Below are 139,356 nucleotides of genomic sequence, written 5' to 3' on the forward strand. Positions count from 1 at the left end.
TGCTACCCAGGCACCAGAGCCAGGGACCGGAGGAAATTTCCCTGGCTCCCAGGCAGCCCGTGGGCCATCCCTGGTCTCACAGACCATCCAGAGGGAAGGGGAAAGGGAGAGCCAATGGTATGGGTAAACAAAGTGAAAACCAGCTGGGTGGCTCTGGGGCATCCCCCACTGTGCCAGGCTCAAGAAAGAAACTGCTGTCTTGTAGCCCTGCACTCTGGACCAAAGGGAGGGAGAGGGGACAGAAAGGGGGTTGATGCCATGAGGACAAGGGGGAGATAGGTTGCCTTTGCCTTTGCTTGTTACTTCATGCAGGGCAGGAAGTTTACTGTGAACACACAGCCCAGCTGGCACCAGTAATTGGCACCTAACCTCCACAGTAGTGCAGTCCACCTTTATGCCCCCAGAAGAGCACTTAAACTCTCAGCCCTGAAGAAGACTAAAACACCCACAAGCACTCCCCTGTGCTTCCTTGGACAGCAGAGCGCTGCCCTCCTGGGCACAGTGCCACCTCTCAGAAGAAAAAATCTAGAGCCAAATAATTACAGTAAGCAGGGTAGAGACAAAAGATAATTGGAGGGAGGGATAGAGCTAAATCAAGAGGTAACTACAACAAGTGGCCAGGATACATTTGCAGAATATATGGTAGCGTAGTGTATTATTTGAATAATACTGATAGTGTTATTATAGACTAAATCATAATCCATATGCATCAGGGGACAGAGTTAAGGTTACTGCAAATTCACCTGCTTAATACTTAATTACAGGTTAAAATGATAAATTATCCATTTCTCAGCAGCAATCTGTCCTTCTGTCAACCTTGAAATTGTTATACACAGAAAGAATTTTCTTTTACAGAAAATGTAGATGTTACTGCATTACTTCATAGTACAACAGTTTCTCAGCCTTACCGATAAGTTCATCAGGATGAAAACAAATTGTTTCTGCAGAGATTACACTTAAAACCAGCAATGGTCAGGCCAGATGTTCAACCCTGCTCCACCTTTTTTGTTTAGCTAGGTTGTGCATGAGAGTTGAAAGAACCAAAGACTGCTCTGCCAAGGGATACCTCCAGCTCAGGGTCTGCCTTTCCCAGACTGCCTTCCTCCATCCTTCTGAACATAGATGCCTTGTGTCAGGGTCATGAGGAACAACCAGGATCTCCCCAGAAAACTGGTGTGTTGCGAAGCTTAAGATGATGTTGCAAATTCATCCTTCAGCATCTTTATAGTGGTTTGTTGTCTCTAAAAGCTGCCCCACCATGCTGGGCTACTCCATGTGTGTTGCACACCTCTCTTCTGCCAACAATGCCACAAGCTCTGATCTGGGTGCTAGAGAGGCCTCCACCCCTCTGCAGAGGACCATGAGCAGGCAGCACAAGAGTAAGGCAGCACACCCACTGAGCAGCCTTCTAGGTCCAGTTGTGCCTCTGCAGGGCCCATCTTCCCCTGAGGGCAAACCGGGCACAGGCTCCTGGATATTCAAGGTTGTTGCACACATTCCTCTGGCATTGTGCCCCCTCCCCTGCCCTAAGCTGGCAGGCACCACATCAATAACCACAAAAACCAATCATGACCGTGTTTAAACACAAATCTAGCATCTTCCCTCCATTTCTGAGATGACAGCCAAGCTGAGGGTTGGATCACTCCAAAGAAGAGATCTCATCATAGCTAAGCTATAACATTTCCATCAGCTGTTTTAAACCATTCCAGAGAGGTGCTTCCAGCTCTGCTGGCAGAGCAGCAGCTGACAACCTCCAAGACACTGACCCATCCCACTAGTGCTCCCTGGAGCATGCAGGCCTGGCGCAGCTCCCAGAGCAGCTCCCGCTCCAACCATGGCAAGGCTGCTCTCTGCTTCAGAGTGAACTGGAGCTGACCAGTGGAGAACCTACCCAGAGCAGTCAGGGCATCTGGGCTGCAGAAAGCAACCTGTATACCAACCCAGTCCCGCCGCAGCTCCAACCCAGGACTTGTGCAACCTCTTCTCCTGAATTTTCATTTGCTCCATTTCACAGTGCTACATATCATACAAACAACTGACATTTCTGAATCACTTAAAAATGAAAGAAGACAAATTCTGTTTTTCCAAAGGTACAGCACAGCCTTCAAGGCAATGCTGAACTCTGCTGTCTGAAGAAAGAGTGATTTAAAACACAGTACCTCCCTTTGATGCTTACCGACTTAGACGTCACATTAATCAGAGCTTTGTGAATGGTTGATGTGCAACCATATGCACTTTTACTTAAAAGCAGAGAAATCAAGGATGTTTAACAGCTCCTGATACGGTCTTTTTAAACTTCAAAAGGGATAAACTATTTATAAAGTGCCACTGAGGGGAGCATCCAGCCTCATTCTATATTTATTTGAATAGTTTACCTTTAAAAAAAAGTGTCAATGTTTTGTCTTATGTGCAGATACATTTTACTGCAATGCTAATGCGCATGCAGACCTCAAACAGAGTCACTGGCCATGTCATTTTCCTTTGCAGACAGTGACAGGCAAAGCACATTTTCATTCACCCTACAGAGAATGTGAAAAAAAACCCAAACCATCAAAAAACTCATATAACCTGAAGCAGGAAAATTCCACCTGCCATTTCGATGGATGGGAGATCTCCCAAAACCCGTGGACAGCATAACCTGCCAAGCACCTCCTCTGGTCAATCTGAGCTCAGGGGCCACTGTAACCATAGCTAGTAGAGAAGAAAAGACATTATCTGAGAAGCTGACCAATTTCACCCAAGGGAATGTCCAGGCTAGAAAAATACCACTCAAGCTTTCACGAGAGGTTCTCTAACATAAGGAAGCCGTAAGAAGAGAGATAGCACCTTTTTACACAATAAAGATTTAAAATGCATTTGCTAGAAAACTGTATTTTCCCACCAATTTTCCCCCAATATTTTCCCACAAACGTCCTATGTCTAAGGAAGAAACTGGGATTGAGATGCTTTGGCAAACAGCACTCTCTGTCTAAGGAAGCAAGGTCCTAAAATAGTACTGCACACAGCTGCAGCTGTTTCTGGCTGCTGCAACTCTGAACATGAACATTGGCTTGCCCAGCTGTGCAGACCTTTAGCAATTCATATACTGTAACAAACTGATGCTCTTCAGTTTTCTGTGCAGTTCTTGCACTGTTTCCTGGAAATGGCCATTGTGTCCTAACTGAGCCTTTTCTCTCTGCCTTTTCAGATATTGAACATCCACTGTTCCCTTCCTCTTCCATCTTCAAGAAAAGCATCTTGCATTGCTGCTGGATCTTTACTAGTTCAGCTGAACAGAGCTGAATTAAAAAGCAGAATAACAATGCCAAGTCTTATAAAATATGCAACCTTTCTTTCTATTAAAAAAACTTTTCTTGCAGTAGAAAAGTAACTTTTTTAAATGGAAGAGACCAAAAAACCTCTTTTGTGCAAATATGGACCTCTAGTAAGTATGATATCCTAAGCGTGGATCTTTGTAATATAGTAGCATAATTACTTTCAAGAAGAAAAGAGGAGTCTGTTTCAGGAGGGTTATTGGAGAAAGAAAGGAAAAAAAAACAAGGTGAAAACAACTAGAACAGTTTATCTATTTAAAATAAAGTGACTTAGACTTTCAGCATTTTTTTCAGTAACTAGAAGAGAACTATTAATTTTAAAAAAGCATATGTGTCAATGAATAAAAGAGAACTGAATTAGTTAAAATAGCATGAAAATTCATTTTAAAAGGACACCAAAACCAGAGGTATTCAGGATGCTTCACACAGTGTTCCTATAAGCAAATAAAGGAAACAGATTTCTGTCACGAAAGGAATACCCATATTGTTTCTTTTAATGAGATCTTCTTTAACTATATTGATAAATGAGAAAATTGTCAAGCACAAATGGCAGCTGGGTGCCTGAATTGTACAGCCTTCACAGGGACAGGGCCCCAAATGTTATTTCTGCTTTTGAAAGATAGATAGCAATAGCAAGTAGTTATTCTGTGTAACTACCTATCAACCTAGAATAAAAATGCAGCAGAAAAGTTCCCAGAGAGCAGAGGACTTGAAAATACCATCACAGGAAAATAACCAGAGCTGTACCGGGGCTATTAAAACTCACCAAGGTCAACTACTGGTCAGTAAATTAATGAAACCTTTGGATCTGAGTAAAGTCAGTTTGAGATGTAGCAAAGAGAGCAAGGAACAGGCATTCAGTATATAAAAGTCACCATAAATGATGAAATCAGATTAAACTGGAAAAAATTAACTGTATATCATTTGAAAGATATGTGTTAGTATCATTTAATGGACTAATAATCATTATTTGACAGGACTTCAAGACATTTTTAGACTTACAATAAATTTTTCTTCTCTGTTCCTTTGGACCATATAAACATCACAAGTTACTGCATTAAGTTGGTGGACAACCAACATTAATTTGGCAACTTACTGTCCAATCTGGATGGAACAATTCAGTGTAAAATTTGTGCAAATTACACTGTTTAAATGTAGTTTAGCAGCCTGAATCCATTGAAAACTTCAGCTTCAGTGAGAGCAAGATCCATGCAGCTCCAGTAAGAGTTTCACCAGCTCAGACACCCTGAAATTTCACTGTAAGCAGCAAGGCTCAGCGCAACTTCAGTAAGTATATCTAGGATAGCAGCCATGCTGGGTGCCTCACAAGCACTCTGGGAACAACACTGAAAGATCCTCCAACAATTCCCTTGGTCTTGCAGCTAACTACAGCAAATACAAGATTAGCTGGACTGCAAAGCTCTTCCTTAGCATCACAGCCATTACACACACACGTGGGTATTGTGCAAAGGATAGAGAGTCATGGGATCTGCCCTGTACACATAAGGTTTCCCACTACCATAGCCCAGTCAGTAGATCTACAGAACAAGGCTTAAAGCCTTGAGTGGTGACTCTTTTCTCCTTCTTCTCAAATGTCCTGCAGGAGTCAAACAGAACCTGAAAAACCCAGATGTGGAGAATCAGACCTCTTCCACCTGGAACGTATTGCCACTTAGAAACCTAACAGTTCCCTCCATACATCCAGAGCTAGGAAGTCTAGCAAATGAAGCCCTAGAGAAAAGAACCAGTGCAGGTAATTACAGTAAAGTCATTTAATGACTTTTTAATAGAGTCGGAACAGAAGCAATACTAGAGTAATGTGAAGGAGGAACAGAGAATTTGGAGAGTTTAGACCTGAATGTTTGTGGTTCACAAAGTAAAAAGAAAATGTCATTTCCAAGTGACAGGCTTACTTGAAAGAAGGGAGCTGAACAGAAACCAGAGCAATTTAAAAAATTTGAATGTGTTCAGCATCAGTGTCCTACACTGTTGACCAGTAGCAGATAATGCCAGACACAATGCCGTATAATAGTGAATGGGAGGTTGATCACTAGTACATGGCTTCCTGCTGAACTTCACAGCAAGAAATCCTCTGACGGAACAAGCTGCTCCAGACATTTGTGGTGAGCTCGGCTGCATCATGCCTTGACCACTTGCCATGCCAACCAACTGAAGTCTGTGGGGTGGCCCACAGGCAGGACTCAGGGAGGAATTCAGCTGCAGGCAGTCAACACAGTGACCAGTCTCTGCAAGCTGGCCTGTGGCTTGGGTTTCGGTACAGGAGTGGATCTTCTTTGCACTTGAACACTGCATTGAACAGAAGACATATTTATTGGAGAGGTGGTCAAGAGAACTGAAGATGAAGTGCTGCAGTAAAATAGTTTCTTCCAGCTGAACCAGCGCTGCTGCTGAAGGTGTTTCTGTCTCCATGCTCAAGGATCTGAAGAGTTAGTATCTGCCCATCTCACTGGTACATCTGCCATGGTTCCCATCTGCCTCTTCTCTAGGTGCCCACAGCTATTTCCTATGTACTTAGAGCGAACTATTTGCCTTTTCTTATCCAGAGTCACTTCTGAAGGACCACTTAGAGACATGCCAGAGGTGATCTGAATTTCACTCACTCAGTTTGAGATGAAACGCTGATGTTTGCCGGTTCTTTCAGGAAAAAGCACCATGACACAGGAGACTCCCATTGTCTGTTCCTGGGGACACCTAAAAGCTGCAGCTGCTATTCTTTCAACATGGAGGACCCCAGAAAATTAGGTTCACCTGACCCATCCAGACAGCTGAAGCTATCTTTTAGATGACTAATCTATGTGCATTCCAAATGTGCTCTGTGACTAATCTGATAATATTATAAAGCCTTATTCCACTTCAACTGTACAGGTGTCAGGGGACTTAGAATGGGTATGGTAATACCAGACTTCAGAAGGTAACCACTAGCAACAGAAATGCAGAACAAGGTTATGCAATATGTCCTCGAACTACCCTCCCCCAGCATCAACTTCTTCACCACGAGGGAAGGTGCATGGGGAGGGGGAAAGGGCAGCAGAGACAATCCCAAGGATGACAGAGTTTGTCTGAGATCTCAATCAGGCCTGGTTTGTAGTAAGGGAGCTGGGTATCTATCATGCAGAGAGAAAACTAGAAACAATGCTCTGCAAGGAACTTGGCACAGATAACTGATGCCTGTCTGCACCCTGAGATGTCTGGTTAAGAGCCTGCTCTGAGCCCAAAGCCTTGCTGCTATATTAACACCACCACGAGTCTAGGCTACCTGTCTCTGTGTCTTCCTGAGAGGTTTGAACTTAGGCAGAGAGAGTTATTATCTGCTCCCCATGTAGACAGATCCCAAGTGTTCCCATGGCCCTGTCAGCTCATGTTACATGAATGCTTTCACCCTGGATGCTGTTTAAATACTTCTGTTCAAGGATAGCTCCAGTTAAGTTCTTTTCTCCCTCTTTAATTTTTTTTCTCCACCAGTTCAGAAAGAAGGGAAAGGCTTAGTTATGTTTAAGATCAATAAAAAATTAAAAGCAAATACATACAGGATAGTGAGGAGACTAGAAAACAGGCACTGAGTTGAAACAAAAAAAAAAAGAGCAGATCTGTACATACAGGCCATAAACCTCATACTAATTTTCGTCTCCTCGAATGTTCACTAAGGTCATTATTAAATATTATGTCATTATTGGAAATCCATAAGCCTTTCTTAGAGATCTAAACCACTGGAAAGGTATTCTCCCACCATCTTTTCCTGTGCTGCTGACACCCACCTTTATTTCCACAGATAACCTAACGTGAGGGTAATAGGTTATCTGTGCACATGGTATATCTTTAAGGAAGACACAGGGAGACGCAAAAAGGAGGGGAGGACCAGTAACAGATTTAATACAAATTCACAACTTATGCAAAATAGTGAAACAGCCAGGGCATGGGTGCTATACCAACATGATATCTTAGCACAGCATTTCCCGCCGACTAATTAGTTTTGCCACTGCACTTAGTCATAGGCTGTGGTGGGGCTGTCTGTATACACCTAAAAGAAATACTTAACAGCTCAGACTCCACCCATGTAAGGCCTTCCTCAACACACGATAAGCACTGAGCGGCAGTCTGACATCTTTTATAAGCCTTGACCTCCCTTATCATGTCTTACAAGAGTTAAAGCTTAACCCTGGTCACCTCTCTAACTCATGCATGGCTGGTGTTTCTTCTTGGGGAGGTGGGACTGCATTGCGCTGGAAGCATCCTTGCAAAAGACCTGGCTGTGGGAACGATGTGGCTGCTGGAGCTGCTCCTGCCCATTGCAGGGACAGTGCCCCAGGCACGGGTGAGAGGCAGTGGTGGCTGAACATGACCACCGCTGCCAAGGTTTCACCCTGTGGCTGCCATGCTGGTTGGAGCCAGCCCCACATAGTGAGGCTGCAAAGGAGGAAGACCATGACTGCAGAGGAGCAGCACCAGCCACTCTGGTGCCCACCTGGCCACACTGAGAGCATCACACCATGCTCCCCACACTGCCACTGGCCTCAGCTGGAGCTCTCACAGCTGTTGGGGCACGGAGGCAAACACAGTGGGAAAGCAGGACCACTCCCTACATAAGAGCTTTTCCCAAAATGAGCACATGCACGTGTTTCCTACAATCTTTATTCGTCACTATTCAGATAATTCAACTAAATTTCTTCAAAATACAGCCAGATCCAGTATGGAACAAGGATACTGTTACTCTTAAAAGCCCTTGGCTGTTTTTCTTATGTCTACAGCTGAGGTCATTGATGATACAGAGGCAGGACAGGATGTGTGTTTTGCTATCAGCAAAGCGTGTGTACAAAGCTGTATGCGGGCACCACTTTCTCGTGCTAAAGTTAAGGCTTGCCTTCCTCCCCTGCCTGCCCAAAGGCACTTGCACCTCTGTAGTTTGCGACTGCTACCTCTGCTTTTTTGCACCCTAAGCAGAAACTGTGGTGTTTCCACTCATTAGGTCTCACTGGCAGGATTGCCTCAAGAATCAATGATGGCGCAATACTCTGCTGCTGCCACTCACTTCCTCTGCAACTGGGAAGCAGGGGAGAACACGGTTACGCTCTGCTTCCCACCCTGCATCCTGCAAAGGGAATGGCCCGTGTCACTCTGCAGCCTGGTGCAGCGGGATGGCGTGTTGCTCTCCAGCAGACCTGCTCAAGCAGCGCTGGCCTGAGACTGAACCACCACACTGCCCGCACCCTGCTGTGTTCCCACCCTGCTGCCTACAGACTATAGGGTACGTACTGCTGGGTGCTCCGCCCTGGCGCCGAAGTGGGCGCCCTTAATCACAGCTTTCCTGTGCACAGAGCTGTACAGAGGTAGCAGCACCAGCTCGTTGTTTCTTCTTAGTTTGCAGGCAAATACTAAGCAGGGGGTGGGAAGGAGAGAGGGGATTATGACCAGAGCTGAAAGAGGGTATTACATTTCAATCACAAACCGAAGAAGCATTAGTAAAAGCTTAGCGCAGTGATAGACCCAAATTTAATTAGTATATTATTATCATACTGACAATATTCATACTATGCACCATGGGATTCCAACATTTGTTTTAAAAAGAAAGTAGAGGGAAAGAGGGCACAAGGCACAAAACGAGTTGTGTACCCCAAAGCTAAAGCAGTGCATCCCAGACTTATTCAGGCAGCCACTACAGTTCTTGGGTGGCAGCAGAGAACTGGAGAAAGGGGATCAATGCTTTTACCTGGGTGATAAAAGCCTGAAAGTTAAGTAAAATAGAAGAAAATTTTCAAGCAGTGGTTTGGATTTTTTTCCCCACGCAGTGGGTGAGGAAGCTTTTGAAGTCTATCAACACACACTATCAGCACAGCAGCTAGAAGGCAAATGTATTTTGCTGGCCACTTTAAAAATATTTAGGAAACCCTGTAATCCTAAAATGAACATTGTATTTGAGCCGCACCAATTTTTGCCTCATCATGTTGGAACAAATGGGATTGACAAGTATACAGCCAAACTGAGACAGAACAAGCAGCAGCAAGAGTCTGAGATTACTGAAGATGATATGCTTAGAGACAAAATTGTTTTCCATGTGACTGACAAAAGGCTGGGAGAGAGGTTATTAAGGGAGACAGATTTGTGCTTGCAAAAAAGCAATAGACATCTGTCAGGTCTTGGAAGCCACACAATGCTAAAAGCGATAATGTCTGGGCAAAGTATTGAAAAGTCTGTATAAACTGTCAGCTGAGGCAGCATGAAAAGTAGCAGATCTAGAGCTCAGCCACAAACAAGACATGCAAATCAGCAATAGAGACAGAGATGAGAGCAGCCTTCGTGCTGCTGAAAATTACTCTGCATGGACATCACAGGACATGTTAAGGCTGGAGCTTTCTTCCCCCAGCAAACAACTTTGCCAAAATTCACAAGGACCCAATGTGTCTGCCAAGGCCATGACTGCCAAAAGTGGAAGTGAGAAGACATCTCAACTTTCGAGAGCAAGAAGCCTTTTCTGGTGCTGGAGTTGACACTAAAAAAATACCTATTTTGTAAAAAGAGCCAAGGAACTGACCAATGAAAGTTTGATCCTAATTTATGCAGAAATTAGGAAACAGAAACACCCCATATCACTAAGTCTTGCAGGAAGCCATTGCCCAGAATCACAAAGAGAAATAGAGCTGCACTGTGTACCATCAGCAATCACAGGAGAAGGCATAGTGATGAGACTATAGGGAACAAAAATCATTGTGTCTGTAATCTGATGGAATAACTGAAATATTCATGCGGGAACATTACTGTTTTATGAACCCTGTGCATTGGACAAAGATCCATATGTAACTTTTCCAGAGATTGGGAGACTGGGGACAGAGGAGTCCCAGCTGCTGTGACACAGGGTCCCAAGCAAGCCTTTTTTTTTTTTCATTTCTTTAACAATGACTCCTACCTTCTTTTCTGCTGCTGCTGTTCTCACGTGCATGGAATTGCCTCACTTGGGAGCTCGTCAGAGCAACGGCTGGCAATGCAGAACCTCCCTTGAGTGCAACTCAATGCCACCCTTCACAGTGTTGCTCAGGCACAGCAGAAGGCCGAGCTCTGCCACTCAGCCTGAGGCTAGGCAGGAGGAGGGAATGAAAACCTTGAGGAGGAATCAAATCCCAAGGAATAACCTGCTACCTGTAGGCCCCTTTGCCCCAGGATATGAACACAGGATGAGTGGTGCAGGTAAGTCCCAGGGGCAGTGCTGTGGACAAGAGATTGACAAAGTGGTAGCCCAGTCCTACCAGGCAGCATGGACTCACTGCCTCTTCACCCTGCCACTTCTGTTTGCCTTCTCATAGCCACTCATCCCAGGTCCTTTGCAAGGAGTTTTACATATAGGTACTACGGAAAAAGACATTAGAGATTTCTGAACCACGTAGTGCTGTATCAGGGGCCAGCCCACGTAAGGCTCCGAGGTCAGGTGGACTTGAGGAACTGGTGCACAGCCCAGAAAATATTGGTGGCACTGTGCCTAAGACATCCACCTAAGGAAACAGTTTCTCTTGGGACTGGGGATGCTGAGCCACACTCCGGGGTTTGGCTTTGCTCATCTGGTTAAAATCAGTAGCCTTTGCATTAGCAGTTTTCTGTAAGCAGGGAACTGCCTGGATACTAGAAAGTTGCAGAACTCTGCTGGGTGGTTTAACTACAAGCTCCTGCATTTGTAACTGTAAAGACAGGAGATCCCAGGGAGGAGGTTGCTGCTGTGATCAGATGGCACAGACATGCCAGTGTACAGCACAGGCATAAGGAGTCAAGTTCTGCTACACGCACAAACCACTCCCATGGCCCTTGGCTGCACAGCCACTGCCAGCCTTCAGACAAGAACTGCAACGTTGATTGCCATGCTGCTGCTTCCTGAGAAATGCACTCAAAGAGGCTGACAGGAGTCTTGTCTTGTTTTGAACGCAGCCTATTTACCTAGGTAATGGAGGAAGGGGTAGTACACAAACTCATTCTCCAATCCCACTGCATATCCTGTCATCCTCCCTGGTGTGCCTGCTTCACAGGCCAGACTCTTAATCCTCATCCCTTGGCACTGCAGTCAATTAACAGCCTGGAATCGCAACAGGATGTGGAAACACCATCTCCAGTGGCAGATTACAAAACCTAGATCTGCAAACAGCCAGGTGCATGAGTGTGAGAATCAGGTGTATTTTTAAAACTGTATCATCTCTAGTGAATGAATTTTCTCAGGCTTAAAAGATAATCAGTCCTAAACCTTCCTCTGGCAAGTGGTGGGTACTTACTTTCACACATATTTGCTCTCTGAACAGAATTTTTATTTCCAGGAGGATTTTTCCATTCTTATTGTTAATTGTTCCCAATTTACAACTGATGCTTCCTCCAAAATCTGTTAGATTTTTCTGCCACATCTGTACCACACACAAAAGTGGTCCAGAAAGCTACAGCCTGAACTATGCCAAATGGGTGTTATTTAGATGCATTTAAGATTTTCTGTATCAGGCTGAGCAAGTACAGTTTAGCCTGGCGAGTGCTCTGTTTCGCAAAATCTGTTGCACATTGTTATTAAGGAGCAAAATTAAATCTAAAATAGAAACCTCAACACCCCACTTTATATATAGCTACCACAATATTTTCCAAAGACCTGTTCACAATGAAACTGGTACCAGGCAATGAGGCATTATTTGCTATCTGCAAGGCCAGGTAACAGCCATCTAGTTTAACCCCCCTGCTACGAGGCTGGGACAGATTTCCCAGCCAGCATCCCCACTTCAAGCATGTAGCGTACAGCATCTTTTCTGGAAACTGTCCATTTCAGCTGAAAGCCCCAGCTGAGAAAGAAGACATCATTCTGGATAAAATGCTGCCACAAAAGCACATGAGGATCATGTGATGCTGCAGACAGCCTACACGGGATCAAAGAGAGCGACTGTGAGCTGCTGGTCTGCTTCCTCAGCCAGAAAGGACAGACACTACAGGGACAGGCTGCCTCCATGAGGTGTTATCTTGGTCTTTTGCTTCTAGCTAGCTCAGCAGCCCATTCCTCCTCGCAAGAAACCTTTTCTCTGTACGCCTGATCATAACACTGTGGACGTCCCTGCGTGAGGGAGGACCACTCCCTGCCACCTGTCATCTGTGGTGCCCGCTGCCTCTGCTTTGTTGACCAGCTGGGGCTCAGCCTCCTCTGCAGCTCTGGTCCTTCTGGGTGCCAGCATCTCTTGGGTGAACCTGGATGTGTAAATCACAGGTGAGACATGCAGCCACAGAAAGGTTCTTCAGAAAAGCAGGGTATGAAGGCACCAGTCTGTCTCTGTCTATATATACTGATGCAAACACACAGCATAAACGTGAAAAGAAAATTCCTCTGCTGCTATAGCTGATCAATCCTTCAGCTGCCTCTTATAAGAAGAATGTTCTTCACTTCCTATCCACCCTTTTTCTTGGCACTTGAACTGTGAAGAAATTAGTTCTCCCCCGTCCTATGTCACAGTGTCCCTCTCAGCCTGGTATTCACAAGTACCCTATGCATTTTCATCAGCACTGGAAATATGTCTATCCTGCAGGCATATTCAGCAAAGAGGGAAAAGGTACCACAGTCTCTTTAATATGACCTTGGCTTCCTATAAACTAAAACATTTCTATTTCCTCTGCTGTTACAGAAGCACAAAGATATTTTATTAACCGTCTATTGATACATATTTAGCAAACATTGATCAATATCTGGTGTCTTGAGAAAAATCCATTCTCAAAAGCTTTTAGCCTCTGAACTTGTCTCCTGTTCGCCAGTCTGTATAATCAATAGGCATATTTGCTAGGAAACAGGAGAGTATTGACTTGCTAGTGAGTGTATGAAGTAACTCAAGTGATTACTATTACATATCATTTAGTAATTGTTACAGGAGCCTCTCTGCTGGGAGGCAGCACATGTCAAAGTTTTGTAGGATGAATTTGTAAAGGAAAAGAAATCAAAGATACAGAGTTTGTGTAATATCATATAACTCACTTTATTTCTGCCAGGATACTAGTATACTCCTTACACAGTAAGAACACTTCTCACAAATCACAACCCAAAACTATTCCCGGCTCCCCAGAATTGATGCTAAACACAGAAAAAAGCCCAGAGAAAACTACAACCAGGAAAACTGCAGATATATTTCAGAGAAGTTGCTACATCAAAAATTTAAGAATAAAAGTGTTCCTTTGAGGGCTGTACCCTGCTTCCACACTCAGAAGAACTTAAGCCTAAATATAACAGCATCTCCCGGGAAGTTTCACAATAACTGTAAATCCTCTTCTGTAAACCTAATGGGTTGACTGCCATGAATTTACTGCAAACTCCAGAGACACTGTGCTGCTTGGCAATGTATCTAGAACATCCATCATGTAAACATAAGACTAAGGGACCAGGCTTGCACCAGGTTTGCTGCTGACTTTCTTCCTGCTTCCCTCCAGTTGTAGGGAACACAGACCTCCAGTTACATGCAAAGTAGCTTCTCATCCATGCTCTGTGAGGTGGTGGGTTGCAAATGTGCCACTCCTCTATCCTGACACCATTGCAGCACTTCTGCATCCAGCCTTACTCCTTTCTTTTCTTTGGGGGCCAGCAGCAAATAGGGGCCTTGTTTACTTAGTAACACCTGCTTGGACACAGGGTGCCCAGTGCTGTAACTGACATGTATCAGACATCACTGGAAAAGCATACACGATCATGATCTCAAAATACAGATCTAGCTGTTTGTCAGGGGTTGCTGTGGCTCTGGCTGCACGAGGCTAAGACATTCCCACTACCGCTGCCCACTGGAAGCTGCCATGGAGTTGACGGATGATGATGTCGCTGGTGTCTCAGTGCCCAGTTTGCCATCCTGCACATTAAACTGCCCATGAGGGTGGACTAGTGCTAAAAAACACCATCCTGCACTGGAGCGCGGAAGGCAATAACCACTGTCAGCTGACAGCTCGTATCAGAGCAGCGGGATCTGAAAGCACCGCAGGGGTTTGCTATGTCATTATGATTCTCGGCCTGTAAGCAGACACGTGCAATATGTGTACCATGCCATGCGCTTACCAGCAGGGCAAAGGTAAAGGTTGGTGAAGCAACAGAACTTGTTGGCTGACTTGGGGCTGGATGCTGAATGATACAGAGGAGAAGTTGGAGCTTGTGGCAGCATTTACACTGAGCTCCGTGGGTGCTCTGTGGTTGTCTCATGAATTAGCATTTTGCTTGACCTCCTGGCAGTAGGACAGAGCTGTAGGCAGACTTGTTTATGCAGCCCTGAAGTCAGCTCTGTACCCAACAGTACAGCTGGTAAGGGAGGCATAGTATGAAACAGGCTGAAGTGAAGGCCCTCATGACAAACATGCTCCGGTCAGCTTCACCATATTTTGTTCCTTTCCTGCTCTGAGACAAATCTGCCATCCTATGAACAAGAGTTAAATTAAAGGCTGGCATGCATTGCTGTTTTACCTGATGCCTGCGTTTGTCTGTTCCAGATATGCTCCTTCCAAATTAGCAAAGACTCATCAAGCAGGAGCCTGCTGAGCTCCGACACAGTGACTGCCCCCCTCCTGCCTGGGAGTCCCCCAGAGTCCTGCTCCATGCTCAGACCAAGCTGGCTGTGGACAGCCTGCTGCTCTCATCACCCTGCTACCACACAATGCCCTGCCAGGGAAGGAGAAGCACCGGAGAGCACTGACTAACTCAGTCAGCAAAAATTGGTAGTAGGTTTGTAATAAGTTATTTAACCTTTTTTTTTAATTGTTTGCCCAACTGCTGGAGCTGAAGGAATCATTTGGTTCTGTAAATGTTACTAAGTTTTTACTGTGTAACTACTTCAAACACTTGACATCACACACATACACATACATGCATGTGTACATGCACATATACAAATCTTTTTCAGCTGTTCCTCCATTCAGATTCTAAACTCTGGTCCAAAGAGTCCGCGTTATTAACCTTTTTTTGACTCTTAAACATCTTTGTTTCTTCTTGTCATAACATCATTTTTCATATGAACAGAAGGATTGCTGCCGGCAAACAAAGCCAACACTGATTAGTCCAGTATCTTGTTCAGGCAGTTACCAGCAGGATAACACCAAGCCCACCTGGGAGAGGCAGGGAAAAAGTTGTTTATCTCACAAGTCTGATCCTCGCCTTCAAACCCCCATCTGCAGTAACCATCAGGTCAGGTATTTTGCAATGCATTCCAGAGATCGAGGAAGGAAAGGGTTATTTTCCTTCTGAAGTTCACTGGCAAATCGAGCCTCTCCATACTTCCCCCTGCAAGTGCCGGAGCTGCAGACACACAGAGCGATGTGGGAAGGGCGGGCAGAGGCAGCCCTCGGCAGCCCACTTCTCTGCTGCGGCAGCCGTGCACTGGATCCCGTTCCGCTAGGGTCGAGGGCACGCGGGCCCCCTCGGCACCTACGGCCAAGGTCGCCTGCCCTGCTGGACACCCCTCGTTCATCTCCTGACAGTCAGGTTGTTAAACAAAGCCTAGCATGAGGCAGACAAATCCGATTTCAGCCCTCAGCTAGGGCTGTGTTCACGAGTGCGGAAGGCAGAGATCAGTGTCTTTAGTTGCCCGTTGTACTCAGGTCTCCAGCATCCTCGGGGGTGTGGGAGATGCCCATGCCTCTCCCGCCAGAGGACCCCCAGAGCAATTTGCAGCGGATTGCTTTGTTCCACCCCTCTTGGTGCACAGCTGCCAACTGGCACATGGAAGACACAGATGACTTGAGAAACCAGCTTCTCTCCTGACTCACATGGAGGAAAGATGCCATAGTGACAGCCAGTCGCAGATACGAGAAACTAAAAATTTAATAAAAAAAAAAAAAGGAAAAATACACCCCAGCACTCCAGGGTGATATTCTAATGATATGAAATAGATGTGTCAAAAATAGAATACACCCACTTAAAATGAATATCTTTTAAAGAAATAAATGTTCTTTGCAGAAGATGAAAGGCTGCACAGAGTAACACATGGGAAGGCAAATAAATGAGTAATGGTTCCAGGGAAGGTAACCACTCCAGTGTGAAGAGCGTATCCAGTTCCCTGCGCTGCAGTTGTACAACTCCTTAGTACAGAGCACGTATATGATGCACATTTTAATTTCTTTGCCAGGCCTTGAACTTTCTAGGGCGACCAAGTCTTTGGAGCTGGACTGTGACAGGCAGCATCTGGTCACCCGGACTCAGTACCACACTAGAGTGCACAAGAGCAGCTCTGTGGGCATGTCCCATGTCCAGACACCCATAATTCCTCATAAAACTGGACAAATGAGTAAGGCTTGGTTGGCAAAAATTAGATCTGCAAGTTAAAAGGCATAAGCTATTGTCTGATGTAAAGAGGTAGCACTGACAAGTTTAAACACCCTAAGCCACATCAGCAGAACTGAATGCTGAAGAGAGGCAAAAAAGTTCTAGGACTCACAACAGAAAATTACATGTAAGCCCACAGTGCAACATGATGATATTAAACAAGTGAATGGGTTTCCAGGTGTATAAATGACGGAATAGAATTTAGCACCGAGGTCTTTCCAGCTCTCTAAACAGAACTGATGAGTTCAATATCAGAATTCCATAAATTGTTCAAATGCCTATGCTTTTAAAGGGATGTTAAAAATAGATTACCCTATACTTTTAAAGGGGTGTTAAAAATAAATTGAAGAGACTGTCATGAGAAAAGAAATTGAGGTTTGCGGACAGCCTTTTTGTGTAAGTGATTCAAGAAGCCTGAGCTGCTTATCCTATCACAAAAAAAAAAAAAAAAAAAAAAAATTAAAAAAATCCAGAAGATAGAGGGGTGACTTGATTATAGAGTACAGGCAGATTCAGAGAGAGAAAATCACAAATATTAAAGGGATTTTTAACATGGATAAAAAAGACATGCATAAACTCACTGGCTGGGAGTTAATGCCAGACAAATTAGAAACAAGGAGCAATTTGTTACAGCAAGGATGATTAACCATTAAGACAAGCCATTTCTGAAAGCAGTGGATTCTTTTTTTTGCTTCAAATTCAGAAAGAATATTTTCTTGGCAGGGAAGCTTATTCCACAAGGTTATGGTCCTATATACAGCAGTAATAGATGAAAGCATATCATCTCCACTGCAGCAGGTTGGGCTGGATGTCTCTTCTGGCCTTCATATCTGGCCTTCTCTGAATTGAATTGAATTGAAAAATACCTGACCCGATGGTTACTGCAAATAGAGTTTTGAAGGGGAGGATCAGACTTGCGAGATAATTTTTATCTCACAATGGCCTTTAATGTCACTATTAATGACAATCCAGCATATTAAAACCATACCTCCAAACTAAAAAAAATTTCCTTTTTTATTCCTAAAGAAATGCAATTGGATCAATGTGAAATTGATGCAATGTCCCAGTTGAAGGCAATGTTAGCTGGAGTAGGCATAATTTCTCAAGCCCTTCTCCAATGATCTGCTGTGCCAGGAACATTATTCTTAGCGTTTGTCTAAAGAGCAGAATAACTGCAATCAAGAATGTGCATCTTCTAGATAGAACCAACAAATGCCAGTGACAGAAACATTATAAACAAAAGCATAGCAAATGTCATATATTTATAGTCACACAAGGGACCAACCTTTCTACTAGCTATCTGTTACTTATAAAGCAATTTGTATAAAGATTGATAAGAAATTAAGTCAAACCTTATTTTTTCTGACCTAAATGAACTCCATTTCTGACAATGTTGTGCACTACAGTGTATTCCCTAAATTATCCAACTTGAAGTTCACATCAGCCAACTGTCTGCTTCCTGAATTCAGGCAGCAAGACAACTTGAGCAGTTATAACAGGTACAGAGGGAGAGCTTCTTGTAGCAGCAGGCACAAATCATGTAAGCAGATTATTTGCTTGGTCATGCAAAAGCATCTCCAGTGACAATAATGGAGCAGCTGTCCCCAGATTCCGGAGAGAACAAGCATATGTCTCTGGGAAATCCTTATGCTGTGTACATTGGATGCCCTTTACAACAGCACATGTATGTTATGCATGCATACAAGGCACTTATACCTGGTCTCACAGCCTACCAAGGATGGCACCAAACTGCAATGACAAGGCAGTCTCTGTTTGCACAGAAATCATCATTCATTCCTTGCAGCATTAATTACCAACCATATTATACCACTTACGTCTTCTAGGTGTCTTCGGTTTGGTAATCCCACCCTACAGCCAGCAAAGCTCCTTGGGATGTCCTGGGATTAGCACACTACACACGTGGAAGGATCATCATGAGCTGCTCTGCCACTCTGCGAGTGACCACCTGAGCACAAAATTGGAAGGAAACTTGTTATTCCTGAACTGCGCGACTTGGTGAGTTTGGCTGGGCAACAGTAACTTCGTTTCTGGCAATCCAGTGTACATGTTTCTGTGGAAACAGGAACCAGCAGAATGCATGCTCTAGCCACTGGTTTGCTCCAGTCTCCATGGAAACAAACATTACGGGTGAAAAAAGGGGTAATGATTGCAAAGTAATGACTTACTGGAAGCTTGCCTCTGCCTTAATTTTCTTTTTGTTGTCCTCATTGTTACGAAAAAAAGAGGGCATATATGATAATGTCTCAAATCCTTGCCACGACAAAGGTCAGGGTCAGAAATCATGGGATGAAACTCCCAGGAGCTCAGGCAGTCCAGCACCAGAACCCCGAGAGACATTTGGGATGCAAAGGGTGGGCTTGCATTCTGCAGAGGAAGGCAAGGGCCCACCCAGCTCATTACCTGCAAACACAACCCATGCCAGACTCCTAGGCTATCAGGACAAGGGAAAGCAATGCACCTCAGGGGACATGGTTCATGTCCTTAATCATTTACCTGACCTTGACCTGTAAAGGTCTCTCCCAGGAAGCATCCTTCCTGCAGCACCCCTTGCCCCAGTTTCCCCATTTGCTCCTTTGCCTTCAGGGCAATGGATTATGAATGGCTCTGGTGTGGTTGGTGTGACTGCAGGCACAAGTACTCCTCACTTTGGTGGCTATTTAAGACCAGCAATCCTCCAAAGTGCTCCACTGCCTAGTCCTGCCATGCAGTCATATGGTGAGACATTTCCTCCCAGCTGGTGCGCACACTTGCCTCCTCAGGGACAAAGACCTTTTGTGTTCAAGCTGACTACCTGAGGGTATTCAGGTGGCTGTCTCATCTCCCGACAACACTCATGTGAACAAGGCTCCTTTCTGCTCAAGCAATCTAGATAAATAAAACTCACTGCTAATAATTACCTCACTATAAATACATGGCAGGAAATAATTGAGCCATTTATATGAGGAGCTCAAAATGCCTTTGGAGTCTCAGACTAGCAAAATGAAAGGTCCTAACACTCATACTGCTTTCTAATTGTTCTGTGACTGCCAGAAAATCAGACCTAGCCCCTTTTCAATGGGATTTAGGCAATTGGGGCAGGAAGGTATCTACTGTTCCCAGTAGTGGTGAAAATCTGGAAGTTGTCATTTTTTTATTCTGCAGTAACGCCTAGAAGCCCAAGAGTTAAATAGTGGCACATATTTCCCCCACCCCTTCTTGCCCCACATCCCAGCAGAGTGCTCTATGCACAAAGTGGATCGTTCCCTAGAGAGCTCACATTCTGATTAGGAGTTATGGGACAGAAATGAGACAATACTGGTGCTAAATGTTTGCTAAGGGAGGAAATAAAAGCAAGTGCAACAATAAAATTGCACGTCAGAAACAAGATCTTTCAGGGAAAAGCTGTATTTTATCCTCTGGTTAAAAATCTGGTTTGTACCTCCAGAATGGAAAGCCAGGGCAAACGTGGCAAGAGTAGTTTTAAGTATACAATCATAATTAAATGCTGAAATATTGATTTTTTTTCCTTCCTTTCAGAGACCAAAAGGCACACCTGTTTCACTTCAGCTGTCATAAAAGCAAACAAGAAAAATTCAAAGTCCAATAGATGAATGGGCACAAATCCAGGAAGTGCAAATAGCATCGTGGTCATAAAAACAATGTCCTAACAAGTACTTCACAGGCCTTTCAGGTTGTTCCTGTCAATCTTTCTGTGACTGTCTCTTCTGTTTAAGATCAAACAACTGTCTCTCCTTCTCTGGGAGACACCCAGAGTTACAAAGAACTTCATCCAAGAAAAGGTTTCTTTTGTAACTCAGTATTATGGTTGTTAAAAATGTTCTGCCATGAAAAACAGCTTCAGAAACAGGGATCCTGTAATATTCAAATCAATGTTAATGTAAAACCAAGATCAAGTAGGTCAAGACATAATAAACATCTTTATAGAAGAGCTGGGAAGGGTAGAATGAGAAAGCTAAGAAGAATGAAAATGTGGCTACCCAGTCACAAAGACACTGAGCAATTTCCCCAGGCAAAGCAGCTTGCTTTTGTAGTATAAATGCATCAGAAATATTGAGAACTTCATAAATCCCTGTTAGTAGACTTTTAGGTTAGCTGCTACATCCTGGCATTACATCTAATACTGCAACAAAGTTAAAGAGGATTGGGAAGACAGATCTGCAGGATGACAGTCTCTACAGTGTAGTAACTCTGTGTGTTGATATTTACACTTAAGGTACATGTATTCTTTGTACAAATGACAAGTGAACTGTGATAGTAACAAGGTTTAAACAGTATATGGAAATTTATCTCCAAATCACGTCACATCCAAGGTTTGGGAAGTCACTCCACTCTCAAAAGAAAAATCTATGAAAACACAATCTGCATAACACTGGCAATGTAAGAGTTTTGCTTTCTCCTTTACCCTGACTGAACACAGGTAATGGAGTATGCTCAGGTGGAAGATTCACATAACCCATGTTCTGCACTGCCTGCAAAGCTGTGTTCAAATCTCACTTTTTTAATGTGGCTGTCCATCACAGAAGAGCTTGGACACTGTGAGGAGGCTGGACTGCACAAGAATCTAGATGAGTGCTACCTCATTTGCTTTTCATGGAGCCTGTAGGGTAATTTTATTCAGGTCCACGTAGCAGGAATCAGCATGCCTGCTCCTTTCGGCAGCTGCATGTTGCCCCTGGTGGGGAACTGCCAATTCTTTCCAAAAGGCAGGAGGAAACACAGGCTACCCTGCAGGAGCATGGAAGGTATTGTGGTCCAGACACAGGGTGATGCCTGCCTCTCAAGCAAGGGAGAACAGTGCGCATGTCTGACTTCTCAAAGATCCAGAAACACTGCCCTCACCAAGGTCATCTTTATGGCATTCTCAGTATTGCCAACTACCCAGATCCCCCTCTGCCACGAGAAACGATGTCATGAAACCATTATGCTCACCATGGGACTGAAGGCAGGAGAAAAGAAAACACAAATCACAGTGCTCAGCCTAGCTTCTAAAATGGCTATGCCTCCTTAGGCCTCTGCCAAAGTGTGTGTAATACTTTTGGTTGCAAAGTCAGCCACAAGTGATCTGCAAGTAGCTGCAACTTGGCCTGGCTTCTTGGTTATGGAATTTGCTTTCCTTCCACTTACCCTCTAAAGCTGCAGGAACGAGCTTCCTTTCTTTTTACAGTTCCCATTTCCTCCCTATTTTCACTCCAGCTTCAGATTTCCCTCCAATACAAAGAGAACAGAAAGAAAATTAAAAGCCATAACTACCATAATAAATGTCTGTCCTTATGTATCAAGTTATTGACTCATTTTTCTGCTAAGACTTCTGTGAACTGCACAGCTCTTTACACGTAAGAGTAGAACAATGTTTTTACAACAGCTGCCACTTTTCTACCTGTTGGAAACACGTTAATCTGAGCAGAGGGCAAGAGTTATAATTACAGTCTGTGGGTAATTTTAATCTTCTGTTCCTATACTTTCAAAGCACATAATTTCTATTTATCTGAACTTCAGAATGATTGCTTCAAATCTTTGAATTATGATTTCCCAAACAGAACAAAAGACATTTTGTTTCTCCCTACCTTTCCCCTCCCATTGCTGTGAGAGCCAGCATCCCTCCTACATCCTTTAGGCTTCCTGCTTCTCCTGAGTCCCCTCTACAGAGGGAGGCTCAGCCCCTGAGGAAGGCATGCCTTGCTGCTGTGTCCCTGTGAATGCATTCCCACAGAGTTCTGCCCCTTCTTAAAAATTTGGGCACTGAAGGGGTTTCTCACATCACTATAACAGCTCTTACAGCTCTCACCAATTCCCCTCTGAGTCTCAGTTAGCTAATGAGGATGGCAATGCCACCCTTCTGTCTTTCCTTTCTGGGCAGGGACTCAATAACCTGCCCTGCAGCACTTCTTCCAAACTCAACTCTTCTGTTTCTGTCGTGCCTCTCCCCTCCAGTATTACTTTCACCCTCTCATTTTTCCATGCCAGGCTCCCCACAGCACCTCACGCTCCCCAAGCTTGGAGCAGCTGCCTTTTTGCCAGTGGGCGTCCCTTCAACACAGCTGAAAATGGATGCTTCATTTCAGGATTCAAGTGGAGAAGAGCAGCCATTTGGCTTGGCTCTGTCTTACAGGCAGCTACAGAAGGCGACAGACTTTGAATGAGGGCAGATTTGTAAGGCAGCAGCCTTCCTTCCCATCCTTTCTGAGGAAGCTTCAAAAACACACCCCCAAACTGCACAGGTTGCAATGAAATTATTCAGACTGGCAGTATTGGTCTGACCTAGTTCCCACTGAACTCAGGCAAGGGTGAGCCTATGCACCGTGATGCGGCAGCATATGGAGAAACCTGAGAAAACAGAAGTACAGGGGACACCTTAGTTTGGTGCTTCACTTCAGTTAATCCATCCTACTTTTTGGCTAGATTAGTTAGCCTCAAATAGATTGCTGTACTAACACACCTACATAACATCTCTGGACCTCAGAGAATATTGATGCGTCTTCATTGCACATGGTAGGCAAACTCCAAAATGCTTCCAGTGGGGCCTGAAAATACAGAAGAAGTCTCCCAAGAGGAAAAGCACAGTTTACAGAAGAAAACCTTAGCTTGATAAAAATGTCCATGAAGAGACATAGGCATCTTAATTATGCACTGGTCTGGTAAGCAAAGGTAGGATGAAGGAGATAGATAAATAAAATACAGATGGAAGGCACACAGATGCAATATGTAGTCCTCATTAAGCTGATACCAAATATCTCTCATGTAATCACTGCTTTCCTGCAGATTCTACAAAAACAGCACACATTCAAAACAGATGGAGTGCACAAAAGCACGTATGGAAATTCTTGGTCTGGCTACATGCAATGCCCACTTTTAGCCCAAGACTCACTCATGTATACCTCTACTGAGTCAGGAAGGGTGACATGCTTCCTGTAACTTAGAAACATCATGGGAGTAAAAACTCACCAGGGACCTATTAGCAGACAGGCTGGATGCTGGACCCGTGGGTGGAGGAGAGGCTGGATAGTGGCATCATCAATCCAAGTTTACATGACAAGAACTCATTTTAAGGTCCTCATGGTGCTAATTGCAAGCTGCCACCTCCGAGATCCTGGTACATGTTCTTGACAAACTCCTTGTATGCACAGAGCAGCTGGTACCATTAGCATCAACAACAGGTCACAGTTCATGCTTGACAGCCTACCTAGCTATGTTATTGCCAGTTACCAACCAGATACCCAGCTGCGAAGCATTTTAACCTCCACCTCCAAAGGCAACTGCAGAACACTGGCCTACACAGCCTTTCCCTGCAGCATGCTGGAAAGGTTGTTGCCCTTGCAGCAAGCAACAGCAGAAGTGCCTTTCAGTGTCCCTCATGCTGTGGCAGATACAGCTGCATTGCACATTGTTTGGACTGAATCCTTCTCCAATCTCTCGACATTGAAAAGGCTCTCATGCCCTCCTTTTTGCATACCCTATCATTACTTATTACCTGGTACTTGTTTCCTTACCATATTGGAGTGCTCCTAAGATTGTAAAGCACTATGCTTCACAGTCCCCTTTTGTAAAACATTGTGTTGTTTCCCCACAGGCAGCATCTACTTCAGATGTTGTTTTCAGTAAATGCACAAATTTTTTTGGAAAATTACTTCCGATTTGGGTATAACACCAGGAGTGGGCAGAAGACCTCCCTACCTTCTCTATCTTCTTCCATGTTGAGATGTAAAGGAGAAATTTCAGAAAAATCCTCTCCAACCCTGATCGAACCAGGCTTCTCACCCGCCACACTCCTCCTTTCACTGATGGCTGACATATTTCTGAAAAGGCAGGACTGGATGTGCTGATATTACCATGCCACTCAAAACACTACAGAATTTTTGCACCTCTATTTCTGTCTCAGGGTTACGACTGTGAGATATTTTTCAAGGTTTTATGCCTAATAAAATGTTGCTGTCTCTCACCAGATTCTGTCACTTTAAATTACTCAGGAAGACTACAGAGTGTGTCTTTTCTTTCCTCAAAGAAGTCGCTAAAAATCATTTAGTTCAGGTTTAAATTAAGCTCTCTGTTGCTCACCCTCCCTCCTACAGCCAGCAGAAGAAAAGAATCTCCACACGTCCTTCCAAAACTCACATGTTGCTAAATTACTCTTATTTCTGATCCTTGGGGTCTCACCCTTGCATGATCATAAGCAATGCCCCTGTAAGGAGATGGATTCAGGTAAAATATGGTCCTGGTGAGCAGCCCAGCCTGGGATGCCCCTGCACAACTCTGCTCCCAGCAAGTCAGGGAAGACGTCCTGGGAGAGCTCCTGGTCTCGACAAGCATGCACGAGTGAGACACACGGCTCAGGTTAGGCTGCCAAGAAGAATAAGAGAGTGAGATGGAACACGTTGTTTGGCCCTCTACTCTGCTCTCCAGCAAAACTGATCATACCACATACAGTGGACAAAATCCACTGCTAGCCTCTCTCTCACTGTTGGTGGAGTGATAAGGTGGGGGTTAAGTGTTGGTCCATCTGGCTGTCCTGCAGTCTGCACCTATACCCCTCTGCCTAATGCCACAGGCATGCAGCTGTGCAGCAAGCAGCTGCCACTTGCTGGCACTCCTCCCACTGCATTACATGAGTGGGCAGCTCTGCCCTCATCACCCCTTTCCATTTCTAAAACAGCAGTCTTTCCAGTAATCGAAAAAGCTACAGCCCAACCTGAACTATTCACCTGCTCCACTTTTTAGGAGGTCACTGCCATGCTTTCCTTTGTCCTGTTCCTGTCACGCATGCCCTTGAAATGCCATACATGCCAGGGTCAGTTTTCAGCCTGTTAGCACTTGTAGCCAGCACTGCATTTCCCAACGAGTTCAATTTCCACTTACGTTTGTCAAGTACAGCATCCAACATGCCCCCAAATCTCAGCATCCAGAAACTGCTGGGCCTCTGAGTTCACTGGTGAAATTTCTCTCTCAAGGTGCAAACATGATCTGGGATATGTCATTGAGATAATGTCCTGGAAAGGTCATTATCTTTTGTAAGAGGATAGCAGCCAGCAATGAATATATTTAAAAAGCTATTAACAGGAGAACTGTGCAGCCATCACCATACATGCATACCTGGATCTCAGAAATGAAGGACGAAAGCTGAACCACACCATGGTGCTAGACCATCTCTCTCATTATCCAACAAATCTTTTTGCCTGTAACTTTGAAGCCTGAAATGAGGTTAAGTAGGAGAGGTGTGCAGGAAGGAGGAAGCAGAAGCACAGCATCCAAGTAAACCATGCCTTGAAAGGAAGATACGACTAACTGAAATATGATGAGCAGGGACTTGATGCCATGAATGGCATGGCCTGCAGATGGTAGGGTGGGGAGATGACTAACAATTGGGTGGGCTTGGGTAGGTGGATCCTACAGTAAGTGACATTAGAAATGAACAAGGAATTTAGTGGGAGAGACTGAGAAGAAAGGCTGGATTTTAAAAGTCTATAGAGGAAAAAGAAGAAAAAATACTTAGGAAAAAGATGTCTTAGAAAAAACAAATATGATAGTAAAAGAAAACAAATCATACATCAGAAAAACAAGCTAGCATTTCAGCTAACTTCATCAGATAAGGGGCTTATAGCATTAAATTAAATTAATTAAATTAAATCAAATTAAATTAAATTAAATTAAAGCAATGCCTTGTGTTGCAAGCAAGGCTAATTTGAACAGGTCAAGCTCTCAGCACAAGAAAAATACACCTTACTTAAGGGAACAAGGACAAATCATTGTTATCCTTCATAACTCCCCCATTTCTACTCTTCAGGTCTCATTTGCACCCACACTTTGCTGTCTATAGATCCAGCCAAATTGTGTGGTCAAGCTGTGCGTTAGTCCTGCACTCCAGAAGGTGTTGGAAAAGGGTTTTGTGTACGTACAAGCTCAGCCAGGCTGGAATTTCTCCTTTTTTTCACTCTTTTTCCTGATCCACAAATGATTGACTTCTTCCCAGCTGCTTGCTTGTGTTCTTCTGTTATGAGTTAACATCAAATGGGAAAACAAATCTGAATTGGAAACTAACTTGCTGCTAGCAATTTTGATTTGCCTAAATCCACGACATTGGTCTAAGGAAGAGGTCAAGGGGCAGTCCTATTACAGGACTACCTTGGGAAGGTTGTGGTGTGCTTAAGTAATACACACCGTAACACAGCCACAGGAAGACAAGCTCCATGACAGAACAAGCAACATCTAAACCACCCCTGGCAAATATTCCTCCAGTTTGCTCGTACAGAGCATCCAGTGAGTCAGGGTCCATCACCACCTCAGGACACCTGTTTAATGACTGCTTCAATTACAGTGTGTAATGATGGCAAAAATATGAAAAGGCTTTCAACACCTAACCTGTATTTCTCTTCCTACAAATTAAACCAACTACTTTTTGTTGTGCTTTGCTTGGATACAAAGAACAACTGATGATCATCCTCTTCAAAACAATTCTTTTATAATTCTGAAGATTTACCAGGTCCTGTTCAACCACTCATTTTTCTAGAACAAACGCAAGTACTTCAGCCTTTCTCAAGAGCTCATTTTTTCTAAGTCTTTATCATTCTCCTCTTGGCTCTCTCCAGTTTGTCTGTATCTTCTTAAAGCCTGGTATACAACTTCAAAAGTTACTGTGATACAGCCTTACCAGCCTTAAACTTGGAAGAGTTGTCTCTTTTGTCTCACAGACTATGCTCCTAGTAATAAATTCAAGAACAAAATTTGACTTTTTCATAACAATATCTTCTAATTAACTCAGTCTGAGGCCCTGATATCTCCACATTCTTTTCCACAGTGCTTTTGTGTGACTTCTTTTCTTCTGTTGTAGTTGTGCATTTGATTTCTTGTTCATTACTGAATTTCATCTTTCTGATTCAGACCACTTTTCCAGTTCATTAAGAACAACTTGATGCATATGAGAAAGAAATAAAGACATTGACATAACAGTGAGGTTTTTTACCAAAACGTGATCCTGTTCTTGAACAACAAGTCCCTTATGTAAGTTAGAGAAGCAAACACAAGAAAAAATTGAGATAGTTACAGAATTTTTTTTCAAAGGTAAACATGTTTCCACCTTCCTTTCCTACCACATCTTATCTCAGAGGAAGTTCAAATATTTGTTCCAAAACCAAACAACAGTTCAAAGCAGCCAGTCTGAGGAAGGAAAACAAGCATGGAAAAATCTCACAACTAGGTCCTCATTGTTATCTCGCCAAGAAAACAAAGTTACAAACAAATTAAAACAGGTGCTTATAGAAGAATATGCTGACCAACCTTACTACTACATCATGGCCTCTTCTCACAGCAGCTTAAAACATCACCAAATAGCGAGATTTCACATAAGTGGTGAGAGACATACTTCACCCTGCCAAATTTAGACCTATATACCAGAAGACAGGGATGTTGAGTGCAGCAAATGAAGTATCACCTGGATCTATTGGATTTTGAGATGGTTGGAATGTCTTTTCCCTCTAGGCATCACTGGTAGGTACAGCAGCCTGAGTCTAAGTGACTTTTTAAAAATAAATGAACCACCTAAGACTAACACCCAACACAGAAAACTTCAAACAGTTAGATTTTTTAGCAGAGTTCAGATCAGTAAGAAACTGGTTTCTGGAATAGAAGATGCTGGTTAGTAATAACAGTAATAAGCAGTGCTATTGGTTCTATGGGAAGAAAGTACTTCTGTACACTCACGGAAGGCAGAAAATACCTTGAAAAGGCTGGAGAAGACTGGGGAGGTCCAACTCATCAAGTGTCAGGAGGGGACTTTCTTATTGCGACTCTAATATGTGAACTTGGATCACACCTGGAGGCAACTCCTCATCCATGTAAGTGGTTTCATTGTCTGGGCTATCATCATCTGCATAAGATTTATTTATACTAGGTCTGGAGAAGCAGAACCATGCCAGCAGTGGCACTGGAACTTCTGTAACCCTACAGATGGGATAATAAATCCTGCTGTTCCATTGCATGATGTGGCAGCTGAGCTCCAGCCTTGGGGAGGGAGATGAAGAGAGGAAAGCCAGATTAGCTGCTGCCATTTGCCAGCTGGAGATCAGTGGTCTCCTCTGGGCTATCCCATGGGCTGGTGAAAGAACAGATCTGATTCCCAGGTCACGAGTTCTGACTTGCCCAGCAGCAGCAAACTGTGTGGTCTCAATCTGGACTGAGAACAGACAGCGGATGTCAAAAATCAGCACCTTTTCTTTTCAGGAAATGCATGCTAGATCTTCATCTTGTACAAATCAGAATAGCTCTCCAGGGAAAATGGCTTCAGTCTGTGTCAGCTGAGGATCTGGCACTATATTTCTTCTAGATCATTAATTTCATTGCATCATTTAACAATAGTCCATTTTTTTTTGCCACACTGCAGTGTCACGAGATGGTTGTCTTAGCAACTGAAATCGCTCTTAACTAAAGCTCCCTTTCCTTAATATTAAAGCCATCAGTTGACCCCAAGTCTTATCAAATTGAAGTACAGAGGTGTTACAGTATAGTGTGGGAGAAAGCATTCCTGCAAGCTCATTCCAAAACCTATGCAGTTCAGAATATGTTGCCTCTTTTAACAATATCAGCATAAAGCTCATTCTCTTTATTATGTTTTTCCAATGATTCTTAGCAGGCTGAAAGACTTTTACTGAATGAACCAAAGTTTTTGCAACATGTGATAGCACAGCATATAATGTTTAATATCAAAACTCCATCTCCATTTACCAGGACACCAGTATTGCCAATACTGAGCAAGTAAATAACTTCAGTACAAATTAACTTGTATTCTGCATACTTGCTTTCTCTGCATATTCTAAACAAACAATTTATTGGCAGGAACATAAAAGGAGTCAGCCAGATCTATGTGAAAATTGAAGAACATACACTGAGAGTTCAGTGTGTATGGCAAGTGTTTGTTCTACATTTGCAATTTAGACAATAAAAAAGAACAGGAACATGTGGTGTCCCACATGTGACTACCCCAAATTAACCAGTACACATTAAATTGAATCTTTAACATCAAATACTTGCAATTAGCAATTTATAACTCAAAAAGCATCTCAGAAGCATGGCAAGTAACCATAAACAATAAAACCTAAATAAAAGAATTGCATCTTTTATAAACAATCAAATGGGAAAATAAAGTTTTGCTAAAAATTGCTTGCCCAATTTTCTTTCTTCACCCTTTCCTCTCTGAGAAGGCCTGACATATTTTGCTGTAGCAATTTGCCACTTTCAGTAAATATCTATAAATATTGAGGATGATGAAAACCTCAAAGAAATATTTGGTTTAGAAACTGGTTCACATTCTCTCAACTTTAGAGACTAAATTTCTGCATAAAGGGACAAGTCTACATGCAGATATTGCCAGCAAGTTATTGTAGTGCCTGCTCAGGGAATAAGAGATGAGTTATACCTTCATGAAATTTTGCAGAAAGAGGTCAATTTGCAGCTTTTGTGCTGACTGGAAGCCTGAAACTGCATTGTGGTAGTGCTGGGGCTAAGTTAATGTCCTGTGTCTATGTGGTGATTCTTCCCTAGGCAGATGTTTATCTAGCCACAGTGATACAGCTCCTACACTGGATTTGGCTCAGAGCACAGAATGAGTGACCATGTACCTGCTTCCAGAATACCATGTAGACTTACCTTCAGAAATTAATCAATAATAATTTTTTACAGTTTTATTTTAAAAAGCAAAAAATGTTTTATGAGAATACATTTCAGGCATAGGAAGATGCCCAGTAAAAAATCATGTCAAATCATCATGTGTCTGGAGGCTATTGTAGAAGGTAAATAACCTTTTAGGATTTGTTTTTCTTCATTTTGGAAGGATGAGCTACAGACAGCATTTTGCTAACTGTGATCAGTCCTTGTCACTCTGCAAGCCTGTGATGCTGTACAAACATCTTTTCTAATACCTTCTTATGCGCATAGCAGGAGTGCCATCAGAGGACACACAAGCTGTGTAGAAGACCCCTAACCATACCCCTGAACACTCAGAAGAAGCTATACACCTGCAGTACAACGATGGTATGAGCGTGTTGGAAATTAAGAAATGCTACATGTCAAATCCTTAGAGAATCACAGAATAATTTATGTTGTACTGGAGGTCTTCACTGCAACACCCCAGTTTTGAAAATCTACATGGTTGGATTGTCCTGATCCCTCTGGTTCCTGCCCCAGGGCAATACTGCTTTCAGGTGAAGAAATTTTTTTTCACTGTTCAGTCAGAAATTTCCCTTGCTGCAACTTGTTCCCTTGCTTCTTGTCCCTTCAGTTTGCACCTTTGAGGAAAGCCTGCCTCTTTCTTCTCTGTAACCTTCCAATGGGCAGTTTAAGACAGGATTTAGAATCATAGAATCATAGAATCATTTAGTTTGGAAAAGACCCTTAAGGTCATCAAGTCCAACCTCAAACCTAACACTGCCAAGTCCACCACTAGAACATGTCCCTAAGCACTACGTCTACATGTCTCTTAAATACCTCCAGGGATGGTAACTCAAACACTTCCCTGGGCAGCCTGTTCCAGTGCTTGATAACCCTTTTGGTGAAGAAATTTTTCCTAATATCTAATCTAAACCTCCTTTGCCACAACATGAGGCAATTTCCCCTCATCCTATCACTTGGTACTTGGGAAAAGAGACTGACACCCACCTCGCTACAACCTCCTTTCAGGTAGTTGTAGAGAGTGATAAGGTGTCCCCTCAGCCTCCTTTTCTCCAGGCTAAACAACCCCAGTTCTCTCAGCTGCTCCTCCTAAGACTAGTGCTCTAGACCCTTCACTAGTTTTGTTGCCCTTCTTTGGATGCGCTCCAGCAACTCAATGTCTTTCTTGTAGTGAGGGGCCCCAAACTGAACACAGCATTTGAGGTGCGGCCTCACCAGAGCAAGTACAGGGGGGCGATCAGTTCCCCAGTCTTGCTGGCCACACAATTTCTGAAACAAGCCAGGATGCTATTGGCCTTCTTGGCCACCTGGGCACACTGCTGGCTGTTGACCAACACCCCAAAATTAGGCTTCTTCTTAGCATTTTCTCTTCCGGGCTAAACAAACCCATCTTCTCCCAACAGATACCATGTTCTCTGCCAAACTCCCCAACCTAATCCCTAGCTTCTGCTGGACTCACTACAGTTTCTCAATATTTCACTTGCACTGAAATTTGCCCAAAATTTTGCACAATATTCCAGATTGAGGCCTCAAATCTGCTGAGCAGAGGGAAGTAATTACTTTCCTCCATTTGCTGACTACCCTTTTCATAATGTGGCCCACTATGTGGTTATCCCTAGTTGCTACAAGGACACACTCCTAACTCTTCAGCTTGCTGTCCACCATTGGGTTCCTTTTTGCAAAGGTGCTCCCTATCCAGTTGGCCCCCAGCCTGTGTTGTTGCCTGCCGTTATTCCATCCCATGGGCAGGACTTCACATTCCCATTTGCTGAACTTCTTGAGGTCCCATCAGCTCATTTCTCCAGATTACAAAGTTCTCTGAATGGCAACCCTTCCCTCCAGTGTACCAATGATGTGCTGTCACTGCCAGTTTGTCACCCATAAAACACATAAAGTGTTTTAACCATAAACACATAAAGTGTAACCCATTAACCTATGGGCTCCCGTAGTGCATGTGTAAATGGAGCCACAGAGTCATTCCTCTTCATCTCCACCAGGACAGGCAGATAGAAGATGTAAAGACACCGATCCTGTTGTCACCTCTCTTGAGGTCAGCGAAGGGAATCAGATTTCAGTTACATGAGATATGACAGGCTGTTTGTGTACTGAGAACTAAAGGCTGTTAGTGCCAGGATCTGGCTTTGGCATTACATTAGTTCATGAGGCTAACCTCTCGCCTCAAATTACACACATTTATCCTATGCTGATTCACGCTGTTCTGTATGTCTATTTAAGAACAGATTGTGGTCGCACATGAACCTTGTGTAATTAATCACTGTGAGCACATAAGGTGCAAAAGGATGCATTCAAAGAATATGTTGGTTCATTTTCAGTAAGGCAGATATGTTTCTGCTGTGCCCTGAAAGAGAAAGGTAAGGTCAACATGCAAAAGCTTTATCTGGCACTCTCTAGCCATTTTAAGAGTACTTTAGTGTGTGTGTTTTCTCTGCTGAAATATTCATTACTTGGGCAACATGCTTGTGATAGCTTAACTAAATAGGTGAAAAAAGATGCTGTTGGAACAACTGCTCTGGGTTTTCTGGGACTTTCTAATGACAGCATTTACTGACATCAGAACTGTACCACTGCCTTTGGTGGCTGCTTTATCAAAAATTGTAACATTGGGAAAAAAAATTATATATTCATCATTTCACAGATGGACCCCTATAATCTGATTACGACAAAGAGATGACCCAGATACCTGCTTTGGTGATGGATTTGCTTGGAATGCCTGGTGATAAACAACCACTTAGACTTTGGTCTCCAAGTCATGGAAGAATAACCCCATGGCAGCATTTTTGTTAACCTGCTCCACAGTAGGCAGCCCATATGACCACAGGCTTATCACTTGGGCACTCTGTGCCCCTATCCCATAGAGCATCCTGTGCAGCATAGTCCAGGAGGCAGAGGGCTGCCCAGGGTGGCACTTGTGACAATAACAACTGTTGAGGGCAGCCAAATCCAGCAGAAAATGCCTGGGGAATTCTCCTCCCCATTTTTTTTTTTTTTCCCTACCTCTGCCATTTGTAGCTCCATCCAGTTGCAAGGCTGAGCATGCAGTCCCATTAGGCACACATATACACAGTGCACACATGGGTGGCCCCATGGAGAGTGATGCCAGGCATCATACCAGGCTTGGTATTCCTCTCCAGGAAGTGAGGACTGACATTCACTAGCAGACCTATCCATACCCTCACTCTCATGGTTCACAGCCAACCACACATTCACAAGTCCCTCAAACCCTGGATGAGACCTTAAGACCATCCAGTGTCCAAGGGCTTCTTACGCAGTCATCATCTCCAACATGGGTCTCTCCCAGTGCAGGTCTCCTGTTCAGGGGCAAGACCAGCCTGAAGCTCACTACCAGATTGCTCGCGCACACAGCATAGCTGCACACACACACGCACAGAGAACTGAAGTCCCCTAGGAAAGGTAGCACACACACTGGTCTCTCCCAGCCACTGACGCTTCAGACACATGGGCCCCTATAACCTGCAGTCCCTTCTGCATTTGCTGGCACTTAGACACCCACAAAGACACACTGAATAGAGAGCGAGATGGTGGAAGAAAATCAGAAGAGGGAGTTTAGCACCAAGGCAGGACAAGCTGCAGTGACCAGGTGCAGGACTCAGGCACACAAGGACAGTGGCCAACAACCTGTTTTACACTGTGACCAGCTTCTTCTACCCTTCCCACCCCACCCATTCCCCACACCTGTTCCTCCAGGATCCACAATAATCCCCCCTTCCTGTCTTTGGCCCTTCCCTTGAACATGCCATGATAAGTAACATGCATTCCCACGGTCACCTTGAAAAATCTCGTAGTAAGTTTTACACAATCCTACGACACCCAAAAACATCCCACAGCAAGTTTTCTCTTTCCCTTGAGGCCCATGGTAACCTAATTTCTTCCCTTCTTATCTCTCCTGGCTGACCTTCTCCAAGGCTTTGAGTGGCTCCTGCCCACCAACTAGTGAGCAACCTGCTCTCTAGACTTCGGTAGTCTCTGTTACTTCCTGCTTGTTAGCGTGTGTGTATCTGGGTGTGGTTGATTACTTTTCCCATCTCTTGTCTTGGATTTTATGCTGAATAGCCATTAATGAGATACGCTTACAAACCACATGCCCTTATATACCCTTCCATATATTCTTACACAGACATTTTTTACATGACACTGCAATAGCTCAGGTTATGTAAAGGAAGAGAAACAACAACAAAAAAAAAAAACGGAAAGAAAACACTTCACAGATGTCGGCACTGGAGCAACATACAATGTCTTCCACACATCTTTCCAGGGCTGCAACGTTTCTTTGGAGCATGCAGGCAACATTTAAGGAAAGCAATATAGAAAATGCTTCCAGGCATCAACAACACAGTGTTAGTAGAGATGATCTCATTCTTATGAACCCTTTATCTAACCCAAGACACAACAGGGTCTGTAACCATAAAACCACAAACACCTCAGAGCATGCAGCCCTTTGGTTACACCTCCAGCTTGGATGGCCATGGGAAGCAGGGCTCAACATTCAGTGATGTTTAGGGCCATTCAAGGAGGAGGATGGGCACGTGTCTGGATGCAAGGTCAGCATGTCCCTGTCTCAGCAAGCACCTCCAATAGGACTAAAAAGGTAGCGCTGTCAGCTCTTACATGATCCTCATGGAGCTGTGGTGGAATGGGGCCCAGGTGTTCATCCTTTCATGTCCCATCACAGCACAAATGTGCAACTGGACACAGGGAAGAGCAGATGCCTGGGTAGCCCAAGTGTCTTTCAGTGAAGGTAGGTTTGAAGCACATGCTGACCAAAAAGCCTACTGCTTTGAAGAGATACTGACATATGCCCTTGCGAAAAGAGGCTGAGTGCTTCAAGGGAAAGTGAGAAGCCACTCAGTGAATGACAGGAAAATGAAGAGCTAGAAACAGGTCTTGCTGCTTTGTGAAACAAAATTTTTATCAAAATTTTTACCCAAAGTGCTCTATTTATGGGAATGAAGATTATGATAAAGTAAAAAATTGTTGATACCAATTCTGATGCAGACTGAGTTAGAAAAAATAGCAAAGAAACCTGAGTGAGCTTTCACAGATTCTTCTTATGCTATAGCTATTTGTTTCAAAAATTTATCATTTTCATACAAGCATCATTAAATATTCTTCCTGGCAACTAGTAAAAATCTGTGCTATTTAGAGATGGTCTACTGACAAATTCCAGCACTCTTTCCAAAAGAAACACAGCACAAACACTGAACCTGATCCAAGTCTGCATTATTTCTTTACTCATTCTCAGTGTTATTGACTACCTCTGCCCTAACATAAAGGAAAAGTAACAATACATTTCTGACAAAACTATTAAAAGGACAGATATTTTCTTCACCTCCAACAGCATTTTAGCCATTCTGAAAAAGTAGCATGATAATACACCATCACATCTTCCAGGAAAAGATAAAAAACATATAAAAGCAAGCACAAACTCCTTAAAGGAGGCATTGCAGCAGTCTTCCTGGGTAGTGGATGACATGACTTTTTATCCCAGAGTAAAGTGTAGACACTTCACAATAAAGCTGGAAGCACACAACATCTGTAACTGAAGACAGATATCCTCGAAAATCACACTGCAGAGATTAAAACTCCCATTGCAAATTCAGCTCTATATTTACCTTGTCCAAATGAGCTGGAACACTAGTGATTCTTATGAAGCATGTTGCAGACACAGCCTGCTTAACCCTCACAGCCTCGTCCTTGCATGGTGCGCCCACATTTGTGCTGTTCAAAGAGGAGATAAAGGAAGTACAAAAGGTGTTCAATGAATAAAGACTCACAAAGTAAAAATGATCATGCTTTTCTCCAGGGATCTCTGTGCAATGGCAGCTAACATCAACAGGCTTGTACTATCTAATGCTAAATATGCAACTCTGTGAAGCTTTGCGGTGCTTTGGAGAGGTGAATGACTATGATGTGAAAATGGTTTAAGAGGAAGAGTGCTGGTTTTTTTACTCTTGATCAGTTCCAGGTGACAGAATTCACAGAAAAATTGCCTGCAGCATCAGGACAGCAAAAATTTCCCACTCAGGATAAAGGTGAGGAGCATTCAGTGGCTATTTTTCTCTTTGAACTAATTCCTGTGCCAAACTAAAGACATTTAGAAGAGCCCTGGAGAAATGGAAGAGAAGGGATCAGAAAACCAGTGAGAGCCTTACAGCAGGGAGGGACTGTGCTCTCTGAGCACGCCTGGCCATTTGCATATCTTTAGGGATTGTAAAAACATTCACTGCAGCAGGGAACAAGTACAGTCATCCCACTGTGGAAAGTATAATCACCAAGGCATGCAGAGGTTGTTACTTGGTAAGATGGGAGATGCACCTGGTACATTTTCTCCCCAGCTGCAAAGAAGATCACCAGCCTAAAATGTGGACCAGCTGTAAGGCCAGCTGATGCAACTATGCTGCAAAAAGGCTATGGGAGGGATATTTGGCAAAAGGTATGACTTGCGCATGGTTTGTTCTCTTAGGAAAACAGCACTCCCTGTTACACCTAAGAATCACAGTCCAAGCACTGTTAAATCAACACAAAATGGCTAAAACAGCAAGGCTGGCAGAAGACAGGCACACAGGGACCCGTCATTAGTAGTCCAGCCTCTTTGGAAAGCAAAGATTTTGTGACATGGCATGCTAGATATACCAAACACCATGGCCGGCATCCGAAATAGTGGATGTTGAATTCCTCTGGCATTGCCCTGAGCTTCTGCAGCTACTGGTGCATCACTGATGCTCCTATAAGCATTGTTTCCCTGTCAGTCTGGAAAAACACCTGGTGGTAGGGTGAGAACAGACAAAATAGGAAGAAATCTTTCCTTTTTCTCTCTCCAAATCATACAGCCATGCTATAATCTGCTGAATGGCTGAAATTATCATCCTTGATCTCTACCCATGCCCAATAACCAGGAAATTAGTCTCCAAAGGCTGCTGCTGCCCAGAGAGCACCCTTTTTCCTTAGGTGGCAGAGATCACTTCTCTTCCATTGCACTCTCTTACATACCTTTGTGTGCAATCTAAGAGATGGGCAAAGAGCCACAGTAGGAAACATAAATTTCACCCTGACACACAGAAATAACCAAAATGTTTGCTTCCTCATCCCCATTGCATTTGGGTAGCAGATAGTTGTGTGACAGAGAGCTTCTTTTACCTTTAGCTCATCTTCTGGGATTAGCAGCCTCTGCCCTGGCCACCCCACTGCCATACCATAGCCAAGCAGAGATACCGTCCTTATTGCAACAGCTGAAGCTGTGCTTCAAGCAGCGCAGTGCATCCAGCACAGACAGAAAAGGCAACTGCCAAATACAGACAGACTATCTGGCTCCATCAGAAACTCAGCCACAGATTCTTCAGCAGTACAAACCACACAAATTTACGAAGGCTTGTTCACATCCACTTCTTCACCCATTTGCTTAATTTAACCTTCCCTTGATCAGGAAAATGGAGGTGGTGAACACAATGGGCAGTGCAAAGTTCACATCTGCTTTTACCATCCAAGTTCACGAGAGTTATGCCTCTTTCCAGCAAAGCAGGGGGAAGAGGAAGAGAGGAACGAGGTTGGCAAGGAAGATGGGACTGAGAACAGGAAGAGAAGGGGAGGGGAGGATTCCAGTGAGGTGACTTTTTCAGCACTTAAAAGCTAGGTGGAGTCCTTCTAGCAGTATGATTTAAAGTATCATTCATTAGAAAGCAGCATATCCGAGTATATAATAATTTGGCCCTCTGTTGTGGCCATTCACTAACAGCATTCAAATAAAGAAAAAATATTTCTAAACTTGAAATTAATAATGGCCATGAACAATCCCAATCCAGCTGCTGAAATTGTACACTGAAGCAAGGTGAGTTGTGTTGGATCCCATCCTGCCTTCTGAATCTGCTCAGCTACTAGAAATGTGTGCTTAAAGTTGCAAGCCGTACACTTGGCAGCAGACAGAGACTGGCAGTAGAAAAGCATGCTGCCTGCGCAGCAAGGGAAGGCAACAGCCATTAGCCATTACCCTCTGACTGAAGCAAGAATAGGTACTTGCCTTCTCTTTTTTCACCTGTGTGATCCCTTGGGTCCCCAGTAGGTGAGACCTCCTGCCTTTAGAAAAGAGCCCCCCAGTCAGGCTGGAAGAGCTAAAGCAAACTCACTGCCTCAATGACCACCCCTGGGGTCCTCACACACTAACAGGGGAAAGCTGGAGCGTGAGCATAGCTTCAAGCTGCTGTAGTAAAGGATCTTTTATGAGAAAGCAAAAATTGCCACAAAGATCATATGCAGCACTGCTGAGCCTGCCATTTGATGGAGGATGGTTAAGGTGACTGACAAACGCACGCTCTTAGTTCAGTCATGAGCAACTTGGCATTGGTGAATATAAAATGCTCCATCTCTTGAAAATGAATTGTTAGATGTAAGATACAGAGGAGGAGGAGGAGGAGGCGGCAGAGGAGGAGAAGGAGGAGGAGGAATACCAACCACTTCAGAAACATGTGTAGGCCCATCACTGTAGGATAATATTGCTAGGTCATCAGACTTAGGTTTCGTCCTTGAGACGTCTGCATACCCATGCCAGGTCCTTTCAAAAGCCAATGACACACATCCTCTTGGCATTCTGCCAGACCTGGACTCAACCTCCAGTGCTCACTGGACTTCATGTTGGGTGTTCATGTCCTGTGTGAATGTGGCATTCATTATCGGGACGAGCAGTGTAAGGCATGTCATTCACTCCCCACACCAGGCTCCTCAGAGTGACTGGCAGATATCTCAGTGAGAAAAATATGCCAGCGTGGGGCAGTTGCTTTTCATGTCTTTCAGGGCTTGCAAAACATTGTTATGCAGTTGTTCAGCAGGAGAAGAGAGGCCATGGTGTTAGCTATTCTGTTAGAATGATGGCTGCCTCCTTAGAATGCTTGCTCTCAAAACCCACTTTCACCCCTCAGATGTTAATTATATATAAGAAGTGGCTCTGTATGTCCCTTACGTGTAGTGATGGTATTTCTTCCCCATCTTGTCTTCTTAGCAGACAAAGGCAGAGAGAAGCAGGAAGCATAAGCAAAATTCTCCCAGGGTACCTGGTGCTTCCAGCAGCTGGAAGACAGTAAAGGACATGTTTCAGCAGAATAACAGCAGTTTGAGTGCCACCCTGCAGCACAGGCACTGGGAAGGTGGGAGAAGGTGGTGTCGCCTTATGGCTTTAAATGCAGCAGTTGTCCTTGCAGAAAAGCTCTGCTATTGGGTGGAGCAGTCCTATCCAACACACTCTGACCAAATTTTCCTGTACATCGCTGAAACATATACAATAAGATAGTCACTGGTGGTGAGAAATGTCTTCTGAAATGCAGAACCACATATGCAAACACGGTGACTTGTGAATCATCATTCCCAGGAGTTCCCACAAGAAACTCTGAGTGCAGTTGAGAACTTGTAATATTTCTTCTTAGGGATAAAGGCATATGCGCCCTTCCTCATGCTCACAAACACACACACAAACACACCATATTAACAGTGCCTTTTCCACATGAAGAAAGCTGAGACTGTTTACTGTTGTGCATCACTCAACATCTTGCTTATTAGCAAACATACTCTCTCCAATTTGTCTTTTTGTTTTGCAATAATGCACACAGCTCCCAGCCCCTCCTTTTTTTCTTCACTTCTAAACAAACAATAGCTTTTGTAGACAAGAAGAGAATAACAGCAGTTAAGTGCTTACTTTTAATTATACAGAGGCTATATTCTTACTTAATGTAAAATTATGAGCCATTGTTCTCAAAATCTGTTTCAATTCCCCAAATATCTTAATTATAGTTTACTACATTCATACCAGGAACAGTCATTACTTCTCAGAGGCACTTTTCAAAGCTAATCCTTTAACCTGTGTCTTTTATGAGCAAAGGAAAATGCCTGCTGTTTTCTTGCATTTGCCTTTAATTATGTATGATGAGAACATATGAAATCATATGGAAATATTTGCCAGCCTTTTTCCACAGAATTTGCCTGGATTCTAAGATTTACACTCTGTTTGCCATCAGCAAAGGAAGATTTTATCAAACAAGCCCCCCCCAAGATGCAGTAGGATTCATAAGGAGAGCAAAAAAAGAGTCCACAAATCCCTCCATACTGTGTCCCTACTATCCGGGAAGAAGGCAGAGGATAAAAGACTGGACCCTGTGGCCAAGAGAGATGGGGCAATCTGACCCTGGATGCAGCAAATCCTCATTTTATGTGTAAGGTCTATTTCAGCATCCCTCCTGCTGAAATCGAAAAATGAAGTTAATTTTACCAGGAATGCTGCTGTCCTAGAGAGGTCATTGTGGTTTCTCTGTTACTTTTAATTGCAGGAGTGATCTGAGTTAGGCAGGGTGCAAAAAACCAATCCTATATGGCTAGCATGGGGCCATGCACCAGCCATACCATGATCATCAACAGCTCTTTTGAACCTTGCTGGTAATTAATATGGCAGAAGGTCAGTGTACTCTCTCCCTCTTTCTCTGTCTCAGATTTTAATGCTCCTTCCCTGTGCAAGGAGTTAAGTAACAGGGCTTCACTTCAATGTATGGCATAACGTGACACGTGACAGGGACATTTGCTCTGCACACGGCAAAAAGTGCTCAGGGCTCTTGCAGAAATAAGCAAACAGAGCTGAGCAACACTCTTTCTTGCTGATGTTATGACAGGCTAGAAGCATTCTCCACAGCTGTGGAGGAATTGATGGTGAAGCAAACTACACACACAGAACATCTTCAAGAGCTGTGCATACCAATGCTCAAATGAGCCTTAACAATCTCACCAGAAAAGGTGCAACAGATTAGCTTGCTGTGGGTAGCATGTGATGTCTGAAAGTTCATAACCCCATCCAATTAAGAACAGCACTTCTGCAGAAAGTCTCCAAAAGGCAAGGCTCCTCAGTGAAGCCAATTTCCAGCCTCCTATCCTGGCCATTTATTCCGGGGACCTATTAACAAGCACAGGACAATTCCTTCTGCAGTTGCAGGAAGCAGATTTTGTCATTCTCATTGGAGTTGAATAAGGGCAAGCTGTGCTGAGACTTCAAAAGGTGTCACCCAGACAAATCACGAAAGTTTGTTTGGGGAGGTGACAAAGGAGCAGGCTAGCAGCAGAGAGTAGTGTGAGGTCAGGGCACCTTTATTAAACCAGACCACTGTCCACTCTGTCAAAATACTGGCTCTACTTTCATGATATGACACACTGGAGCTATGCCTTAATTGCAAAACAAGCACTGTTTCATATAGGAGGTTTTCTCCAAATAAACTGAAGTAAGGTGTACTCACTAAATTTGCATGTGGGGGGAAATGCAGAAGTTCTGCCACTTTGTATGATGGGATCCAGGCCACATGATCCAGACACAGTCAGAAAACAACCCTACCTTGCCACTACCTTCTTGGATACTCAAGCCCACAAGCAGCCTCTGTGGCACTGTCATCTTGCCAAGCTCCTACAGCATGACAGAAAGTTGTTGCTCCTCTGTCAGGCTTGGTTACAGCTTGCCCAAGGGTGGATGTTGCTGGGCTGCAGCTATTATTTTGGTGGTTGCTCATTGGCAGGACAAAAACCTGACCTGTTCTGCAGCAAATGTGTCTCCAAGAAACTCCTGCTGGAAATCAGTTTCCTCCTGCAATACCAGCTTGTGGGGCAGCTCTGACCCCACCGCAACTGTCACAAGCACAGCAGTGACATGGAAGGTGAAAGCAGCTCTCGATCACTGCAGAATACCTGCCTCACCCTCCCAGGGCCTGGGAGCAATTATTCACTGACCTCTTTAGAAATATGTCCTAATGCAGTGGAAGACATGCTACAGACACGTTATCTCATCCTTTCCTTTTCTCTCTCTCAGGAAATTGTGTTCTTTCAACATTTTCTGATTGTAGACTTTCTCACCTTTAATTGCTCTTTTTTCCGCCTGTGGACTCTCCAGTTTGTTTCTGATTTCCTAAAACGAGTCCTCATCAGTGCTGAGTACAGGACAATAATTGCAATCTCCACTGCAGGACAGACAACTGATCTGCTGTTAACTGCACTAAGTTAAGTACTGCTGGCACATTAGGAGGGGGAATCAGCCCCTGTGCTTTGCCACCAGCCTCATTCTCATCAGGTGTGAGCTCACAGAGGTGGAATTAGAGGATAAACACGATGGACAGTAAAAGGGGCAGCTATAGACAATGGGTGCAGCACTTTGTGAAATTATTAAAATAAAATGAGAGCATTAAAACAGGAGACAGACAAACCCAGACCCGGAAAAGGTGTGCCTACCAGAATAGAGGGCCGTGAGAAGCTGTCCTGCTTAGTATACCCAAGAGGCAAAAAAAAGACAAGACAGATAAAACCAGATTCCTTGGTTTTAAGCTGTTCTCCATTTATCAAGATCTCACACCTGCCTGCTTTGGTGCTTGGGGCTTGGAGTCTGGGGGCTTTTGCTTAATATTCCCTGAAGCCACTGAATTAGACACCATACTACTGTCAACCTCAACATCTATATGGAAAGGGAATCATTCTGATGGGAAGTACCTCGAATTCCATTTTGGTCACGTTGTGTTTGACAACACAAAGAGATGTCAAAGGGAAAAAACAAAATTCCTGCTTACATGGAGAGGTGCTTGGGGGGAAGCAGAATATAAAGCAACTGATTCAAAGCAGAGAGGTAGGAGAGAGTTATCAGCACAATGAAACCCCACATCTTGCTTAAAGATACATCTATGCCAACAGAGGATGGAGAGAGAGGTGCAAGTTCCATGAACTTTCAGAGGAAGAAGGACAGAAGAGTTCAACAAGACAAAGGAAGGATCAGCTTGAGAAACAGGTAGAGTATTCAGGAGAGGACAGGGTACCAAGCACCACCAGGCAACAGAAATCTTAGTGAAGATGGCAAGTGCCATGCACTGAGCACATTTGGATACCTAAGCACTTCTGCTGTGTGTGTCTACATGGAGGATGAACTTCTTTGAGAGTCTGGGCACTCAAGTGTTAAACCATACATTCCCTGCTCCCACAAGCAAAAGACTGCTAGTATCAAGAACCCCAACCGATGTCATGAACCTCTGTCAAAAAACATATCCTTTCCTTGGGGATGTAATCTGTGAGCAGCAATGTTGAGGAGAGTTTAACTGAGTCCTACCTGTGAATCTCTTTTACTCTTGGTTTGTGTGGGAGTCTTACAATCACGTCAGTTCCATTTTTAGGGTTTCTGTATCTTCTGCATGTCATGCTGTTGCTCAATGATTGTCAGTGTGCAGTTTTGTCAGGAAATAATACTGTTTATTCTCTGAGAGACTTTGCATGTTCTTCTTCATATTTTATAAGCTTCCATTCTGAGTCACTGGTACCTAAGGGACAAAGGCAAAGGGATAACATGGGGAAAAAATACAGACAGTTGCCTGACATTATATTTAGTTAGCAAAAGGAAATACTCTCAGTAATTTAAGGCTACATTCTTTATTTTGTGAACCTGTTAAAAGTTTGGGGTTTTTTTTTCCAGGGCTGCTGAGAAAAATGGAAAAGGATAGTTTCAAACATATACCTAACTTTCCTTCTGTAACAGGGGGCACTTCGACGCCAAACGGAGACAACAGAGCAGGTGTTGGAGAAGCAGTGTAATGACTTGAAAATATTTATGCACACTTAACCACACTACGCCATAAACTAGCAACTATAAAGACTACTGCAGAGTGACAGGTGTTGTGTGAGGACAAGGACTGGACCGTTTCTGTGGTGTTTCAGATAAGGCTTCCCACAGTCCTGCTTTTTATAAGGTTCAGGCATGGGCAAGTAGGTAAAAATCTTTCTCTGCACACTAGGTGGAAGTGAAGCCCTCCCAGGATGTTGATACACCTAAACCTTATGGTGGGTCTCTGAGCCATGGTCAACGTCACATGCCAAATTGTGATTGAGCAGAAGCAACACAGCCAAAAATCCTTGCCCAACTCCAGTCTCCCTGATGTAAGCAAAAGCATGGCTTTACCTGTTATGGCATCTCTTTCAGCACTACCTCTGACTGGGACTTAGTGTTTCTGTTTCTTACATGCTTCACTGGCCAATGACCTTCTCTTTAGATACCACATTTAAGACTAAACATGGTCAGATGCTGTATCAGGATTTCCTGCATATCTCAAGTTGCTTAATAGTTCACACTTAACCTCTTACTGAGCACCCTAAACTATTTTGACTCTTAGGACTTTTTCCAGAAAAGCCCCCCATCTTTGCTCAAAGACAGTACAAGAGAGACACCATTTCTTTCATGACTTTGTCCAACATGGCTAAAAACACATATACCTCTCTTCTAGAGTGAAAATCCAATCTGACTTCTAACTATTAGTTCTCTGTATGCCTTTCTTTTCTATACCAAAAGCATCCTTCTTGTACTTGTGCTTTAATGTCACTTGTGGGGAGGGGACAAATGAGATCTCCTGAATGCTTTCCAAGCTTGCCTGCACAGAGACTGTCGGGCAAGATGATCTGAATTAATGCTGAAAGTGACATTCCTTTTGGAAATCAGCAGTCAAAGTGAAAGGCACTTCAATTAAGTTTTGCTTCCTTTTTTGGTGGAAGGAACTATTTTATAATGAAGTAAGGTCACACCTTCTGAATAAGGATGTGTAAAAAGCAACCCAGCAGAGCTCAGCCTTTCTACAATTCATACCTGCAGCTAATTCAAACAACACTTCCAAACACTGCAACAAAGGAAAGGCCCAATTTCTGCATTTCAAGACAGTTTTGCCTCTGTCTCCCCACCCCCCTGACTCCCACACCATTATCTCTTTTCTGCAGTATTTCCTGTGGTCATGGGCAAATGCTGTATTCCTGTATTGCATATTCAGCATCACATTTCTAGTCTTCATTTCTCAATCGCATATATCTCCGAAGACAATATTAGATCCACCTGCAGTGGCATCAGCTGCATGTTCATGTTTCAGCTGTTTTATCCACTCTGATCCCCAAACTACTTTCCAGGCTGCAAGCCCACACTCCGCAGGTCAGGCCACCATTCCCTGTCCACACATGCACAGCCTTGCACTGAACAGTACCAAACCATTTGTCTTCAAATCGCTTGCTGAATAATCCTGATTGCTCCTTTTGTACAGCAGGTTTTTGCCCCTGGGTTTGCAGCCATTGTACCTGACATTGTCAACTGTATTTTTCAGTAAGTTTGTATTTTCCTTCAAATACTGGGAGAGATACAGAATAGGCTCAATAGCAAATTTTATAGAACACACTGAAATGACCCATATTTATGATAATTTCCCTTAGAAACTACTTGTGTCAGCTAGCCAGTTCTTAGTGCCTACACATTTCAGTGTTGAATAGCACGTATTTGGTTATCAGAAAGATAATGGTACAAGATCAAAATTATTACAAAGAATCTTATACCTCCATAGCTGCCTTCATCAATCACACTTACAATCTGAAGGAATGAAATAAATTCTGTTTGACAACTCCTATTTTGCATAAAACTATGTTGACTGACATTAATTATATTCCTGCCCTTTATTTCTCTACTAATTGAATCTTGTATCAATTTTTCCATTATTTTGCTCAGGAGTGATGTCAGGTCAACTGGTCTATAATTTTCTGGGTCATCTTGTTTACCTACTAATAGCCAGCTTTGAGTCTTCAGATACTTTGTCAGTTTTCCAAGCATTTGAATAGATTTTTTTTAATACTATCAATAAAATACTTTCTTTTTCAATGAGGGAGGAGGAATTGCTTCTTTCTTTCTTTTGAGATCATGGGGGCAAATTACTTAGACTGCTGATTGAAAATCCCAGTTGATTTATCCTTGGTTTCCAATACAGTAGGCAGCATTTCATTCTGCTTCTTCCAAGCACAGAAGATAGAAATAACTGGAATACTTTTCCTTCTCCTGCATTATCAACATCTTTACCACTCCCATGTAGGAACTTATTGGCTTTATATGCCCCAAACTGCCTTCGTCCAGCTAAGCATGAAATGTCTTCTGATGACCCTGGCCTTCCTCATAAACTTTTTTACCCCTCAAAATAACCCACTTACAGAGTGTTGCCTATCTTCCTTCCCCTCCCATCTGTCTTTTATCTTCTGTTTTATCTTCATCTGCATCCCTCACTCATTGCCATTAAGACAGACCCTTACACAAACCATACTGGATTCACAGCTTTGAGGGCCAGCAAATATCTTTTACCGACATCACCACACACTCATTAACAGCTCTCTCCCCACTCGTGCTGATCTCCAGTCCTGGACGGTTCTTAAATTTGCTTTGCTCTTTGCCCTGTTATCCACTAGCAGGAATATACTTTCCATGCAGAATTACTGCACGTGCATTTCTCTGTTTTTCTCCCCTTGCTCCATAAAAAGCCACACTCTCCCCTGACACACACAGAGCTGTAGCACCCTCTCCCTTACGTTTGTTCTGGAATTTTCTCACTGTGTCTCCCTTTCCATTCCTAGACTCAGTATCCGCCCTACATATGATTTCAGACTCTCACCTTCTCTGTTGTTTCATTCACACCCTGCACTGCCCCACAGAGATGTGCCACAGGGAGATGTTATTTCTACATGCAGCAAATCCCAAGTGTGGTGCACTCCTCTGCTCATCTCACAGAAGACAATAAGGCTGGCAACCTTGTGTCTCTGCAAATGCTTCGCCCCTGATGTGAAAGAGCTAGTCCGAAAGCACCTTTGAGTAAGCACAAGGTGGCTCAACTTAATTTTACTGGCATTGCTGTTATTTCTCTATAAAATGAATGAAAATTATTTTAGGAGCTTTCCGTGTTTCCCCAAAGTTTAAGAATGAGGTGTGGAATATTGCTGTTTCAGAAAGAGGAGGTTTGGGAGACACTGTGCAACTTTCCTGAAAGTTAATGCCCAAGTACATAATGAAAGGACACTGGCACATCAGGTTTTTTGAGAGGTCCTGTAATTAAAAATCAAAAGCATTTGTTTCTGCTTTTCTTGGAAATGACCAACCTTCCAGCAGCTTTGGATCATCACTAAAATTTAGTCCCAAGACCCCATTCCTAGCAACTGGGTTTCACTAATTTCTTTTCTCTGGACCTTCTCATCTCCACACACACAAGCCTTCCTGGTTCTGGTAAGAGCCAACTGTGATTAACATCTCAGTGCAGCTCTTACAGACTCTGCATGGTAGAGGGATAGAAAGGTAGTTTATGCACACAGAGTAAAGCCTGGGGGGAAGTGGTTCAGACCACTGCACAGACCCTGTTCAGGTGCCTCAAGGAACTGGCCTGTTGTGTTGATTGATACTTTGAAAGCCTGTTTTCTCAGTGCCTTAATCCTTCTGTTAACAAAAAAGTGATACTTCTGCTTCCAAACGGAAAAGCATAAACTGTCGTGCTCCATCAGAGACATGCAGGGTCACCACTACTGACTAATGTGACCTGTGTTAGGAAAGATCAGGAACCATGGCTTGTAGCAAGACCCCAAAGGCTTTCAGCTGGGACCACCAGAGCACACAGAGCTAGAACATGGAACGCGAGTAAAATGGTAACCCTGACAGTGACTTGCAAACGCATACTGCAGTATTTAATCCTCTGACATTATGTCTGAAGCCTGTCCTAAAAGGTGACATTCATCTCCACACAAACCACCTTGCCAGAGGTTACAGGGCACTCACAGGGCCTGTGGCTTATGTGATGGCGGTGCCTTGACATGGACTACTACCACACAGCAACAAGCTGACCTGCTTGGGCTGAGCCAGCTGCAGAAAGAGACACAGATGTTGCTGTGCCAGTGATCCCCTTGCTCTAAGGAGACCTTCTCAGCAAATCCTAATTATCTTGGGTGTATGCTGTGCCAATGTGACCCCTTCTCTTCCAGAAGCCAAGGGACCTCCCACCACACACAGGGACAAGCAGCGTGCTGCCTGCAGATGACCTCCCTTGGAGACCTCCATGCAAGGCAATACTGCACAGCCTGCGCTGATCAGCAGGCTTCGTCTGAAGGGTTTCAGCAGAGACCAAACGATGTGAAGGGCAGGCCCCTGTGTTAGGGGACAACATGTCTTGTATAAATAAATACTCCTGGCAGATGGTATTTCTGACTGCTATGCTAACAGCTCAGGGAGGCACATCCTGGTCTAGAATAGGGGGAAGAAATTGCAAAGGTCCCGTTTAAGTGTTTGTAAAAGGCAAGTGCCAGTACCAAAAGGCTCTGGCTCTGCTGCAGAACAAGCAGTGAAGCCCACTTCTGTCACTGGCGTCATGCTATGGTAAATCCAGCCCCAGGACCTCAGGTGCAACCACAGGGTCCTGTCTGAGGACTTCGACAGAGTCTCAGATCCCTTTTTCTCTGTTTACAAGAACCTCCTCAGCAAGAATCTCTCAGGTCATTTTTTGAATAAATGTCATTCTCGTTAGACCCTGTGGCAGAAACTGAGTGAAAAGGTGACCCTAGCAGTTCTCAGCTTCATTTTAGCTGAGGAGCTGTTACATCTCAGCCTCTTTCACTGGCTGGCTGCTATTTCTAACCTGTTCAGTGCTGCATTATGTCAAAGGCCATTATTTATTCAGAAGCACTAGAGGGTGAGATAGCATCCCAGTTCTGTGACAGGGATCAATAGGGGCCTTTTCTATAATGACAGCAACTTTTTTTTTTTTTTTTCTTTTTAAGGCCTCATTTCTGAGCACTTAGAGAATCATTTCTAATGCTGCACCATTAGGGATTGTTAAAAACATCAAAGCACTACTAAATGATCTATTAAAAAACACTATTGTTGCAATTGCTATTATGCTAATCTATGTATGATCTTGTTATTTTACATAGTCACAAACTCCCAAAGCTAAAGAAAGCTAACTGCATTAAGACAAGGAAAATAGAGTTTCATGGAAAATTAGTTACCTGTTAGTATAGATAGTTTTATTTTCTTTCTTTATCTCAACTTCACAGGCCAATGGCTTCTTTCTCTTAGCTGCTTCTGGGAAAAAAGAAAACGAGATGCAATATAGTCAATTATACACAGCTGTGGATCTCACTTTCCCCTTGAAAAGAGCAACCACCACAAAAATCGCTCCATAAAAAACAGCCACCTTGTTCCTTGGCCAAGTAAAGCAAAACATCTACAACTACTACTACTCCTACTACCATTACTCCTACTACTACTAATCTAATAAAGTGTGCCTTATACTGGTGGAATCAGGCAAGAGAGGGTAAAGTGCAGTTTATTTTGGAAAAAAAACCAAAACCCATGAAAGAAGACCAAAGGGAGAGGAACTAACCTTGCATTTTTGGAACCCAGTGCAATACAAAACCAATCAAACCATTCCACAACCCTGGGAAAACCAGGGGCATCCTTGGATCTCCTTGAAAATCTTAAGGGTTCTCAAAAATGAGTAAACAAGCTCAGAAGTCAGACCACCATCAGCTACACAAAAGTACAGGTATATATACCTTTACTATCCTTTCTTTAAAGAGAATGACAGAAAGCAAGCAATGGAAAAAAAGCAATTGCATCAGATTAAGTTCTGTATTTAATGTAAAGAAGAGATGGTCACCAAAAAGGCAAGGGAATAAATGTTTACCTCTGCTAATTGAATCTTTTCTATTAGGTATTTTCCAGTAGAATATACATTAAAAATCCCTACAAACCTCACAGTAATGAGGATGGCTTTTTTAGTGCCAGGGGTACGGAGACACCCCAGAGGAAGCTCAGCTGTCCCTTACATAGGCTGCTATCTATACTCACAAGAAAGACTGCCAATAAATATTATGAGAGCAGAAAATCCAGAGTACACAATTTCTCTTGTACCAGGCAGAGCTGGCAGCAGTACCTAGGAATAAGGCAGCAAATAAGAGAAGCTTGAGGCGAGTGTCTGCTTTTCTTTGGGTCTGTGAAAGGACTCTGCATGTAACTGAGAGTGAATCAAAGCTGTCCAGTCATTATGGCTCCCACTGGTATATGAACCTGCAAGCCAAAGAGGGCAAGAGTTGTTTTGTCTCCAATAGATAACGAAAATAAGGAGAAACTTGAATGTGAACGTGCATGAGATGGCACTTTGAGGGGGTGGGAGGAGGAGGAGGAGGGAAGGAGGCACTGATTTGTGTTCAAAAGTTGCCTGTAGATTTGCTCAGACAGTGAGAAGATTGGTTCCCCTGGGAACTCCATTCAGAAATGGCCAGGATGGAAGGGCAATATCCTATACCGTAAGCCAACTAGAACTGCTCTCGGGAGAAAAAGAAAAAAAAACAGGGTTGCTCCCAAGAAAACAAACACACACAAAAAATCTCAGGTTCTTCCAGAACTGCAAAACTTTCCAATTACAAAGAGCCAATACATGTCTCTGGGGAAACCCCACACATCCTGAGGCGCCTGTATGCAGCTCTTGCCCAGGAAGCAGGGCCACACACCCACAGCTTTGTCAGCAGGGTTCAAGGCAGCCAGGCTTCATGAGCAGCAACTCAGAGCAAGGAGGCTGATCTGAGAGACCCACTGATGTTAGATGTGCTGCCCAGGTGTAGGCAGACATGGGAGGCTGTTGCCTGGTCTTCCACAACAGCTCGCGGGGATACATGGCTCTACCCACCATAGGGATGCAGCAAACTGCCTGCTGCTACCCACCAGCTGCAAAGACAACGTCAACAGGTAGTTCAGAGCCTGCGTGGTGCTGTAGTCAAGTACAGCTGGGATGAACCTTAAACCGCAATCTCCCTGCTGCCCCCATACAACTCTCCCTCTCCAGAGTGAAGGACAGCAGGGAGAAACACAGTGATTGTTTCCTTCCTGTTCCCAGAATGGCAGCCCTGTCCTGGCCCACTACAAATAGGTAAACACCTTGTGCTGTCATCTATCAGTCTGGGATTAAGGCTGCAAAGAGGCACTAAAATTGGGAATTAAAGGCTGAGATTATTATTACTATTATCTGGGATGCAACCTGTGATCCCTTAACTAAAGGAAGAGTTACTGTCAGGGGTTTACAGGAGATGGTTGTTATAGGTCAGACTTAACCTTTGCTTTACCTGTTTCTCAGCACTTAGTAATAACATTGCATTACTGTATTTTGGTATTTAATTGCAGAATTTATTTTATTTCTATACTAATTATACTATCTTTTTTACTAATTTATCTTACAATGAAATGCAATCATTTTCTGTAATATTCCTCCCACTACTTAACCTACTTAACAAATTTCAACTTGCTGCAACATAATGCATATAAAATTGATTTTAATTTCAAAAGCAGTGAAAGCATTTTTATTCTTTGCATTTTTATTGCAGACATTTTAGATATTTTTCACATACTGGAAATCAATAATGCATGGTCTGAGATCAAATACAAAGCTATGATCTTCCAGACTGAGCAGTTTTGCTTTTAAATTCTTAAAATGTAATATCAAGGGAGATAATCAGTTTAAAAAAAAAGACACAGAAAGAAAGAGTCTTTTGTTTCTAATGTGTTATTTGATCCAAATCTTCATTTAAAAAATAAAGTGGCCAGGTGCAGTACATATTCTTAAGCATTAAGCAGCTAAATGTCCAGTGATTTCTAATGCTTAAGAATATGTACTGCACCTGCAATATGCAGGTTTTTAGGGGATAAAAAATTGAAGTGCTTTACTTCCTACAGCTGAGGATAAATATTGCAGTACTCTATAGCTGAAATGCAGAAGCCAACACTGGAATTGTAATCGTATATGGTAGGTTGAATAGGGAACAGAATCTACCATGACAGATGTAATATGCGTTCACACATTTCTGCCACAAATATATGGACCAGACAGAAGGTGAGAAGAAAAGAAGATGAAGTATTTAAGAACATCTGCTGACCAGCAGTGAAGTCAAGTAAAACATTTAGGTTGCTGAAGACCCTGACCTGTACGTAGTCTACTAAATAACTTCAGCAATAAAATATGTGTGTCCCTGTATGGAACCAGGCTGGAGTGCAAGGGAAAAGAGCCAGGAAAAACACTTTGCAGTCTTCATCTACGTACCTGTGCACTTGTCACTCATGTACTTGCTATGCATAAAGCTGCTATTAGCAGAAGTGCTTAGTCCAGCCCTGCTCCTGATTCTTTTCCTATCTGAATTAAACCAGCATCCTAAGAAAGGACAGGACATGAATCCTTGCCCCTGCCTTCAGAGAAGGAAGGACATGCAACCTTCAGCCACAAGTGTAGGAAACACCCAGCTGATGCATTTTTCTGCAAGTGACACCTACTAGTGTCTTGCCTTGGGCAATAATTTAGCCTAACATCCTTGGGCATACACAAAGGGCTCAGAAAATGAAAAAATGTAATCTGGATCACCAGTGGATTTTGAGCCTGCAGCTGAGATGAGGTTTCTTATTGTGGACTCTCTGTCTGCCTCTGAAAAAACAGAGCAGACGCACTCAAAATTTTCCTTTGCTGGACTTACAGTTTTTAATTTTAAATGTGGTCTGACAAAAAAAAATCTGGGCCTGCACTTGAGAATGTTTGCAGAAGGTTTTGCTTGTTTGATCAGCACAATGCTTCAGCCAAGTGAGTTAGTACGTGGTTTATGCTGTTGTTTTTCCCACTTCACAAGTTTTTCCAATTGCACACTTTCCTTGCTTACTGCTGAAGGGAGAGCTCCCTGCTCTGCCTGCTAGGGAAAGGAGCCCCTCGATGGGAAAACAAGCCACAGAATTGTCAGAGGCAAAGAGGGAACAGGGTGGGCACAGGGCACGTAGTCCATCACACTGGGAATTCACTTTGGTAGCCTGACCTGATAGTTTAAGTAGACTCCCAAGACCAGCTGGATGTCCTCTGAGACTAGCCTCCAAGTGGCCACCTTACTATCGTTGGCTTCATCACATTCAGAAATAAATATTATTTAGTGCTCATCCAGGATTATTGTATTTCTTTTCTTCAGCTTCACAATTTCCCAACTGGAGAAGAAAAGGAAGGTCAGGATGACAAAATCTTCACTCTGAACCTGACCAGTTTCATCACAGATGTGGGGACTTTTCACATTGCAGCCACGCAGAAAACGAGAGAGCTTAGCAATGATCAGAGAAGAGCTGGGTGCTCTCTAGGGTCCAGCTAGGCAGGCTCTGCTCTCTCCCTGCTGACAATGCAGAAAATCCCTATGCAGGATCATGCCTCTTCTTCTGATAGATGCCATTTACTGAACAGGAGGCGGAAGAAATCTCACAAAAAGGGCCAGCAGGTCAAGCCCAAGCGGAGGCTAAAGTTCTGAAAGCAGTAGGGTTTGCCGCATCAGGTTCTTTGGATGGACCGCTGGAGATGAACTTGCGCCTTGTACCTAGTGATCAGAGCTGCAGCTTGTAGCATTGGCGTGGCAATTCTTGTAGCAGTACCAGATAAACCCTAACCAAGAGCGGTAATGTGAGGTCACCGGCTGCGCATGACACCAGAGTAATGCGTCCCAGCCACTAACCCCAGCAAAAGCACTGGCCTTCCTGAGGGCTTGGCAGTGCCCGCAGCAGCACCGGTTCCTGAAGTCTGTGCAGCGGAGAGGAAACCTCGGCTGCTTTACATTACTAAAGCAAAGGGAGGAAAAACAGAGAAATGTGAGCACTTAGCAGAGAAAACGCTTTCCCCTCCAGCCCCAAGCGTGTGACTTTTAACAAAATCTTAGAAATTTGGAGAGATGTAGCCATGATTTTTGAACAATAGGGATGTATAACTGATAACCTTCATCCCCCAGTCTCAGAATAGGGGGCCAAAGACCTGAGTAAGTGATTATTGAGTTATTTGGATGTTTCTCTACAGGCGTGTTTTCTCATGTTTTTCTAAAGTTTCCAGGTTTTGCTTATGACTGCTCTACAGTTTACTTGGTGTTCTGTGAAAAAGACGATCCTCTTTCACCAAACGCTAGCAAGGAGGAGCTTCTAGCAATGAGGATTTAGCAATTAATTATATGACCACCATCCACAAGCTTTCACAAGATCAAGCTCTCATTTTCTTTTTGTAAATCCTTACCTTGATTCTAATTTATTTCTTCAATGATGTTTTTATTAGTTCTGTGTTTGACTTCCTATGGCAAAACCACAAAGACGGCAATCCTACAATGACTTTCCATAGGCTGATTTCTAAGTAAGTGTGTCTTTACCAGGACCAATTAAGTCCTTTCAGTTAATCATTAAGCAAGTGCCTTACTAAGCTGGAGGAAGTATCACACAAAAAGATCATAAAACAATTTGTGTGCAAGGGGTCTGGGGGGATTTAATTTTTAGAGATGTGTAGCATTTTGTACAACAAAGAAATGAATCTTACGAAACATCTTACTAAATGCCTTGAACTTTTTTCCAACAAATCACGTAGTTTCTGCAAGTTTATTGTGCGCTGTATTTGATAAGAACTATGCTTTGGTGAATAATACTGTCATGGCAGATATTTTTTCCTGATACGTTTCAGAAAGCTAGCAGCTGTATGAAAACAAAACCCGCCTAATTGGAAGCGTTCATCTAACAGCAGCGAAAGGCTTTCCCAAGGCCCTGAGCCACACACTGACAGTAAGAGCAGGAAAACTGCATTTCCCCTGCAAGGCTTTACAGTCCCGATGAGGGTCTGGTACCTAAGGGGCCGCTATACTGCGTGCAGCCGCCCGGGACTTGGCAAGGCAGCTGTCTGGCAGGCAGGGGCTTGTGTCCCCAGCGCCCGCAGGGACCCGGCGGCACACCCCGAGCCCGGCCTATCCTCCCTCTGCACGGAGGGATCCGCACCACCAGCCCCCTCACCTGCCCCATTCCACACGGGACAGACACCAGCCCCTTCCTTCTCCCGCGTCCCTCCTCCCATCCACCCGCCCTCCGGAATGACTCACACCTGAAGCGCTCAGGCAGGGTCGTTAATACAGCCGGCTGAAAATTACTTTTGGGTGGGAATCTCTAAAGCTTTAGGGTTAATAGTTCTCATGATTTACTTTTTTAAAAACGAAAACTCCAAATCTTAAATAAATTAGTAAAATGTCAGTGGAAACCATTCCTGTGAAGGGCTTCAGTCCTCCCTTAACATTTTTAATATCTAAAACTGGAGTATTTTTAAAATATTTTATCTTTTTTTTTTGAACGAAAAAACTGCTTGCCCAACATTGGAAGGGACTTCTGTTTCATAAGAAATGAAGATACCATGGCAACCATTAACAGTTGTTTGCATTTTGGCTAAGAAACCAATTTTCCACTGAACAAAGCAAGTCCTGGTGAAGGGTTTTCACCTCATTTTGAACAGGAAAAACCTTCCTACCTAGGGCCACATGAAGCACATGGCACACTTAATCATGTGTCCCAGCCAACTAGATGGACAAATAACCATCATAACTAGAGAACATACACAAAAATAAGTGTGGGATTTCTTTGTCCCCTGGATGTTGGAGGATGACAGAGCGAGGTGCCTACTAAACTATAGCTGTTACTCAGCCTCTTCTCTAAACGGTAATAGCTTCTCATGTTTTGTATTATGAATGGAAAATAATAAAATAGGGCTTGCTGTATGCAACTGCTGGGTGGTATTTATTTATAGCTCTACTGGGGATAGTGTGACTGGCTGGGCAATGCAGTATTAATCATCTTTCCAGCAAGGAGCAGGAAAGTATTCTCAGAATAAGAATTAGGCATTAAGAACCATATTGTATCTATTTGGGAAAATCGTACACTGGGCAGGGTGGCGCCGGGGGATGACTGTGCCCAGCATATCCTAGAGGGAGCATGTGCTGCAGAGGAGGATACAGCATGCTCTTCTCAGCTACCCAGCTCTGTGGGTGCTGCAGAGGGCACAGCAGCACAGGAAGAACTGAGCATTGCTTTCTCCCCATGGCCTGCCTTCCTCTGCTGCAAACAGCCACCGAGCAAAGGCGAAGCAGCATCCCTGCCTTCCAGGAAACAGAGGAGACCCCTGCTCCACAGAAAGGCCAGGTGAGGTGTTGGCTGAGGTGCTGGTGTCGCATGGTCACATGGGGCTAGAAGACCTTACAGCTACGAAATGGGAGCTAAAGCACTGAATAAACCTGCAAAAGGGTCTTGAAGCACTAGGAGCTCTGCAGCACAAAAATAAAAAAAAAAAAAAAAGAAGAAACGAAGTCATCACATAAACCTCAACAGAAAAACAAGCAGCCCAGACACAGCTGAAACTGACAAAGCTGGCCAGGGAAAAGCAGCAGGTCAAATTGCAGCCTGGGGAGTCCAGTGCTCTGCAGCCACAAAGCTCAAAGCCAGAAAAGAACAGAGCAATGCAGCAGGGATGACTGAAACCAGGTGCAAGAAGCAGTGACAGCCAGAAGGTGAGGCGCAGCCAGAGCAGGGAGAGAAAAAGTCCCCAGCTCCCACCAGGAAACCCAGCCCCTCCTGAAAGCAGGGATGCTGGCTGGAGCTGGTGGCTCTACACAGCTCTGCAAGGATGGGGACCAAGGGGTACTAAGCAACTTTGAAAACCACAGGGAGTGGTATTCCAGCAGCACCTGGCTGTGCTACAGGATGTCTGCTAACACTCCAAGAACGCCCTTATTATTACGGCTACAGGCTGAGCAAACTAGCAGAACCAAAGAGAGAGGGTGGAAATGGAGGTCGGGCACATACAACAGATCAGAACTGCAACGTCCAATAACCTATTCCCTGGGCATTGTCCCTGTAAATAGAAGTGCTAGTATTTAGCTGCCAAAATGTTAATTAAGCTGACTAACATTGAAACTCTGCAAGAACACATTTTGGGCTGGTATTTCTTTGAAGTGAGTATATTTCCAGGCTAGCTTTTCATCGCAGTATCTTAGCACCACTGAAAGAAACGCCCATTGTGTATGTCTCATTTTTCTTTAGCAACTACAAAGCAAATAGGGTGCTGGCTGAGTGCACCTCCACAAAGTAAACCAGCATTACATCTCAGCTCTTCCTCGCATCAAGCAAGCCCCAGTGCCAGATTTCCAAAAGCAGATACTGCTCACTCTCCCACAAGACATTCCCCTGTGCAAAAACAGAATTATGATTTAACCAATATTACATACTCACGGTGGAGTGAGATGTGCCTGGAATACAAAGAGATGGCAGATGCTACCTCCATAGAAGCCAGGAGGGACAACACATAGGGCTTACCTGTCAAAACTGTACACAGGCATGGCTCCTTTAAACATCCTGGGAGAAATACTGCATGCGGAAATGCGCAGCAGCCACTGCACTTCCCAGTCGCTGTTTTGTACCACTATGGCTATAGGAACTAATTTACATTGGCACACAAGTGCTGATGTGCAAATAGCTGCTGGGCAGACTCTGCAAGTGTGATGATCTGTAACCTACAGTCCCAAAATTTTGCAAGTGAACAGCAACTGTTATAGAAACAGGACTGTGTTCTTAATTGGTCAAACGGGCTTATAGTGTTGATACCTAGGCCATAAACTTGAAATTAAATCCAAAGAAGAGAGAGTTCAAAGAACAGAGATGGGTTACAACATGCTGACAGACAGGCTGAGTCAGTAATGAGGGCACTGAGAAACAGGAGAGGTCACCAGTAAGGTGTCCCTGCAACTTTCACACCACATACAACAGATTACAATTGCACTCCATAGGCTCCTCACTCCTGGTGTACAGAGCTATGTGTTTCAGCTCTGCAGCTGGGAGGTTTGAAGGAAGACACTGGAATAGCACCCAGCTGCTTTAGGCTCCTGACATGCTTGGGATCCCTCTGAGAGCTTCAACCCACATAACTCGTCAGTGAGGGAAGTTGAGGACCACATCTACCTGGTCAGATCTCTGACTCCATGAGTGTCCAGCCCTCATTTCTTAATTTGATATTTAATCTTGATCAGCAGATCTTAGGGCATGCTTGTGTCAAGCCTTCAAAGACTGCAGCTCTGCCCTGCTCCCCATGCTACAGACATGGCTGTCCTCTTGGGGAGTGCCTAGGAAGAGCCAGCTCCCACCCCAGCAAACACAGCAGTGTGTCTGCAGAAAATGTAGCATAAGCCCGAAGCCCAAAATCCCTGTCAAATCCTCACCTCATTTACCAAGTGCTGGCCTACCTTGGCTCCCTCCCTGTTGTCAACCCCACTATTACAGGAGACTGCAGTATAACTGCAGCCCTGCCACCCACCATTGCCCTTGAAAGCCAGCACACCCCTGGCTTGTGCCTCCCTGTGCACAGCTGGAAAGTCAGGCAAACTGTTCTCTTGCCTCAGACACCAGTTCAAAGCCACAGTGTGGCCAGGAGCCTAAAGCAGAGCTCAATTTTTCAGAGCACATTACAGGATGGCATACCTGCAAAGCTGTGCTGAGCCTGCCCTCTAGGACCATGACATGGGCTGGAGGCTCTCGAGTGTCCGCTAGACTGCTGCTGAAGGTCTTCCCTGGGGTTAATGAACCAGGGCCCCCACGTGTTAGGCTTGATTGGCAAGTGAGCATGAAATGAGCGGAAAGGGAGAGCCAACGGAAGGATACAAGCAATAGGAATATAATTATGCAGTGATTCATCTTGGGCATGCTTGCACACTGGGAGGAGGAGGGGCAGGAAAATAGGGAGGAACTGAGCCTTTTTTTTTTTTTTTGGACAGGAGTGGAATACTGCAGAAGATAATTTGGAGGAGTGATTCAAAGGAGACATAGGTGGATATACAGAAAGGATCAAGGAAAGTGAAACAACCCTTTGATTCTGCTTGAGCGATACAGAACTGTGCTTCTACAGTGTGCAGTGAACACATTACTGAGATCACAGATTAAGGGGGTTAGCAGGCATTTACAATCCCATCCTGAGCAGCTGCTTCTCTCTCTTTGTAGCATTAACCTTCATGAAACATATCAGCATTCACCAACCTGAAGGAAAAACTGTGGGATGAGAATTTTCATAGGCAGCCCACCAGTAGCCTATAAATATATTTGAGTAGTGGCAGAGGCAGATTTTAAGTACATACAAAAGATTGCATTTGGGAGATCTTTAAAGCATTGCAGAGCAGGTGAATTGCTTTGAAACCTTAAATTGTCATTTTGAATTAAACGCTCATACCTGCTGTATTTATCAAGGCAAATTACAGGCAGTTGTTACTGGCAGCTGGGGAAAGTGATACAGAGAATACTCCCTGTGAACTGTGCGTGATCAGCCTAGTGGAGTATGAGTGATCAGGACTCAGGAGCAGCATGGTTATTCTATAAGTCCGTCACTTGGCTCCAGCAACGGGACTGCCAATGGGCAAAGCAGCAGGTTTGCCTTCTCTCCAAGAGCCCCAAGCTCACTTCTCTGGCCATCCTTCTCTCGTGACCTCCTACTCCACGCAGTGCAGATCACCCTCAAGAGCTTGCAGGGCACACAGAGATGCTCTCAGAACAACAGCCTTCCCCCTTCAGTTCCATCCAGCAGGGCCATACCACACACTGGGGGAAGTCACACCAACAAACTTTTCAGCAGCCCTGTACAGGCACTCACCAGGATGGCTGGGGGTTCCTCACATCTGTACAGGTGGCCTAAGAGTATAACCCCTTTTTGGAAAATGTAGATAAAATTTACAGCCAGATCTTATGGCAACAAGTCTGGAACCATGCGCATGTCAGCCAGTTGCCTAGTGCATGGATGTTCTATTTTTAAGCCTTCTAAAAAACAGTCATGGTGAATAGATGGTAAATGAATAAAGGTTGATTTTTTCATGCCTGTGCCAAATTAATTATAAATGAGCAGCAAAATAAATCCAAAGGCCTATCATCCCATCTACCAATCAATAAGTTGGAAGTATAAATATACTAGAACGATATAAAGTGCCTGTGGCACACACACAAACCCAGTGAGCTAAAAAAGGAACACAAACATTTCCAGTCTTCAGCTGGATAGATGCCACAGATTTCATCAGGCTAAGCTGAAGGGGAAGAGTTTTTGTAACTGCATGATTTTTACAGACAGAGCCCCCTGTCTTGTGTTTTGTCAGCAATCTACCTAAGGGGAAGTATTTTCTCATAGCCACTAAGCAACATTGCTGGTCACATGTATGCACACATATATCAGAACTAATGACCCAAGTAGTCTTAATGACTTCAGCAAGGGCAGGAGGCTTATCTTCAAATACATAGTAAAGTGTTTGCTTGGGTAAGAGCCTAACTTAACAGAAACAGGCAAGCCTGAAGATGAGATCTTGCATACATCAGTTTACAGCAAAATCCTAATGCAAGGTGGTTAAAAGAGGTTGTGCAGAAAGAGACAACCAAGTAAACATCTTTTGCACAGTGATGCACCAAGAGCTGCAGTCTGCAAACAAATTTTGTGTCTGATAATCCAGTCCAAGAAACATTTGAGAGGTGTGAAAGAAACGGTACCAAGACAGCAACACCATTCCTGCTCAGTGCCGAACTACCACACTTCTCTCCTGGTAGAAAAGAATGCCAGATCAGGAACAATCTCCAGCTGTTGTAGAAGCAATCCCTATGGCAGCCAGAGTTGACTTTACCTCCCTCTGAAATGACCAGGCAGTTGTCAAATGTACTCCCACATGCAGGTCAGTGCAACTGCTAGACTCCCGACCGAGTCCATGCTGCTCAGGCCAGCCTCCTTGAAACCCAGTCACTGGCAGCTCCTCATAAAATCTTCTAAGAAATTTACCACCATCTTTGTCTCCCAGATGGAAATAACCAGCAGAGATTTCATATTGTGCCTGCATTTGCTAATTAGCTGTACAGATTAAGCAGAGACAGACATACCACATCATCCACTGCAGTCCCTTGCAAAACACAAGGCTTGAGGATGTTTTCATTAGTCCCAGAAGGCTCAGCTTTGCTTTGTTTTAAATTTTTGTCTCTTTATTCTATACTCCACCACTAAGGAGTTGTCTTTATTTATGGATCAGTTTTTCCTTCTGAAAACCCAGCAGGGCTTTAGCAGACCAAGTGTGAACACACATTTTAGTGTTCTCCTTAGTAAATGCAGAAAATTCATGAGCTGAGAGCTGTCTGTGGTAAACCTGAAGTCTGTAACTCAGCCACAGGCTCCTCCACCTCTGCCTTGAAGACAGACAAGCTGCAATCACACCCCTGTACTTAGCCAGGCTCTCAGCCTTCCCAATTTCATAGGTTCCACATCAGCCAGTCCTCACAGACCCTCATCACTTGGCAGTTCCCTCCAGCCCCTTAATAGGTTTTTAGAAGTTTGTTGCCAAGCCCTGAATGCAGCAGCTGAACTGGAGTAGGTACAGACAGTGCCTACTTTCTCCTCTTTCCAAGACACAGTGCTTTTGCTCAGGCAGTGCAGGGAATACAGCATAGTCATTGCTAATTCAGCATTGACAACAGTGCGTGGCTCACTCCTCCAGCTCCACGCTTCCCACATTGTTCTCACCCACAGAGAACATGTGTGTGCTCCATTTCAGATTACTTTATATTTTCCCTATTTCAATGTCACTGTGTAAATTTTTGCTCCTCTTTTTCAGATTTTGCAATAACTACATGATGTTATTTCCCTGTCCTCATTACTCTTCACGTTCTTGGTCTACACTGGACCAGCTGTAAACGTCACCCACACAAAGAGCTGTGGTCCCTTTCCAGGTCACCAGCAAGGACAGCAGCATCAGCTATCGAACACATGAGGTAGCCTTATCATGTAGGTGCACTTGAACTGCTCATTTAAGAGCCACAGGTTGGTCAATGCTGCATCAAACAGAAAGGCATTTGTGTAAGGGAACCCAAAACCACCTTCCTCCCTCCCTTGCTTTCCCCTTCTCTCCTCTCTTCCTTCCTCTTTCTCACTCCTTCCTCCCCTCTCTCCATCATCCACACTATATTTTTAAGTCTTGCTTCGTACATCATTGCATTGCTGCTACAGGATCATATTTGTACTTCCCTTCCTACACACAGCTTGGACCTCATTTATTACACTTCTTTCATTTGTGTCAGGCTACAGGTATGTCCCAGGAACAGGGCTTTCATCTCAGTGGTGACAAAACCCAACCAAATAAATAAATAACAGGTCAGAGCTTCATCTACTGCAGCTCAGCATAGAAGTCCTTTAACTTCACTGGAGCTGTGGAGGCATTCTTCATCACTCCACAGCAACTGCCTGGACCAACCTCCCTGACAGACTGTTATCACCATATGACTAGCTGATCATAACAATTAACCTGTGTTCATCTCAGTGGGTCAGAAATCCCAAACAGACACACTGTCATGGGCTGTAGCCCAGCTACTTCCAGCCACCTTCTTCAGCATCTCTGTGAAGGAAGGAAACTGGAGTCAGCTGTGGTCTTTAAATCCATGTGAAGGAGCAGTATGACCATTATGTAACCAAAACACTACAAAGCAAAAGCAGAAATAATACACCAGTTGAAGAAAGCATTCTTATATATAAAATTCTAAGCTGCAGGAGGGAAAAAAAAATCAATTCTTCTGTGTGTATGTGTTTGCATGTGTGTACATGTGTATTCACATAAACATTTTCGTGCACTCCCAGAGTTTAAAATTCACCAACTTTGCCCAAGAAAGGCACCCAGCAAGATCAGTTCCATAAAAATTTCTTTCACATGAAACAGTGATTTATGAAGTTAAACACCTAATAGGATGCATAAGAAATAAGTCATAATACAGAAAAAGAGCATCTATCAATTGTCCTTGGCTGGACACTGGGGTGAATCAGGTGTCACTCCATCTCCCAGAGGACAGTGAAAGAATAAAAAGGAAGATTCAAGACACTGTCAAGATTAGATTACCTTTGTAAGGGGGGGGGGGGGGGAGTCATGTTAAAAATGAAGAGGGAAAATAAGTCAGCAGTATGCCATCCTGCTTCTTTCAGGGCAGAAGATCAAAAGGACATTCAATGATATTAAGTTTGAAATGCAAAACCAACTAGGATAAAATATTTGTTCACTCCCTGTACAATTGTGGGGCAGAACTCAGGGTGAAAAGGCACTTTTCAGGCTAGCTAGGCTAGTCTGATTTAGCATAATTAATGGTAACACCTCAATTGCGGGGAGGCAGAGGAAAACACCTTTATTAGGGAGCTGGGGAAGGTGGTGAAGCAGATTCTTCTCAAGTTTTCAGCTGACAGCAGGTTGCAGGGAGCAGTCAATACACCACAGCCTAGCAGCACGCCAGTACCCATGGGGAAGGGATCCATGAGATGGGGCCAGGCGCTTCTCTTCTTGGGATGGTGAGGGACAATGGGCAAAAGCTGAACAAGAGCACTTCAGACCAGGTATAAGCAGAAGGTTTTTCTTGCATGGACAGCCCAGCAGTGGAGCTGGGACCCAAAGAGGATGTGCAGTCTCAATCCTTAGAGTCTTTCAAGATCTAATTGGACAAAGGTGGGGTCTCTTGCAAACTGAAGTATCCTTCAGTCCACTTATTCTTAAGGATGTTAGGTCACTTGTGTAAAGAAGATTGAGCCTGGTTACAGGGAGGCTCAAGACCTGGACATCTGCAGGGCCAGTGGAATCCTAGTCCCTCTGCTGCTGAGGACCGCACTCCAAATGCAAGCACACTGACAGACCTCACTTGGCTGCACCTCTTCTCCTATTATAATGTTGGGCACTCACCACTGGACCCTTAGGGTGGGAAGGCCTTGCTAATACCCTCTCTGTGCCCTGAGAGCCTAAGCACCATTAGCACCATGCTACACCCTGGAGCAAGACATACAGGAAAGCCTTTTGAACACTGCAGTCACATTCTTCAATTTGGGAAGAAAGTGCTGTGTTTCTTCATTCCCTAATTAAGCAACAGTCATATGTTCTATTGCCTGGTAATTGACAGAATTGCTGAGCTGAAAGCCAAGAACAATGGGTGACACGGTCAGTATCCAGGTAAGAGACTTCATCACATACATGAACAAAAAAGTCACCCTTGCTTTTACAGCCTGTTTGTTCATTGTGCGTGAGAGCAGGTGATTTAAAATAATAGCTGTGTTCCAAAGCACAGTGTTCTGAGCGAGCAAATGCACGTGAAATGAGAAAACAGTAGTCAAGATACAAACAGAAATGCAGCAAGCACCTGCAAACACAAAGGAACACTGGGTGGGTATGAACCTGGTGAGTTCCATCAGTCAAAATGTTTTCTCACAACATCATAATCCACAAGTCCATCCCCAGCACTCCTTGCCACTGCCACAAAACATTCAGATTCTTTTTTTTTTCCTTTCAACATAGCTAGTATGTTACAATGGAAATGTTTTTGCATAGATAGTATAGTGTTTTAAACAAGCTGCTTTAGTAAAGCCTCGCTGTCCCCTCACACCAGGGCTTCTCAGAAGTTTAGGGATCACTCACATAGATCTAAAAAATTAGAATAGCATAGAGTGCTTTTGTTCCACCCAGGAAGGCTTCAAAAGCTCTCTGCAAGGCCTTTGCCAGGTAACAAACACTGCCCTGAGGTTCAGGCAAACTTGTGTTCCCAAACCGCAGAGCAGCCTTGGCCAAACTCCTTGGGATTACAGTGTCTAGCTGGATGCTTCGGGCAGTCTTCTGCTACACACATCACAGGCTAGATCTGGGACTTCTGTTCTCATCAAGTTTATTCTACCCATATTTGCCTTTTGGAGAACAGAAATGCCATCTTATTGGGAAAGCAAACCTGTGAAAACTAAATTTAGTAACAATGTTAATCATGTTTCTTACTAATTTCTGGTCCTGCAAAGCTGAAGCAACTATGGAAGATTTATCCAGGTTCTATTCAGCTCAACCATTGCCTGAAGCATTGTTAATGAAGTACAAGTCGCAGGGTTAATCCCAGCACATGTAACTGCAAAAACATATGAAAACTGTACATGGAATTTAACACATGGGGCCTTTTATAGCAAAATGACTTGCAAAACTGAATCATGGTTTGACTTACAGATCCCACCTTGCATTTGACTGGCTCAGGAGAACACTTACCTGTTTGCTAGCTAAGCTTATTTACTCTGACAGTCACTGAGTAACAGTCAGGGCATTGTTCACCTTTCTCCCCAAATGCTTCTGTAATTCTCAGGGTTATTTACACTTTAGACAATCCTTTGTGCCCTAATAGAATCCGTCACAGTGCTTCCTTGTTATCTGCATTAGTATGAACCATGTTTAGAAGAAAGAGACTGACAAGCAAAGTTTAGGCAGCACATGAACTGGATCTGCACACAATTAAGGTGAGTTAAAGACCATGGCAGTTCAGTACCCATTGTGCAGCTGGCTGTTATACTGAGACTTTCTTCAGTGACAGAATCCCAGAATGGCTGAGGCTGGGAGGGATCTCTGGAGATATCTAGTCCAAACCCTGCTCAGAGCAGGGTTATGTAGAGCAAGTTGCTCAGGATATCATCCAGTCAGGTTTTGAATATGTCCAGGGATGGAGACTCCACAACCTCTCTGGCCACCCCGTGCCAGTGTTCAACCACTGTAACAGAAAAAAAAAAAAACCAGCCCACAAAAAAAACCCCCACCAACCACAAAAACCCTTTGTGCCCATTGCCACTTATCCTTTCATTGGGAACCTCTGAAAAGATTTTGGCTCCATCTTCTTTATTCCTTCCCAGCAGGTATTTGTACACAGTGATGAGATTCCCCCTGATCCTTCTCTTCTGCAGGCTAAGCAGTCCAAGCTGTCTCAGCCTCTCCTCTTATGTCAGATGTTCAAACTTCTCCATCCTCTTTGTGGCCCTTTGCTGGACTCTTTCCAGTCTCTCCATGTCTCTCTTGTACTGGAGAGCCCAGAATTGGAGCTAGCACTGTAGATAAGTCTCACCAGTGCTGAGCTGAGTGGAAGGATCACCTCCCTTGATCTCCTTGCAACACTTGTCCTAATTCAGTCCAGGATGCTGTTGACCTACTTTGCCACAAGAGCACATTGCTGACTGATAACAGAGGATTAGAGCTCTGTTTGGCACTTACTGCAACTTCATGCCAGTGTTAACTCCAGTGATTTCAAAGAAACCATGCCAGCCTAATCCTAGAGACATGCACTGGTGAACTGCAGCCTTTATGCCCAACTGTATCTACTTCATTAAGTTTAGCTTTACAATGCAAACGGTCACTACACTTCAAACTGGTGCCAGACTGCTGGAAAAGGAGCACTGCAGATGGGAACATATCCTGGCATTTCTCGTGGATGGCTACATCGGTGCCCAAGAGGCTGTAAAACAGGACAGTTCAACTGGTGCTCGTGCATGCTTACACCCATCGCAGAGCTGGCCTTCAACCTTCTTCAGCACCAACACCAGAGAGGCACACTCACCTCACAACTCTTTCTCATCTTCCTGGATTGTGGCAGGGTAGCATGACAAAGTGATCAGTACTTAATACTTCTATTAAGTGGATCTGTTAGGTCAGACTTCTTTTGCAGGAGAAAGCTTCAACAATTTTTATTGGTTGTTTAGCTCCTGGGTGGGTATTTCTATTTCATTGTAAGATCTTTTCCATTCAGTTGAATCAATCCACCAAATCTAAATCAGTTTAAAATCACCCCACTGGTTGAAAACAGGACACTTACACCAAACAGTCAAATCCTTCATTAGGGCTATAAATTATCCCATGTAAGAAAGAAATAGTGCTTTCTCATTGTCAGTTGATTGAGGGATGTCTAACACTTATGTGCTGAGATAAGAGTATGACGCTTCTGAAGTGTAACAGTCGCAAAAGAGATGGCTCTCAAGCCACAGCAGAGTCACGCTGGTGAGTGGTGGTGTGGGAGAAGGTCCCTTCATTTAACAGCTTCCCACTGCAGCAATCGATGCACCTGCTTTTCTCTTTTCAAACAAGTGTAAATCAGAGCTGTACCAGATGTTTTTGTTGAATAGGCTGCAAGAGCTGCACTGAGTCAGCAGTCCCAGTACACCCCACCCAAATTTCCCTGAAAGTTTTAGCTGGCTGCTCAGCAATAAAACACATGTAGCCACTTAGCAGGAAGAAGAATAGGTCATTGGGGACTTGGCTTGGCTTCTGTTCCTTTTGTTGAACATGCTTTTCCACTTTCTTCTGCAAATAAGTACAACAAAGTTCTGCCAGACTGCCCCCCTACAACACACCTATGACTAATCTGGTAACAAGACAACCATTTTAATTCACTTCTCAGCTAAGGCTATCTTTAGCATTTCTCTTGTGCACTGCTGCTGTCAGGAATGAGACCTACCCACTCATGGGGCTCTGGCAGTATCTAGTGTGACTCCAGACCCCTCCATAGCAAGCAGGTGAGCAGCCACATCCAGTGAGCAGTGAGGAGCCACTGCCTCCTCAACAGTGCAAAGGACACCAGTCCTGAATTCCTGGATGGGGAGCTCCTGCCATTCCCTATCTTGCAGAACACACTGAGAGTCAGCCCCTGCCCTGAAGCTCCAGCTGAAATAAACAGGAAAAAGAACCCATATCTGGCTTCCATCTCCATATAAAAGAAACCAAACTCCATCCAAGGTCATACAGACAATCTACAGCAAAGCCAGGAATGAAAGCCAGACCTATTCAGTTCCGCTGTAGTTCCTCAGCCACTGGGGTTTTACTAATTTACTTTATGCAGGAACATTCAGAAGAGCAGGGTACTGTCTGCCAGTGCATACTAACCATTGTGGGAGGCCCATGGTAGTGCAGCAGTCTGCCTCATAATAGCACAGAGACAACCAGACCTGTCCTCCTCATGGCCTCATGAACAGGAATAAAGGGACAGAATAAAATTAATTTAAGATTTTTTTAAATTTTTTTTATTATTTTTTTTTTTACATCAAGCACATTTTACTCAACTGTGAATGGTCAGCAACTTGCACAGTTTAAATTAGTGTATTTCAAGAATTCAGATTGACAGTATTCCTTGTGAGACAGCAAGGAGAAAACATCCTGCAGATTATTGGTCTTATACCTATGAGAAAAGAGCTTCTGCATGACTGCTCAGTAGCTCCAGGAATGCTGCCTGATCTATTGCTCGGTCTACCTGGTTTTGCCAACACCTAAATGGACACAGATGCATTCTGTTGGCTCTTAGAATTGTCTCCTTCAGATTCGGCTTCTGCAAAGGCTGTGCCATCCAGCAAGAAAGTGAAAGGAGAGCAAGTATTACACCACAGTTGAAAATATTTAGTTAGGAACAAGTGCCCCGCAAAAAGCTAACAAACAATAATCTTTCACACTTCCTACCACTACATCTGGGACACATCTCACATACTGCTAGTATTAAACATCAATAAATCAAGATGTGTATGTTGCATCAGTTGTCTGCAAACCTCTATTACCTACAGAAAGAGAATGCCTTAGATTTGCAAACCTGAATGTCTTCCAGATAAATTCCATTTTCTAGTATCAAGTTACATATTCTCATTGTGGTAAGGTTTTCATTTAAGAGCTTTAATTTACTGCCTTTAATAACTTTTGCATCACTAAAAATGTCCTCCTTCCTAATAAGCATATTTATTTCTAGAGAATGCAAATTCAGTAAAAACCTCTTTTAGTTGGTAGAATAAAAGTTGTTAATTACCATAACATTCTGCAAAATGCAGTTCCAATGTCTCACTGCCAAGATATTCAACCTGGCCTTTAAACCATGGGAAAGTGTTGATGTTGCCAGTTGACAGTGCAGAACATGTGTTTTGGGGACAGCTGGGTTTTTAGTAAGTAAAGTATCTTTGTGATTTGCCAGGGCTAAACTCAGAGCAATCATCTATTCCTTTTCTCTTTTTCACTAACAAAAAAACCCCAAACAAACCAACCCAAAATAAACCCGAAACAACACCCCCCCTTACATTTACTGAATAAAAGATACTTGCCCCATTTCCTTATAATGAAGTTGTTGTCCAAAGTGACTCTTAAAAGACTGTCAGATCCTGAGAGACTAGCAAATGTAATGAACTTTTTGTGTTTTTAAACACAGCTGCATTTATAATGACATCTTAAAATCCAGCATACATGATCCTGTTTTCCTTGTCTGCTGACGTCCTCCTTCTGCACCTGAAAAAAATTCCGCACTCAACCAATTTCAACAACACTTGACAGTAGGCAAAATATGGCAAAAATTACAATTTTCAACAAGTTTCAGAAATATCAGACAGACAGAAGACAGACATCCTATCAGTACTTCACGAAAGAGGATAATACAATGTAAGCTTGATCCTTGTTAGACACTGAAGAATCCAGGCAGGAGAAGACAGCCCATGCCCCACCAGATACCACAGAGTATGCACCTCTCTCGATCTCCTTTGTAAGGCAGATTCTGTGATGGCAAATAAAGCAGAAAGGAAAGACGACCTTTTTCCATATGTGGGGAGGCCAAAATCACCCGCTCACATGTGGCTTCCCCCCTCTGTAGTTAGGAACGAGACTGAGCTTATACTTAGCATGATTTAGATTTTTTTTAAAAGTCAGCTGATCACCCAACTGTGGTGAACCACATGAACCACTCTTCACTTTATCACTTTTCCTTTTTTTTACTTTTTTTTTTTTTAAATCATATTAGATAACTTCACATCCATGTTAAGTATGGTCTGACAATCCATCTGAAAGGATCAGCCTAAAATAACCCTACAATCACCCCAACATAAAGTAGCAGGGATCGAGGAGGTCAAGAGACACACCTGTGAAGCAAACAGGCCATTTCATGTGCATGTCCTGGACCACTTCTTTATGACTTATATGGCAAATGAGGTCTCCAGAAAAAAAAGTTGTTTCTGCAGTGGAAACCCATTGTCCATTGCAGTGGACACAAGGCAAGGACCCATGGTCTGTTACGCCAGCGAAGACATGTTATCCCCCAGTCTTCTAAGACTGTGGCGGCCCTAATGCTTTTTAGCTGCTGGGAGTCCAAAGAAGAAAATTTTGCAGTAGAAAGAAAGAAAGTGTGTAAGGCAGAATGTGTGGAGGTTCACAAGAGCACTTCTGTATGAAATAAATACAGTAAAAGTTATTCATTGTCAATACTAACAAGAGGACAACAGCCTAATATATACTAGTAAACAGAAAAAATAGCTATGACAATGTAACTTTCTCCTACACACCCCCTCTCACACTCAGCCTGAGCTGCCACATGCCCATTGCTGTGAACCTGAGACAGCCAGTGAAACCCTCAGTGCACAGACACACAAACACAAGAAAGGTCTGCAAAGTAGTTAAGCATTAGTAAAAAGCAAATATCTGTCAAAACTTGTTAAAAAATTAGAGCAAGCTCTTACAGAAAATCTGAGCTACTGCATGGCTGCAGCTGGAAGGCACCTCTGCAGACAATCTAGTCCAAACCCCCTCCTCAAAGCAGGGTCAACTAGAGCAGGTTTCTCAGGGTTGCATACCGAATGGCAGCACAGCTGTCTGGTGCATCAGCCACTCCTCCCCTCCTGGACAGTCTGCAGCTTGCCGATGATGCCCTCTGTCCCTCGTCCAAGGCATTAATGGAGAGGTAGAACAGCATTGGCCCCAGCATCCATCCTGGGGTACTGCTGTGGTGACTGGCTTTTAGCTGGACTTTACACCACTGATCATAGAATCATAGAATGGTTTGCGTTGGAAGGGACCTTTAAAGATTATCTAGTCCAACCCTCCCTGCAATGATCAGGGACATTTTCAACTAGATCAGGTTGCTCAGAGTCCTGTCCAGCCTGACCTTGAATGCTTCTAGGGACAGGGCATCTCTGGGCAACCTGTTCCAGTGTTTCACCACCCTCATCATAAAAAATGTCTTCCTTATATCTAGTCTAAATCAACCCTCTTTTAGTGTAAAAACCATTACCCCTTGTCCTATGGCAACAGGCCCTACTAAAAAGTCTGTCCCCATCTTTCTTATAAGCCTCCTTTATGTACTGAAAGGCCACAATAAGTTTTCTCTGGAGCCTTCTCTTCTCCAGGCTGAACAACCCCAACTGTCTCAGCCTTTCTTCATAGGAGAGGTGTTCCATCCCTCTGATCATTTTTGTGGCCCTCCTCCGGACCTGCTCCAACAGGTCTGTGTCTTTCTTGTGCTGAGGACTCCAGAGCTGGATGCAGTACCCCAGGTGGGGTCTCACCAGAGTGGAGCAGAGGGGGAGAATCACCTCTCTCAACCTGCTGGCTATGCTTTTTTTGATGCAGCCCAGGATATGGTTGGCTTTCTGGGCTGTGACTGCACATTGTCAGCTCATGTCCATCTTTTCACCCACCAATACCCCCAAGTCCTTCTCCCTTGCAACCCTTGGAGTCAGTTGCAACAAAGTCCAAGAAAAGCTGTATGATTGTCCTATTAATAGCTTGGATTTTCAGGTTTGGGGTTTTTTTTTTGCCTATAGGCAAAGCCTTTTCAAACCAATGGCTTTGTATTTCTTGTGCATGCCAAGGACCTGGTCATAGGTGCACCTATGTAGTGACTGCAGTCTCACCTACTTCTTCTCTGGCTCCAAATTTTCCCTCTAAAATTTCAACACATTCCTACTGTCCTTGTATCAGCCCTAGCTTATGGTGCTCTCTCCCACAGTGAATTTACATCCCTTCTTTCCCCATGTTTCTGAGGAAGAGGTGGAAACCTGGCACCTTCCTGATTAGACTCCAGGGCTCACCAGCAAAGTGGTCACTTCCCCAGAGGGCTGAAGCAGTTATGGACCATGCTGGACCAGGCAACACTGCTTCATTTTTGTTGGCAGTGACTATCTGTGGAGGTGTCATGCTGCTGGGACAAGCTTCTAGACCCTCACTTCCACACAGGTTGGCTAAGGTGATGTGACACTATACAGCAGCAGCTTTTAATAGGAATACAATTTATGCTGGTCAAATGGGTGGTGTGCCTGACATAGCATCTGCTTAGCAGAGTTACATAACTTAAATAATACCCAAGTTGTTTTTAAGTTTAGATTTCAGTCTTCTCTCCTGGCTTCTGGAAGGGCAGAGTATGGCAGAGAGATGCCTTATATGCATAGAGTTGTGGCTTTTTTGCAAGACATGCTACAAGCCACACTGTGGAAGTGGCAGTGCAAGTAACAGCTTGGCGTCCCTGCTGCCATTACACACCGTGTCCCTCTGAGTCACAGTAACACAGCTACTGCCTGATTCACAGACCCACAACTGCCTTCCCACAACAGCTGAGGGAAAGAAGGAGGAGAGAGGGGCATATATTTCCTTCCATCCCGAAAACACACCCAGAGACACGGTGATGCTCCTGCTGCACAAGAAGAGAAGAGCTCCAGAAGTAAAGGTGGCTGGTGTTGCAATAAGGCAGAGAGCCTCTTGGGGCCCTCCCAGGTACAGGGGAGCACACACAATAGGAAGATGAAGGCTTTTGACCCTGAAGCATTCACACACAGGTTGCAGTGGCTGACATTTCCTTTAAATGTAAGAGAACTCCCAAGAGGTAGGTGCTGTGCAGGGAGTGGTGGGAAGGGAGCTGGATGTGGCTTTTGCAAACCAACCTCATTGCTCTTGGGGAGCTGGCTCCAAAGCTCTTTGACTACAGATTTACAGGTACACAGAGGGCAATAAATCCAGACAGGAAGCAGATTCAGTGACCCTGTCTCCCTCACAGAGCTGGTTTCTTCTGACCTACAGGCATCAAAGAGAAAGGAGAACAGTTTAAAGGTACTAAGCACCCCCAAACAAGAAAAGTTTCCTGGTTAAAAAGTCCAGGATTATGGAAAGGCTAAGAAAAGGCAGGATGAGGTTTTGAGTCTTGCAGGCTATTTTAATGTAATTTTTATTACCTTCTGTACCTAATGAAATTTTATTACATTCTGACATTCCTGGGCTGACTTGTCTTGAGTTGTGAAAAGTCCTTTGCCACCCCACAGGCACGCAAACTGGCATGAACCAATGATCTTAGCTCTTAAGGGAACAGGTCAACAAGATAGACCTGCTCTAGCAATGGCAAGAGAGGAGCAGCTCCCAGCAGAAATCAGCAGGCTGCCTGACACCAACAGCGACTGGAGCCTGTCTCCCCATGGTAAGTGTCCTGAGCTCACCTGGGAAACATGCTCAACCCCAGAAGACAGCTATTTTTAATAGGCAGTCTTGTGCAGACCACCTTCATGGCTCTTATTCTCCAAGCCCAACCAACATACGCAGCTTGGCACCATCACTGAATGGCAATGAGGAGGCAAGGCAGTTTAATGGAGGGTACTGGAAGATGAGGCTTTGTATGTCAGATGAGCTGACTAAAACTCCCCCCACCCCTGCACATCCAGAAAGGATGTGCAGTCATAAGGAGAGCTTGGTCAAGTGTCCTCTGAGGCTGTGTCCTTCCCTGGGGGGGGGACAGGCCCATTTTTCCAAAGGGTAAACTCCGCTGACACTGGTTTTCTGGCTTTAAAACAGATTCTCTTTGGATGGCTATGCTTTTACTGCAGTCAAAGGGCACACAGTAGACACAGCAGCCTAAAGTTTAGTTAAGATATTTTAGGACATAGAGTGGCATTACAGAAAGAAAAGTAAGAAGTGACTAATCAAGGACCTTGCAATAGTCCTTCAACTTTTCAGACTTTGATAGACCTTTAACACCTGACTTGGAAAACCAGGCAATACAGGCAATGAAGAGATTCTTCTTCATCAAAAAGTATTTCTTGTTCCCAAACAAACTGATGGAGACATAAAAGAAAAGTTTGCTTCAAAATAGAAAAATAAAAGTGTTCAGTCAGTCTTTTACTGGAAAAGCCTATAAAAACTGATTTTTTTAAAAAAAAAGATAAATGGAGGAGAGACGAAGAGACTTTCGGGTACCAATTTTTGTATTACAGCAGTGACTCCTAATAGAAGCTGGGCAAATTCTTTAAGTTTTAGGATAAACTCCTTCCAAGATAATCCATCCCAATGAATCCTATACTTAAAGGATAATGGTTATTTAACTCAAAGAAAGAGCACTTAAAAATAAAAAAATTCTATTATCATCTACTTGGAAAAAATTGCAGCTAAAAAAAAAAGAAGAAATTCTGCAACGTCTGAAGTTTGGATTTACAACCTAAGGTAGTTCTCTAAAATTGTTCCCTAAAATGCAAGTTTACAGCTTGAGGATCAGAAATACAAAGAAATCAGAGGTAAATCCTTTTTAGCCATGAAAAGATAATTTTCAAAATCTTTAACCATATGTCAATGTGTGCATAAAATACTGGACTATGAGTTAGTGTGTCCAAAAGAACTACCTAAGAATTAGCACTTTAAAAATTTGGGACAGTGGTCTCGGTAAGATTGCCAAGTAACTGACATAGGGGATTTTGAATTAAACCCCAAATTTCTAGTATATAACAGAATGATGTTAAAAATATGGCCCCAATCCAGTCATTTTGGAAAAATAGCTGGATGCTGAAATTACAAGACACATTTCAGGGAGAGACCATTCAGATTCTGAGGTGTGAAGATTCACACTGATGCACTGAATTTTAAGTAACTTAGTTAAAAGTACTCTTGTTCAACTTGTACAGATTAGAGACACAATTCATGCTAGAATTGCCTGAGAAGAACAGAAGACAAACAGAAATATATTTGAAAGAATCACAGGGTAATAAAATTAACCCAAATCACTAAGGACCACTTCTTTAGCTCTGCAAATAGGCAGAGCTACATGTGTTTTCAAAGCACATGATTATCCTGCAGAAGACTGGTGATAGCTTTGCTTTTCTTAAAGTCACTTTCTAGGGAGGATAAGGGGATATGTTATGGGCACAGTAAGGAAAAGTTTATTTGAAGTGAAATCTCACACATAAAATTAATTACGGTAAAAAAGTCACAAAAATAGAAGAAACGGGGAACTACCTGTCAATCAGTAAACACAGCAAAATTTTTTCTTTTCATTGCTTTTGTGGTTCAGATTCAAAATTCCGGTGATTTCAGGAAGTAGAGATTAAAAATTACCTTTGTGCCTCCTTCCTACTACTGTGCCTAAGGTAGCTGCATATTTCATGAAAAGCCACCACACACAATCTCTCTCCATTGTTCCTCCAGCTCCCAGATGCCAACTGTTAGTCAGATTACTTGATTCTCAAAGGAGAAGAAAGATCATTGTCCTTTTTCCAACACAAAACACAGTGGAAGTGGGCTGAACTCATAGACCCCTTGAACTATATACATGGGTTATGCTGAATTGTATTCTGGAAATGAACTTCGCAAAAATCACTCAAAAATTTCTTATCCTTTCTGTTCTGAACTATATTTTATATCAAACCCATTTTTTGTAAATATAAATCATTACCTTGTAACGGTCCATTTGTAGATTGCATCTATAGTAGCAACATTTGGTACAGAAAAACAGTTCTTTTATGAAAATATCAATCTGCATAAGGAACTGAGCTTTCAGATCTGGTAAAAGAGGTAGTTCTTCAAGAAAATATTTCTTCAGAGGAGTGTTTTATGTCCCTTTTTCATCAGAAATGTATTATAACAAAAACCCATAAAAGAAAAAAAAAAGTAACCTATTAGACAAGTAGAATGCAGCTCCAGAGCCAATTTGATTCAGTCTCCTTACAGTGCCTAGGAGTAAAAATTGCTTACAGTTTGCTTATGTTCACTCCCTCCTCTACAGGGAATAAGGGAGACATTTCATTTCATCCCGGAGAAAACACACACTTCTTGACTACAGCAGCCATACTTTATAATAGTCTCTAGTTCTCAACACTATAATTTTTCCTCATAGAAAACAGCAACTAAAAAAAACAAGAAAAATTCATCAATTCATCTAGAGGCATGCAAAATGTAAACATATCCTCAAGATAAATAAAAGTGGGACAATACATTGGGCATTAATAATTTATTTCTTTCTGAATATTTCTAGTTATTTATTTTAGTCTATAGATAAAAACAAGAGCTAGAATATTTTTCTCTTCTAGAAGAACACAAAATAATATTGCAGAGAGATGACAGAAGAGCAATGCCTAAATCACTTACATAAAACCTTACATACAAATATTCATTGCTATTAAGGTGACATTGAAATACCAGCCCCATGTCAGTCCAAATAATATAGCAGGAAATGGCACTAAATACAGAAATCTGACTAGAACTGCATCATGCAAGACTAAGCTCCTTTCCATACCATGCAGGTATTACATACAACAAGCACAAAACAAATAGGAAAGGTAAATCTTTAAATCTTTTTTGCATCCTTTGCACCGATTTAAATGACATCATGATGAGCAAAGCAGAGCAGAATAAGCTCTTATCCATGCATATACACTAGTGGCTCTTTTGGGCTGATCAGCTGAGGACTTTTAAAAACCCAGGAAAGTATTTCAAAGCTTCTGTTTAGCAAGCTCAGCACACGTCAATTTGTCAAGGTATATCATGCTACTGCACAAAATGCAACACTGCCTAGTAAGATCACACCTCTGAGTTTCTCCACTGTCAAATCATTTCCTAAAACATGTGTGCTCTTCTCAAATGGAATAATTTAGCTTGGTCGTGTTTAGTAACTTTGCATATTTTATTAAGCCCCTTAAAACTCACTTCTCCTGTAGTTTAGATAACAATAATGATCTTCCAAGGTCCATTTCAGGTGGCCGTGATCTTGTAGATAGAGCACACTGCAGACAGACAGCCTGTGTAACACAGTCATTTGGCCAGTAAAGTGTGCTAAACAGAGATTTTTAAAATTCGAAAACTTTGGCTATAGAGTTTTGCATTAATGGTATTCATTTCAACACCTAACTGGCATCAGAACTTCATTTGTTTTCAGAAATGTACTTACATGCTTTACAAATGTTCTCTGTAAGGTTTGAGCAAGTGCTTAATAAAACAGCGGAATCCCATTTCTTCTTGTGTGTGTGTGTGTGAAAGAGGAATTTTATACCTCTAACAACTTTTCCTCCACACTGACACCAGCAGCAATATAATCCTTAATCCTTTCTGTGAGCACTGAGAAGGCAGGATTGTAGAACATCCCTACGCTGCGGACTTTGCAGCTCATGCTGTAGTTAAGTAATGCAAGAACTGCAAAGGCAGAGTAAGGTTGGCCAGAACCCTCTGTAAAACATCAAAGAGAGAGGTGAGCTTTGGTGTGCAGGTAAAACCTGACTGCTGCCCTCAGTATCCCTGAGAAGAACTGTCCTGTTCTTTAATATTTTGCATAGACTGTTCTTCCCAGTTATTAGCCTTGAGTGGCTCACATGAATTCTGAATGCAGAACTGCTTACAGATCTCTTTTCTCCAGAGAACTCTTCCATGTAAACTTTGCCTTCCTGTCTACAAACTCTTGATCAACTTTAAGGAATATATTTAATTTATTTCTCAAAGTTTCTCTCATAAACTCCCCCTTTTCATTGATATCATAAGATTTCATAATATGCTGAGATCTCATATTTTTTCTGCTTATCCCTCCAGTGAATGGTTCACTTTGCAACTGACAATGCAGTTATGAAGGCCCCACTCAGTGACTCACTATTTACCCAATCAGCCAAATTATTTCATTTAAATTATCATACTTTCTGGCCCAGGTGATTCTCATGATCTTCCAGGAGATCTCGTGAGCCACCATGAGCCCTGCTCCCCAAAGCAGCAATGATGTCCTCTGATGAATCATTTCACATGCTTCTGCCAAGCCATTGTGACCACAAACTGTGACTTCTTGAACACAGATGTTTAAACAAACCTTCTGCCTTCCCATGACACTAAGAACAGACATACTAAAAAGTCCCAAGACTTTTCTGAGAGAGAGGGTATGTTGCAGGCTTTTTATCAATTGCAAGCTAATGAAGGCAGCAGGACCACTTTCAGGTACTGTCTTGAGCAAGTTCAAGAGAGGTGACTGGAAAAGTCCACAGTTCACCTAAATAATTAAGCACAGTGATGCAAATGCAAGTGCTGTGTCATGGAGCTGCCAAGCTCCAGACAACCAGAAAGCTCCAGTGGTGCAGCATTGTTCAAGGGTCTGTGTGCATGCCAATGCACAGTGGCCAGATACTATTTCTCTAACCACCCATTCCTGATGCCTGTTGGGGTCAAGATACCAAGTCAGAAAGACCCCAGAGGGACTTATGTGCTTAAAAGTCAGCAGCTAAACAAAAATGATTCTGCCTTTCAGGATCTGTGACTACAATCCACAGAGCTGTAAGTCCTTCACATAACTGAATTTACAGCAGCTTCCAGTTAGCCAGCAGATTTTGAAACATTTTTGTGCGATGTGCCCCTTCTTCTGCCTCATTATAACACAACCTGTCCCTTAGCCTGTCTGGCATGACAGTTGCAGGTCATAACTGGGACATCTACGAGGCCTTCACAAGAAGACTGGACAAGAAAAGCAGAAGCAACAGCCTTCTTTGCTTAGTATACTCAGACAGAAGATTAAAAGTTCCTCCTGAGGCTGGACCTGCAAGTTTCTTTGGCACTTATGGCTGCAGAAAAACTAACTGCCAAAAATATGAGCAGACAGTGGTCAGCCTCCTGTAACCATAGGGCACCCGGTAAGCACATTGAAGAGGCAACACTTGTCTCCAAAATGTGCGGGAGAAAATGTTGTCTGGAACAATAGATAATGGCTATTTTTGGAGGGATCCTTCTGCTTCTGGTGCTCGGAGGACATGGGCTATGCCACCAATACACACAGCACACCCTCAACAGGGAGCCTGTCTGTTTCTAAGTGAGACTACCAGTCCCCTGGAGTCCCATGCAGCTGGCACTGTCCCTGGAAGGTTTGCTTTTGCTAGACAATTCTTTGGAGGAACTTCACTCAAGGTTGCTTCTCCTCATCATTTTCCACATGAGGAGACCAGTGCCATGGACAAGGCAGGGGATGTTCCATACCTTGACTTTATACTGCCTTTGATACAATCTCGCATAGTCTCCTGTCCTGGGTTTGGTTGGGATAGAGTTAATTTTTGCAGGAAGCTGGGAGGGGGCACAGCCAGGACAGCTGACCTGAACTAGCCAAAAGGCTATTCTATACCATGTGACATCATGCTCAGTATATAACTGGGGAGCAGGCGGGGGGGTGTTCTCTCTGTGGGGGGAGTGGCAGAGCATCAGGTTCTGGGTGGTGAGCAGTTGCACTGTGCATCACTCATTTTGTATATTCTTTTATTAGTACTGTTGTTGTAACTTCTCTCCTTGTGTTGTCCCAGTAAACTGTCCTTATCTCAACCCACAAGGTTCTATTTTTTTTTCCTTCTTTCTCCTTTCTGATTCTCCTCCCCATCCCACTGGAGGGGCTGGGGAGGAGTGAGTGAGCAGCCTCGTGGTGCTTTATTGCCGGCTGGGCTTAAACCTCCACATCTCCTTACCACCAAACTGGTGAGATATGGACTGAATAAGTGGACAATGCAGTGGGTTGAAACTGGTTGGACAGCTGGTGACCGGTAACCAGTGGCACCCCTCAGGGATCAAGACTGGCACAAAGATGGTTTAATGTCTTCATCAATGACCAGGATGATAAGATGGTGTCTTCTCTCAGCAGGTTTGTGGATGACACCAAATTGGGAGGAGTGGTCAATTCACTGGAGGGAAAGGCTACTCTTCAGAGGGACCTGGAGAAACGGGCTACAGGAACCTGGTGAAGTGCAACAGGAGAAAATTCAGTCTTGCTTCTGGGATAGAATAACCCCATGCAACAATACAGGCTGGAGCTGACTGTCAGAGAAGCAGTTCTGCAGAAAAAGATCTCAAGGTCCTCGTGGACAGCAAGTCAAACATGAATCAGCAGTGTGTCCTTGCAGCAAAGAGGGCCAACTGCATCCAGGGTTGTATTGGTACATGCGTAGCTGGCACGTCCAGTAGAGTGATCCTTCCCCTCTATTTGGCACTTGCAAAACTGCATCTGGAGTCCTGTGTCTAGTTCTGGTCTCCCCAGTACAAAACAGACATTGACAGACTGGAGCAAGTCCGCTGGAGGCCACCAGGATGGTCAGGAGTCAGAGCACATGATGTACAAAGAGAGGCTCTGGAAGAAGGAACAGTTCATCTTGGAGAAGAGAAGGGAAATGGGACATCTTTTTGTTTACTACAACTACCTGATCAGAGGATATAGAGAGGATAAAGCCAGACCCTTCCCAGACATGCACAGTGACAGGACAAAAAACAATGAACACAAGTTAGAACATGGGAAGTTCTGATTAAGTAGGAAATATTTTTGCCATGAAGGTGGTTAAATACTGACGCAGGTTGCCCAGAGATGTTGTCAGATCTTCATCATTGGAGGTGGTCCAGACTTAACCAGGCATGGCCCTGAGCAATCTAATCCAATTAGACCTGCTTTGAGCTGCAGGTTGGACTAGAAGGTCTCTGGAGATCCCTTCCAACCTAAACTATTCTATGACATGGTAGCTCTAATAAAGGTGATACAAAGTAAAAAAATACAGAAGGGGATGAAACTGCTGGATTTAGGCACAGAACTCAGTTTTTCACTGCAGTTTTTGAAAAAAAAAATCAGAACAGCCTGCTGCTCCAAATACATCTTCAATTCAGTTTACAGCCTGTACATTACTCTGTCTAACAGAGGATACAAAGCAAAGCAAAGCAAATCTTTCACACCAGTTAGGGGTTCATATTAGAAGTATAAATGGTCTCTCAGACTGTCAGGGGAACTCACATTAGACTGAAGCAGTGCAAATACATTTCTGGATAAAAAATTAAGGAGGTATTACTACCCACATGCAGTTTCTAATGCATTCAAAATGGTAAACTAAAGCATGTCCTAAAGAGCATGGCTCCTGGGTAGGAAGTTGTCGTGGTTTAACCCCAGCCAGCAACTAAGCACCATGCAGCCGCTCACTCACTCCCCCCCACCCAGTGGGATGGGGGAGAAAATCGGGAAAAGAAGTAAGACTCGTGGGTTGAGATAAGAACAGTTTAATAGAACAGAAAAGAAGAGACTAATAATGATAATGATAACACTAATAAAATGACAACAGCAATAATAAAAGGATTGGAATGTACAAATGATGCGCAGTGCAATTGCTCACCACCTGCTGATCGACACCCAGCTAGTCCCCCAGCCGCGATGCCCTGCCCCCACTCCCTCCAGTTTATATACTAGATGAGGCATCACACAGTATGGAATACCCCGTTGGCCAGTTTGGGTCAGGTGCCCTGGCTGTGTCCTGTGCCAACTTCTTGTGCCCCTCCAGCTTTCTCGCTGGCTGGGCATGAGAAGCTGAAAAATCCTTGACTTTAGTCTAAACACTACTTAGCAACAACTGAAAACATCAGTGTTATCAACATTCTTCACATACTGAACTCAAAACATAGCACCATACCAGCTACTAGGAAGACAGTTAACTCTATCCCAGCTGAAACCAGGACAGAAGTAAACACATACAAACACTACAGCACCATAGTAGTCCATCCACACAGACTGGGACTAATCTGTCTGCACCTGCCCTTACGCATTCGTGGGAAACTCCTCCTAGTTGAAGGAACAGGCTTTGATGAGAAAGTTATTAACAGAAAGCTTTTGACCTTCAGGATTAATCACTCAAGAGTCCTACCAAAGTCTTGCTCTCACTCCACCAAGGTAAGGAACATGTGGAGTAGATCTGCATACTAAGGCAGTCCTGGCCAAATGAAGTACCAGGGTGCTCCCACTTACTTCACTGAGTATCCCCTTTGTGCAGAACTCTGTGCACAGGCTCTGACATGAGATAACCAGTATTTGAAACTCCATGCTACTTGGCAGTGCTTTTACCATGGAGCTTCAAAGAGGCAATCAGTTCTGGAGACTTTCTGCTGCCCTTGCGAAGGCCACCTTGCAGGTGACCAGGCAGCCCTGGTGCTCACTTAGATGATGCCACACTAACACCCCTCTCTCCACTCAGCTGTCTGAGAGAAGAAATACTTCAAGAGAAGATCCCTACACTGTTTTCCCTGGGCTACAACCGTGAGTCCATCGCTTTGTGTGTCCAGGACTCAGCACCTGCTGAGCCTTTCTGTGGCTCTGTGGAGGCACAGGTCTGATACTATTTGTAACCACACAGGGTATGCTGCCTGTCAACCCTTCCCACCTAACATCCCCTTGATCATCTGAAGCATTCATGTTGTACTGGGCAACAGGTGTCAAACTTTATTGCCAGGTGTTCACTTCTGAGAGCAGTTCATCCACAGTTAAAAGCGAAGGTGCAATGCGTTGACCAGCCCTGCGTTGACCGGCCTCTGCTGCCACCCAGCACGGTTCTCCCATAAACTGCAATGGTAACAAAGTTTGACCAAGGAGGGAGCACTGAAACCTACAGCATTTGCCTGTCTGCCATGACCAGACCTGCTTGAATGAGCAGAGGTTCATCCTGCACAGCGGTGCTCCTCTTTCTTTCTGTTGCTTGGCAAGAAAATTTAAAAGTCGTGAATTTTAGCAGTGGCACTGCCATAAACCTCTACTAAAAATCACAATATCTGCAAATAATACCTGCAGCCCTGGTTAATCTGAACCTAGGCCGTGTTCATTAAAACAACATAATACAAATTTTTGTTCCTCCTGAATGGTCATTTAAGATTTATATGATTCTGTCTGCTTGTGTGCCCATCTTAATAAACAGGGAGGTCCTCCTCTTCCACTCATAAATTATCCATCAGATGTTTTAACTATTCAGTAACTCTAATACATGAACGATAAAATAATAATGCTTTGAATAATAATGATAACCATGCATGCATAATAAAAATCTTTCCTGAAGATTTTGAGAGCATTCCCCTCCATAAATACAAACTTTTTCATATTGTGATTTTCAGTAACCAAACTTATGAATAAAATAATCTTTTATTTAGGTGTCAGAACACAGAGGTGGAAGGAGTGATGGAGGTGAAAGAGACTGATTCCATCAACCACATCCACTTTTGCCAGATTTGCTCTACTCTGTTTTGGAACTGAGGAAGAGCAATTGTACACACATAATGCAGAAGAATTACACAGGATACACTTACTATTAATACAAAGCTACAGTCTATATCAATAGAAATTATACTGCTTAAGCCTTGTATTTGGGGTCTAATTCAGCCCACAGCTACAGCTGTAACTTCAGTGAAGTTCTGGTGATGTGTCCTGAGGCAGAGATTGGCTCAAATCTTCCAGTTGTCTTTTATTTCCACTTCATGACTCAAGGATAAACGATAATGTTTTGTTTCATGTTATGACTTCCATTCATGTTAGAAATGATTTGAAGGTTATTGATTTTATGTTTTCTCACAAGAAGTAAAATTATATTTCACCTTTTTTTTATATGCTAAAGATTTTGTGATTTGATTCCAATAATTTAGGGGTGGAGTTTGGATACACCTATTTCAGTATATATAATGACATTTTTAATACTACACCTATCTCTTTAAAGTACCTGACAGCCTTCTTTTTCCTTTTTGCAGAGCTCAGATTCAAAATTTCCCCACGTACTGTTCTTAAAACATTTTTATGCTTCAAGAGAATGCATCAGACAGGAAAGTTAAAAGAAAATCTGCAATGCATTTGTTATTTGCCCTCTTCTTAAAAACTCTTCACAGACTTCTGATTTTTGCCCTTGTTTCTTTTGTTCTCAAATGGAATAATTTATTAACAGAGTTGTTGTCATTGTAACATATGCATACCTGCTCTGAAAAAAGATGTTATAGTTTCTGTTGAGAAAAATTAGGTGTCAGAAACCTTTCAGATTTTCATATTTATAGGCAACTATGTTCACATTATTTCCAAAGCTTTTTTGGAATCTTTTTTAAGGAAGAAGAATCTGGGAGAAAATAATTCTGTTAGGGCTAATTCAATAGTGGCATAGCAGAACTGTCAATATGAGAAAGATGACACAATGTGGACCTTTGCATGAAATTTTTCCTTGCAATACAGGGGAAAATTTATTAATGGACAGAAAATAGACAATTTGCAGTAGGCTCAAGCAGCATTAGCTATTCTTGCAGTATTGTGTGAGGAGTCAGGAGCTTAGCCTTCTCTGGAAACAGTTTCAGACCTTTTCCAGTGAAGTGGCATTGCTCTGATCTGTGATACAGTGATCCTCTGAGCAAAATCTCTGACTGCACTTGGCAGATAGTTCTTGCCATTCATCCATGGACAATCCTTACTGGATCCTGTTTCACAGAACACAGTCTTCTTTTACTGTTTTCTTCTGAGGGTTTGGGGGGAGAGGGGGATGTTTTTGTCTCACCACTGTTAAGATTTTTAACCCAGTTTTTCAGCACAGATATGTATGCATGACATTTCATTATTACCTGGGCCACATGCCTGATGCTGTTCAGCACATCCACAAGCACATCAAGAGGGCAAGTCCTGCCAGGGTGCCCACACTAACATGGTTCAAAGCAAGGGCACACTCCTGCCCTGCAGGCGTGCTTGGGGATAGGAAGCTAGAGGATGCTTCATTGCCCCACTGCCAAGTAACAGTGGAGGAGGCAGTGCTCTTTGCAGGCATGGAGGGACAGACAGACAGGAACACACGTGTTACCAAATAAACACAGGCGGAGACATTGTCAAATGCCATGGAGCTGAGTGATGCCCCAGTCTTGCTCTCAGCCTGCTGGTGCCAGGGACAAACGCTAAGTGTGACACCAGTTTGGACTAGCAAGAAGGCAAGTCTTCTAGGCAAATCAGGCAAATCCATGGAATAAAATCCAGCTTCTAACGTCAGGGATTCCCCAGGCTCAGGAAGACCCTGTGTTGGGAGCTGGGGACTATGGTAAGAAAGCTTACTGCATATTTGCCTTTCTCCTAGGTATTCACCAGTGGCCCACTGACGGGTTGGAGGCACTTTCAGTACCTTTCAGTGTTGTGTTCCTCTGAGTCTATGTTTTAGGTTTTAGACAGTAAAAACTCCCATTTCCATCCTAAGATGAGCAGTGTGGGACAGAGAACAAAATTTGGTTGCACTGGGGCAAGGAATCTGAAATCTGTTTCCATCCCAACGCACAGTGCAGTCCCAGAACACGAGCACATGATTGCATGAAATGTTTTGGTTTTCGCTGAACTGGATGAACTGCAAATATGAGACACCTCTTTACTTGGATTCTTCCCAGAGCTTTTGATTCTTATCTTGCACCAGGTCCTCATGAAAGCTAGCCTGAGAGGTCTACAAGGGACAGAACCAGCTGGAGCAGTACAGAGCACAAAGGCACAAGACTTCCCTCTTCGGCTGCCAGTGGAGCTCCAAGAAGACCAATACCATCCCACTCGGTTGTATCTGGAGATGCTAAAGCAGCCAGAAAGGAACATTTTCTCAGTCAGGGAAAAGGGAAAAACAATGCAACCACTTATTTGTACATTCAGTACGAACATTATTTCTAACTGAAGAATAAACATATGGACCATAAGAGAGGTCCCGAGTATCCTGCCATGAGCTGTGACCACAAGCATGTGAAGACAGCAGGCATAATGTGATATTCTGCTAGCAGCTTCCCAAGTCAGAGATGGTGAGCTGTTGTATAATCTTCAGTGAACTTTTCTCCCATGACTTTAGCCAGCTGTTTTATGAGACTGTATAAAACTTGCAGTATGCACATCACCCTGTGACAAAGACTTCCCTGGGTGTGAGCTCCTTGGAGAGAGATATTTTCTGGTTTGATCTGAGCCACTACAAGTTAGTGTCTTTGCAAGCCCTCTAGTCCTTGGACCAGAAGAAAGAATGAGTTTCCTCTTCGCTTTCCTGCATGCCATTTATCATTTCATAGACCTTTGGGTACTTTCCAGGTTTTCAACTCTGAAGAAGCCAGGATAGTAGAAGCTATTCCTTATTTCATCCATACCACCACCTTCTGAACCTTTTCGTCTTTGACCGTAACCCCTGTAACATTTGGGCAATCAACAATGGCATGAAATTTAACAAAAATAAATGCAGGATTCCGCACCTGGGACAGAGTAATGCTGGACACGACTATAAATTGGGAGAGGAGTGACTGGAGAGCAGCCCTGCAGAAAGGGATCTGGGGGTGCTGGTTGGCAGCTGGCTCAGTATGAGTCAGCAGTGTGCCCTGGCAGCCAGGAGGGCAAACCGCATCCTGGGGTGCATCACAGCATAGCCAGCCGGTCAAAAGAGTTGATTGTCCCACCGTATTTAGTGATGGGGCGGCCTCACCTTGAGTCACTGTGTGCGGTTCTGGGCCCCACAATTTAAGAAGGATGTTAAGGCACTTGAATGCATCCAGAGGAGGGTAACAAAGATGGTGGAAGGGCTGGAAGGCATGTCCTGTGAGGATCACCTGAGGACTCTGGGTTTGTCTAGCTTGCAGAAAAGGAGGCTGAGGGGCGACCTCATTGCTCTCTGCAGCTTCCTAAGGAGGGGAAGTGGAGAGGGAGGTGCTGATCTCTTCTGCCTGGGATCCAGTGACAGGACGCATGGGAACGGTTCGAAGATGTGTCAGAGATGGTTCAGACTTGACATTAGGAAACACTTCTTTACTGAGAGGGTGGTCAAACACTGGAACAGGCTTCCTAGAGAGGTGGTCAATGCCCCATGCCTGTCAGTGTTTAAGAGGCATTTGGACAATGCCCTTCATAACATGCTTTAACTTTTGGGCAGCCTGGATGTGGTCAGGCATTTGGACTAGATGATTGTTGTAGGTCCCTTCCACTGAACTATTCTATTCTGTCACTGTTCAGGACTGTGCACGGTAGGGACTACCTGCAGAGCACCATGGAATCGTGCAGTGAAATAACAGTGTACTTCACTTGGTTTCCTGCTCCCTTCCTAGTATTACCCAGTGCTATGTTGTTCTGTGCCCTTGCTTGTTTGCTTACTGCTGCTGTGCATTGAGCTCACATTTCCATAGCTCCGCTGTAACCCCAAGATCTCACACCTCTGTAGAAACAGTCAACTCAGAGCCCTTTATGTGTAAAGCTAGGATTGTCCTTCCCATGGGTATTCCTTTACATCCGCCTACACAGAATTTCAGCTGCCTGTTTATTCTGCAGTCAGTCTCATGAGATCCTTCTTTGATACAGTCCTTATCTTTAAAACTCTGAATAAGGTTAGTATTATCCGCAAACTTTTCTGCTCACTACTCACTTCCTTTGCCATAACAGTTATAAATATGTTTAACAGCACAGGCCCTTGTCTGACTCCACTGGTGACCTCTTTCTACACTGAAATCCCCAAACCGACCATTTATTTTTCACCTCTATTACCCAGTGTAGTTGCTTACAGATCCATAGAGGACATTAGGAAAAAGTAAAAGTGCTACACTCTTATCACTTATGCTGTAAAATTTACAACTCCCCCACTGACTCACATATCTGTTTTTGCTTCTTACTACAAATTATATTAAAGCTAAGAGAGGCCCAGATGTAGTCACTAGCTAAGACGGTGGTTGGGTTAGGATGTACTAACTCAGGTTAAAAACATGACCAATTTCACAACTTCAGCTCTGGCAGTTGAAGTAAATGTTGTCATGTTATGTTGTCCTCTGGAAAACATTCAGTATTACTAAAGGATTCTTAATGCCTGAGCTGGCAGAATTGCTGCAGTCACTTAAATGAACAACATGCATTTTTCTGTATAAAAATAACCTGGATTTTTTTTCAAAATGAAACACCAGAGTTGCGTACAAATACCTAAATAAAAATGATCAGACTTCATCTCATGTGCCTCCCACTGTAAAGTAGAAAACTCATCTACATAAAATTGCAGAGGCCTGCTCAAGATAGCAGAGCAATCACATAAGTACATTTTAAAGTACAGTTTGAAAAATGATTCAGCCACCAAGAAGAATGACTGTCCATGACACTTAGTGACACTTCTGTCACTAGTATCTTGTGTGCATATATTCACATAGAGTAGCACTTGCCTGGCATGAACTTACACTCTTGTCTAGAACTAAGACTTCTAGCAAAGATAAACTCAGAAGAAAAAAGAGCAAAAAAACCCCAACCCCCCAAAAAAGGCACAGAAGCCAAACAAAAACAAACAAAAAAAAATTGCAGAAGAGAGCTGGAACAGTTTCTAGTTGTTACCAAGCAAGCCTGGAAAACATACACTAATATCTAGAGTGGCCCTGAAGAAAAGTCATGTGTCTGAAAGCTCGCATGATACCCAGCTATGTAATTTGCTTTATCCATTATACTGGCTAATTTAGTAAAACTTGGTATTCATGCCCAAAATCTTGCCTTGTGTCCTCAGACTGTCACAGCTACAACAACACTGGGAAGACAGAAACTGCCCATCCAGTGTTTTTAGCCCAGTGAAGCAAGATGTCATGAGGCAGCCTCGCTTTCCTCAGAAGCAGGATCTGACGAGTCTGTGGCAAGTTCAAAGAATGAAAATAGCACTGCTGGAAACTAACTGAGTGCTTACTGCTTTAAACTCTTTGTTAAACCAACCAATCAGCTTGATTACCAGATAGGCAAATACAGTCTCCAGTAAGCAAAGGAAAATATCCCTTGTGTCACAAGCTGTGCTGAGCTCTGGTCAGACTTGCTTTAACTAATGAGGCTTTTTAGAGCATTAATTTATTATCCAGTCAGTACATGTCTATACCAACTCCCCTGATTACTGGCACCAAGAACATAGCATACCACCCAGTCCTATTAAGAAAACTTCCAAAATGGAAGGAAGTGACTATTTCTGCTCATAGGACACCACAACACAGCCTCCACCAGGAACACCAGTTGTCACCAGTCTGCACCTGACCTCTTTCTGTGTCACCCCACCTAGACAACCCCCATCAGGACACTAGCACTCTAGCAAAGACCTACACCACCCACATAGTCTTCTGATACCAGTGACCTAGCCTTCCAGAACTGGGGTTGGGTCCTCAGCAGTTTCAGACAGAGGCACAACTTAATGAAAAACAGCAGAATTGCCAGAGGCTGGCACCTGTCCCAGATCCCATGTACCACCTGAGAAATCCTGCTGGCAAACATATTGCACAGTGACCCATCCCTTCTCCAGAGCATTTCCCGCCCTAATCTTCTCACACCGGTACAGACAATCTGGCACTTTCCATTGTGACTGCTTTCATTGTCAAGGGAGTACTTGGGCATTAAGACACCAGAGGGATGCCACCACAAAGCAGCACCCCTTCTTTCACACACTCTGTGTTCCAGTGAGCTTGTTAGCTGGTGAGTGATTTTCACACCAACACAGCCCACAGGCAGTAATGCAGTGTGGACACCAGCATCCCACACACACAGTGACTACAGGCTGGAGTCCTGGCCTCTCATCTCCAGCCTGTGTTCCCTTGCACAGGGCAAGATTCCAGTCAGGGTGGCCAGACTCAGAACAGTTATTCCCAAGCACTGCACTCAGCATCAAAACATGATCTTCACTTCATCATTACATCCCTTAACTTCATTGCAAATCTAGAAGTGGCAGGATTTTTCCCACACGTCTGAAGAAAACTGAGGTCTACAGGCTCAAAAACTACTATGCAGCACAAGGGAAAATGACTGATGTGATACAAGGTTTTATATATGGCTAGAGCAAAACAAACAGGGTAAGGGCCTCACCTAGGAGAAATCTAATTGATTACACAGTGACTTAGTAATTTGAAGACCAGCACAGATTTATTCTCCTCCTGTCACTTATTTCCCATGGGTCTTTGGACAAATAACCTTTCTAGCTGTCACACTGGTGAAATGGATGGTATTTACAAGCCCAAGTACTCAGGTTGCTCTAGCATAGGAAGACAAGTTGCTTGTGGTGCTCCATAACGATGGCAGTGTTTAGAAACTGTGAAAACAAAGAGCGTGATATTACACTGTATTGAGTCTGGCTCAGATGGAGTTAATTTTCCCCACGTCAGCCCTCATAGTGCTGTAGTACTGGTAGCTAGAAAGGTGTTGGTAGCACACCAGTGTTTTGGCTACTGCTGAGCAGTGCTTGCACAGCATCAAGGCTGCCTCTCCAACATTCCCCCCTCACCAGTAGGCTGGGGCTGGGCAAGATCTTGGGAGGGGACATATCCAGGACAGCTGATCCAAACTGACCAAAGGGATATTCCATACCATATGACATCTGCTCAGCAATAAAAGCTAAGAGAAAGGGTGAGGTGGGGGGCATTCTTTATTACGACGTCTGTCTTTTGGAGCAACTGCTACATGTACTGAAGCCCTACTTCCTGGGAAGTGGCTGGACATCACCTGGTGATGGGAAGTTGAGAATAAATATTTTGTTTTCCTTTGCTTCTGTGCGTGGCCTTTGCTTTTGCTTTATTAAACTGCCTTTATCTTGACCCACAAGTTTTTTTCCATCTTATTTTCTACCCGCCCTGTCCTCAGGAGGATGGGAGTGATAGAGCAGCTTGGTGGGCACCTGGCATCCTGCCAAGGTCAACCCACCACATACAGAAATGACCACAAACCACAGAGAAAGGGACCCCAGGTAGCAACAAACCAATGTTCCTTGTCCCTTTCTTCCATTAAAATAAATGAATGAATAGAGAAGGCATAACCCCTCCCCATCATGACACTACAGGGAATTAGACAGGGGGTGGGTAGGAGGAACTTATATAAATGCAGCCATAAATCTGCACAGAAGCTATCAAAGCACAGAAAGTACCAAAAAGCCAGACAGCTCTGTGCTCCTCACTACCTAGGAAGTTCATTCATCCCTCTCTTGAAATGTGACAAGAATTTCTCCCTCTCTTGTAGGTCTTGCGCAGGAGACGTGGCCCTGTAAGAAAAGTGGCTGGTGTTGGCCACTGCTCTTCCTGTGCCTGCTTCCCTCCACCCACCAGGACCACTGCAACCTTCAGGTGAACTTAGCCGAGTCTTTCCCCTCAGGCACCAAATTCCCCATGGGGCTCCATGCCCCAAAACTGAGCACTGTCCCATGAACCTCCCTCGAGATATTGCAAATAACTGTCTTTATCCCCAACTCTGAAAATGCATTTCATACATTTAAGACTGGTCTTAGGACTGTTGCTGGCTTCATCCTCAGGTCCCACCTCTTCATGCACACACAGGCACACTCATGTTTTGCTCATCCCTGCCAGTTGCTTTAGGACAAGATCAGAAAAGCTTTTCCCAGTTTTTATAAACACAGGTGTCTGTGCACAACAATGAGTGAAAGTTGTTTGCGGAGATCATGGGAAGTTCCCAGCTTGACGGGAGAGACTATGGGGAGGGGAGAGGGAGGATTTCCCTAAAATCAGCCTCACAAAACAAAGATACCTAATACAACCTATCAAAGAGAATGTGAACATTACCCTGATGTGGAAGTGAAGCTCATCACTAAACAAATAAATCAAGTGGCCTGCTGCCAGGCAGGAAAAATAAGTTGGGTTCATGATATGTCCTTATCAGAGTTTCCCAAATGGGTGGGCAAGATAGTCTATTCTCTTGCACCCACTGCCAAAGCCCTGCTGTCCAAAAGCACACATTTCTCTTAAGCCCTCAGCCTTTTCTGTTTGAAAGGTGTGTTTTCCCCTGCACCTTCATGATCTTGTCCCCCACAGGGAGACAAAAAACAATGCAACTGACCCTCCAGAGTAGCGCGAACACACAACTGGGTGTTACGGGCTTAGAGGTTGTACTGCAAGCACAGGCTATGAACAGTGCTCTTCTACCCAAATTGAACAGGAAGACAGCAGGTTGGCACCCTGTTGAATTCCCAAAAGCTTATGTCCCCCTGCATTTCCTGCAAGAGTGACTCAGAGTGAAGCTGGTGAAGAACAAACCTGCCTACTCCCCCACTTCATCACCTTAACAGAGTAGGTGAAGAAAAACTGACTGGAGAGTGTGGACACAAAAATATACACCAGAGAAGCAATGCAGTAAACCAAGGTGGCAGCAAAAAGCATCATGAATAGATACACCAGCAGGGCTGCCAGTGAAATACATCCTGATTTCTTTCAGTAGCTCTGACAGTTGTGCTTCATAAAACCCCATGAAACCAAATCCTGCAGTCCCTGTTCAGCTTTTGTGGAAGCATGCCTCCCATTGACGTCAAAGACCACGTTACCTCATAAAGGACTGCAGGGCTACTTGCAGAGACATCACTCATTATTCACTGCAACTGCACGCTTTCTGTAGGACTAACGCATCTTCATTCTCCCCTCACGCTCTCCTGTGGAAATTAAGAACAGGCTCCAGTGATGTAAGCCCAACTGCAAAATCAGTCCAGAGGTCAGGCTGCTGCACACCACTACATTAGATTATACAGACATGTACAAATAAACACTGCTTACTCTGTGATGTAGGGAGAATACATTTAATTTCCAGTTACTGTGCTGGTTTCTCTTCTATATGCAATAAGGTTTCCTGCAGATTCAGTAAACTATCCTAAAGTGGGCAGCAGGCTCTGCTCACATTACCAGTCCAGTTGGTGTGGGATGACTACAGTGGCTGCAGGTTTCTTTTCCCTTCCCTCTGCCAGCTGATAAGGGTGGCTGAATGGGTTCTGTACATGCTCTCCAGCTGCCAGTTTACAGCTAATATTAAGAAAGAAGTACCGACAGGGTGTCTGCAGGCGGCATGCCCTCCATGCAGCATCCTTCCACTGGGGTGAAAACTGCTGCCAGAGAAGGAAGGCAGAAAGCAAGGGGGAAAATAACCTTGGACCAGATGAAAATATGAAACTTAGTGCTAAAGAATTATTGCATGCCAGATTCAGTGAATTAGTTGTCAGCAGAGTACTGCAAGAGGCCACGCAGGGAAGAAATTTCAAGCACTAGATCAAGTGCTTGATCAAATAAACAAAGACCATACAAATATGGTCTTATGTATCTAGTTTGACACGTCAGCAGGGCTAACACAATATTCAAGAATAAAGTACAGTGCATGCCAAAAATGGAGATAGGGCCAGAGTTAGGTATAAGCAAAACCAGGCTATAATTTTTCCATAGTATTTGGCCAGACCTTTATACAGTAATCTGTCTCTTAGCAAGCAAATGGATTTACATAAGCCAAAAAGTTATTACTGAGTATAAGTAAGAATGACAGAATCTAGCTTGAAATTATACTCGTCAGAGATAGGAAATGCATTTTACATCATAGTCCTGGTTTAATATTCCAGCATTTTTGTCACAGACCACTCAGCAGAAGTTACTAAGATAAATAGGTGAGGATTAATTGGATCTTTCATTTAGATTTACCAGTTACAACTTGCTCTTGCTGCTGACTTTCTCTGGCTAGAATTTGCATTCATACAGCTGGAGTCAACGCAGTGTACCCAGAGGTGTTAGGTGTTACATCTTGATTTGCCAATTCAGGCCAATTTGCCTTCAGAAGTTTTGCACCGTTATGTTACTGTATTGACCAGAGCATGAGAAGGAAGGAGGTACACACACAGCACCTTGGTGGACCCTGGAGTCCAGTGCCCCAATCCAAGACCTTAATCCACTACCATTCCCCTACATGCTTTCACATTTCTGGGGAAAGTATAGGCCATATTGTTTGACTCATCTGCACTATACCACGGTGACATGCATAGTGTAAATCCACATAGAGTGACAAGGTGTAGCTACTGCATTTGTAAAACTGGACTGAAGTACTTATCACCACATTCTCTATGAAATCTTAGCCAATCACAAAAACAAAAGCAAAGCTGAGTTCTCCTTCCCCATTTTAAAAGAGCCCTTCTGTAACTGCAGCAACTGTACCTTCTCCTGGAAAGGCAGGGGCTGAGATTTGGGGCTGTGCCAGGATCTGCATAAGAAAAGCATCCCTTCACACAGCAGCATATTTCAGCTCTTCCCTGCAAACTCTCTAGTGTGAAAGGTGCATCCACTGGCTATTTCACAACTGGCCCAGGTTGCCAGCTGTATTCTTGGTTACACTGCTGATCCCATGCCCCCTGAAATCCTTTTCCTTCTGCTTCAAGAGAACTAAAACTTGGCAGGTTACAAGTTTCACTGAAGTATTGCAATGATTTTCCTTGCTGGCCCTCAAAATCCATTTTCTTTGAATAGCCTTTGCCAATGACTGAAAATAATTGGTCTAACTCTTTTATCTTTGCAGCACCCTTTTATGTATGGGTAAACAGGGTTGTCTTGTCTTTCTCCCCTGACTGCCCCAGCTCTTCTCTTATTTCAGAAACTCCTCTCATTTTCACAGCTCCCCTCTGAAGGACCTCCAGTTTGCTGCTTTCTACAATGAAAGGTGACCTGAGAACTGCACATAGGTTTCCCTCTTGTTTCACGTTTGCTTGTTTCACTCTTCGCTGTTCTCTCAGTGCACCCTCATTTTCCTTTTGCCTTCTGAGCAGTGATCTCATGGTGTTCCCTCCATTTCTCTTCTGCAGAGGCACCCACTGGTGCAGATCCTTAACACAGCCTGCTTTTCCAACAAGCTCTTCAGCTGGTCTTTTCCCATTTCCTGGGCCTGATCTGGAATATACTGCTACCTGCCTTGCCCTCCTGCAAGACCTAGTCTGCTTTTACACAAAACCCAAGGAATCATCAAATGCGGGACAGGAGGTCAGGGGGGATTTCCACTTTTTTCTAATAGTCTCCAAATTGAGGAAGACTGAATGCTATCTGCGGCTGGGAGTCCAGGACAGCCATCAAGGTGCTCTGCCATTACTGACCCTGCAGCACCAGGTCCAGACCCACTCCTCTCTCTGACCAGTACCAGCTCCTGAGTACCTTCATGAGCCTTGAAAAGCAGACCTAGCAAGCAGCTTATTCTGACTATAAATGGGCAGACAAGGACTGAGCCCAGGTACCTTCTCTTTCCACATGTAGAAAGCCAGTCTTCCAGCACCCTCTGTTCATCCCCAAATACTAAACCAGGTGCCTGTCACTCTCAGTGGCAACATTTCTTAGCTAAACTGCCTGCCATTCCCCACCTCATCGCATCCCCAACTCCCTTCAGTACAGTTTTTTTCCTATTTTTATTACTTCCCTTGTTCATTTCTTATTTCAGTTCCTAATCCCACTTGGATTCCCACTAGAGAACAAAATCTGAGATGGAAAAGGCACACCACTCATGCAGATGCCTTTGCCTGGCCAGTGCCCAGGTTTGTAGCTCTAAGCTGTGCTGGACACGGCCCAGACCATGACATATGTGACACCAACATAGGGTCCAGCCAAAAGGGACCAACTGGATCATTGAAAAAAATCCTAGTATTATTCCTCTGTATTTGCACTGGCCTCCAAATGGACAGCATTCCCTCTGCAAGTTGAGGACACTCATCAATCAGAGGGTTGAACTCAGTGACTGCTATCACAGTGCCTGTGTGAATGAGTAAAATGAATAAAAAAAGCAGCAAGCTTCACAGGGCCACCAGTATATCCTTTTACTGAAAGGGAAACAAAACTGAAAATGTTCTTGGGGAATGCCTGCTCTGCTCCATAGAGTTGCTTGTCCAGTCCAGCTTTTGAGGAGAGGCAGTTCTGGAGATGAGATATCACCACTCTGCACATCATCGCTACTGCAGCAGGAAGGCTCTTGCAACACAGAGGGAGCAAGCGTGAGGTTTTGACATTTGTCTGACTGTGGGATTTCATCTAAAGGAAATAACAGCACATCTGTAGAGCCTGTCAATGCTAAATACTTACAAATGGGCACAGTGTGAGACAAACAACAGGGGAAAAGATGCTATCTCTTTTATAAGCTCCATCTCCACTGCTGGAGTTTGCTGGAGAGGAAACAGCACATAGAACATCAGCTATTTAATAAAGCACCACAGAGATCTCCCCACCAGGGAACAGAGCAAGGGAACATCTACACGCAAGTTATTAGCCCTGTTCTTTGCTCATGGCAAAGATCTGGTGCTGCGGTGATGGACACACTAACAGGACAGAAACGGACATCCTGCTGTGGGAACAAACACAGGTCTCGAGCTACACCCAAGCAAAAGCATCAGCAGCCCAACAGCCACCCTATAACCTTTTTGACAGGTAAAAAGAAAATACACAACCAGCCTCTATTTGCTCTGTGGAGCTCATATGCTCCCCCACAGGAAAATGTGCGCTTTCTTCACCCACACACAGATGCTGCACCTCCAGCTGTCTCTGAACTGCTGGTCTGCATTAGTGGGATGGGAACAAGATACCAACTAATGGGTGACTAGCATCCCAGCTAGTCATGATAGTTTTGCTGGCTCAGTTACTGTGCCACCTTCATCAGTGCTGCAGACCACTGGTGGCTATTGCCTTCTTGCCCCATTAATGCCATGACTTGTTTCCTTCATTCCACTTCTTCCTCCCCAAAATTACCCTGACAGACACACCCCATGTCTGCATCCCCCACAGCACCAACCTGGGAGGATGGTAGCTATTTGCCAGGTGCAGAACACCAAAAGAGGAAGCTGTTGACTTCCCCACAGCCTCAACAGAGCTGGGAGCACATAGACTTTCAGTCTAGCAGTAGTGTCTGTTGTCATCCACAAGCACTTCACTGTTAGGAAACCCAGAGTTTTACTGACACCAGAGCTCCACTCAGCCCAGCTGGAGACATGGGGAGCAAAGACCACTGCAGGGTCTTTCTTCTTCCAGCTGCCAAAGCTATGGGGACTTTCCTCCAGCATAAAGGTGCACACCTGTTTTGGGTTTGTGTGGCAGGGTTTTGGTAGCAGGGGAGGGGCTATGGGGGTGGCTCCTGTGAGAAGCTGCTAGAAGCTTCCCTGGCTCCAAGTTGGAGCTGCCTCTGGCCCAGGCCGACCCAATCAGTGATGGTGGTAGTGCCTCTGGGAGAACAGATTTAAGAAGTGGAACCTGCAGCAGGGAAGGAGATTGGAATGTGAGAAGAACCTCTTTGTAGACAGCAAGGTCAGTGAAGAAGCAGGGGGAGGAGGTGCTCTGGAGGAGGGGATAGTGCTGCAGCCCGTGGAGGTCAGCAGGGGAGCAGAGCAGTTGCCCCCAAAGATGGCCATGACTCCATGGGAAAGCCCACGCTGGAGCAGCCTGTGCCTGAAGGACTGCAGCCTGTGGAAATGACCCATGCTGGAGCAGTTCATGAAGAACTGCAGCCCATGGGAAGGACCCATGCTGGAGAAGTTCGTGAAGGACTGTCTCCCGTGGGAGGGACCCCACGCTGGAGCAGGGGAAGAGTGAGGAGTCCTCTCCCTGAGGAGGAAGGAGCAGCAGAGACAATGTGTGACAAACTGACTGCAACCCACATTCCCCATCCCCCTGCGCTCCTGGGGGGAGGAGGTAGAGAAAATCGGGAGTGGAGCTGAGCCAGGAAGGAAGGGCAGGGGGAAGGTGTTTTAAGATTTGGGTTTACTTCCCATTATCCTTGTTTTGATTTGATTAGTAGTAAATTAAATTGATTTTTTTTTTTTTTCCCCAAGTTGAGTCTGGTTTTTGTCCATGACCAGAACTGGTGAGTGATCCCTTGCTTTCCTTGTCTCGACCCACGAGATAAGTTTTTGTTATATTTTTCCTCCTCATCCCACCAGTGGGGGGGAGGAGTGAGTGAGCAGCTTCGTTTGCTGGCTGGGCTAAAACCACGACAATATCCAAAAGACTGCTCTAAACTCTGCAACAAAAATACCCGGAGTGAAGCCCAAGGTTAGGTCCCTTGTTGAACACACACCTCTTTGAAACCACGTATGCTTCAGCATTTAGGGAGTCCCACCTGGAAGCCCTTTAGCGCTGCTTTCACCTAACCTCATTCAGCACCACGGTCTGGTTCAGGTACTCCTCATATGAAGGGGCTCTGTTAAATCCTTTTACTTTCTGCCTTATCCGTGCAGTATGCAAGGACATTCATACCTCATGCACCAATACCAAATGCCACCAAAGTAAATTAAAACAATAAATATGGTATGATAAAAGGGCCAATTTCAAGACTTCTATTAGAGTCCATGATGTTAATCTTGAGCCCTCTTTTTTGAAACCTTTTTTCCTCTCCCCTACTTCAAGTGCATGGTGTCCCTGACACAGCCACAGGAGAAATTGACTTCTGCAGACTGCATTGCTAATGAGAAAATTGTTTGGTTTTATTACAGCTTGATGTATATAAATATTCACAGCAGGATAAAACTCTTGAAAAAAGTCTCATTTTCAAAGTGTCCTGGGACACAGCAGGGAGCAACAAACAAATTAATTCATAAAAAACTTGACATTTGGAAAACATTTTTACAAGAAGGCATCTCTAGTAACAATTCCAGTGTAACAAAAAAAAAAAATTTAAAAAACAAAATCTTAGACCATGCAGGCATTCCCATTTTTCTTCTGAGGGAGTTAAAGCACAGAAAAAATACAAGCATGTGCGAAGCTCCTTCCCAACACAGAAGGATGTGTCCTGTAGTCAGAATGTTGCACTTCAAAAACAGAGATTACGGAAGGGAAAGAAGAAAGAGGAAATGTTTTGAGTATCCAGCAGCCCTAATGAAGTAAGTATGTCCAGAGGCCTGGCAGGTGGGTTCAGTGAGCCTGAATCTGGTTTAGGAGTTTTCATGGCAAAAGACACAGAGGTGACCCTTCAAGGAACTGACAAAACAGACAAAGCACAGTGAAATGGACAATGGCATGAAGTGGAGTAGAGGATAAACCAGAAAAGGCAGAGAGATGTACAGCTTTAGTTTGTATAATAGCAAAGGTAATACTGAGTACACTCACATCATTAGGGTTTTAACGACTGCAATCTGCAAGGATCTACCCTAGTCTATTTCAGTACATTCTAAATCTGAGCAGTAGCTCCTGAGTTAGACTTTTTTCATGGTTTTGGTAACTTTTAGAAAGTGGGAGTTATGCCATGCACAAATTAGCAGTTTTCCCCCTGAGATTTGGATGCACAAGCAATATGGCTGTGTTCACAGAGCACTCTGCACCACTGCAGTCCCTAAAAGCTTCAGAGGGATTTTGATACCCTCTCACTGGATGTAGCAAAGTGGTGGATTTGGCAAACAGTGTGTGCATGAAGCTTAGCTAGTCTAAAAATGTATGGCAATGCACTTCAAAAATAGTTCAAACTTTTACGTAAGCTGATGGATGCAAGTGAACTTTTATGTTCCACCAAGGGAAAGCCCTCTGAGTCACTACATGTAACTCAACACAGTCAGATGCCCTGAAGCAGGTGAAGCAGCTACAGTGTGCACATGTGCTACAAACCATGCCACCAAAATGATCCTAGGCAACTGGGTATTTTCTTCTATGTGTAACGAACAACAGTCTGGGGCCAATGCTTGGAGGCAGTCCCCCATACAGCTTCTCACTTCATAGACCAAAGTGGAGCTTTGCCAGGAGAAGCTGGAGCAGCAATTAGGGGCTGTTTGTCCCAGCTTAGCTTTTCAGCTCTTCACATGGAGAGACAATGCACTGAAAATTGCAATAAGCTGCAGGCTCAGACATCACTTTGCTCCAGATGCTGTTTCTTTCAGCCTGCCTTCAAAAGCAGGGCAGGGACTGGGGGAGGAAGGGATCACATTTTCTCCCTCTTTTCTGAAAGTCTACATACAATGGGAAAGGGGTGAAGCTGCGAAAACACAAAGAACCTTGTGGGAGCCCTTCTCTGACATCTAATAATTGCTCAGGTATAGACTTTCTGCTGCCCGCCACTGCCCTGTCCCCCAAGGCTGTTACATGACATTAAATGAATGGGTAGGGAGGAATGAGGAGTCATATAATGGAGGCATGTCCATTCATGCATCAGGACAGCCTTTCAAGTGCAAAGCTATAAGGTGGGACTACTTCTAGCACAGGGAGCCATGGGAGAGACATCCTTTAGTAACAGCACAGCACAGACACCTCTCTTTCCTCCCCCATCTAGTACCAGGGACAACATACCATGTATTTCGTTGTCTGCAACATGGAGCTTCCCAAGGCAGGCCAAAGACTGAAGTATCATGAATTATGGAGTTGCTGGTGAGCCAGAAAGGAAGCATGAAGCAGCAGTCAAACATCCAAGTCTTGTGCAGACCACGATGCGCAACAGATCTGAGCAACATGTTCCAGAAACGCCAGCCCAGAGCCATTCCTGAGCTTGCCTGTGTGGTTGTGCCTTTAACATGCAGTTTTGCACTCTACCTGTGCAATCTGTTGTCTCTGTCCCTTCTGACAGCTGAAATGCTTTTAACACTGCCTCTATTTGTGTTGTTTTTAAACAAACAAGTTTTGCTGCCCTACAAGACTAACGGCATCTTTCAACTCAATGAACCCCTGCAATTTGCAAGGCACAAACATCCCTCCAACCTGTCTTCCTTACTTGCTCCCCTCTTGCCACGTGGTGAATCTAAAGAAGATGCAGCCTGAACAATCCCCATTACCTCCAATTTAAATCTAGCAACTATTTCAAGAATTTCATTTTTTCTGCCCCTTTGCCTAAGGTATTAGTGACATTTGTAGCCACACATATGTCAGTAATTAGAGGGCTTTTAAACTTCACATTTCAAGTCCTACACAAGAGGCAAGGTCTTGCGCCCTCCCTCCCAGTTTCCACAGGGTGCTATGTTAAGCACCATGTGAAGCTTCCCAGATGATAGACCATCCCAGAGGCCTGAGGATGCCTGTGGTCGGGAGAATTCCTCTTCCATCCACACCAAGCCCACAGCAAAGCAAGGACTTTTCATTCCTTGAAATATCAAACACCAGCTATAATCAAAAAGTACAGCAGTGTGCCAACCTCTCAGAAAATCAGGCTAAAGAGGCACCTCATCAGGACCAGCTCCACGTGAATGACCTATACAGGTACTTGCTCAATCTGTTATTGGACACTTCCAATAACGCCATTTCCATACCCTGTCAAGCTACGTGCTCCCCAGTTCAGTATCCAGACAGCTAGAAAGTTTTGCCTTAAACCTGTGACTACGAATCTTGCCAGCAGATATGACAACAGGTTACTCATTTCTTCAATATGGCAGTCTTTGCCACTTACAGTACAAATCCCGGTGACACTTTGGGCCATTTCTCTAAAACAGATGGAGATTTCAGCAGACTAATATCAACACATCTTACGGTAGTCAGCTTATCTTTCAGCCTGTGGGCTATGCCAAGGACAAAGTCAGCATGGAAACTGACTCCCCTCCCCACCATTGCATGGACTCCTTCAGGCCAGGCAAAGGCATACCATCTGCTGTGATAAGAGCACTTCATTCCCCAAACTTTCCATGAGCTGTATATCAATAGCTCTAAATTATATTCCTTTAAAAGTCATGAAAACAATCCCCTACCTGCCCTCACACACACATACCCACACCCACACAGAGGCTAATTCAGCCTATTTGTTGTTTCAGCATTTTTGAAAAACAGTTGCAGGAGATAACACTGCTGCTTGCATCACAAAGTGACAGGATTTTCTGACTTTCAGCATTGGCTCTTGCAGACATCAAGGTTTCGCAGAGTCCTGATTCCAGGAAGAATACAGCTTCAGGAAGAATAGGCCAATACCAAGGTTGTTTGAAAATGCCACGATACAAAATTATTATTTAACACATTGGATTTCCTAGTGAGTCTTCAGAGACAAGTATCTGACATTTGAGTAGTCCTGGGTCAATATTAATTGCACATAACTTCTCATCTGCATTTACTGCCACGTTTCCGCAATTAAATTATAAAAACTAAATGAAATCTCTAAGCTTCATAGCTAAATCTGCATACTAAGTCAATTAACACTGTAATGGAAACCACATAAAAACTAAGGCCTGTCTGATCCAAGGCCCATTAAAATCAGTGACAGCTTGATAATAACCTGAAGCAAATTAATGACCATGCAGCCTTGAAAAACTGGGGAGTTATGAACTGTTTCATAGATTTCAAGAAACTGTTTTGTATGGAGCCCAACTGACAGACCCTTTTGTGCCAATGTCAGCATTTCTGTGCACTCACTTTCTGTTTTTCATGAACTGGACACAGGGTTGACCTCGCAATATACACTAGCAGTCTTGCTGTTTCAAGCTGTTCTTTAGGAGGCAATATGCTAAGAAATGTGTTAGCCAGCATCTAGAGGACCATGAGCCACCTTCAAATGCTAGGCTGAGCTGCAAAGGAACATGCCGATTTTCCTTCAACGGAGATGCAGGGTGCTGGGCACCAGAGGGTGCCGCACCATGCCACAGCATGCTCCTCACACATAAACTGCATTAGCATCTTTCTCTTATTGCCAAACTGCATTTGTCTTTCAATCAATCACTTGTTTTATATAACTTCTTAATGCATGACACTTCAGAGCACTTTCCAACAAGAACAACAAAAGCAACAACAAAATTAATACCAAAAGGAAGAAATAGGGAGAAGCAGACTTTAAAAAAGAATAAAAGCCAAAATTCTGACTCAGTGTTTAAATAAGAAAGGTGAAGTGTTATTCACCATATGTGGTACTTAGGCCTTTATCAAACATAGCATGTACTCATCTAACTAGCTTTGCCAAGCTAAGGAGTTTGTAAACCGGGCACTGAGATGCCGTCGTGATCAGCAGCTCCCCAGAAGTGTCATGTGAAAAGCACCAAAGATGCACTATGAGAATCCTGCTCTCAGAGGGAAGGAGTCCTCCAGGCTGCAAGTTAATTATGCAGACAACTGAAAAACAAATGATTGGATTCAAAGGCACAGTACTGAAATGAAAAAGGGAACACCTGGAATATGCATGAGTTTGTATAACCTGAACCTGCAAACGTGGGTTTGTTAGTCACAAAACCTGTTAAAGCCAGCTTCAGAATATGGCAGGAGAAGTGTTGCAAAACTTAATATGGTTAATTGGAGTTAATTATACCCAATTATGTATGTGCCATATTGCAGAGAGTTATCTCAAAACAAGTATGTTTAATAGCTACAAACAGCACGTATAATATGGAGCACTATGATGATTTAAAGAAAAAACATATTAGATATGCACGAAAGCAAAAGCAGACAGTGCCAACTGCTGAACAGCAGCGACTGCTCACACCATCCCTTTGAGAGCACCTGCAAAGGGCTGCATGGGACTCCCTTCTCTCCCCACACTCACTTACTGAAAGACACCCACCACCTTCCTCCTTGCAGCTGTGTCCCACAGAGAGCACACGGGCCCAAACACCCGTCCCTCCCCCCACAAGCACAAACCCTCTTCACAGACAGGCACTCCGGGATCTGCAGTCCTTGCAGGCTAACAGAAAACGTCACTGCCAGTGAGATCAAGTGGGCAAAGAGGCTAAGAAACACTGTGCTGTCTCTGTCAGGAAGTCAGTCCTGCTTGAGGTCACCAAGGGAGATGTGACTGATGACCTGATGGTCAGGTCCAGATGCCTCACAAAACCACTGCCTGATGTGCTACATCAGGAAAACAATGTATTTGAGCACAGCCACCTGGCCTGGGACTGCCAAGAAAGCTGTGTCAGGCTCAAAGAAGGCAGTGTTTTTTAGGGAGGGTTTAAGAGAAGAGAAAAAGAAAAAATCAAACCCATCACCCAAAGACATTGTTTCTCAAAATGGTAACGGTGGGATACAAAATACGATTCTGATTAAACGAGAGCCTTATCAGGGGAAAGGGGAATCAGCCCACATCCCCAGAAAAGAGTCAGAGATGACCGAGTCTTTTCAGGATCTTCAGCCCACCTTGCTGTGCCTTGAGAGCTTGCTTGAGACAAATCAGCTCAGCACCTCCCCAAGAAGCTGGTAAGGGCTGGGGGCTACTTCAGAGCCCCTTACAGCAATCTGTATCAATGTAGTTGTTCAACCACCTGTGACTCCAATAGGAAATGGGTTTCATGCTGGGTTTCGTGCACTTAAAACCATTCCTTCTCCTCCAAGGCACAGTCAGTGTACATGGTGGACTCGTATCAATCAGTCTTTCCTGGCTGTCAGCTCCAAGACTGCAGCTAGGTTTTCTCCTGCCCAAGAAAAAAGAATTATCTGTACAGCATTCCAGTTTTGAAACCTGCAACTTTGTCCAGGGTTACTGCCATCAAAGACCACTGTCTACTAAATGACAGCAAGGATAGTTCACTTACAACACTGTCGTGGTTTAAACCCACCCAGCAACTAAGCACCACGCAGCCGCTCACTCACTCCCCCCACCCAGCGGGATGCGGGAGAGAATTGGAAAAAAAAAAAGTAAAACTTACGGGCTGAGATAAAGGCATGTTAATAGGACAGAAAGGAAGAAAATAATAATGATAATAATATGACAATAAAAGAATTGGAAAACACAAGTGATGCACAATGCAATTGCTCACCACTCACTGACCAGTCCCCAGTTAGTCCCCAAGCAGCAATCCACCCCTCTTGGCCAACTCCCCCCAGTTTATATACTGGGCATGACATCACATAGCATGGAATATTCCTTTGGTCACTTTGGGTCAGCTGCCCTGGTTGTGTCCCCTCCTAACTTCTTATGCCCCTCCAGCCTTCTTGTTGGCTGGGTATGAGAAGCTGAAAAATCCTTGACTTATATAAACACTACTTAGCAACAACTAAAAACATCAGTGTGTTATCAACATTCTTCTCATACTACATCCAAAACATAACACTATACCAGCTACTAGAAAGAAGATTAACTCTATCCCAGCCAAAACCAGGACAAACACAGACCCATTTTGAAAGACAGTAGGATTAGATCTAGGGAAAGAACTTAAATTCAAGCACACTGGGATATTGTCTAACCAGTTTCTGTTGATCTATATGAGCTTCTTTCCCCATTCTAGTTCAATGTTTAATATCACCGTCTCAACAAGAATAGATATAATCAGCTTGAACATCCTCCAAATAACATGAAATAGCAAATCCAAATCTTCTTTCTAAGGGTTGATAGCACATAGCTACAAAGCTTTTGCCATAAATGTTGTTATCCTGAGCTCTGGCACAAGACAGCCAGTAATAATAACCCAGAGTTAACACAAAAAAAAAAGACAAGACTTTCACTTGTTTTTCACACTCTTCTGTTCTCTAAGGCAATCCACAAAAGAGGTTCTAGGGCATGAGATACCTCTATGAGATAGCAACTGAAGCAAAAAAATAATTAGCTTGACAACTGAGTGAGGAATTTAAATAGTCAATAGCCGGGAATGAAGGGATCCAGCAAACAGAAAATAGTAAGTGGTAAGTGCAGTGGGAAGTTCTTCCATGCTTTTGAAGATGAAGGCAAGAAAGAAAAATCTGAAATTATGACACTGATGGGAAGACCTGAAAAAATTGTAGACATCAACAGCAGATGAGAAGGATGAGGCATGCTGAGAATCCTTGACAGCTTTCTTGTGGGAAAAAAAAAATCCCTGAGAAAAGCAACAGGAATACGCAGCCATAGCAGAAGAAAAGAAAGGAAAGAAGATGCATGAAAATATACAGAACAAGATAGATCTTTAGCTCTGGTCAATGCACAGGGCAAAAAAGATGCTGCAAAGAAAGACTCCCACAAGAGGAATGAGGTACCTCCCACTAGCGTTGAGGTACTGTTCGCACCCAGAAAATGAGGAGGAGAATTACGCAGGAGAAGGAGATGGGATGGCCAGGAAGAAAGGAGCAGCGAGCCTAACAGGAGAAAGAAAGAGAAAGAGAGGCTGTAGGAAGGAAAAAACTATAGAAAAGACAGAAGAATGATAAGGAAGAGAACTGGAAATCCACCTCTAAATCATGCAGGGGCAGATTTACATGACAGAGGACTCTGTTAAAAACAAACAAACAAAAAACCCCAAAGATCTATCACCAGAGAAAAAAATCTTGAAGACAAGAGCACTGGCAGTCAGACAGGAGCAAGCCATAATGCAAAGAAGAGGGTGAAATGAAGCACATGGAAGCAGAAGAGCAAAAATGGAAGAAAACCTCACCCACAAATATGGTCAAGAGTTGGAAAGCAAAGTGAGAATTACCAAGAGTCAAGCAGAGCTACACTGCATGAAAGATTTAACAAGAGCTTTCCAGTTATGTAAATAGGAAGATAAGGAAAGAAGAAGAGAGGAAAAAGAAAAAAAGTAGTTTGGACCATCCTGTATGAATGCCCTGCCAAGTTTTCCATAAAGATGGTACCAAGTCTAAAGCAAAGGCAGGGCAGCCCATGGAAAAGAAAGCACTGAAGACAAGGAAGCTATCTCACTCAAAGCAGAGCCTAAACTCACAAAGTTTCACAGACTCAAACTGAGATGCATGGACAGCTCCAACACAGGAGGACGAGCAGATGCAAACCTGGAGGGTGGGGATAATCATCATATAACAAAAATTTGGAATATGGTGGAGAAAAACAAATTTAAACATACATTTGCCCCTTCTGAAATACAGTAAGAAGAAGTCTGGGTACATCATTTAGATCTATACCAGGCACCAGAACAAGTTGGGGGGGCAGGAAGGGTAATAAAAGACACATTTTAAAATAAGCAGAGATAAAACACAGCACAGGCCTCCCAGAGTTTGAACACTCCACTCTCCTTTGGTGGTATCCCTAACTGTCTCTCCCTCCAAACTTCAATGAAGCACGTGAAACAGCATTATGTGGGAAGCTAACTGTTAAGCTGGCAGAAATGGGCACAAGAGCTGAAAAGTGAGGAAGGAGCTTGCTAAGAGGGAGATGACAGAAGGCGGTACAGTAAACTGAGTGGAGGTAACAAATAAGGTTCTCTGAGGAGCAGAAGGCACAATGGTATTATCAACAGAGAGGAGGTTCAAAATATCAGAAGGGCAAAAGCTGAATTACCTTGAGGACTGGAATAACAGAAATAGGGGGAGAAAGTCAGTCAAACAAGGGGAAAGGTCATCAGTGCCACCAACTGGCAGCCCCACAGACAGGAACAACAGTGGAGGAGAAAGAATGAGGTGCACTAGCTACAGATATAGACTCCTATGGGAAGGACCTGGGTAAAAAGCAATCACGAATTCTAGGATAATTGGTCAAGGACTTTCCACTAGAGATGAGGAAGCTCTAATGACATCATTCAGGGCCCTGATAAGACCATAAAAGATGCAGCATACTGTCGTCATTATGTGTTTAAGGATGAACTCAAACTGCAGAGTATAAAGTTTTTAATAAAAAAAAAAAAAAAAAAAAAAAGAAAATATTTGGTCTGTTTAATCTAGCAAAATGAAAGCTCAGAGGGGGTATTTTGCTGTCTATAAATACATCCAGAGAGTAAACATCAGAGAAGAAGAGCCATTTAAGTTAAAGGACAATGTTGGCACAGAACAAATGCATGCAAGCTGGCCATAAAATACTTTTAGCACTGAGACAGTCGGGAGGTTTCTAACTATCAGAGCCATCGCCATCAGGGTCAGCACAGCCTCCAACAGGCAGCCAAAGACTTCAAGAAAAAAGTGGGAGGTGGTCATGAGTGCCATGATAGGTACATGATGTGTGCAGGACCAGCAGCCTTCCTGGGCTGACTTATGAAGTCACTTGTGTTCCATTATTTGCTAACAACTCCACCCATTTTTTAATCTTAAAATACTTCCAGTGGTGCTGCAGACTCTTATACAGTGAATTTAAGTCCCCTATCAAAAGGTTAGCTCTCACCAATCCCTTAAAAGCCGTCTACGAATGTCTCAGGGACTCAAGAAAAGCCCAGTGCCGCCCCATCATCACACCACAATACTTCTAACACACAGACCAGGCAAGTCAGGATCTGAAACATGAGATGGCAGGCTGCAATACTGGCTCCTCAAGGGAGTAAGAATGCAGCTCTGGCAGGAGCTGAATTAAAGACTACACCCAAAACAGCCCTGCGATGCACACGTGTAGGTGCAGGGCTGCTGGAGCCATGCTGGCTTGGCCAGCATACAGCACTCCACAGGTGGCTCACCCTGAGGACCCTGGTAGCCAGGCAGGGAGCTGAGAAGGCAGCAATCTACTAGCCAACAAGAAACACCAAGGGCAGTGCTATGTCATCAAGGAACTTGGCCCTCCTTGGAGAGTCAACTCCCCCCAGCAGCTGCTGCCACAGACACAAAGGACAGCACATCCCCTGCCCCACCAGCTGCTGCTTCTTCAGCTCTGCTGGCTTCATTGCTCACCACTCACTAACCTACACCTCTAAGTGATCTTGACTGACATGAAAAAGGATGCACTTTGATGGGGATCACTTGCAATAACAAGCTAGGGAAAGATCAGACAAGCAGCTGAGCTGAGGACAAAGACCTCTCAGAGGGACAAGGTGTGGCAGGCAGCTGGGACAGCAGTTTTGTTACCAAGCCAGAGCAGGAATCATGGCTCACCACACCAAGCCCTCAGGCAGGAGGGAGGTACTTCCCAGACTGCAGATCTACATAGAAGAAATCTCCCACCATGAAGGCAGGCTCACTGTGGCCTTTGCTTTCAAGGACAAAGCCAGACTATTCCTTGTCCCAACATGCAGCCAAAGGAAGAAGTCATGATGCAAGCGAGACCTTCCTACCACATCTTTTTTTGCAAAGCAGAGGTGTATGATTGCTGCTCAGGCGCTGTGCTGAAGGCCTCACTAGAAGCTAAGAGATGCATCAGCCTTAAGCCTTTGCACAGCCCTGATTTCAAGGATAAGGTAGTACATCAAATATTCAGACTAAACTGAAACACACTTCAAAATAATCTGAAAGCCCAAACAGAAGGATTTTGAGAGTCCTTTTGGCTGGCAAAGTGTTCAGCAATCTTTTACCATTAAGTTAGCAATTTCCTAGAACCTACACAATAAAATACCATCCAGGTCCCACCATTAGGACAGCAGTTAGGAAAGCATCAGGTACATTTTCTGCAAATTGGTCATAATTGAACAATTCTGTGAAATAAGCAAAGGAAAGATGTCCTTGTTTAAGTAATTTATCAAATAACCAATTTTACAAATGCCACAGCAAGCATCTGACCTCTCCTCAAAATACCTTGTGCCCTATTCTATAGCCCTGTAAACAAAGAATGTTCCTCACATAATTACCACTTGACTGAAAAGATTAAATCCTACTGCACAGAGAAACCACTCTTTTTCATTCATATCCTGGAGCATTTTAAACTAAAATGGTAATAAAGACTCTTCACAGGGCCCTGAAAATGTCTTCTCAGATGCCCCAGCGTCACCTGAAGCCAGGACAAGGGAACAGAGCCAAGAAACAAACAAGTTCTGAAAAACTTGTTGAAGTGCTCAGATTAAACAAACACTGGCAAATGTTGCTGATACAGGATACATGGACTGAACAAAGCCCTGAGCAACCCAGTCTGACCCCAGAGATGTCCCTCCTTTGAGCAGGTCAGACTAGACACCTCCCAAGGTCCCTTCCAACCTAAACTATCCCATGATCATTTAGCGCCAATGACGTTGTTGTCTCAATTCCCCTAATTTCCCTTAATCCAAAACTCCTAGGGCTAACAGCTGCCAAGACACGTCCACCTTCTAGCATAGGGTTTGCTTTCTCTATCTTAACTTCTTACATTTTCTTCCCAACCTCTCTGCTTCCTATTTTAAATGTCACTCATTGAAGCAGCATCCCTAGACATTGATTTTTCATCACTGTCCAGCCACCAGTCAGCTCCAAACTTGTAGCCTGGTGTAGGGCCTTTCCCAACATGTGTTCCCTTAAAGTATTTTCCATACATTCCTGGTAGAGATGAGTCTTCCACATACAATACTGTGAAAGTAAAAGAACAGCAGGCCTCAAGCACACAGACACATCCTGGTGGACCTTGCAAATGGAAGAGAAGAAGGACCAGAAAGAAACATGATAGGCTGCATCTTCAGAGTTTCAATTTTCTAATTTCTAACGTATTCTTAGTAACCATATGTAAAGCAATTTTTGTAAAAAGATTTTATAGTCCATAATGTCCCCTATAGAAACAGAAAAAAAACGTAGTAGGCAACAGAATGAGTTATGGGAGGTTACACAGCCATCATGACAGAATAGTTAAAGCTATGACAACCATTTATCAAACTGGCATTGAAATAACACATATATCTTACCATAAATGCAGTGTGGGAGGAGAGGCAGACAATAAAATAATGCATTGCTTTGCACTTTGGTGGCATAAGCTGAAGAAGTCCATCTATTTTACAAACACAGTTTAGCTTCCAGCCTGGAAAGAACTAATTAATAGCTCTGTCGTCCTTTGTGCCACTGAGTCACCACAAAAAGTTAAGAGGCTGACATGCACCTTGCTGCAAACGTCCAGCTCTGTGCACGCTGAGCAAAGCAAGCCTGCACTGCCAGTCATGACAGTGCCCACTCCCAACTGGCACCCAGCAAGCACAGCCCCTCAGCTCCCTTTTGAGTTAGAACCTTGGACCAAAGCTCCCTACCCGTCTTTGGAGGCAGGATCTGGCCATAAATGACTTCCCCTGTAACACACAGAAAGTTCACTCTGCGGTCATGAAGAGACTGTTGGGAACACATGACCCAGGTCTGTGTTATCCCACAAAACCTTACACACCTGTTCTGAAATCCGCCAAAACAACACTTGAAAACAACTGTGATAAATTTTGATTTGGGCAATTAAAAAGGAAAATCTGACTAACAAAGCTTGAAGATAAAACTAACACCCAGAGATTCAAAACATGTGGCACCCACCATACTTTATAGTCAGCAGCTGTAGTACAGTCCCATCAGGTTCTGACTTTGCTATTCACTGAGGCTGACAGACCAACTTGCTTGCAGTGACTGATTTAGGCGACAGACTAATGTGGCCAAGTGGCTTGCAATTCTGTCATCTTTTGTTGAACATGGATACTCTTTTTTCAGCAGGCAGACCTGGCTGATCAATCAGACACACATATATCAGCTATGAACATGCAGATGGGCATCCTAACATTGATCTGAAAGGACTACCAGCTAGGACTGAGGTGATCAGCAGTACCCTTTGGGATCCAGAGAACTCTCTAGTAACCTTTATTTAGGCTGGTAGGTCAGTCATTTTTTACAGTAATTCCAATTCAATCATCAACAAATTATTCAATGTAAGATATAGATGTGATAGAGTATTTATTTATAGAGTCTTATGTCTATTATTATAACAACATCATTACTGTGTTTTCAGACGTTCTATCCAAAGACAGTTGAACTTCAACATGCAAGATATGCACGTTACTCTGGGTGTATGTGTGTGTGTTTATAAAGTATCCTCTTACTGAAAATGTGCCACAGTGCAAAGCTGTAAATAACCATATGAAAAACTGTGCTAACTCAGAGTGACACTGAAACACAGGAGGTTTATGAATAATAAATAACACGTGGGGAAGCATGTTAGTAGTGAAACTTCTAGCCTTGCATATTGAACATGATGCTCAGAAGCCACCGAGTCATTCTGGGGAGAAAGAGGTAAGATTTGGAAAAGGTTAACGGTAGCAAGTTGCTCCACAGGAGGAATAAAAAGGTGTAGCAGAATTACTATTTATATTATTAAACCTGTGTGTCAGCCTGGCCTCTCACAATGCACAGCTTTTAGGGCTGCTATCCAAGGTCAGTCTCCTGTCACAAACACAGGGAACGAAAAGTCCTTTCCTTAGAAGATAACATTCAAGATGAGGAAGACTGAGCAGCTGAGACAGCTGTAAGAACATGTGAAGGACCACGCTGGAGAAGCCTTGCTGCCCACTTCTGGCAGCTGCCAAAACAGGAAGCAGGAAAGGAACATCAAGAAACTCTGCACAATAAAGGAACAATCTGCCCCCAGTGGAAGGTTTGCTTTTCCTACCCTAACCATTGCCAGTTAAAGGCTGATTAATAATTTGATGCATAAAGGCTGAGATCTCTTCTTAATTTTGTATTTATTTAGTGTTAAGTGAATATTCTCACTATTCCTAATAAATAATCCTTTTCTGAATGCCATTAAGCTCTTGACATTAACAATGAAATTATACAAATCACACATTTCCCTCACATGTAAGTCAGTCTATGTTGTGTGTCAGGGAGTAAGGCACTTTGCCCTTTCTACATATAATTCGTTCATTAAGTGTCTATTTCCCACTAGCTACAGCTCCTTTCCCTCCACACCCATGCACGCAGTGTGTCTCCTGCGGTCCTGTAGATTGGCAGCTGGATTGAGAGTTTACATCTGCTTTCCAAGGCAATATTTAGAGTTCAACATAGACTTCAGGAGATGGTGCTGTATTTTGCAAAATGCTGTGCGCCCTCTACGCATTTATTTTTTAGGAGTCATAAGGACTCAGGGCCAGTCCTTTTAAAGACATCTGAAGATATTCCCTGGTGGTCCAGGCACTCACCACAAGCAGAGCCAAAGTCCCAGATCCTACAGCAAAATCTTCACATGGCCACAGATCAGCAGACCTGCGTGCCCCAATCCTCAGGAGCCAGGTACAGCCTGGGAAGGGCAAGAGCTGAAGATGACTCCGGGTGGCATGCCCAGCCACCTGCTCCTGGAGGAACACAAGAAGGTTGGTCCTACCCCCACAGCCAAGGCTACAACCCAGCAAGGGGATCAGGTAGCCACAGGTCAGCCAGCCCTGGACTACCAGGATTGCCATGTTCCCTCACACAAAGTGCTTCACAAGCCCCTTGTGAACAAGCGGGAGGGGGCAAAATTCCCATGTCTGTGTGTCCCCCAGGGGCAGCATGACACGTCCCGTTGGAGCCCCTGATACTTTTGGATGGTGCCACTGGGGAGGGCTGGACTCACCAAGGGCCCTTGCGAGGCCACTGCCCCACGCAAGGCCCAGAAGCCTCTCTCAGGGAGGAGCGGCTCCTGCAGCGGAGTCCCGTGCCGCAGGGTGCTGGCCCTGCTCTGGGAGGTGCCGACAGGGCCTACCTAAAGGAACAGAGGGAGCAAGATCGCATCCCTGGAGAAGGCTAAACACCAGATCACACCCCACACACACCTCCCGCCACCAACAGGTGCATTGGCCCTGTTCGAAAGGGAAGAGAAAACGGCTTGGAAAACGGCTTTCTCTCCCTTGCTTGCTCCCCTGAATGCTAATCACAGCGGCGCCAGCTAAAAATACCCAGCAAGGCTGGCGTGCGCACGGCAGAAGGGGAAAATGGGGGAGCTGGAGGCTCCAGCTTCCGGGAAGGAAAAGGGACAGGCGACGAAGAGCCTTCCCCAAACCCCCCTCGCCGTCCGGCGCCCTGCTGCCGGCAGAGGCACGGTCCCCCTGCTCCCCCTGCTCAAAGCCTGAGGTTCCCACCTCTCCTTCGGGAGGCCGCGCCGGGTGCTCCCCGCGGAGCGGCCAAGCCACCCGGGGCCGGGGCCGGGGCCGGGGCCGGGGCCGGGGCCGGGGCCGGGGCCGGGGCCGGGGCCGGGGCCGGGGCCGGGGCCGGGGCCGGTGGCGGCGGCCCCCAACAGTGGCTTTCGCCCGCCTGTGCTGCAAGCGGTCCCGGACGGGGCGTCCCGGGGACCGCCGCTGCGGGCACTCGGCCCCCGAGCCCTGCCGGCCACGGAGCAGGGTGCGTGGCCCTGCGGGGAGCAATCCCACCGGGGTTTGCCGGCAGAGCACGGAACAAAGAGGGGTGCTGGGGACCGCCGCCTCCGCGTGCGCGGAGGGCTGGCGCCGCTCAGCGCGGCTCGGAGGGCTCGGTCCGCTGCATCAGAGCCGCCGACACACCGCAACGCAGTCACAGGGCTGCACGGCGGCCCGCCGGCCTCCTGCAAGAGCAAGCGCTAAAAAATAAAATTAAGAGAGGACGCGAGCACGGAGTCAAGCGGCAGCCCTCCGCATCGGAATCGGCGGGGGGGGGGGGGGGGGAGGGTGCAAGCCCCCGCCGCCCCCTGCCCTAGCTGCGCGTCCCTCGCCGCTCTCCCCGGCCGGGAGCCGACCGGAGGGCGGGCTGCGGCCCCCCCGCCCCCCCCGTGCCACGCAGGGGGTGGAGGGCGGGGAGGCCGGCCTCACCGCCCCCGGGCCGAGCCGGGGGTCGTACTCTCCCCCCCCCCCCCCCCCCCCACCGCCACCCGCGGCGGGCCGGCGGGCCGCCCCCCGTCCCCCCGCCCGCCGCGGCTCCCATCCATAATTAATCGCCTCCCCGCAGCCGCCGCGATAAGAGAGGGCGGGCGGGGACGAGGAGGCGGCGGCGGCCGGGAGGCGGGGGGGGGGGAGCGTGTGCGCTCGCCGCGCCCGGCTCACTGCGGCCGGCGGCTGCCTGCCGTGCGGAGCGGAGCGGAGCCCAGCCGCCCCGTCGGGGAGCGCCGCGCTCGCATGGCCGCGCCGCGCCGCGCCGCCGCCGCCGCCGCGGGGCCGGGGGGGGCCGCGGGAGGAGGATGAGGCGGGCGGCGGGGCGGCGGCGGCGGCGGCGGCGCGGAGGATGAAGTGGAGCGTGCGGGGAGCCTGCGCCGCGCTCTCCAGCTGCCTCCTGCTCGCCTGCGCCCTCAGCGCCGCCGCCGTGGGCCTCAAGTGCTTCTCGCTGGGCTCCGAGCTCAAGGGCGAGCCCTTCCGCCTGGGCACCGCCGCCGGCGCCTTCTACTCGGGGCTGCTACTGGCCGCCGGCCTCTCGCTGCTCGCCGCCGCGCTGCTCTGCTGCCGCCCGCCCGACGAGGCGCCCGCGGCGCCGGCGCCGGCCTCGGACCCGACCCCGGCCTCGGCCCTGGGCCCGGCCGGGGACCCGGACCCGACGGGCGGCGGCCCCGGCGGGGGGGAGGCGGCGGCCGCGCCGTCGGGGCCGGTGGAGAAGGCGCCGCCCGGGGGGGGCGGCAGAACTTCCTGCTGCTGGGGGTGCTGGTGTTCATGCTGGGCGTGCTGAGCGCCTTCGCCGGCGCCGTCATCGACGGCGACACCGTGTCGCTGGTGGAGAGGAAGTACTCGCACTACTGCTTGCTGCAGCCCGGCGGCGCGGCCCGCCCGCGGAGCGGCCCCGCGGCCCCCGACGGCTCCGCCGCGGCGCTCCGCTGCCAGAAGCTGCGGGACTATCAGCAAGGCTTGGTACTCTCCACCGTCTTCAACGCGCTGGAGTGCCTCCTGGGCCTGCTCAACCTGCTCCTCGTCAAGAACTACAAGGCCTCGCAGCAGCGCGGGCGGCGGCGGCGGCGGCGGAGAGCGGCCCCGGCGGCGGCGGCGGCGGCAGGCGGGCGGCGGCGGCGGCGGCGCGGCGGCGGCGGCGGCAGCAGCGGCGGTGGGCGGCGGGCGCCGCGCCACAGCCAGGGCTCCCTCTTCTCCGGCGGCGAGCCCGAGCTCAGCCCCGGGGATTGCCCCTTCCAGGCCGTCTCCTACATCAACGTGGGCGTCTTCCACGTCTTCGACGAGGCCGGCGTGGAGGTGCACTGCGGCGGGCATCCCTCCGTCGAGCTGCCCGGCTACTCGCCCATGGACCCCGAGCTCAACGCCTCCTACCCCTACTGCTACCCGCTGCCCAGCGAGCAGCCCCCCGCCTACGAGGAGATCTACCCCGGGGAGCCCTGCGCTCACAGCACCTAGCGCCGACCGCCGGCGGGACGCCCGGCTCCCTGCCCGGCCCCCGGCCCGCCGTGACAGCCGGGAGCGGGAGCGGGAGCGGGAGCGGGAGCGGAACCAGGAGCGGGACCAGGCGCCGGACCGGGACCGGGACCGGGACGGGGACCTACAGCGCCTCGCAGCCGCGGGGCTCGGGGGCAGCCCTCGCACCACCGACGGGATGGCCCCGCCGCCGCGGGCGCAGCGGGCCGCGGGCGGGGCGCCGCCGTGCCTCTGGCTCTGCGGAAGCTTCTCCTCCCTCCCTCCCTGCTGTCCCCTTCCTTTACCCCCTTCCTTCCCTCCCTCCCACCGACCCTCCGTCCGTCCGTCTGTCCCTCCGCCGGCGGCAGAATTTTACAAAGGCTGCGCAAGAAACGCCTGAGGGTTGGTTCCTCCCGCCGCCTCTCCTCCGTAGCCAAGTTTAGTTCCCTTCAAGTGATTCATCAGTCTCCAGCTTTAGCAGTCCAGAGTTACCCATTTATGATAACCAGCCAGTGTAAGGAAAAGGTGTCATGAAGCTTCTTTACCTCTCAAAAGAGCTAAATTTCTAAACAACGCAGAGACATTTGTGTCACGTTTACTAGAGGTGTATTGGGGATCTTTAACGTTTACACTACTCCTTGGGAGAATTGAGTTCTGTTTTAAGATTTAGTGAGTTAAAACATTCGTTGGTCTTGTAAGATGCACATTGAGAAAAACCTGCACTTTGAAAAAGAAACAGGAAAAAAAATCAACGTTTTTGTACACTAACGTGCCTGCTTTTGTTGATAACTTCTTACTGTAAAAGCTTTCAGAAGTCTATAGTGAAAATGTTTGGTAAATTCACTGCAGTTTAAAATTGATGATTAGTTCCTTTACTAAAACAACTGAGATGTTGCTAGGATATGGCAGTTAAAAGGAAGTTCAAATGTCATACACATTCCTTTTTGTAAACAGGTTCTGTGTTTTTAATGCAAGGCAGGATTTCTTTTTGGTTTACACAGGTGAAGGGTTTAATTCTATTTTGTACAACTACATGGTTTACCTTGTAAAGAGTTCCATTTTACCTGTTACAGTTCATCAATCTGGTAAGCTTGAATATTAAAAGTTTTATTTGAAATATATATATATTGTAAAACAGCCTTAACTGGTGCAGTGGTCACAGTTTTAAAGGGGAAAAAAAAGAGATAAACCATCTTGGAAGACATCTTCCAAATGTGTTTTCAAAACAGTATTTATACTCCTATTACAAAGCAAGAATTTTCTTTTGTGTTTAAAAAAAAAAAAAGAGGCCACTAATTCCTGAAAGGGGGGCGGGGGGGGGGGAAGACAATAACGGGATTGTATGCTGTTAACTCTTTCTTAACTTAGAGGTATTAAAAAGGCTTTCTGCAAAGAGAAAAACTGCTAAATCCTCCTTTTGGATTCTGTTGTGGAATGCCAGTACCAGATAGTTTAAGAAAGTGCTAATTAAAGAGAAGCAGGTATGGCATATTTTAGTACATCATTCAAGAACAGGTAAAGGCTTAATTTCATGTGGCACAAAGAACCAAAAAGCAACTCTTCAGATTGCATTTGGTTCAGTATCCCCTCCCCCAGTTATGGCATACCGAAATGAAATGTTACAAAATAACCTTTCTGTTAATCCTGTGTTTGGAGCCTGCTGCATAATGCCAGTCTATCAGCTACCCAGAGAGAGAGAGAGAGTTAAGGGAATGCAAAGTTACAGTGTATTTCTGTGGTTGATGGAAAATTATTTTTAAATTTCTAGCTGCAGAGAGACTGACGTAATTTACAGCCTTAGAATTGGAGGGAGAAGATTTTAGCCTAAAAATATTGAAATCTCTCTGCACTGTTTTGTTTTCTAAAGTGTTTTGACTTGCACACTTTGTATAATCTAAAATGCAGAATGCCTGAGAAGTCTTAAAATTGCAAACCGATGTCTGTGAAGCTCACAATTAAAGCTCTAATCTAGAGAAGACAGTTAAAAGCAGCAGTTGCCAATTTGCCAAGTAGTTCCAAATAGCAGAAATTTAAAATACAGCTCTTTCTGGCCAGCAGATTTCCTTGTGCGGAATGCCAGCCTAAAATATATGCCCTAGCTAAGTCCCGTTTTAGTATGGAAGATTGGTTTTATGCTGGCTCTCTGCAGATGCACCTCCTTAACCCCTTAGGGGAAGTGATTGGGAAGTCCTGTAGTCTTTACCTATCCCATAAATAGTCACAAAACCTATCCCATAACATACTGTATTGCTCATACAGCCAAGATTTTGCAAAATGAGTAACTAAAGCAAGGAGGCTAAATCCTTATGTAGGTCTCCAATTAGATGAGTTTATGAGACAGCATAGTACCCTGTACTGGATTAAATGGGAACTGCTAGGCTGCAGGGTGATTTTGAGAAACAGACCAGCTAGGTGCCTAAATACAGATGCAGAAGTGTAGTAATAGTTGTTGGCTTTAAAAAAATTGGCTATATACATTGTAGTTCATGGACGTTGTATCTTAATTTTACTTAAGGAATTGATTTTTGACATAAAAAGACAGTATTTTACGTGAGACTATTTTAGGAATTTTGAACTAGACAATTCTGAAACTCCAGATGTTCCAAAGATCAGTGCTCAGGGAAATAAACGGAAAGTCAAGAAAGCTACCTATTATACTCAATTGTTTAAATGTAAGAAATTTTAAACTATGAATTTTTAAGATTGTTAAATTCATAACTTTTTTTTGTGTGTGTGTGTGTGTACGTACATGCATGTGTAAGTGTGTTTGTGTTTTATTTAAGTCTGTTCAGAATACCATTGAATTAGGATATTTATTTGTGGCTCAGTTTTAGTTCCCAAATTCCTACTTTTCTTCATTTGGGCTTTTATCCCCTGTAATAGTTTAATTTAGTGGTGGACAGATTGCCAGAATAACGTCCAAGCTGGACTCCCACAGAAGCCAGTAGGCGTCATTTCATTGACTTCATTGGGTCTGGGCACAAATGATATGTAACACCTACTCTAAATAATCTTTAAAGTAATATTGATCTTCTGGCATGACAGGATGCAGCAGTGGCATATTATTTCTCAGTTATTTATTATTTGTATGGACAGCAGTATTAAGGGAGGTCACCTATGGTTACACACGGTTTTTAAAAAACAGGAAAAAAAAAAAAATTGGCAGCCAAATTGACCAAACAAGCCATGTTTTCTTAAAGATGGTATACAAGTGTTTCAGGTATCTGGTGACTACCTTTTCTGATAAAACACCACATGTATTTATTTCTCAGTGAGAAGAAACTTATAAATACAGGATACAAGATGAAGCTTCACAAGCATGATTGCAGTGTTGTGAAGCCATTTTTAGTAAACCTGAATCATCACTCTATCTTCTGAGCAATAATGTTAGAGTGTATAAACTGTACTGTGCCGAAATTGAAAATAGGCTGGTGTGGGAAGCATCAGAGCGTACATTAATTACCTGAGAGGACTCATACTGTCCCTTTATTTTCCATTCCCTGTCACATGATTGTCGAGGTGAATGCAAGCCTGATCGATTCATGTCACTGGAGGACGTTAACTGCAAGGCTTTTGCCTTAAGTAGCAAAACCAGGGGGAACGGAAGAGAATCATGTATGTGCTGTCAAATCTCCATTTTGCTTAGCTGAAGTAATGACAAGACTGCTTTTTGTCCCATGGCTTTTTTAAATTTGCTTACAGCTTTACTCGCATCTGTTCCAAGGGAGAGAAGAACAGACACAATACTGCTGTTTTGGTCACAGTGAAGGAAGTACTGACTTGGTAGCAGTCTGCTCGCAGCTTTCCTGTCCCTTTTGCAGGTAATAGCGGCTAGTCAAGGGATGAAACAGTGGAAAATCTAGTCTGCTGTCTTTGATGCGACAGGATTTGCCTTCATGTGGAAAAAATGTATTCCCACCAGCCTATTAGCAATTCACATGAATTATTTTCACACTCCAACATCCTTGCTTAAATCTGTTACTTATACTTTGCATTGTAATTGACAGACAGAATATATGTGAATCTAAAAACAGGAAAAAATGATGTTAGAGGGAAATTGTATGGAAGTAGTACAGATTTCACTCAAAAGTTTGATTTCACTGTAGGACTTCTTTGGTTCACCAAAAAGCGCTATGGTGGCTGGTATAACTTAGATATATTTCAGACATACTGTTTAATCATCAGAAAAGGTTTCTGAATGTTCACATGAGAACGGCAATCTGTTTCTGCTTTTGGACATAGTACATATGAAAACCTTTTCTTCATTTTGCCATTTAATCCAAGATTGATCCTCAAGAAAATGTCAGTAATTGATCTTGTAATTTTAGGATCAATAAAATACGTTTTAAAGCACAGCATATCCTATAAGAAAAGCCTAATGTTCTTCATTTCGTATTCTTCATTGTCTTAGATGGATGTTTAACATTACAACTGAAACTAGGGATTTAATTACCACTTTCATTACAAAAACGTGTTTTTCAGGGACTTGCAACTTGTGCAAGTGGAACCCTGACATAAAATTCCAGGTTTTACCATGAAGTCGAGTCTGTTTCTGTAAGTTAGATATTTCTTGGTTACAGGATGTTCCAGTACTTTAGATAAATTCCAGTGGTAAAAATCTAGATCCGTTCATTTCATATGGTGGCATTCTTCAAGTATGCTAAAGTCACCTCTCCTTAATACAGGCTCATATTTCCAATCAAAATGTGTGGGGGTAAGATTGAATTCCTTATGGTCACTGTCCAGTTTTTAAATTTCTTGATTATCTCTCAGTATTTAATGGCATGTGACTAGTGCTTAGTATAAGTTCCAGAATCGGTAATAGATGATCTAGTAACAGTTTAGCAGATAAAAGATGGTCCCCAGGAAGCCCATAGGCTAATGTAGTGCTGGGGGAAAATCTTCAAATACATGTTGCAACAATTTGGTGTACGGTATGTCCTGCCCAAAAGGAGGCATTGCCCAAACAAAGCAACTAGAAGAAATCTGAGAGTTTAAGTTGGGTATAGGGTGTTTGTGTGTTCTTGTTACCGAAAAGCTCGGAATGAAGAACTTATCAACACCAATTTAGTGTAGATAAGCAGACACTTCTTTATTGACGGCTGGGTGTGCGAGCGAGTCCTCTCACGAACCACGCACACCTGTCACCAAAACAATACACCTTATATTAGGACTTATTGATGCATAGTCATTAGATTTCCAAGAAAAGTTATACATATTCATTAAACTTCCGGGAAATCATTAGCATATGTAAATGTCCTTTACGCAGGCGCACTGAAGGTCTCTGGTGGTCCTCAGGAGTCCTCTGGTGGTCTTTCATAGTCTTCCTCACTCGTCCGTTTCTTGACCTCTCAGGTGTCTCCAAGCAACAAACTGGTGTCCATAACGGTTTCCTTAGTTTCTAAAACAAACACTACAAGACTACCAATCTTTGTCAAAACTTCTGTGGTTAAATGATTTTGAACAATACTTATGGTTACACATTATACATTTTCTAAGCTCCTAAGTTCTTAAGGCTACATTTCAAACTTAACACTCCCATACATATGCTTCACAATTTTCTACTTTTTAGTCAAATCAAACTCTTTTATAATCAGATTTTAATTTCTTTATCTTGTTATCTAAGTTCTAAATTTTCCTACTAGATGATTTTAGCCAATTTCTCCGGTCTTGGTACGGGGCTATACAGGGGATTTCACAACAGACACTGGTTGGTGGTTAAATGTATAAAATACAACATACATATGATTTTGCTAAAATGTTAAAACTAAATATGATTAATTCTAACTAACAACAAATCAATGACAAATCAGTAACATTCTTTCTGTTACAATATCGGTTCTGAAACTCCTCCCCTGCCTATTTCTAAGACTGAAATCCACAAATTGGTGTTCTCAAAATTTGATTCAAATAACTGCCTCACTTTCAGCTGCCCAGCTGTGCTATGTGGTTTCCACCCAACGTTCAGGCACCTGGTGAAGTTCTGCTGAAGGTTATGGGTATGTCACCCTGATGTCACCCTAGGTAATCTGAGGCTGAAGATGAAGTTTTTTAAGAAGTCATAAGACTCTCTTAAGAAGAGCGTATTTCCTCTACAAAGGAAAAATATCCTGATGTCCTCTTTCATTCCTTCTTCAGACCCATCTGCCTTAACCTTCAGTGAGTTTACCCTGAGGTAGGAGTGGAGCTGACATTGCAGACTGCTACTCGTTCACTCGTGTTTTAGATCTCTGGAAGACCTCTATAAGCTTTATGGAAGGAAACACTTCTAGTGGAAAACACATACAAAATGGCTCTAACTCATGAGCAGATCACAGAAAATTCAATGTCCTAAGTGAAACTGTCCACTAGATGTATCCCAGTAGCAATACAACCCAGCAAAATTTCCCAGTGTTTCACTTCTGATTTCTACTCCTGGCATGGTTCTGTCTAATGGGGATGTTTGGAAGTTCATTTCATGGTCTTTGAAAATGAATTGTTTGTTTCACTACAGCACGTAGGGATTAAACACCTAGTAAATATCGCAGGCATCCTCACCAGTTGGTCTCCTCTGTGGCCATAGTTAGCAGAGGATAAAGTGAAGTGTGGGAGGAGAAAAAGCTTATCATGATCCTCTTAATGGGTTCAGAGGACTAAACATTCTAAAGCATTCATTGATTTTATGTTAAGACACTGGATTTGGGGATGGAAGAATACCTATAATATCTAAAAGGATTATTTTCCAGGGATATAGTTTTGGAAACCTAATACTTGGGTTTAGAGAAGGTTCTTTCAGAGTCTGCTTTTTTTTCCCAGGTTCTACATTTTAAATGAAAGCTTATCTCACAAAAATACTCAGTGAAATCTCCAGGCATTTAAATTATTAAATTTAGGGAGATTGAGTATAGCTGTCCTACAAATTACTGAGTGCCACCAATTCCTGTAGAGGTCAGATAAGGAATTTGGCACATGGTGCAGATGAGGCCTTGTATGCCAACATGAAAATTTTGGCATTTTCTCACAAATGAAGGAGGCAACAGCACAAAGTTGTGCTAAAGAAAGGAAAGCTCCAGATGATATTATCCAGTCCCATGCAACCAGTCAGTCATGGATTTTGGATGAGCTATGTGCAGTCTCAAAGTGTATATAATTACCACGCATTCGTGATTAAAATGAATGCCCTCACAAAGATATTCACAAGGGATTGTCAGTGGTGGATCTGAGTAGAGGTTCATCTTGTTAGCTCTAGGCCAAACAGCTCCTAGAAACGTGGAAAAGAGCTACCAAAAGAAGCTCATTCTTGCACTGGAAAGGAGAAAGCCACTGAGAAATTTCTATTTTGTTCTGTTTTGGAATATCTGCCTCTTGCTGAATGACCCAGAAGCTACCAGCATATGCAGATCATCTAAATTAGACTCCTGGGAAAATGGAGGAAAGGGAAATGCAAGTGTTGAAAACTACTTAATCTGTCCAAAATTTTTTTATGTATAATCAAGAGCTGTGTTAAATCCAGGAGCAGTACCTCCTGACCTGAGAAGTCAAAATTATTAGTAACCAAAAAAATTACAACCACCAAATAAGACTGGGAGATTGAGAAAATCATATACTGCTTTCCGACCCCTCCCTTGCTCTAAATCGAAAGGAAAGAAATTCAGATACGGCTCTTTGTGAAACTGTTGCTAAGAAATATGGTTTGTTATGCTGAATGGAACAGAAGTGTGCTTCTCTCAACAAATTGGGAGCAGATAGCTGCACAGAAATGCATTTGGCTGGCAGAGAGACTTCCTCTTCAGTAAAGTCCTTGGAGAGCTACCAGAAAATACTGAAAGGCACCACCATCATCCAGGCTTACCTGGACCATTGTTTAGTGCGTTGAGCTTCATGTTCCCATATGCAGTGGACACATGCTGTCTTGTCTTGCCAGTGGGAACAAGCAGCTGCCTCTTGTGAAGCCGCTAAGCCAGCACCTGCTGGATATGTGCTGGGAGCTTCCGAACCCCTGAAAATGTGTGTGCTGTGGCACTGTTCTGTGCGTGTGTTGAGAGAAGGTAAGGCAGGACATGCTGCAGCCCAGGTGAAACTGTCCTGTGTTACAGGACGGGGAAGGCAGGTTGCTGTCACGATGCCAAGGCTCCAGACTTGCTACACATTGGTCTTGGGTGTGGAGGGGCCTAGGCTGCATGTGGGGGAACTTCTCCTGGGTCACTCTCGCAAAAGCAAAATGCCCAAGTTAAGTGGAATAGGGAGAGGAGGACTGTCTTTATTCAGCCCTGAACAAAATGCAAGTGATCAAATTGCAGACCTTCATGACAGAGGTGTGAAGTTCTGTCTTGGGTTCAGTTTTCATCCTCTGCTCCCCCTAGCAACTTCTCCAGAGGCACAGTGTGCACACAGGCTTGGGGTGGCAAAGTGCATGCTCCCTACTTCCTCTGTGCTTAGCGGGAGAGTCTGCCAATGGAGTACTGAATTACTTGATCAGCTGGTGAGGCAATAAATAGAAATGAGCAACAAGACATGAAAAACCTTTGCCTGTGTCCTATGTTGGGCACACTTCAAGAGCTGTATGATGCTCTGGGCTGTCCTTCACTGAAGGCTGTGGCAGTTCTTATCCGCTTAATTTCTGCACGATCCAGAGCTCTAAGAATGAGGATTCCTGTTGGAAGTTTTCCTGGACCAATTTACCTCAAAAGTCAAAAAGCAACCCTGGCCCTGTTTCAGTAAATGCATCTCGGCATCCAAGCATGAGAAGAAAAAAACATAAATAGGGCAGAACTGTTCATTCACTCATAGTTCATTAATTTTTCATCAAGGGCAGCAAAAAGACAAACATTAGCGTTAACAGAGAATTGCTTCGTTGTAAGAGGTTTTGAAGCTGTGTAATAAGGAAGCAGCAGAAGGTATTTACAACAAAGGAAAATGGATATTTCACAATTCTGCTGTCACACTGTTCCTAATGTGCAGCAAAAGCTAACAATAACAGGAATTTCAACTTGCCTTACACATGCAGCTGGAAATGCTTCAAACCTCCAGATGACTATTCAAAAACTATTTTATACATGACTAGACTAAACTTGCAGTCCAGTACCTACTGTGTTCATATCTACATATTGGGAGTTTTTAGCCTTGTGTGTGCACCGCTAAAATGTGTATGCTGGCTGTGGACAGATGGCCATCTTCATTAGGCGGGTCACTGCCACTGGTGAGGCAAGCTCACCCATTCTGTTTGCACTGCAGCAGAGCAGGAGAGAAGCCCCACTCAGCCACTAAACCCCAGCAAAAGTGCAGGCACTTCCAGCATCATGGAGCCACACCTGACTCTTCCCTAGTCACACTCCATGGGGGGAGCCAGTGAAACCTGCAGGTGTGTGGACAGGAAGGTACCACCACACTTTTGCACAAGTCTCACAAGGAAAAGAGGCAAGAGGGGGACGTTGAGATCTTCAACTGCTCAAGGACAGTGAGATATGCAGCAGCACAGGGCCTCAGCACACCATGGGGCGCAACACACCAGGAGGTCAGGTGCCACAAGAAATGCCTTTCTTCCCTGAAGGAGTCATCTGTGTCACAAAACCACATGGAAGACAGACTAAAGCACCGATATCTCTAACTTACAGAGCTGCATAGTTTGAGACAGAGAGGGTCATGGTGCTGTGCTGTGATCCCCAGCCCCTACAGCTCATCAGCTGATGCACACTCATACATGGGGGAGTGAAGTGACAATCATGCATTTAACCAGTTAAATTAAGCACTGATGGACCAGCCGAGGGGCAGAGATGGAGTTAAAACACACAGAGGCAACCTTATCCTCAGCCTGCCTTGGGTACCCAGCTGGAGAGCTTTGATACGTAGGAACTTTGTGGTGAGAAGTTTTAATTGCATCAAGTGGAAATAAACCCCCCGTCTATAGTGGTATTGTTTGGGTATTCCCAGAAAAATGGTCATCTTGATGCAGCAAAATAAAAAACCACAAGAAATTCCTAAAAAAGGTAGTTCAAGTGGACAAATCCAACTAAAATCCACACAAAGTAGAAGCTGATCTCTTAAAATTTCACACCTCTTCTTTCTTTTGGAACAGTCACATCAATTTGTTCTTTACATTTTAATCTCTAGCTCTCCGGCAAGATAGAAGCTGGTAGGAGGCAGACACTGATAAAAGGCTCTACTGGCAAAGTGTCAGGTAAAGGGAAACCATTTTTACATTTCTGCTCTGACAAGAGAGGACAATATATTCTAGCCTGGAAGCTTAGATGGCAGAAGCAGCAGTGATTAATTGCTCTAATTAGGGCTCCAAATAGGAAAGAGCGAGTTTCCTGAGCTATTGCATGCTAAATTTCCTCACTTCTATGAATAACTGTATTGCTCAGAGGAGATGGGTATCAAAGTGCATCTCCAGAACAAACATTTACCCACTTTAACTTAGAAATACCACTAGAACCTCAACACAGATAACTAATGCAAAGAGACAACAGGCTATTTCAGCACCTGGGAGGCAGCATAAGAGCCCTGTTCAGCTGCTTCCCTAAGGAGCTCAATAAATGCTTGCATGAGCAACTGCACTGAAAATGGGTGTGTTGCTAGTCTACCACACCACTACTTGCTGGTTTCAGTGAACCACCGATTTCTGCTGGCCACTTTGACACTAACAGGAGACTTCTCAGCAACAGGGCTGGTACCTTGATCCTTTTATGTTCTTCCCTGAGGCTTGTTCCCTTCCACCTCCACCTGCCTTTCAACTAGCACTGACCTCTGTGCCACCAATGTATAAATGTCACATTCTGATTCCGACCTCTCTGATGAGGACAAATGGAAATAAAACCACTGCAGTCAATAGAATTACACCAAAAACTGCCTCTTTTCACCAGAAGGAGAGCAGAGCATGTAAAGTGCTGACTGTCAGCTTTGCCAAATGCCTTATGGGAAATGCTGAATGCATTTCTTCAAAAAAAAGCTGGAAGACGTTTAGCAAAAAAAATAAAATTTTTAAAAAAAATTTAGTTGGAATATATCCTACACAGTCCAGGAGTCAGCCAACTTTAGCAACACTCTTCTGTCATATGCAGAAAAAGCTTTTGCTTCAGCTGAGTCAAGCTGCCTCTTATTGACAATCAGATGTACTGGCACAGAGCATCTAATCTGGATTGTGGCCATCTACAAGAAGCTAGAAGCACACAAATAACAAGGATTCAGCACTGCACACTCATTTATGTGAGGAGGGTAGTGAGATGCATATGTCCATTATTTTTCTTTCAGTATTTGTTTGAACTGCTCACTTGCCTTACCAATAAAAAGCACTAATAGAGGCCACCAGGAGAGGAGGTGCTTAGCATAGGTGCATGCCAGCAGCACTTCACATTCAGTAAGTACAAGACTCCTTTCACTGTCTGTGCATGTCAGAGGAGTCTCTACAGTGCTACATGGCCAGAGAGGAGGCCATCAGGACTGCAAAGGATTGCAGGCTGGTCTTTGAAATGTTCCTACTGGTGAAGCGAAGTAGAGCAGAAATATGCAAAACAGGCTCCACTGCTGATTGTACCCTCTAATTTGTATGCTCAACACTCTTCCAGTAATGAATCATCAGCCCAAGTTCTGCTCAGCTCATCATGGCTGCAAATGCTGCAATAGCACTAAATTGGGGGGCACATGGATTCATTTCCAAATGACCAAGCACAGGGGATGCTGGATGCTCATGAAGCTGGCAAAATTTTACCCCGATGATGTGGAAAGTGGCATAGTACACAGATATCCATGGCAGAGTTGAATAAAGGAGAGATATTTACACCATGACAAGGTGTCTGCAGTGCAATGTGCATCAGTGGTAAAGCCAATTTTATTCCCCTTTAGTCAGAGTGCTCTAGAGAACAGGAGAATTACCCAACTATGGCTATGCGTCCTTTAGTCAGGAAAACTCTTCATGTCAAGACAGGGAAAGGCAATGCATCCCATGGGTGAAGGGAGTGCTCCATCCCTTTCTAATCATTAGAACAATCTAGGGAAAAAACACAATGTTTTGAACAAAATGCCTCATGCATTCCCCAAGCAGAAAGGCAAACTCTGCTCCGGGTGTCTGCAGCTCTTACCTGAACAAGATGCCTGGAAGTTACAACCCGGTGAGCAACAGAAAGAAGTAACCAGTCCCACAGACACCTGGGACTGCCTATGAACTCTTTTCCAGCAATCCCATCTCTGGAAGAAGACACACCTATGCCTGTCAAGAGCAGAGCTTACATGTGGACATAACAGTGCAATATGGTGTTTTTTCAAGACTTTATGAGGAAAGAGTGAGGGAGATTTTGTTAACAGTTCAGTTTTGGTTACAGATATTTATGTGCCAGTCCAACCAAGTGAAACAAAGCACAGTGCTGGAAGAACTGGAGGGACACAACAAACTCTCAGATAGTGCCTTCATCTGAAGTTGAACACGTTCAAAGTGGACCTGGTCATGGTACCTTTCAGGGGAACTATCAGGTGAACAAATCCCAGATGCAGAGGAAATTAAAGATGCACTGATGGCCTATATAATAAAGGGGGGACGTACCTAAGCACAGTTTCAAAATTAAAAATCTAAAATCAAACACGTAAGGTGACATTTACACATCAAGCCATTTGTCTCCAGTGTCAGTGGTCTTTCAGTTCCTAAAGGACCTTACTACCTGCGCATTGCAGGAGGCTGAATTTTGTCTTTGAAAGCTTTGCCATCAATGAAATTTGGATTCTTTATAAAGCCAATCCTGAGGGAACAGAGACGATAGTTTCCCATTTTCTCAGAATGATCCACTTTTAGCAGAGCAGTAGCAGAAACAATGGCAAGATCAGGTATGCCATCTTCAGAAACAAGAAAACATTAGATTTGGTTGAAGGGATGATTAAATGGAGAGAAGGAACTTGAAAAGGCAGAATTTTACAGGAGCAGGGGGAACAGGCAGGTCACAACAGCTTTACTCTGTAAGATATACAGACTGGCCGTGCATCTCAGCTAATGACTGGAGAAGAATTTCCTCATGGAGCAACCACATGGTCCCTTAGACCATGAGTGCTTTTATTCCTCTTTCTCAGTTCCAGGAATTGCAGCCTTTGCCATTTTTGCTGCCTGGAACTACTGTGGAAAGAGTTAGCATCTCTCCATTCTATTATGACCAGGACAGATAGCTGGCATCGGCCAATAGCCCTGCACAAACACGCTTGCTCCAGGAATTAAGACACTTCCTTTTCCTGCTGCATTGTTGCTAGGGAGCTCCTGAGGTTCCCCTGGATACTGTGCAAGGGATAATAAAATGCTCTCATCTGCCTGAACTGAACAGTAACTGCTATCAGCAGTTCCTCTTGCCTGCTTTCCTTTTGGCTTTGTTTGCTTTACCCTGATTTGTTCCAAAAACAAGGCTATTGCCTAGGGTTGGCATATGCAAGAGAGCATTAAACCCATGCACATTAAGCCTTGTTGAACTGAAGCTGTTGTGCATGTCAGCAGCTTAGTCTGAGCCTGCAGAGGCAAGGATGTGTTCAAGGCTGTGATCAAATGCTTACATTAAGCCCAGGTTCTTCATGCTTAGATAACATAGCAGCGTTTCCAGGGTGCATCCACAGCACATCCTTGCCTCTTAGCCTCTCTCCTTGCTTGCCTGAGGTATCTGCTGCCATGCACCTCAAAACATGCATAGTGAATTAGTGTTTGAGATGAAGCCAAAGAGCTAAATGTCTTCTCATGAACCACTGTGACCCATATGCTGCCTGTGAGGACTCAGGCTGAAATAGGCTCTGGGGAACAGCAGGCCTGAAGCAGAAGAAGAAAGGCCAAATTGGCTCAAATTATGAAGTAATGCCAGAAAAGGGAATGTGCTCCAGATATATCTGTGATTCCTCTGCCAGAAAAATTTGAAGAAGATGGTTTCATCTGTTGGATTTCCAAATGAGCCAAGACTCAAAGCATGCAGCATCACTGAAGTCTTGTTTGTGTACCTTTCAGCTTCCTGGAAATCTCAGTGGTTTTCTGTACCCCCAATAGCTCATGTTCAAATCACACCACAGATCTTATCTTTGGAAATTGCACAATGAAAAAATCTGCAAGACCAGAACAGCAGGTACAGACAGCCACTGTATCAGATCTAGCTGAGATCAGGTACCAACAGCCATTCATCATGGCAGCTTAAACAATAATAAAAAGATGTCTGCCCAAGACTCTCAGTGCCCTAACACATCACAGGTATACTAAAATCTCAGCAATATTAAAATAATTGTACCAGCCAGGTCCAAAAACTCCTTGGTACTCTTCCATTGCTCCTGGAGCCACCTGCAGCCCTTTCTTGAAGGCAGATAAGCACATCTCCAGCCATTCAATGGGAGGCATACTGCTTACTCTCAAAGTCTGGCATCCCTGGTGAAAATTAATTTCCTGGCTCCCTTCCAGGAGAAGTGAACTTCCTTGGAGTCCCCAAAATCAGCCTGAGGGTGGATGGGGACCAAGCCAGGACAGAGATGCTGATTGACTGATACTTGAGCATCTGTTTTCCCTTTGGTGAAAATCTGTGATAGGAGTGCCTGTGGTTCTCCTTTTGCAGCAGCTCACCCTGCAGAAGAATGACACCAGCCCCCACCTTGGGACTGCACTGGAGCACAGAGCCCAGACCTTAGAGCAGAGGTGGGATGCAGCAGTATGCCGTGTGCCCAGCTTCTGCCTATTTACTAACTGTTGGCCATAACATTCACTGAGGTCCTGCTGGCACTCCAGATGGAGCAGGCTGGTTTGCCTCTGTGCAGAAAGAAAGGGAGTGCCAGGTCACAGCTCCCAGCAGGTCCTGAGCTGTGAGATACCACCTGAAACCTAGTGGTGTCACTCAGCACAAAAGGCAGCTGCTACAGCAAGATCACGTTTCAGTTGAGCTCAGCAGGGAGCATGGGGTGCTACCCTTCCTCTTTTGGGGCCAGCAGGCAGTCAGCAGCTCTGAGCTCAGCAGGAGCCATCTGCCCACTGCACTCAGCTCTGTTTCAGGTTCTGGCAGTGCATTCACCAGCTGAAAGACCCAGAGCAGCAACTGGGCTAAATTGCCCAAATCCAACTCAACAGAATTATTCAAAACCCAAACCTGCCTCAGCTGGCTTTTCCTGCAGCCCCTGTAAAGACTGGGTATATGCACAGAAAGACAATTTCTTTGCTTCCAAGCTTTCCTCCTTTCCTAACAACCTTTTTGTCCAGATCAGCAGCCAGGGCAGTAACAGCAGCATGAAGTGAGGCATGACTCCAAGGTCCATGCCAAAACGAGTTGGGAGTAACATACCAAGTGCCCAGAAAACATCCCAGAAGTTGCCCAGGTGTGACTCTACTCATTACATCTTGCCCACCTGACTTCTGACCTCTCTCTCTGCTCAAACAACCCATAGCCCTGCCCAGAGCAAACTCAGAGAGAGCTGTGCAGCCATTTTGCATGGGAGAAGGTGCTGCCAGCAGCATCCCACCTTGCTGGTATCTGCTGCAGGAGCTGGGGAAAAGCACATGGTCCTCACACATGCTCTGTCCTGGGACAAGGACACAAGGAGCTGAGGGAAACCAAAGGTTGAAACTGCATATGGAGCTTAATACATGCTGGTGACAAAATTCATCAGGCACCCCAGGCCAAGGTAATTAAAGGTGGAAAAGCACTGGTGCCATCAATACCTTGCTTCTGCAAGACACCTGGGGCAGGAAAGGATTCACCAGACCTATGCCACAGTTAGCCAGACACATCATACAAATTGCTGCCTCATCATCAGAGAGATCATCAGAGAGAAACTAGCACTGAGTGCTCCCACTGTCCCCAGTTCCTCAACAATGCTGATCTGAGACACTTAGACAAACTAACGACCCAAAGACACTGGCACACAATACCTTTAAAGTGCCTAAACCGATTTCAGAACAGACACAGACTTAACACTAATCTTTGCCAGAGCTTCTCACTTCCACACAGAAGTGGAAAGGAAGAAAGTTGCCCAGAGGATGGCTGCTGCTGCCTGTAACTCAGAGCCAGCTCATCCTCCTTCCCTCCAGCCAGCTTCTTCCCAGAGAGTTTGTTCTTCTCACCATAAGCCAGACATATCCACAAATGTACGCTAAGCAAGGGCAGCAGATACAGCAGGACTAGATGGCTTATTTTGTGGCCATGGATGCCCTGTGATGCTGACAGGGCCCTTTTTTATTAGGCTCTGTCTCTTTTGGTTATGGCCACCACATTCACACCACTCTTAATCTGTAGGGGATGAATCAGCTCTGCCTCTTCCTAGGGTACCACCAGCAATGGTGCAACAAGCCATGCTGTTGCCTGCGTTTGGCAAACCACACAGCCCCAGCAAATCCCAGCTTTTCACCAGCCACAAGCTGAGTTGCAAGGGATGTCTCAATGGACAGACACAATAATCCCATTATTTGTGGTGCCCTTGCACACACCCTTTGTGGATAATAACTGAAAATCACAAACCCAAAAACTAAACCTGGTGGCCATGTTTTGCATAAAAGATATGATCCTGGCAGTGGTGAATTACCTGCTACGTTTCATCTCCTCTTCACAGACCCCTGGAGGTCAAAAAGGTGATGTCAGTTCATCCATTTCTTCTTCAAACACCACCTTCAGGGTTGGGATGGCAGAAAAAAAGGTTATAGTAAAAATAAAAATGTTAATTAAAAAAAAAAATTGCACAATGAACTGATTTTTTATACTTCCCCATAGACCACCACTGTTGAAAATAGCTCCTGAGAATACATCACCAAGAATTCCCTGTAGAGAAGGAAACCCAGGCAGGTCTTTGTAAGTGTAATTAACACTCATGTCAGCACGGCCCTGATCCTCTATCTTCCTTTGTCACCCTCAGCCTTACACATCATCTCCCATCCTATCTGCTCAGCTAGGCATACCCTTGATCTGTATTTCTGAGACAATGTCTTCCCACAAAGCCAGGAATACGTGGTGTTAATTCCTGGACATGGACCAGGGGAAATCATTAGTATATATACACCATCACCTAACTTAAGCATGTGAGCTGGAATCGTGTACTCTGTAGTCATTAGACAGAGATAAAGGCTCTTTCAAAGCACAAAGCGAGGCAGGAATCTAATTTAGCTCCACTGAATTGCCCTCTGGAAAAGTACAAGGTGCTTGCTGATAAATTAGGAAGATAATCTCCCTAGATAGCTGAGGATTTACCAAAGATGCCCAAAATGATGTGGCGTGCAAGCTCACAGGCACAGGGAATGCACCAAGTGCTGAAATGGAGACTGAATGCTCCACACAAGGTTGGTGGGGAGCTGGCCTGCAGGATGGGACACATTTCTGCCCAGGCACAGCCGTGGTCTCCCAGCAGTCAAGAGGGGAGGACCACTGCAGCCTTCAGTGCCCCCAGGTCCCCTGGGATGGCCAGCACTACGCATGTGCCCATCCATGGCTGGGCCCCTTAGCCTTTTCATTTTCCTGAACTTCAGCTTAGGGGAGGTCTGCGCCGCAGCATGTGCCATCATGCAGTACTCGGAAATCAGCTGTACCTGCAGGCAAAGCACAGCCCTGCTCCTGCTCGGCAGCTGCTCGGAGGGTGGCTTCCATTACTGCTTGACCCCCACAGGCAGGGAAGTGGAGCAATTCAGCTGCTTGGCTAAAAATAGGAGGAGAGACTTCCCTTTCTCCCTTTGGCCTGTTCAATAAAGCTCTCCACACTGATTCAAGCCACTTGAACAGCTGTCTGCCTCTTTTCTTCCCCAGCCTTTCCCAGCTCTGCCCTGCCATTCTCTGTCCCTACATGTCATACCCAGCCTACCTAGGTCTTCTCTGCCATGCCACTTCAGCCTTTACTGTCTTCCCTTGCTTCCACAGCTACATCCTACCCCTGCAAGTTCCCTTTCCGCATCAGGATTCATACTAGCATGTTTCCGGCATCACAGATGCAGGTAGAGGGTATAGGAAACCATCATTTTGAGTACATTGCTCATTGCTACCATGCCTTCTAGTGGCAACAGCTGGCAGGAACCTAGGTCTGGTGTAGGTATCTGGGCTGGTCATTCCCAACCTCTGCAAAGTCACAGAGCAAACAAAGCACCAAGAAGCATGAGTCTGCACAGAGCAACCATCTGCCTGTGGCCATCACAACATCGGGCTAGCATCCTGCCTGAGCATTGGAGAGGAAAGCTGAGGGGGATGGACTGAGGTGTATGGCAGCTTGCAGGAAACTCAGGCTCAGCTTACAGTAGCTGTACATGAACTAATTTTACTTAAATTCTTGGATTTGCTCCACATTAAATTAATCCAAATGAGATCAGAATCTGGCCTTATTTTCAGGTTTTGCCCCATGTGTTATTACATCATCCCTTCCAAAAATCTTTAATTGCATTTGTAAACACAGCATCTGTGATACTAGAAAACTCCAGTGGTGTATCCAGCTAAAATCCTTTTGCCAAAGTTGGCTGCTCCAACGAAAGACATGAAAGTCTTAGGCATTGGGTTATTACCAAGGAACCCGCTTGTAGGTTGTTTCTTCCCAACCTCCATTGAGGCTGAAGGTTGATGTGTGCCTGAAAGCATACATACAGCACTGGATGTGCTGATTACTTTCTCAGAACTCCTTTTTGTAATTTAAGGTGAATACCTATTCTGGTCCCGTTTACAAAAGTTGTGGGCTAAATGCTAATGAACATTTGGGAATGCAGTCATCAGCTCAGTACATGCCCTGCTCACCAGCTCTGTGCCAGAGTGGCACAAAGTAGTCATCATGGCATTTCACCATTATTAGAGTTCCTAACGTTAAAATTCATAGGTAGAAAGACACCTTCAGGAGCCATTTGTATTCTGGTCCCAAAGCTGCCACATCATGCTTATATAAGAAGCAGAGTGCTGACCACTTTTACGGAAATTAATCCACTCTTCTAATGTTTTTCAAAACGCAATACTGTGAGAACTGTGCTATACAGAAAAAAAAAAAAAAAAAGACAAGTTTATTATAGTAACATCAGCATAATGGAATTATTCTACTGAAAATATGAATCACTGCATATTTATTCTAGACAAACATAGCAGAATCTGTCCCACTCCTCTGCAAAAATTGCAGTGAAAAGCAGAATTTACACTAGCTGAAGCAAAGCATCCCTGGTGTAGGAGATACATAATTACATTGAAAATGTATCTCCCAAAGGGAAACAATATCCTACAACTTCTCATTAGGTAATTGCAGATACTGTCATGAGACATGTGTTATCTACGCAGTGACTAAATGGCATTCATCCCTCCCAGAGGTGTGAGGGTAGAGCTGCATCTTAGAGTAGCTTAGTAGGTTACCACCTCTCAGGAGAAAATAAAAGGCTACTCCTGTGTGGGCTGTATGGTACTGACTCATTAAGGCAATTTTCTGGAGTCTCCCATACAAACTCTCCCTCACGCACAGCCTAATGGCCATACACAGGCTGGTGCCTGCACTCATGCTAAACGTGTAACTATGCAACAGGTTTTTACTGATTTTTGGAAGGCAGGGGGTTTTCTGAGTGAGGGAGGAGCTGTTGGCTGGCTTGCTTTTAGTTCTTCTGAGAATGAAGATAAATGAAAGTAGGAATTAAAAATTTGGTATCCAAATGCTTCGTATTGTTGCAGAAAAAGTACTGTGCTGACAGCAACAAATGCTGGTGTGGCACTCTCACCGGGATAGTGGTAGTCACAGTCCATCTCCAGGCCCTGTTTTGTCCTTGTTACTCTAATACACAGCCTCGTTTGCATCAGGTGGGACAGCCTGGGCAGCACAGGAAACTAGGCAGACAGAAAAAGAGTAATGTCCTCTTCTAACTGGAAATCAGTAAATCCAACCAAGGCTTCTCTTGAGCAATCAGAGTTTTAGCAAGCAATCAGGTACCAGGTGTCCAAAGAGAGGAGTCTCTTCAGCTAGAAAACTACTGCATTAGAAAGCAAAGGAAATAACAAGGAAATGACAGACAACCCCAACCAAGGCAAAGGAGACTGGAACATAGCAGTAATGGGACAAGCAGGTTTTCTCTCCTACTTTGGTCATGCCTTTGCAGCAACTCTACCATCTGACCATCTACTACAACCTCATGGGCAACACAACCTGCAAAACTTCAGGTCTTTGGCAAGTGAAAGCCATAATTCTGCTTTGGGAAAGTTGTCAAACATCACTCCCAAGCTTAGTTTAACAAGTAGGAGCCTGGGTAAAAGATTAAATTCATGAAGGGTAGGTAATTAAACTGAGGCTTTTTTAAAATTTCTTAGTTTAAACCAACCAAAATGTTTTGGGAATTTGCAATATGATACCTACTGTGAAAAAGAAGCATTTTTACTGGCACCCCTATAAATCCTGGGATTTTTGTCAAGAGATTAAGTGTTTCTTTTGATAGTTTACAGTTCAGGAATCACAAAGGTATGGCTTTTGATCTCAAAGTTTCTAGCCCTTTTACTGTACATCACAATTTGAAAAGCTTCATAAATCTCTTTCCCTGTCCTCTCCCTGTCCCCAGCCTACTACCTCCCCAAGAAAAAAAAAGATAAAAAAAAGCCCACTATGATTTTTACATCTCTGTTGCAATATTTTGTGTGCCACTTTAACAATATTTCTAGATGGAAAATTTATAAAAATTTGTTGCTACCGCTAAACTTACATCCCTTGATAATAATCTAAGCTATTAAAAGAGATTTTTCCTTACATGAAAGAGACTGGAGCATTTAAATTAGCCTTAAAGTATTAGATTGAGATAATTTTCTCTAATTAACCATTCCAATTTCTTCCTAAATGACTTCCCCCAGTAAGTCAAAGATACTTCCCTTCTTAATTCTGCTACTACTGTGTCTAAAATAAATCTACGCTCAGTTTTACATTGCATTTTCCGCTACAGTGAGTCTAATAAAGCACCTGATTTACAGAACAGAACACACAGCACTTTGGGGCTGCAGGGAGAGGTTGTCCAACCCGTTGGATTCAGAGGGTAATTAAAATTTACTCTCTCACCTCCAGCTTGCAGCAAATCAGGGACATTTTTGCAAGCTCAGTTCCCAAAGGTCAGCAAAGAGAACCATGAGTGGAAGTAACAAGAAGATGCTTAAGGTGCCATGTTATGATGAGATTAAGAGCTGGGAAAGCAAGTGGGAACTGGTTGCACTCACACGAGGTGACCAGCTGCCTAGTGCTGCAGTAGTGGCTGTAACGGGCAGAGGGACCAGAGGCAGATGGTGGGGCCAGGGAAAGGACGGGTCCCCTGCATGAGGACAGGTGACATAGACTTCAGCTGAGGAGGAACAGCTGGGGGAGGTGAGGACAGTCATGGAGCGACAGTCAAGAAATCACTAATCTCACATCACAGAATGAAAGCCATCATTCAATTCCACAGCAGCCTACCCCCAACACAGGAAAAAGTCTTTTTCTCCACATAACTTAGCTGTCAGAGCTGTCAAGAACAGGATTTTAGGTGAATTGCCAAACTGTCACCAAGTATTATCTCCCATGTTATGCTTGTCCAGTACAGTGTTTGTCACTGGTCATAGTCAGAGACCGAATAGTGGAGCTGGGTGGTCTGTGGTCCTATCAAGCATTCCTCCACTTACGTTTATGGACTTCACCTGCAAAATGGGGGTCTTAGCCTCAGGGGGAAGATAATCTCCCTCGTCTTGCCAGGTACAGGTTTTCAACAGCCTGTTAACCATGAAAGCGCTTAAATTATTCAGTCTCATACACCCTTCCCCCAAACAGGTTGCCATGTTTCCTCCCACGGAGGGTTTTCCAGGGCAGAAATCATGCACATGCAAGTCCAGGTCGCTGCACAGCACGAGTCCCACCACAGACAAGCCTGTGCAATGATCCCCTGGCATCCTGAGCACATGACCCTCTCTGCATCATGTACAAAACCACATCCATTTCAGTGTTAGCAAGTAGGGCATGGGCACAGGACACACCAGTTCACCTGCAGTGCACGGACTCTAAATTTCTTCATAACAACTCTGACCAGGCCACTGAACATCTGGAATTACAGGCAAGCATCCAAAGACAGTAGATTTCAGCCAAACATAATTTCCAGCAAAGACGGCATATCTGGAAGAGCTGGAAGCGTAACAGTTTTATGAGCCCTGAGCCAGCCAGTCCTGTCAGAACTGAAATCTCCTACTCACTCATTATGAAATCAGTTTTCATTGCAACAGAAAACAGTCTTTTTGGCTTTTAGTACAGAATTTCCTATGGAGGAGAAAAGAAGAGCATTCCCGTCTCTCTTGCCCTTCACCCTCCACTGCTCAGGTACTAGGCTCTCTGCTTTTCTTTGCTTTCACCACCAGTCTATCCTCCTGTGCCTCGTTCAAAGCTAATGGAGTCACTAAAACTTTTTCTGCTGATTCGAGCCCTGAGTATACATGCAGTCTCTAGAGAGTTTGTCAGGGAAGGATTTGCCTTTATCCAGTCCGAAGCCATTTAGATTGCAAACTCAGAAGAGGCCTCTAGAGTCAGTAAAAGGAAGCTTCAAGAGTCCCCCGAGGCTCACCTTGTACCAGCACTTGCTGCCTCCTCCATGCCTGGTGTGGAAGTACAGACACGAGCAGGCCTATGGGCAAAGCCGGCTGCCACCACGGAAAATGCCAGGAGTAAAGAAAAAGGAAGGAAATCACAAAAGCTGCAACCAGGCTCCCCACAGTCCAAACTCCCAGAGGAACCTGGAAAGCAGGGAACGTGTTTTGCTCCAAAACGCGAAGTTGGCACACACAGCTGAGTGGCCACTGGAGGTAGACATGCAGATGGGACATCGCCTAGGTCTGCAGCTTTTAGTCTGAAATGTTTATGACAGAGGGAGAGCCAGCGTTAGACCTCTGGTTAGAAGAGTATTACAGCTTTGGGTAATAAATAGTCCCTTCTTGTTAGGTCAGTGGAATGTGTTAAGAAAGGGAACAAAACTGTGTATAAAAGCAACTTGTATCATGCATGCAGTACTCTTCTCACCTCCCTCCAAGGGAGGAAAGGTTCAATCCAACTGATTTTCAAAGCTTTTCCCTTGCAAGCAGAAAATGTCCTCTTTAGAGGACTTCAGTGTACATATTTCACCAAGAAGAGCAGAAAATCCTTTCCTAGGGAGAAGTGGTTTGCTATGAACAAATACCATGTGTTACTGAGTAGCGGAGCAGAGCAGCTCACAGAAAATCTCTGTGCTTTCCCTTTTCATTGAAGAAGTCATACAGTCTCTCAGAGACCGTATGAGTTCCTTCCATAGCCAGGAAAGAAAACCGCATAGCTATCTGAGCACTAGAGTTAATCCTTGGGATAACAATGAAAATTTGGCCATTCAGCTAGCAAGGAAAACCCTGCCGAACTTTTGTGCAAGGTCTTATAAACCACTAATATAGCCAGGCGTAGCAATAGCTACTGAAGTAGTACTTCAGTGCACCGTAGGCAAAGCTATATCAACAGCCCAGGCCTAGGGTCTGTCTGTTTCACTCCCAGACTCTGATCCCAGACTGGTAGCAATGATTTCGTGCAATCTAACTCCCTCTTGGAGGAAATCTGTGCACAGCTGACAGGATAATTTTTCCATTATCCTCTCCAGACAGACAGACAGACACTCTTGGGTGCCTTGTGCCCAGGACAGCTCCCCATGATCATCCTATAGACCTCCACCCCAAAAGGTTATCCTTTTTCAGGGGGACACAGACAGTGCATGGGATCCAGAGGACATAAGAGTCATCTGCCACAAAATGTGGATGTGCTAGTCCCAAGCAGGAGACACACAAGTCCATCCACCTCAGTGAGCTTGAGATGCTTTTTTTTTCTGCAGACCACCTAAAGTTGTGGCAACAGAGACAGCCCAAACATATGTGCCACGAAAGCTAGGCTTTGACTTTATGCTGGTAATCACATGTGTCTTGCCCATGCTTCTTCTGTCCTTGGCCTTCCTTGCCTAGGCTGAGGTACTACCTGCATGGCCTCTCTCTTTCTTGAAGTAGCAAGGAGGAAAGGGGGGACCTGGCATCCAGTTGTGGCCCCTTCCCCTCCCTTCCTCCCTCCGCCCTTTGCTGCTCCCACCAGCAAAAGCCAAAAGCAGGACAGACTTGCCTTGCACTTGCATCAGCCAGGTGTGGAGCCCAAGGAGGAGAAGCAAAAGGTTATGCTGAGATAAAGGAGTGAATGGACATGATGCTAGATCCCTGATCTGCAGTAGTCCCTTCCCTAGTATCCCAGAGACTGTGCACTGTGGGGGCCTATCAGCAGAGAGGCAGCACCCTCACTTCTGACCCCTGGCCGAGCAACCCATGCCAGGGCAGTGCTTCCTGCAGTGCCAATGCCACGGAGCGTGCCAGTGATCCAGCCTGCCTGGCGCCCCTGGAGAGCAGTAAAGCAAGCCCTGAGCTGAGCCAGCAGGGGAGAGGCATTGCTGCTGCATTCCTGTGCGATTCCTCCACTTTGGAGGATGCAACACCTGCAAGTCATTGTGGGG

The 139,356-nt window shown here is 44.5% G+C and overlaps 1 protein-coding gene and 1 long non-coding RNA gene across 6 annotated transcripts; one reads left to right on the forward strand and one right to left on the reverse strand.

Annotated features, from left to right (window-relative positions):
* Positions 1-68,876: 68,876 nt before the first annotated feature.
* LOC121232685 lies at positions 68,877-112,840 on the reverse strand. Of its 5 annotated transcripts, none has more exons than XR_005931592.1 (5): positions 112,247-112,840; positions 111,834-111,931; positions 110,182-110,365; positions 91,839-91,943; positions 68,877-69,051 (listed from the first exon to the last, which is right to left on the reverse strand). It is a non-coding gene; the product is annotated as an uncharacterized LOC121232685 (long non-coding RNA). The 5 variants fall into 5 exon arrangements; XR_005931589.1 differs by lacking the exon at positions 68,877-69,051 and adding an exon at positions 78,939-79,903; XR_005931590.1 differs by lacking the exon at positions 68,877-69,051 and adding an exon at positions 78,939-79,903 and having other exon boundaries at positions 111,834-111,986.
* A 22-nt stretch (positions 112,841-112,862) lies between these two features.
* Positions 112,863-119,323, forward strand: TMEM271 (transmembrane protein 271). Its single transcript, XM_041120924.1, is given in 3 exon segments — positions 112,863-114,237; positions 114,240-115,035; positions 115,066-119,323. Coding segments are annotated over 2 exon segments (1,104 nt in total). The 5' UTR covers positions 112,863-113,862; the 3' UTR covers positions 114,969-115,035; positions 115,066-119,323.
* Positions 119,324-139,356: the final 20,033 nt, after the last annotated feature.

The sequence above is a fragment of the Aquila chrysaetos genome, chromosome Z, assembly GCF_900496995.4.
Source record: "Aquila chrysaetos chrysaetos chromosome Z, bAquChr1.4, whole genome shotgun sequence".
Taxonomy (NCBI): Eukaryota; Metazoa; Chordata; class Aves; order Accipitriformes; family Accipitridae; genus Aquila; species Aquila chrysaetos.